Genomic DNA, 125000 nt, shown 5'->3' with positions numbered 1-125000 from the left:
CGCTGCTGGCCCTTTTCTCGGAGTACGTAACAGGGTGCCTACCGTGCACTCGCGCAAGCTTTGCGAGCCCGGCCGAGAGCTCCCGTGCTGCACGAGCACGGTTAGCGCGACCTCGTTTGCGGGCCGGCAGCCGGTGCGCTCCCCCGGGAAACTCGGCGATTGCCTTTCTCGCCGAGAGGACTTCAAGGGCAGGCACCGCGCGCGATCGTAGCGCGCGCTTTCCACCTGCGTCATCTCCCGAAGGGCCGCCTCGTCAGGGGTCACACAACTGCGTTTGTTTGCCGGAACGCCGCGCGGTATGAATCGGCAGCGTCGTGCTTCGCCACGTCTCCCGCCAAGGCGAGCATGCGCGCGGTGGAAACATGCGACGTGTACGGGAAAGTGGTCTTCGGGTTCGTGCCGCGTGCGCTCGTAAATTCGCAGACTCGCGCTTAGGTGAGAATCGCGGATCAGATGCAACGTTTGGTGCGTCACAAACGATCACGCGGGATTGCTCTACCGTCCGCAGTGATATGAATTAACCTGGACTTTCTGACGGTACCATTTTTGGCCGCGCTCCAAAAGTGGGCAGCTCCGCAGATTTCGCGTAATTGGATTTCGCTTGAAGGGCTTTGTGATACGTCACCGCCGCGTCAGAAGCAAGCTCTCGCTTACGAGATGTGATCAGGAGGCGACCGTTATCTGTACTTGCCCCAATTGTCGTTATTGCGCCCGTTTTCGAGTAAAAGCCAATTTGCCCCTACATAAGTATATTGCGTCAATTAATAAATATGTCGCCCAATTTCTCCCGGACGATTTACCGTGAAAATATTTATGGTCGCAAATATGGGAGCAAAATTTTCCACAAGATCTTATGTCACCGCTTTAATAAGCTGGGTTGCTCCGCTGGCGGCCAAAGAGAATGCTTGCTTGGAGGAGGCATGCCTTTAGATAATTGCCAGAGCATCACAACAGGCATCGGAAGAAAGTTTGTCTTCTCTTGCCAGCCTTCACGAAATTCCGTGCTGTCGCGAAGAAGTACGCAGTGGATCTGAAATCGTGGCATGGCCGAAATGACCTACCTGTCCAAACTACACATATTGAGCAAGTTCGTCAACGAGCTCTATCGCTGTTCACATTTTCTTCGCACGCATGACCTTTTCTGATCCTTACTTCTGAAAACGTGTTACCACTGCGAAAATACTTTTAAACGCACAAGCCGACAGGACGTGTTTAATGAAATACCTGACTCCGTATTCACTAAGACTACCTCAGGGAAATTGTTCCACACCCCTAAAAAAGGGATGGGGGGGGGGGGGGGGACGGGGGTGTTTCGCTCTGACGCACCCACCATGCCGCGTCCACGTGCGCTCCGGCTGGAATTCAGTCGGCATGCAAAACGCGATTTGGACTGTCAGTCCGTGTCAGCTGAGCCGGCTGCTTGTTCGTAAATTTACGTCTCCGCAGAAATCGGAGATCCTTACAAGGCGCGCCCACCATCTTCCTCGGGTTGTTGCGATCAGCAAAGATGACCAATAAATTTTTCTCTGTTTCTCCATCGCGAAGAGGCTGCAGCATTTTGGTAACGACTAGGGTAATCGTGCATTTTCACAGTGGGATTGCATCCCCGAGTGCCAGTGGCTTTGCTCGGTGGACGCTGTTACCTCCGAGTCGTGCTCGTCGTATCAAATCGGCGGCGGAAAAGTTGCGTGATATCGACGTCACAGTCACACCTCATTTGTGACTTTTCCGCCGCCAGTCGCGTCGTTGGGCTTCTACATCGCCGCATTCCTGCAGGAGCGGGAGGCGGCACGTTTGTAACCACGCCACTTGGCGCCTCGACGGACGGCCGGTCGACTTACATCCCTGCGGTTTCTGCTCCTTTGATGAGCGCTGCAGTGGTTTCGCTCGCCTTGCTGCCTTCACCGCTGAATGATGACGATGACTTGCACCACGGAGTGTTCCCCACAACAGCGCCGACGTACCATCCCGATCACGCCTTCCCTTGCTACCTCGGGAGTGCTCGAGGCCGTAACCAACGGGGAGGTCGGCTACAGCCAGTCATGGGCCCGCCCGTAACCAGTAAAAAGCAACAGTGTTACAGTTACCTAAGTAAAAAAAGTTGGTTACGAATTTTTAAAAGTAACTTGTTAGAGTTACTGTGAAAATGTAACGTCATTACTTTTTCCTTGCTGTATAAAACTGAGTAATTGATCACTAACAAATTATATAGTGCTTTAGTATACATTTAATTTAAGGCGTGCGGGTTCTAAAAATCGCATGTGGTAGAATCCTTGGCGAAGGGAACTTAGAAGGTAGAACACTCAAGCCCAACACAAACAGTACGCCTCAACTTTTATGTTGATGCGCCTTTGGTGTCGGGGAATTTATTTGCAAAACCCATTCTAACTAGGGTTGAGTCGTTCCTCAACGTTTGCATGCGAGGAGAGCTTCCCTCTTTTCGGAGGTATAATTTTTTTGTCTCTTTTCGCTCAAGATGAATGAATAGCTTTGGACATCGCCTGACCTCCGATCTTGCTCCTCTGCAGGAAAGACGGTCCGTCCTCACGGCGACCTCCTCTCCAGAACTGCGAGGGGAGCCGTGTTGTGCAAAGAGAAGAATAAATACTGGATAGTTTCGAACTACGAGTTTTGCGCCCGCATCATACGCCTCCGTGTCGTGGGCCAGAACAGATAAAAAAAGCAAACGCTGAAAAGCGAAATCCAAGAATAAAACGAACTGGGGGGTTTATTTACTTTGGATTGCACGTGGTTAATTTCGGAAACGCCCGAAATCAGTTCCCAGTGGGAGCGGGAAACAAAAGCGACATCACGGCGCACATTTCTCTTCAACCCGGCGGACCAATGTGCAACTTGGGCGTGTACTTTCTGAAATCTTAGTAGTGAGCCCCGAAGATCACTTGAGGTACATCAATCCCTACGAACATTTTGGCGTCTGCACAGTGGCGACAGGAATTTAGAAACGCGTTCTATTTTTACTTTGGTGTTTCATTCTTTTTTTAACAATTGAACATTTGTTTATTTACCCGTGCAGTAAATGGCCGGGAATCACGGAGGAGGAGGAATAAACGTTTATTGTGCACACCACGATGTGCTCAGCCTCCCAAGTACAGGAGGCCGCGAGTCCGAGCTGCGTCCAGAGCTCGTTAAAAAAGCTGAATTATGTAGCAGCTTGACTGGCCTATCGGCCCCGCTGGTCAGTGGCAGCGGGTGGAAACTTGTGCGATTGGTACAAAAAGTCGCAAAATAATTATGCAAATGATATCCTTATTGCCAGCACGTGCATCATTCAGGGAGAAAAAAAAAGGCAGAAATACAGGGCTGATTACGCAACGCTTACCACAAGGTGACAAAAGGGGGGGGGGGGGGGGGCGAAGGGAGTGGCGTACGTGCTGATCGTTAAATGCATGTTCGGAAACTTACCCAAGTGGTACAGAGTCTACAGACAGGCGCAAAATTAATTTATACAAAAGGTAGCCTCAGCATTCAGCGCACAGCACAGACTACAGCCCTTACAGCTGTCAGCAAGGTAGGGTTAACGTCAGCAGAGAAGCGGAAAAATCAAGATGGAAATACAAAGCTCAGAACTAGGTAAAAGGATGACAAGAAGAAAAGCAAGAAAGAGTGGCGGTCGAATTGATCGTAAAAGTATGTTCAGTCTACTTAAAAAAGAAAGACATAAAAACAGTAGACAGTACTAACAGGCACTTCAAACAACCGTAATGGGCGATATACAAATCACAATGTAAAAAAAAAAACAAGGAATCACAATGAGGCAACCAACAACCGCAGTTTTTTCAGCGTGCTTCGTTTCTTTTTTTTTTTTTTTTCTTTTATTAAGCGTGCTTCGTCGAACGTCCACATTCTTTGCATGTGCGGGTGACCTATTTTACACACTTTCCAAACCGCACTTGGAACGCGCCAAACGTCCGGCGTTCTGCATTGGCACGCATGCGCATTGCGATGTAATGTACAGCAACACTTTGTACGTTGTTATACCGCTTCTGCAGTTCTCTTTTGTAGCCTTGAATTAGCCTTACGTCGAAGAACTGCAACGTTTGTACTCTACTGTTCGTGCGGAACAAACAGAAAGCGGGCGCTTGAAATTCGAGGTTGTTTGAAATTCGAATCTACGGGGCATTGTCTTACTTTGGCAACTTGTTTCAGAGTTCACGTAGGCCCCCACAAGACTGCTAGTTGTATGCCCTTCATAACAGCTGGTCGGCGGGAAAGTAGCAATGTGGCTGAAATGGCACTGGTTTTATAACTGTACATATTGTGCTCGTCCCAAGTTTGGTTTCGCCAGGGACATCTCGGTTTTCTACACCGGCTGTAGGAACTGCTCCATCGCGTTCACCTTTTACAACCAGCTGAACTCGTAGCAGCAAAGATGGTGCGCCTGAAACGAATGCAGTAGTAAAAAACAAGACGTTGCTTCGGCTCAATCAACCAGAACCCCTACAACATTACTTAATGAAAGCCGCCGCGTCTCTGAGCAAAAAAGAAAAAAAAAGAAAAGCCTCGTAAACTCAAGAAAATAAGTTTACTTTTCTACTTCACGACTTCATTTCGGCCACAGAAAGGCCCCCCTTGTTGAAACAATGTTTTCATCCCCCCCCCCCTCGGGGTGAATCTTTTCGTGTTTCTCTCTCTCCCTCTCTTGCCCCAACCACCCCATCCCATCACCTCCCTTTCCCGTGCACAGTGGGAGTCTGCGCTGACCAGCTGAATTCAGCACAGGACCCCGGCTTCTGGACTAGGGAGACTGATAAATATCAGCCACTATCCGATTAACTCACCATTTTTGCTCAATAAAGAAGCTTCCTCCTCCTCCACTTCCATCTTCGCTATTTCATAACTAAACAACTCACAAGTCCTGGCCAATCCCCCTCTGTGGGTACGAGCCTTTAAATAAAGGTGAATAAGAACAAGACCATGATGTTTTGCCACCATCGCCGCCACTATGGCTTCGAGACGGCGATGATGATGATCATGATACCTTCGGTGTTTCTGGTACGTACACACAAGGGGGGATTGGCCAGGTCTAAATTACTGTTTGTACTTCGACAGGCCTTTAAAATATTCATTTATTTCCAGAAAAAAAAAAACCGGAAAGCTTGCTGCTATAAGCCCGACGCGATGGCTTTCGTCCGAAGTGGCGCAACGCAAAACGTGCCCTACCACTTCCGCGCCCCACCAGCCTGTGAGGGTTAACACCCGGCACCAGAACTGTTTCCGGGGGGCGTTTGTTCCGACTAGTTATTCGTGCGCAATCTCGGCGCCCTACGAAGAAAACCCGGCACGCGCCTCTCTCCGGTCGCCGCGTCGCTGGTGAGTCATCGAGCTGCCCCGGCTGCGCGGACAACGCATCGTCCCCGCCTGCTGCGCTCATGCGGGCACCGCCGCCGCCGGCCCTTCCTCTTAGCGCTCTCCCTCGGCTGCGATGATTAACTTGGAATCGGCGTGGGCAGGCAGATATGAACCATACGGACATTATAAACAAGCCTCGAAGATAATCCCGAACATTGCCACGTGTATCCTGGATGGCGCTCGTTTTTCTGTAATTATTTCGCATAGACGAACCTTATGCGTTACTCAAACAGATTTGGTCTTACAAATGGCTGCAGGCGTCGACCAGTCGTGCACTTTGGCGTGGCAGCCTTGTCACGGCTGCTCGTTTGCCTTCGTAAATGAAGAGGAAAAAGAGGCGCCGGACTCCACCCACTGCTGCCGCGTTGTTTTTTTTTTTCTCTCGGATCAATGAGAAACGAAACTGGTGACGGCCGCTCCCATTATACACATTTGAGTTTTAGGACTGCTATCCAGGAGTGACATATTACACTGAACATGAGTTGTGCGCTGTGCGGACGCGCAGCATCTCTGCCTATCGCACTGAGGCACGGGTAAAACGGTTTTCACACGAGCAACGGGTTGCAGTCGTGCACTGAATTACGTGTTTTGGTCGTTTAGGTTGAGTCCCTACTCCCTCGGCATTCGCTACTCCGGGCGTGGCACCCTTACCGCAGTAATGTGTGGGAGAGAGAAAAAAACTAATGAAGAGCAGCGATGTTAGCCGAGCCGTCGTGCTGGCTTGCTACGCTAGACGAGACAAGAAAAACAAAAAGGAAGGGAAAAGTGAAAACGAAAAGATGTCACTTGATGCACTAAAAATTTTAAATCACAGAACTCGTCCAGTTCTGTGCTGAGGAGAAATTCCAAGAGAGCTTTGATTGCCCGTGTAGCCTGATGTGTGTGAAGAATGAATGTGCGAAATGCAAAGCTGTGAGAATTACACCCAACCGCCACAGCATTCCGTACCCTTACCTAGCTCTCTTAGCGTTGTTAGTACGTACAAATACCTCGGTGTTCACAAAGCAATAACCTGGTCGCGGGTTCGAATCCCGGCCGCGGCGGCCGCTTTTCTGAAGGAGGAGAAAAACAAGATACGAGATTTCGGCGCACATTAAAGATCCCGAGGTGATCAAAATTAATCCGGAGCCCTCCACTACGGCTCGTCTCATCGCCTGCGTTGCGTCGGCGCGTTAAATCCTACAATCAGAATCAGACACCTCTCGTTGCGAACGCATGTTGATTACGTAACCAGTGACGCTAACCGCATGCTCGGCTTCATGCGCCGTGACTTTTCTCCAGCCCCTATTTCTTTATAACTACTGTTGTGCAAAGCCCTCGTCGGATTTAAACTAGAATCTATTTGGGACCCTCATTCATTATACCTTTCTAACTCCGTTGAATCTATTCGGGACCGCACTGCCCGATTTACTGTGTGCAACTGCTTTCGAACATCTAGCGTACCTTCAGTTAAGATACATTTACAGCTTCCTGAACTTTCAGTAAGAAGGATAATAGCGCGCACGGGCCTTTAGCATAAAATTCACTTTACTAACCCTGGCATCACTGCGCCACCTTTTTCAGTTCCTTCACATTTCCTCGCGTGAAGGAACGTGATGGACGGCAGTTCAAGGTTGAAATTCCGTCCTGCGCTTCAATTCCTTCGTACCGAAAACTGCATCGGAATGGAACCACCTCCCCGCCCCGATCGCCAACATCAGTGATCCTCCATCATCATGACTTCACCCCGATTAACACATACGGAGAGGTGCTGAGATGGTTCAGAGAAACCAGAAGACAGTACCCAGGACCCCACTCCAACCTCTCTAGGCAAGAGGCAGTGATCCTCAGACAGCTACAAGTGCGCGCGACGTGGACCCCGGTGTGGGCCAAACACGTGCATCCCGAACTACAACCCAGTGACGTGTGTGTGCTATGTGGTGTTACTCGCGCTACTATGGCGCACATGCTATGGACATGCTCAGTGACCCCGGAACCCACGGATGTGCTTCCTCCTCACCTTGCTCGTGCGGTGTGCAAGGAAGACTTTGACTCCCAACGAAGGGCCGTCCAGTTTGCTCTGGAGGCCCTCCAACGCCAGCAATCGAGGGCGCTGCCTCCCCTTCAGGAGGCTGGTACCCCTGATCAACTTCTAGCCGGCCAATAAAGATGTTGTTCTCTCTCTCTCTCATGACTAGAAAGCCGTATCAAACATTTCTTAAAATTCGAATTACTCTCTCCTTTCTGCAACGCCCTAATTCTAATAAATAAATAAACAGACAAGTAGTGTACAATACTGTGTGTCGCTATGTGTGCATCGTAGCAGCGGCCTTGAAAACTTCAGGCTCGTAACAAATTCGCACGGAGACCAAAAACGGGAGAGAGAAAAAGCGAAGTTTGGCCAGCAGCAACGGCGAAGAATCGAGCGGCAAATTCGGTGATATTTTTTTCTGGGCAGCCAACGCAACTCGTCTTCGGTTCAGCCGCGGTTCGTTCTTTTCACAAAGCAACTGCGTAAAATTAAATTACCCAATCTTTGTCAGTGCGATATTATTCTGTTTTCAAGCATCCGCTCAGTGAAATTCAGGCGTATAGTAACCGCACTGTTTTAAGTAAAGCAATTCTGGACAGGTAAAAAAAAAAAAAAACCTGCACTGACACCGCGACACATTGGTCGCTGGCGCTTGGCAGGGTATACGGCTTACTCACTGCTCATTGTATCTGTAAAGACAAAACAAATAAAAAGGTTATACCCTTTTGTATTACGTTGGTTGACGTGTTGGCAACAGGATGCCAATATTTCCCGTGCGATCGCCCGCTGTTCGTCCTCCCGTTAATTGTTATGAGTATGACACGGTGGTGCAAATAAACTGGACTCCAACATGATGTCTTCTTTCCGGCCTGCCGGCAACGTAATGGCAGTAATTGCTGCGCGTGTGTACTTTGCTGAAACCAATTCATGCTCTACGAAATTGCTATGATACGACAGTTTTTATCTTGGTGTAGCAGGAACCTTGTCACGACTGCCAAGCATTCAAATAGCTGCAAATACACTGTCGGTCAGGAACATTCACGGTGTACACGTTGCGCCAGAAAGTGGTTGCTGCGGGTGAAAAATATTTGCATTACAGACTTTTGTCGTGTTTCTCTTGTAGAATATGTATGTATGTATGTATGTATGTATGTATGTATGTATGTATGTATGCACGACAGAAATAAGGGTTGGCAGTCAAGAAAACCTCGGAAAGCAAGGGGGAGGATGTGGTAGGTCATTGAAACAGATAAAGAATTTAGAAAGAAAGAAAGTGGAGAAAAAATGCCCGCCGGGTGGGATCCGAACCCATGACCTCCAGAATACTGGTCTGGTGCGATGACCACTACGCTAACGGCGGGGCGATTTTCCCCTACACTTTCTGGGGTATTTACGTAAAGGTATTTTTGTTTTCTGTGCTTGGAAGTTGGGGGTGGTAGCCAGCGCCACTCGGGGTTAAGGGGACCTTCTTTTTAACCCCCGGGCCGTGACTCGAGTGTCCGACATGTCGAGAGTGGTCGACCAGCGTTGAACCCTCTTAAGCTACCTACCTTTGGCACCAATACTGCCAGAACAGAGGCCCTCGCTAAGCATGTCGCGAATCAGAATAAGAAATGAGGGGCTCGTTGAAAATAAGACAGAAAATAAGGGTTGGCAGTCAAGAAAACCTCGGGAAGCAAAGGGGAGAATGTGGTAGGTCATTAAACAGATAAATAATTTGGAAAGAGAGAAGGAAAGTGGAGAAAAAAATGCCCGCCGGGTGGGATCCGAACCCACGACCTCCACAATACCGGTCTGGTGCGATGACCACTACGCTACCGGCGGGGCTATTTTCCCCTCTACTTTCTGGGGTATTTATGTTAAGGTATTTTTGTTTCCTGCACTTGGGGGTGGTAGCCAGCGCCACTCGGACTACTCGGGGTGAAGGGGCCCTTCTTTTTAACCCCCGGGCCGTATGTATGTATGTAGGATGTATGTATGTATGTATGTATGTATGTATGTATGTACGTACGTATGTATGTATGTATGTATGTATGTATGTATGTATGTATATGCGTACGTATTTATGTATGTACGTATGTATGTATGTACGTACGTACGTACGTACTATGTATGTACGTGCGTACATGTGTGTGTGTGTGTGTGCTGCGTGTGAGTGCGTTTGTGTGTGTGTTGGTCAGCTCTTTTATAGATTCAAACATCGTATCGTTTCACCTTTAAAACTGCCAATTTTCATGGTATGAAAGCCAGCCTTCAATCAATTCCCAATCACACTCCCAAAATGAGCCATGCAGGGCTTCGCTTTGAGTGAGGCGCAACGAAGCCGTCTTCGCAAAAATACCTCCGACATTATACACATACACTTGTAAATTCTGCATAGAGCCCTACACTCTCTACCACATGGTATGGGAGTGCCGCCACACACCATCCCTTGCCCCAAATCCAAGTCCTTCATTTGAGCCGTGGGAAGGTCGGTTGACCAGCTCCAACCCGGTAGACTGGACTAGGCAGGCCGCCAAGACCCAGGGCTTCCTGGATTAAGGAGGTCCCCCATCTGGAGGTCAACTCAACAACACGGAGAGCTCCATTAAACGTTTATTCCTCCTCCTCCTTGGCTGAAGTCAGCCGGCTACTTCCGCGGTTTCCGCACTGACCTCTTCAAGACCAAGCTTGTTTTTAAACTTTTCCCGCGAAAGTAAACAAAAAACCGACGACGCTATGGAGGCATGGCGAAGTTGCATGTTTACGAGCAAGCGCAGGCTGCAGATACCGCGAAAGCGCACCGGAAGCCAGCAGAGGATGTGCGTGGCTCCACTCCGCGTATGAACAATAGGAAGTCAGACGATATCCACCGCCGTATAAGAAGATCCGCCAGAAACGAACGCCGATGGCGCTGAATCGCCGTTAACACGAGGAGAGGCGAGTGTGCGATGGCGTAACAATTCAGCAGGCGGCAGAGCTAGTTTCCCGAAGACGACACCACCGAGAGATAAGTAGGGCCTCTACCACGGATCTTGCTCCGTGGCCTCTACGCTGAAGTTTTTCAAAAACATGCAACTGGGACGATTGGTGCTTTGAGCGGCCAAGGTGGTATGACGTCGCTGTGTGGAGTCGAAGATAACCAATGTCATGGCGGAGGGGTCGAAACTGCATATGTGCAATACCTCGGTGCTTTAGCGGCTGCGGGGTTGTGCGTCACACCGCGGCATTACAGAGGGACGACCTTTTGTCCGGTCACCGGTGATATGATCCACCGGCAGGAAGCTGACGAACGCCTGCCTGGCGTTTAAACGAGTGATTAATAAACCGGCAAGCTTCAAAATAAACGCCAGATTACGCGCGTGCGGCTCCATCCCCCCCACCCCGAAACAAGTAAAAAAAGGAAGAGAAAAAAACTGTGGTTGATTCCTCTGGCATAGGAATCGGTAAAACACGAAAGTGAAATGTGCAGCAAAATCTGCAGGTGAGCATGATTTGCGGGTCGGCGGCTGTCTTGTGGGTGTGCTTGGCGAGTGACGTCCTGCTGGCGGGTCGCTTCGGCAAAGGTGTACTGGCGTCATTCACGTGACCGATATGACGTCAGTGAAATCTTAGTGGATTTCGGCATAAAACACTTTTGCGTTAAAATATAAAACCCAAAAAACAAACAACCCGAAGTATAACGTACTCTTTAGCACTAAAGGTTGCTTCCCCGGAAGAAGACCGTGTCTGCAGGGGTGCACCCTTTACAGGCTGTTTGCTTCGATGTATCGGCGTCACTTCCGGGACAGATATGACGTAAGTGAAATATTCATGAATCCTGGAATAAAACACTTTCGTGTTAAAAAGATAGAATTGTGGTGGAGGGAATTCGTGAAGCGCGTACGTTCGGACGCATTTAAACTAAAACCAGCCATATATATACCGCACCCCGAAAAAAAAAGCTAAACTAAGTTTGGCACGAAGTCTGTATACGTGACCGTTTTTTCCCAAACGGTCTGCAAGGTGTTCAGCTTTCTAAATGTTTGGCATTTGTAGCCTTTCTATGCGATTAGTTCGGATCCCCTGCTACAGCTCTAGCGTAGAACCCGCAGTATCGCCTGTGCGCTGTGCCTATACGCGAGAGGAAACAAGCTTGCCGAGTGCACCGAACCTAGCTTTGGGACGAACATATGCGCTGCTTCATTTGTCGTGCACCACATACGCTGCAGAACAAAATGTACACATCGCGAAATGCTGTTAAAGAGACTCGCGTTCATACGACATCTCTAAACCGACTGCACCGTGAACCGAAACTCCTGCCCCCTTTTTGCTTGTTACGTTAAGTGGGTCTCTCTGCCGAAGTGGCAACAAAACAGCGAACTCGCAGAAGGAGCTGCTGCGCACATTAGTTTACACGTGAGAGTTGACAGCTAGCGTGCGCTGTATACTTCCCGTTGTGACATGTATGCCTGCAGCCATGCAGGGCATAGCACCATAGAAGCCACACCAGAGTCCGTCAACTGAGGGACTCTGGCCACGCCTAGACTCCCCTGTATATATGGTTGATCTAGTTGGTTAGCAAACCATTTTTATCTGCCCGGTGAAGTGCGCGCAGCCGGCGTCACAAATAGCCCCCAAAACGACCCGTCGCCCTCGTTCCTCGTTCGGCCAGTGTGATGTCGGTAGGTATGGGGCTGCTTAGATTTTTAAATTCGAACCTTCATTGGTGAGCACCACCCCTCCCCTCTCTCTTCTCCCGCTTTTCTGCGTGGTTCTGTTACTACTATACTCGGTTACAACTCAAGAACGGCACCACCTCATGTAGTGTATCACTCCGCCAAAGCGCCGGACCCGTGACGTCAGTGCGCGCGCGTTTTGAAAGGGGTTTGCTATGAATGCGTGATATCGTCTGCCTTGTCTCACGCAGTTTGTTTGCCGTCACTGGAGTCGTTTATAAGCATATTATGTCCAAAAAATCACGGGAACGGCTCACGCCATGTTCAAAATATTCCCAGTAACGCCCTACTTGCGCTGCGCGGAGAAACATCCGGCTACGGTGATAAGGCACAGCGGCAACTTCCGGTGCCGTTCTTAAGTTGTCACCGAGTATAGCTGGTCAATGATTAAATCAGGAGGCCAATCGTGCATTCTCCACTTCCATATATGATCGCAAATTTAAGAAATCGCATTACGACCGCAGTGGACGTGGTCAATGGCTCTTTTGAATGCGATCGCATCTACTGGGCCAACTTCACCGGCTTTGTTCTTTGCCGACCCGCGTGTCATGAAGGGCGGTGGTGGATGAATTCGGTGGAATACATGCATCACACGCCGCATTGCTCCTTAGGGCCGCTCAACAGCTCACCGTCCGGGCGGGCCTTATATGGCCTCGAACCCTTCTACAGAGCGCTATCAGCTCGGGATAGTCTCTTAACCTTCCAGGACCTTACGGCACACTACCGCCACTCAAGCCGCCAGCTTCCTCCCGCGCACCCGGATTTTATCCAACACCGAAGACCGGCTATGGCCACTGGTGCACACCGAGTCTATCCTTCCGTCTACCCCTCCCCCAACTGCCCGGCCTGTGCAGCAGTCGACCACCTCCTTTGGAACTGTCTCCACGACCCCTGTCCCCCCTTACCAGACGGTGGGTGGTCACGGCCACGGCTGCTGCGGTCGCCGGTATACGCCGGTAGACTTGGCAGCAATGAAATTACTTTTTGCTGTAATGAGTAATGTAATGGATTACTTTTGAGTGCTGGTAATTTTGTAATGTAATAAATTACTTCAGGCCAGTAATTTCATGGAAATTACTCATTACTTTCCCAATTACTTTGACAACAATATAGCCTGTCCACTTCTCTTACGGAATAAGAAGATGACTTCTTCAAGATCGGAAAGACCGGGCCCATTTAGTCGTCAAGCAATGAACTCGAGCGTTGGAGGAGCAGCGGCACTGCTGATCTAGCTGTTTCCGAAGGGTACCCGAAAATGAAAAGTTCTTCATTATGTTCAACACAAACCGGCACTCATCCTCGCAAGCGGAGCGTCTTTTTAGCATGGCAAAAGACACTCTGTCGTACAAACGAGGACACCTTTCCGATGCCCACTTTGAATCGCAGCTCCTTCTGAGATGTAATAAAGATATCTAACATCGCTGTAAATTAACTGTACATAAGTTGGTGCATGAACAAATATTTTTGAAATTGCAGTGTATATGTATATGAGTGTAAATAGTATGTGAGTATATGTAAATAAACTGTCACGCACCCACAAGCATCTGAATGAACTTTTAATTTGTGACATCCCAGCCGAGGCGACGACGACGACGAACGAGTGCTACCGGGAACGCATCATCATCAGTGTTTTGCTCTGGCAGCTCGAGTGCTTCGCGGTCAAGAGCGTTCTTCTCCGCTGCTTCTTCTATTAGCGTTTTAGTAAAGCTCACCAACACCCCCAACGCGTGTTTGCTGTACGCGACACTGGTGGAGGTGCGGGGCTTGACGTCTAGGTGCGGTGAAGTCAAGGTAACCGCACTCTGGAGACAGTCCGCGTTGGCGACGACTAGCCCGATGGACAGGTGTGTGGACAGGGTGAGGCCGTTCCGGGCTGGCCGAAGGGGTCCTTTGCATGGGGTAGTCGTACCCATCAACCTCCACCGTACCCAGCAACCGTGGTGTGGACTTCAGATTCGATCTGCTGGAGGCCATTTAATGACTCCAATAGGGAAGTGCGCCGCCAGAATCGCCAATGGTAACGCTGATTTTTTCGGTAGTTTCGTGGTCCTCGCGGAGTGCTGCAAGGACCTTATTTTGGGGATGGACTTTTTAAGGGAATACAACGCTGTGATCGACGTTGGTGAACGCCTAATTACATTCTCGTCGAGCCACCGCCTACCAGAACTCGCAGCATGCCGAGCGCCGTTGCGGGTTATCGACGAGGACGTGAACATACCACCGTGGTCCTGCATGCTAGTTTCAGTTCACTGCGACATGTTTAGCACTGTTGACGGCATAGCAGAGCGAATCGATGAACTTTTGTTCCGTCATGGCATCGCAGTTGCTCGAGGCGCGTTGCATGTAACCGATGGCCGTGCAGCATTTCTGCTTACTAACTTCAGCAATGAACGCCAACATGTCCCCAAAGGCACGACAGTTGCCTATTTCGAAGACATATATAGCTGATGGCGAAGACTGCTTTGCGTTACAAGGCGCCGCACCTGGTGAAACCAGCTCCGATGCCATCATTGATGTCAACTCCGGCTTGCCTCTCAGTGAACAACAAGCCCTCCTCGCGCTGCTGACGACCTTTAAGGACTGTTTCTCTTCGACATCTGGCGTGCGTCAAACTCCGCTTACAAAACATCGCATCATTGTTGATGATAATTTGAGGCCACTTCGTCAAAACCCCTATCGTGTCTCTGCGAAGGAACGGGACGCAATTCGCAGCCAAGTGGAGCAGATGTTGCGCGACGATGTCATCCAGCCTTCTCGAAGTCCGTGGGCATCACCCGTCGTTCTGGTCAAAAAGAAGGACGGCACATTGCGATTTTGCGTTGATTACAGAAAGCTCAATCAAGTGACAAAGAAGGACGTGTACCCAATGCCCCGGATCGATGACTCCCTCGACAGGCTTCGTCATGCCCGTTACTTTTCGTCGATGGATCTAAAGAGCGGGTACTGGCAGATCGAGGTGGATGAGCGCGACCGCGAGAACACAGCCTTCATAACGCCGGACGGACTTTATGAATTTAAAGTGCTCCTTTTCGGCTTGTGTTCGGCACCGGCAACATTCCAACGAATGATGGACACTGTTCTTTCCGGTCTCAAGTGGCAGACGTGTCTAGTATACCTTGACGACGTTATCGTCTTCTCGTCAACCTTTGCAGAGCACTTGAAAAGACTATCCTGTGTACTTCGCACCGTGAGAGCAGCTGGTCTCACACTTAAAGCGGAAAAGTGTGATTTCGGGTACCAAGAACTACGCTTAATGAGCCACGTTGTCAGCCACGTCGGCATCAAGCCCGATCCTGACAAAGTATCCGCCGTGTCCAACTTCCCGACGCCTGCCGACAAAAAGGCCGTACGGCGATTCTTAGGCCTATGCTCCTATTACCGGCGCTTCATCCCAAACTTTTCCCACATCGCGGCTCCGCTAACAAGCCTCACCCGTAATGACGTCGCCTTCGTTTGGACCACTGAGCAGCAGGCTGCTTTCGAGAACCTGCAGCGTCGCTTACAAGTGCCGCCTGTGCTAGCCCATTTCGATGAAGATGCGGCTACCACAATCCATACAGACGCCAGCAACGTTGGCCTTGGGGCAGTGCTGCTTCAGCGGCAAGACGGCGCGGAAAGAGTTGTCGCTTACGCAAGCCGAACACTGTCCCGCGCGGAGTCTAACTATTCAGCTACAGAGAAGGAATACCTGGCTGTTGTGTGGGCGGTCTTGAAATTCCGGCCGTACCTCTACGGTCGCCCATTTCGAGTTGTTAGCGACCACCACTCCCTTTGTTGGTTGGCCAGTTTGTAAAACCCTACGGGTCGCCTCGCCCGCTGGAGCCTTCGACTTCAGGAATTTGACATGACTGTTGTCTTTAAGTCAGGGAAACAACATTCTGACGCCGACTGCCTGTCTCGAGCTCTAGTCGAATGCCCTGTACCGGAAGATGATGACGACGTGGCGTTTCTTGGTGCCATCGACGCCACAACTTTGTCCGATCAGCAAAGGGAAGACGTTGAGTTGCAGCCACTTCAAGATTTTCCGGAAGGACGAACTCCGCACAAGCCAAGGCTGTTCATACGTGGACTCCAGTCTTTTTCTTTAAGAAACAACATCATCTACAAGCGAAACTTCGCCCCGAATGGAAGAGACTTTCTTCTCGTTATTCCCGCGAGCCTTAGAAGAAATACTACAGGCCTGCCACGACGACCCAACCGCTGGTCACTTAGGTTATGCACGTACGATGTCCCGAATTAAACAGAGCTACTACTGGCCCAAGCTTCCTTCGACAGTGAAGCAATACATCCGTACCTGCCGTGACTGTCAGCGTCGTAAAACACCGCCGGGACGCCCAGCCCGTTTACTTCAACCTGTCCAAATACCGGAAACCCCGTTTCAACAAATCGGCATGGACTTCTTAGGCCCCTTTCCTACGTCTCATGCCGCCAACAAGTGGATACTTGTCGCCACCGACTACCTTACACGATACGCCGAAACGAAAGCCCTCCAGCGTTGCACAGCTCTCGACGTGGCCCACTTTTTCATCGAAAACATTGTCTTGCGCATTCAACGCAGGGGTACCGCATTCAACGCAGATTTGGTGCGCGCCGTCATGAACCTCACAGGTACTTCCCACCGAAAATCGACAGCTTACCATCCGCAGACAAACGGACTGACAGAAAGGTTAAACAAAACACTTGCAGACATGCTGAGCATGTACGTCGACGAGCAACACAAGAGTTGGGACCAAGTTCTACCATATACGTGACTTTTGCCTGAGAAACCACGCGCATGACGCCATTCGCTCTTGTGTACGGTCGGGAGGCAACCACAATGTTGGATGCCATGCTCCCTCACGACGGTGGGGGTGACGACACGACTGCGCAGGAGTTCGCCCAGCGCGCGGAAGAGGCGCGTCAGCTCGCAAGACATCGAATCAGGCAACAACAGCTGCATGATGCTACTACTTACAATGCTCGCCACAGGCACGCCGCTTTCCAGCCTGGCGACAACGTGTGGGTATGGAGCCCTATCAGACGAAGAGGGCTATGCGCGAAGCTCATGAAGCGCTACTTCGGGCCCTACAGAGTACTACAGCAACTAAGCGACGTCACGTATGCAGTTACTCCGGTGGACAGCGTTTCCACAATGCGCCGTCGTCGTCGGCCCGAGGTCGTCCACATAGTCCGCATGAAACCATTCTTCGCGAGACGTGACGAGTCGCAAATGAAGTTCCGCTCCTTTCTGCCTTAGCATAGGGAAGGTGCTTCCTTTGGAGGGGAGGTAAACTGTCACGTACCCACAAGCATCTGAATGAACTTTTAATTTGTGACATCCCAGCCGAGGCGACGACGACGACGAACGAGCGCTACCGAGAACGCATCATCATTAGTGTTTTGCTCTGGCAGCTCGAGTGCTTCGCGGTCAAGAGCGTTCTTCTCCGCTGCTTCTTCTATTAGCGTTTTAGTAAAGCTCACCAACACCCCCAACGCGTATTTGCTGTACGCGACAATATGTAGCATATTGCCGCAAACCTTGCATTGGGTTTGTTTATTTATGCTTTGCTTTTACTGCCCGGCTGCGCCGGTCTGTGTTATCTGTGTGCCAAGGGAAGCGCGTGTTCCATTCTTTCTTTCTATGCCGCATGTGTTATCTCTTCTGATAGGGAGAGCGTTCCGAACTAACGTGAACAGCCTAGAATAACCTTCTTGGATCTACAATGTTCTAGATGTGAATCGATGGTTCGAGAACCACGCGAGCCTAAAGATAAAAAGCCTGCAGAGCAGACGCCGGGGTATTCGACTCGACGACGCTCGCCTACGCAAGTCACTTTGTTGACTGCTGCTTCGCCGCCTGTGTATTCCTTGAGTTGTTAGGGGAGCACAAGTTCGCTCCAATAAACTTGTTTTTCCTTGAAGACGACTGTGTCATTTTTGACTCCGTAACAATATGACTTGATAGTGTATGAGTGAAGGATTTTTGTTAAATTAATTTCAAGGTAATTTCATTACTTTTGAAGAGTAATAGTAATGTAATGTCATTACTTTTGGCCACCTGTAATTTCTAATGTAATTTATGACATTTTAGAAAATTCTAGGAAAGTAATGATTAATGTAATTCAATTACTTTTTAGAGGTACTTTTGTCATCGCTGTACGCCGGTCACCACGGCCCCCTAAGGGGCCTTTGAAGGCTCAATAAAACTCCTGTCCTCCTCTTCTTGAGAACTGAGATCACTTCCGTCAAAACGCCTGTGCGGCCGTCGTGCGATCGGGTACTGCCGCCTGCGGGAAGCGATGCCTCTCAAGGCCGCACCCTTTCCCCACACCTGCAGCTGATGCCCCACCGCACCCTGTGAATTCCACTGCAACCGCAGGAAGTCAATTTATTTGTCCAAAAGCAGCGCGACAGCCGTAAATTCGTTCACTCATTTCCTCCCCGCCGTTCACAAACGCCACGAAAAGCACGGATTCTGTGCTTTCCCAGGAAAGCAAAAATTAAAAAAAAAGAACTGTTTTGCTAAGGCAAAAAGCAATTCAGAGCAAACCAACGAGGCATAGTAAAGCACGTAATGGTCTTGACGACAGGTGTCTAGTGAAACCCACGGACCAGCATTGGGCAGTAATTAGTTACTAGTAACGCGTTACCGGTAGCTAGTTACTTTTTCCGGTAACTTGTAGCTGTAACTATTTACTCTCAAGTTAGAGGAACTCCTAACTGTAACACTGTTACCTCTTTGCACAGTAGTTGTAAAAAGTAACAATAAGTTCCTTTTTCTTTTTTGAAACAGCAACTCTCGTTAGCGGCCGACGTACAGAACGCGCTTTCCACTTTTGCGGACTTTCTTCTACGCCATATTCACACCACCTGTCACATTTCTACAACGCGGTTTCCCTCGTAGTTTAGGAGAGGAAGTCGCTAAGAGTTGCGCTCGTCTAGGGTTTTCCACGTGCATTTTTGACTCACACACCTTCGTACGTTTCTCTTAAATAAACCCTATTAGTTTTATGCAGTAACCGAGAAGTAACAGCGTTACTTTGTCGAAGTAACTGTAATACGGTACTTTTGGAAACTCTGTAACTGCAACTGTAACAGGGTTACTTTTTCGGCTTAGGTAACTCTAATCGTGCTACTGTTAACGTACCCATGACTGCATATGACTCACCCTCAACCCGCTGCTCGCGTTGCAGGGGTCGTGGTGTGACACTGCACCAACCGGCACCTCAGGAGATCGCGCCTCGGCCACTCGTCCCTTTGCCGAGTTTTCGGGAGGGGGAGACCATGACGATGATGGATGATCATGCGGATACTTTGTGGCATATCGTACGGGCTTTCGGATAAATTGTTCTCGTCTGCATAGACAAAACCGCCCGAGAGAACCAGCATACGAGAGGCATGAGTGATCATTCGGGAGAATTGGCACTTGTCTTTTAGCCATACGGTACGGATCGAGTGTGTGAGGAGGGAGATGAAGTGGTGGTAGGTGACTTCGCGACGTGCGGACGGACATATTTCTCACTGGAGCTGCAGGAGCACATCACATTACGTGATACGAGGAAAACTTTTACCACGCATGCACGCATCACTGGCCAGATTTTTGCAGTTTTGCAATTTTCGAAACTGTGCGCTGAATAGCAGTAGCAGGGGCACACACACACGCCATTCCCGGACTGTGCGCTAAATAGCGGGAGCTGAGCGTGCTGGGAGAACCGGCCCCAAGTGGAGCGGCCAGCGAGAGTGCAAGGACCCCGCTGCGTGTCTGGCTGCCGAGGAGGCGGGCGAAACCGAGGCACCAGAGGAGAGGAGACGCACGGAGATTTCTTCGCCGAGAAAAACAAAGGCGACGGCGTGCGCGCGCAAAAGGGAAGGGCGACCCAGTGCCCGTGACAGCTCGGGAAGAACAGCGGCAGCAGCGAGGGGCCGAATTGCGGGCTTTAAAGGCTACTGCAGGTGCGGCTCCGCTGGGAGGCGTCATCACGCCGCAAGCGCTGAGGGGCGTTCGGGAAACACGCAGCCACTTCCGCTCGCATGCACTGCGTTAGCGCTAATTCATTCTTTGACCAGCTATCTTGTTCTGACCAAGATTGGGTACATGCATCTATCGGCTCACGTCGACTAAGAATAGCACGCACTCGCCCCACAGCCAGGGTAAAAATGCTCTGTAGCTCTCGATCCTGTAGGCGACTCTATCATCAATCACGCCCACTTTCGTTTACTTTTTATGATCAGTTAGCTCACAGTGAAGTTGTAAACGACGTCTGTCTGAAATACATGACCGTCTGCGGAGACATTGTAGTTAGAGAAAACGTCTGCGACCCTTGTGTAACCGAAACTATGCCGATCGAACTAATTGTATGAGAATTAAGTTAGAATTAATTCTAAGGAAGTTATGTGTACACGCCTTTATTCCACCAATATAGTAAGTCACCATACGTAACTCAATATAGGAAGTCATCCACCAATACAACTTCCACTTTCCCAGTAGTGGAAGGGTTCTATTTTTTTGAATGCGTACGTTAATCACCAGGCTATACCCTCACCCGTTGCGGCATTTCGGAACAGAGCTTCCTGTATACACCTAGAGCCATCTACTGGTTCCTTTTGAACGCTCCCGACATTCTCTTGAGCAGCTGAAGAAGCTCGCAGTTCGGCCACCGTGCACGTTAGGGTTTGTCTCTGGTTCTGGCGCTATAGCGATTTGGGTTAGAGGCCAGCACTTACGAGTATATTCGTAGTCCGCGATTTCTCTATGGTAAAAATGTTCACCTAGATCGATTCTACCCATTTGATCCTGCAAATATATATGTTGTTTGGCGTTTCATATAGGTGCGGGGCGCAGCCTTTAATAATGGACATGCTGCGGCAAGTGCCCGTTCTGTACCTTGTCCCTTGTCGGGGTATAAAGTGCTTCAGTTGCCGCTTATTCCGGTGTTGCTTACACTGATATACCGTGGTACGGGGCACATGGTGTGTTTGCGAGTCGTGAGAGCACAAATGACACGGTGCCCGGCGCGATTGTCGCTCCCCCCAAAGTGATGCGCCAGGAGCGGCACCATCGTCTCCCTCCCCTTCTTCCCTCTCGGTGTTTACCCCTGTTGATTAGGGCGGCAGCGGACGCCGCAACTCGGAACCTTATTTTCAAGAAACCATTTTTCTTTTTGTGTCTCTTGTGATCCTGCGTGACAAAATTTTGCGTGCGCTTTTTAGTGAGATGATTTTGCTCGTCCCCTCGTCCAGCTAAGCATATCGTGGTCGCATTAGTGCAATAAAAACAATGTCCAGTCAAAGGGAAAGAAGACCCTATTCCAAAATTCCAAAAAAAGTTTACTTCATCAATGTTGCCGCTAATTCGACGCAAGGTTTCCGTACTTGGCGAAGTTTATCGGAGGAAACTCTCGCTCCGAAATATACCGTTGAAAGATCAAACGTCCAGAACGCAGCCAAGAAAAATGACGCGCACAGTCGGCTTTGCGGTTTGAGAAGTCGCTTTTACTCAGTTGAAATTATTGCCTGTACACGAAATAAAGTGGTTTATTTTTCCTGATTATCCGCTTGTTTTGATTTTTGATTGATTGTGGGGTTTAACGCGCCGACGCAACGCAGGCGATGAGGCGCGCTGTAGTGGAGGGCTCCGGATTAATTTTGACCACCTGGGGATCTTTATCGTGCGCCGAAATCTCATACACACGGGCGTTTTTGCTTTTCGCCTCCATCAGAAAAGCGGCCGCCGCGGCCGGGAATCGAACCCGCGACCTCGTGCTCAGCAGCGCAACGCCTTAGCCACTGAGCCACCGCGGCGGGTGATTATCCACTTGTATCAGTGATGCAATTTCGTGTCATGTGTTCGCTTTGAAATACATGACGATGCAGAAATATTATTTTCAGAAGGTGGAGCTGCTGAAATAAGAAAAAAAAAAATCACCATCTGTATCCGTATATTTTATCGAAATACTTTTTTTTTGTATGTGCAAAAGCATCTCTGAAATATCCCAATTCGTCAGAATTCCATGTTTTGGTGCCTGTATATTATGAGTGCAACATAGTACTATGCATCGCGATATGTGCATCCTCGGCGGCGGCCACGTCCGACACTGCGGGCGGACGAAGAGAAAACGAGCGAGAAAGAGGAGCTGTGCGCACAGGCGCACCCCTCACTGCGCATGCGTATTAATTTCAGGAACGCCAGCCGCCAGGCCCACACCTCACAAACCCAAACACTATATGAGTTAGACAATTCAGCAAGGGCCCGCTAAACTGTTGAATGCTTCAATCAATGCACAGCCAATAAGGCAAACGAAACAACGTTGACGGGCCTCCCAGGCAACAGCAAAAATTTTAACGCGAGAGAGTGCAAATATTGTGTTCTGGTGACGTGCCAATGTTACAGGCACAGCAGGCGATGGCGCCCTAGCCCCGAGGATGACTGTTCGGAGGTACCGCCTCGATCTGGATGCGTATAAAAATCATGTGCGGAGCTGCGTGCGAGTACATCGGGGTGCACTCTGGCTTGTCGTATACACGCCAGAATCAGCCCAACATCAGTGTGCAATGATTCTCTTTCTGATTCTCATCCACAGCTGCCCTCACTATATTTACGAGACCTTCGGGTGGCGCTGTATAACTACGGCGCGGTTCGTAGTTTTTGCCTCTTTCAGTGCACGGGGATGAATCCGCTCACGCAGTTCCAGAGTTCGAGCACCCCCGGCACTCACGGAGACGCTGCAGCAGTCAATCGCGAGCCTCTGCGAGGTCACTGGTCACTGGCAGCAGGTTTCATTGTCGCGTTACGAGGTTAGCGTTGTGGGTCAGCTTGTTGGTTTTTGTCACTGGACATATTTTGCGCCACTATTCCCGTCTTCATTCCCCTTTCTTTTCCTCCCCTCCCTCTCATATTTCCCTCTATCGCTCTCTATCCCGTTTTCATTTCTTTTCCAATTTACTATTTTTTTCTACTGCCGTATCCCACCTCCTTGCAGTTTAATCATTTTTTTATTCTTCTTAATTTCGTTGTCCTCAACGCTTCCATTTTTGTTCTTAATTCTGCTAATCGCTTTGCTTGCTGAGCTCCCTCTTCGTGGCTGATCCCCCTAAGCCACCCGGTACCACCACCAGTACTTCGCTATCCCTGGACGTCACCCACTCACAATATACCTGATACCGAAAAACCAATACAATCTCTCTCTCTCATGCTATTTCACCCTGAAGGCTGGCAACGGTGCACGCGTGCGATAAGCCATTTCCATGTTTGGATTAATCTCGGCGGGCCCTTCCTCCCAAGGATGCTCGCGGGGAGCGCGTAGACGTGTCGCAATTGCAGCCGCGCTGTCCGTGGAGGAACGATTCCGCTGGATGCAAATCGGCAACCCCGGAGCTGCGCGTATTGTTCGCTGGCGGCCAAGCGACGAAGCGGCCTTGGGTGCTCGCCGCCGCCTGCAGAGCACGCCTCCGGGCAGGCGGCCTAGCCCTTTCGAGAACGCTGTTCTGACTCGCTTCGCCGTTCATTCACACTGAACGCTCACGCGGCCACCGTGCTGCACGGGTATCGAAATAGTCCGCATCGGAGCTACACTGGGGACGGTTAATTGAGACCTCGCCGTCGGCACCTTCAAAGTGCGATGAAAATATTTCTGAAGAAGCAATTGCGGGCAGTGAGCTTTTTTCTCCTTACGGCGTTGTGGAACTAAGGAATTATGGGTGCTGTAGTTTTGTTTTCTGGTTGGTTTAGTTTGTACATCAGTCACGTTCTGTTGCTTGGACTGTTTACTCGCGCATATGGCCAAGCACTTCATTTGAGCTATCCTTCGAAATGTTATTACCAGCTCCAGGAATATACCAGTTGGCCGCGGCACCAGTGCTCGCAACAAATGGCTCACTCCACTCGAATTTCCTGACAGCGCTCATCGCGCCAGTATTCGGGCATTTTGGCCGGGCGAGCGGGTTGATTGGGACTGCCGGGAACTTTGCTGCTTTTCTGCACTAACTGCAGTTTTACAGCGGCGCTGTCTATGCTGTAGTCTTTAGTCTTGTATATATTGTACATATATGCACTTATCAGTCTTGTATATATGTATATATGTATCCTCCCCTTCTCTCTCCCCTCCCTTTCCTGTCCACCTGTGTTCCCCATTCCGCACACCCCCACACCAGCAGGCGTTCCGCTGTCCACCCGTAGGTGAGACAAACTACGCCTGCTGGTGGTCTTTCCTTTTCATTTTAACAATAAATTCATACAATTTATGGCAAGGATTCAGCAGATTACCTCCGGCAACAGAGCGATGTAGACAAGAATCGCACGCGAGCGCAGCGCCACTTTGCGGCTCCCACTCAAATCCCCAGTACCGTAAAACTGTGCGCCACACTTTAAAAAGCATAAAAAAAAAATAAATAACGGTCCTTCATATTTTGATATAAGACGCTTTATAATCTGTCTGAATAAATCTCTTCCCAGCATTGCATTTGGGTTTAGTGGTGAAGCCGACTTTAGGCGGATCAGTGCAAGCTTTGTCTTTGTAAGCCGGCTTTCCAACATCGCCTGCTGCGCAGTGAAGCATAACCATCTACGGAAGGTGTATAATTACAGAAAACGGCTCTAACTCTTGTTTTATCGAAATTCTCCCAAAACAACTTCTATGACAGTTTGCCCCTGAGACGACTCGACCATTTATGCCTAGTTTCATTTACTTGTTATAATTAGTTAGCTCAGAGTGAAGTTGTAAACGTTACATGATTACTGTTCACTGTCAATGCATGGTCATCGACGGAGGGAGTGCGGTTACAGAAAACGGCTGTAACTGTTGTTACATCGGATTTATCCAGAAACAAATAATATGGCAATTAGCTGCTAAGGCGACTCTAACATCATGCCTCACAACTTCGCTGGTCTACTGTCTTCACACAGTCAAAGGGCACTGAATTATTCTTTTATTTTTGAACTTTGCGACAAACGTTTGGTGAACAGTGAGTGTCATCAGTGAAATGCAAGTTTCTCGCCGTTTCCCAGCATGGTATTTTAGCGTTTCCGATTTCAGACATTAACAGGACAAAACAACTGCCAAACAATAGACTGCTGGGTTATGGTGCTATAAAAAAATGACGTAGCCTGACGCATAAAATATGTTGTAACCACTGCCAGTGTGTCGTGCTGGGGCCCCAACGCCCTACCAGACCTTGTATGTCCCCTAGCACGCACACTGGCCGAGGTCTCTGCAGGTGCCAGCCCAGGTCGCGGCGGCCCTGCAACCGCAACCGCCCCAAGGGGGAGCTTTTTAACGCGAACTGAGTGTTTCTTTGCCGGGTACACGAATACCAACCATGAGGCAGAGATAATTGGAAGGATAAGAATGGGGTGGAGTGCATATGGCGGACATTCTCAGATAATGAATGGCAGCCTACCAGTGTCCCTGAAGAAGAAAGTGTATGCCAGCTGCATCGTACCGGTACTTACCTACGGGGTAGAAGAAACTTGGGGGCTCACTAAGAGGGTTCAACTTAAACTGAGAACGACTCAGCGGGCAATGGAGCGGAAGATGATAGGTTTAACATTCAGGGACAAGAAGATAGCGGAGTGGGTCAGGGAACAAACGCGTGTTGAGGGCATCTTATTAGAAATTAAGAAGAAATGGACGTGGGCGGGGCATATAATGCGAAGGCGAGATAACCCTTGGTCATTGAGGGTAACAGAGTGGATCCCTGGAGAAGGCAAGCGTTGCAGGAGACGGCAGAAAGTTAGATGGGCAGATGGAATCAAGAAGTTTGCGGGGATAAATTGGTCGCAGTGAGAACAGGGCCGGGATAATTGGATATTAATGGGAGGCCTTTGCCCTGCAGTGGGCGTAGATAGGCTGGTGATGAAGTCAATCTCCCTGCGTTCGCAGCGCTTGCGTGCCAGCTGTTGGGATCTTTTGTTTCTATGTATTCTGCTGGAGACAGCTCGAGGAGACTTGTTTTATTGTTCGATTTTATCTTAGCTGTTTTTTTAACACGTTTTTAACACTTTTTATCTTGCTATTGTAAGGAGGAGGCGGCGGGATAGAAAACAACCCAACGTGTAAGCCTAGTTAAAAGAACGTTGGTACTCTGGGCTCTCACCTTTCACCTCAAATATGCCCGAGGTTTCCAGTGCGCTGAATAATGCGGACATGTATGAGCCAAGCCAGCGGTTTTAATGGTCCTACGCATTTACAGTGAAATCTAGTTGATACGTTTTTCACGGGAACCAGAAAATAAAACGTATTATCCGAAAATCATATTACTCAAATAGGTTAAAAAAGAAGGAAAATATGCATGCTGCGTCAGAAACTCACTGTTATGGCGCAACATTGAAGTAACTGCTCAATTTGTGCTACCCTTTCTTCTTTTCAATGTCCACGAGTAAATTCTTCTAAAACGTTCAAAAAGAAGTTGCCGGTATTTGTTGCTTTGGCAGACACTGCCTTGTACGACAATCCGTGTCGTGCCGTAAATCGATGAAGGCAGCCTCCGGATGCTTGAAAGTTTTGAATACCCAAGGAGAGCCCGACGTTGTCAACTGTTTCGCGTAGGACTGACCAGTCGAAGTTCACTCCTGTCACCCTAACTTCCTTGAATCATGCAAGCAGGATGTTTTCCTTTTACTCATGCTTCGCACCTCGCGTTTGTTTTATACCAGGTCCAAAACTTGCAGCTTCTTTAGAAGTTACTCTCGCTAATTAACAATACTGTTTAGCGTTGACACTGGCAAAGCGAATTCGCTTGCCAATTCCACGCACTTCCTCCTCGGGTTGTCTTCGAATTGGCGTACAATTTCCACTTGCGCCTTGCATTTCTTTGACCTTGTCACAAGCCTGGAAACACGGCCGCGCATAGCAACAAGGCAAAAATACATCAAATCCCTGCGCGGGAAGCACGGTCCATGGGAGAAGCCGGGAAGACAAGTCGCGCCTGCCGCAAGCATTGCGCTCCTTCTTCCTTGGTTATGATAGGATTTGCTACATGGCACGGTGCATCGCCTGACTTATCGTCAGCCTTGCACGGAACGGCCACGCAATGCAGTTTGCCGCAGAACCGGCGCTTCCGCTCCCTGTGCGTGTCTGCAACGTGCAGGTCGCGGCTTGTTGGAATGCGGTTCGAAACGCAAGATTACTATAATATACTCGGTTACAACTCAAGAACGGCACCACCTCATGTAGTGTATCACTCCGCCAAAGCGCCGGACCCGTGACGTCAGTGCGCGCGCGTTTTGAAAGGGGTTTGCTATGAATGCGTGATATCGTCTGCCTTGTCTCACGCAGTTTGTTTCTAGTCCCTGGAGTCGTTTATAAGCATATTAAGTCCAAGAAATCACGGGAACGGCTCACGCCATGTTCAAAATATCCCCAGTAACGCCCTACTTGCGCCGCGCGGGGAAACATCCGGCTACGGTGATAAGACACAGCGGCAACGTCCGGTGCCGAGTATAGAAATGTCTGTCGAGATCCGCTTTCGCAATCGTATTATACAATTTTCGATAAAAATGTGATCGTAAGAAACGCACGAAAATTCATTATTTCCAAGGGACGTTGGCCGGGAACGAAAAGAAAAACGTATTAGGCTGAAAAAACGTAATATGCCGAATCGTACCAACGATATTCCACTGTACTTCGTTTTCCAGCATTTCAGTTCCTGTTTTTTTTCCTTGAATCAAGTGACAGACAGACAGACAGACAGACAGACAGACAGACAGACAGACAGACAGAACGCATTTTCGCGTTTGCCCAATAGAGATATTTTTGAAAGCTGCTGAAAAGCGAGCTCACCTAATTATTTAAGATTTCATTCAAGGTAGACAGCGCAACGTCACGGTACGACTAACGAAGGAGCTTAGTGCAAAGCAGTGAAAATTTAGAATGCGGGTATTTTTAGTCGCGCAATTTTAGAAATTCAGCTGTGGTCACTCTTGCACCCGCCTCCATTGATTCTTTTCAACTACTGCAGGTACCGCTGACCCTTTCCTGGCAAAAAAAAAAAATAATAATCAACGCGCGCGCATTTTCGGCCATGCTACGACTGATGTGAAAGCACGCTTGCACAGTGCCAGATAAATCTAGGCCAGTCTTGTCAAGTCAGACTCACCCGCCGCGGTGGCTCAGTGGCTAAGGCGTTGCGCTGCTGAGCACGAGGTGGCGGGTTCGATTCCCGGCCGCGGCGGCCGCTTTTCTGATGGAGGAGAAAAGCAAAAACGCCCGTGTGTGCGAGATTTCGGCGCACGTTAAAGATCCCCAGGTGGTCAAAATTAATCCGGAGCCCTCCACTACGGCGCGCCTCATCGCCTGCGTTGCGTCGGCGCGTTAAACCCCACAATCAATCAAATCAATCAAGTCAGACTCGAAGGAGAATGACAATTATAAGGGAATTTTACATAGGAATAGCACTCAGGTTCGAGCAGTACGAAATATGCAAGTTGTTCGGACTGCAATGTACTTAGAAGGATTGCGCGCGCGTTTATTTCCCATCATGCAGGGGAAATCGCAGTGACCGCTGGCTTGATCGCGAGATGAAGCGGTCATCCGTGGAGCCGTCTACGCGTGCCCCTGGGATTCCGCGTGCGACATGCTCGGCCCGGTCGGCACGAAATGGCAGTCAAGGCCGGTCAACGGCGGCGCCGGGGCAACCGCCTATGGTCGGCGGCCCCGGCCGCCACCTTCCCGGCGCCTCCCCAAGCAAGGCCGGCCGTCAGCTGAGAGCGCGGTGACGTCACGCGGTCTGCCCCACAGGCGGCCGCCGCCTGCTCCCGATCTGGCAGTGGCCGCTCGCGGTGGCCGGCGGCAGTCGTCTGCCGCGCATCGATGCCGAAGCGGGCTCGGTCCGGTGTATATTTAGCGCGCTCGAGTTCGAACCTGCGCTGGGCTGCCACGTCTCGGCCTCGTCCCCGACGCTTCACTGGCGTCGGGTGACCGCGATCGATGTGCTCCGGGCGCTTCTTTGGAGCGGGTTCCACGATGCAAGCAGACGGTCTCGTCCAATGTTCGCGTCGCCCTCGAACCAACCGTTTATGGCGTACGTTGGCACCGAAATACACGCGAGGGGCGTTGCGCTTGCTGTTCAGACCAAGGCAAATACGGTACGTGTGCTACTGCCACAAGCTATTTCAGGCTTTCAATTCCTGAACCTATATATTAGCACGTGCGCGCCATGTAACCAGCCGTCAACCCCTCTAACAGGCATGCTTCGGCACACGGAAAAAAAAAAAAAAAAAAAGGCAGCATCTCCACTCCGGGGATGATGGCGAGGGTGCAGAGTATGGGGACTCGAAATGACATCCAAGTTGCGCCCCGAGTGACATCCGATTTGCGCTCCGACCGTCATTCCATTTGAGCCGTGAGTTGCACCTTGATTATTCCCTAAATGAAACTGCAACTCACGGCTAAAATCGAATTTTGCTTGATTGTGGTGTGCGCACGGATGGAAGCGGACGGACATTGGGAGGTCCTAAGGTACTCCGCACCGTTACAGGCGAGGGAGTAAGCCATTTGACTCTCGGGTTGTAACTCACGGTCGTAGCCTGACTCACGGTCAATGGGTGGGACGACTGACACAAACTCTGTCTGGTCTTCCAAACACAGGTTCGAATCCTGCCGGTGCCTGTGATTTTTTGCGATTGTAAATGCTATGCGCACGGATGCGGACGGACATTGTGCGGTCCTAAGGTACTCCACAACGGCTGTAGGGGATGAGAAGGCTTTATTTTATTGCAGATGAAACGGGACGGCGCGCAGGAGAGCCGAGGAGGGGACCGGTCAGCACATAGCGGGCATAGCGCGTGCAATTAACCTTTTCATTCTCTTTTCCCTTTGTCTCTCACACAGAGCTTTGTGCGGTCCTTTTCTGTCAGAAATATACATTATGTGTATGGCCAAATGGATTGGATAAGTTTGCCGTGTCCCTGCACCTGTCGGGAAAACGAAAACGCCGCGCCTATGTTCACGACTGAACGAAAATCAAAGCAGCTTTCATTGAGAGAAAGATCGTTAAAACGCGAACATGGTTCGACCGTGCCGTAATGGCGCAGTTGGAGACGCGAGGAACCCAGGTCGATTACGACCAGGGGAAGCCTTTCTTTCCTGAGGCGCTTAATTGATGTGTCTCCGCTTATCATCATCACCGTTTCGTGACACTCATTGTGTAAAGTTGGCTTTTCTGCAGCGCGTTTTACTCCGACGAACGCCGCCATGATCAGTTTGAAGGCAACAGTGATTTGAGCGACATATTTGAGGCACTAGTTCCTCGTGTCCGGAGAGACGTGCCCGAGCCGGACAAGGCGCAGGAAGCGGGCGTGTCGCCCCCGCAGGAAGTGTCGGGCCCGGCTTCCCGTGGCGGCCGCCAGCGGGGATCGTTTCCGCCACGCGCAGCCGTCGGCCGACCCAACCTCGGGCTTGACTTCGGTGCGATACGGCCAGGGCCGGTTGTCGCCCATTTTCTGCCTCAGCTCGCGGTAGTAGCGTTCGTTCCAAGAATTCATCGGTCGTGGTTCCCTTTTGCGGAGTACACATTATAATTAGACCGCCTCGTGTGAATGAATGAAACTTTATTAATGATACGGGGGGCTTGGTAGCCTAGTTGGGGAAGAGGGAAGAAGGGCAAGGGAGTGGGGCGGCCGTCAGAGCCGTCCGGTCAGGTCTGCCGCTCGCACGAACTCCCACAAGGAAATAATCGTGCTCGCGGCGTTCAAGTGAGGGGGCGGGGTTGTCCATTCTTCCAATGATGTAACGCCGGCGCCCTTGTGCCTGTTCCTAAGCGGTGAAATTTGGCCGGGGCAGTCCCACAGTAGGTGCCTTAACGTTGGAGAGGCACCGGTATTGCCCGTGCAGCACGTCGCAGTGGCTGCCTGGTCGCCCTCCTCGTTCTGATCGGTGATGTCCGCTTGTGGGTCACCGCCACGAGCTATTTTGGATGCAGCGTGTGCTCGCCACTTTGCCAGAACATCTTCCGTAAGGGTAGCACCTGTCCTAGCCTTGTAGATTAGCGATTCCAAACCGCGCGGAAGCCCTTCGAGAAGTGGGTGGGGATTGTGCGGCACCTTCGCCCTCAGTTCTCGTTTGGCTTGCACCTTCATCCGCTCGCGTTCCTCGTCCGGGTCAAAGAGCAGCGGAACCTGAGGGACTGTGTCAAGGGGGGACGAGCGGAAACGTAACAGCTCGCTCGCCACGTCATGGGCGGCGCCGTTTCCGATGCTGCCCGCATGCCCCGGGACCCAGTCCACCCTCACCGTCACGCCGTAGAGCTTGTGAAGCGTTGCGCAAGCGACTTTCACGTTGTGCGCCAAAGTGTGTCGCTTATCGACTTCTGTGTTCAAATTTCGTTCCCTGCCTACCATGAAGACCATGCGCGTCGGCAGTGGTTCGTCTTGAAGGGGGAAGACCCGTTGCATATCGCGGGGTGAGAGGGTGGCCCCTTTTGCACCTCCTGGACGGACAAGTTTGGTTCCGCCAAAAGGCTGATTTGTCCTGATAACTGAACCCGACTTCTTACGCAACCTTCAAGCAATTTAATAAAACGAACTGAGAGTTAGGCTTGTTGGTAAAGGTTCATGATGGGAAGAGCGCAATTAGGAAGAATAGATGAGTTAGCTAGTGGAGATTACTCGTCGAGCTCTTACGACGTCATAATTAAGGAGTTGCACGTTGGTTTTATTACATATTTATGTGTGGCTTATCAAGGGGCCTGTAAGGGTTGTAGGCGCCAGCGACGCGGAGTGTGTCGAACGCAGGGGTATCGGCTGTTCCGGGAATGGCTTTTTGGCAGCCAGCTTGTTTTCAATGAACAGCCTCTGGGTCAAGCCGCCGGCGTGAGGACACAATGTCTCGGGCCTCAACCGCGTTGTCGCGCTGTTTTGGTCGGCGCGCGTGGTGCGACTGTGGGAAAACATTGGTAGCCCGGCGGCTCGAATGGCATTCTGGGAGCTTGATGGCACAGGGTGCTGTGGCCCACTGCGTGTACGTTTAGTGGGATGGCCGGTTGTAAAACCATTCGGTCCGTCGCGCGGCCGGAGACGGGGGAGCTTGGAGCTGTCGAACTGTGGTTAGACAGTGGCCGATTTATGGCGACAGTTCCTTTGTTGGCCCGTCAACGCACGCAGTGAGGGCGTGCGGGGGTGTTCGCGTAGCGGCCCGGGGTGAATGCAGAAGATGCGACGCCTGCGGCGGCCCGCCGTATCCTTAGTTCCCTACGCGCTGATTCTGGCGCACGGTCCCGTTGACCGGGCATCGCCTGTCAACGGCGGGCATTCTCGGAGGCACGCCGCCTTTCCTTAAGATGGACGGCTACGAGTCCCAGCTGGAGTGGAGTGGCTGTCCGGCCTTGGACGAGAATCGTGGGAACAGGCGACGCAGCCCGCGTTCGTAGAAGCTTGTCCCTGGCGCTTGCACGTGTTTCTGCAGGTTTCTGAACGTTTGTTGCAGTTGTTTCATTTGCTTTTGATATTCTCCTTCTTTTTTTGGTGAGAGCGGGTGACCGATGTTTTACGGTTACGGAGGGCGTTGCCCACCGCAGTTTAAGCCCGGATGTGGTAACCCGACCAATCAGATCGCCAGGGGAGGCTGATTGGCCTTAGTGACTCTAGCCTGTGTATCAGGGATGGAGACTAAGTGACCCATTAAAACCACGAGGTCTTAGGATCGAATCCTCAGGTTTCTAATGTGCTATGCACGGCCGGCGTACTGCCGGGCAAGCCAGGTTTGGCTAGGGAGGCTCTCACCACCTGGGTAGTCTTAGGTCAGGGTCCGTCGCTGACGGGGGTGCCGCGTGCACAAAGTTTTAGCTGGCTTAAGACTCTCATTTTATTTCTTGGGATGGATGGAAAGGACTTTATTGTGTAAATCCTGCAGTAGGTAAAGCCCGGTTGACGGGCCGACCTCAACGTGGCCGTGCGTTGCATCCTCTTGGGCAGCCCTACTCGACAGGAACCCCTTTGCGGAGTCCGTGCCTTTCGAGCGCCTTGAGAACCTGCTGGATGGCCCACTCTTGATCCGACTTGTTGGTTGAGGTGATGGCGATTTGGAGATCTGCGGGGTATTCTGTGAAGCTGACGCCGTCTTGTATGGCTGCACAGTCCCATAGGATGTGCCAGCGATTGGCCGTACCTTGGCTGCAGATGTCGCACTGTGCGCTCGGATAATCGTCGGGGTACATGTGATGGAGGAGCGCCGGTGTGAGGACCGACGCAGTTTGGAGGCGTCGTAGGTGTACGGTTTCTTCCCTGCTTAGAGATTTGTGGGGTGAAGGGTATAGCTGGCGAGCAGCCCTCATGTTCTTGAGGATTTCTCCGTATCCACTCGGTGAGTCTTCAGCCGCCGTCCACCATTCCCACTCCGGACGGGCACTTGCGGTGGGGGCGCGGTGGGTGAGAGCGCGCGCTTCCCTGTGGGCCGTCTCATTGTGGTTCGGTGCATACGGTGAACAATTTCCCGCATGGGCGGGGATCCATCTTAGTTCCTTGCGTAGGCCTGGCGAGATTGCTGTTCGCTCTACAATGCGGGCGGCTTGGGGGTTGATGCGTCCTCTTGCGAAGTTGCGGAGGGCTTGTTGTGAATCACGGAGGATAGTGTCGCAGTCCGGTTCGGTCATGGCGAGGGCGATAGCCAACTCTTCGGCCGCAGTGGCGTTGTTGCAGCATGCGCTGGCGGCTTGGGTAGCTTGGCCCGTGCAGGCGTTGATCGCAACCATCACGTAACGGCCGTTGCCGTACTCGGCCGCATCGACGTAGCGGGCGCGGGAGTCGTCCCCATATTGCTCCACGAGGAACTTGGCCCTGGCTTGACGGCGTTCTTGGTTGTGGTCAGGGTGCATATTCTTAGGGATAGGACTGACGTGAATATTGGCTCGGATCGTGTCGGGGAGGTTGGAAAAGTGTCTTCCCGTGACTTGGGGACCATAGCCGAGGATCTCCAGGATGTGGCGTCCCGTTCTTGTGGTTGCGAGGCGTTCGCGCTGGGCAGCGAGTTGTGCTTCGATGATTTCATCGACGCGGTTGTGAACCCCCAGGTGGGAGAAGCGCTCGTTGTCTGTGGACTCGCGTAGTCCGAGTGCCCGTTTGTAGAGCCTGCGTATCATGGCGTCTATCTTGTCCCTTTCGGTTGTGGTCCACGTGTGGTAGGCCGCCGTGTAGGCAATGTGGCTGACGGCGAAAGACTGTACTAATCGCATCATGCCGTCCTCCCGCATTCCTGCTCGGGCCGTGGAGACTCTGCGTAGAAGGCGTAGGGTACTTGTTGTTTTGAGTGCAAGCTTCTTCACGAGGTTTGTCTTGTCGCCCTTGCTGTGAATGTGCATGCTGAGTATGCGGATCTCCGAAACTTCGGGAATGCGCTGGCCAGTCTCGGTGTACAGGGCGAGATGATCGCAAGCTCTTTGGGGTAGTAACGGTCTGCCCGCTTTGCGGGGGGTGTAGACAAGGAGTTCTGATTTCGAAGGCGACCTAGTGTGTTTTACACATGCGGGTATACGCCCCTACTAGAGTATACTACTCTACCCCCACTTTGAATATTCGCGTCATGTATGACGCCTGTCAAGCTCAAAACACCGGGAGAAAGTTATAGTCGGCGTTGCTAAGAATTCGTCGCGAGATGTTTCTAAAACCTCTACAAAAGTTCATAGGACGTTTGAGAAGTCACCGAGATGACCCACAAGTCTTGCAAGAACCGATTTTATTGATGGCTGACAGCGTCGCGGTAACGTGTACAGCATACATGTGTGCTTTAGGATGGCGTGCTTGAATAACTACTTGACTAGATATCTCCTGGAAGTTTATATTGTGTAGACAACATTTAGAGATCCCCTTAAGTGTTTCATAGGCGACGGGTGCTAGCTTGCGCCCGTTGAAATAGGGTTCGCTGGGCGCAATAACTTAAACCCAATAAGCACAATTGATTCGTGCCATTTTTATCCTCATAGCACGGAGCAAGAACAAGACATGAGCGGAAACGACGCTTCTTAGCGCGGCCAGATAATGTCACACGCGTTTGGACAAGGTTTAGCCAGCGGCATCAGCCGTGGGAGAAAACTACACAGCCCCGGAACGAATTGTGGCCGCTATCACTTCGTGACTTCGTCCATGTGCCGCCACCCACTCCTTCACGGCCTCGGCTTTGTAGTCCACGATGTTTTTCACTGCAACATTATCTGGTCGCTCGCCTGCGCCTGCCGCAATGGGCCGTTTCCCCCCCTATGTATTCTTGCTCCGTGCATCTTAGAAATCCTTATGCGAGTAGCTGCCTCTCAGTTCTGTTTGCGTTTTAAAGCTCAGGTGCTAGCCTCTCGATATTCGGGAAAATTTCGTGCTGTAAACAAAAACGCAGTGTCTAGAGTTACGTCCGACGGAACCCAGAATTGAAAACTGAAGTTACGACCGACGGAACTTTAAGCCAGTGTCTAGAGTTACGCCTGGCTTAACCTGTAAATGATATTGAAGTTACTTCCGACGGAAATGAAAATTAAAGGTACGCCGGACGTATCTAGACCCCAGCGGTTAAAGATACGTCGGACGTACGCCAACCCCAAAAATCTTACGGTACGTCAATATGAAGTCCCTCCTCTGTTGTAGGGACTATACATCGGACATACTCAATGCCCAGAGGCTAAAGAAAGGTACGGCGGACTGACAGTGCAGGCCCATCCACTGGCTGCACAGTGCCTGACCGAGCTATACGTGCGCCATTCCCTCCGCCGAAATGGGGGCGGCCAAGTCAAGCCCTTCCCTCTGTGACAGGAGACGTGCAGGCAGCTTAGGGGAAATGTCTTTATTCCAGAGCCGCCGTCGACAGTAAAGAGCACGTGTAGCAACGGCGAATCCTTGGTAGAAAAACGCGACAAGTGCTTTCGCGCGCCGTGTGATGCAGGAATGCTTGTCTGGACCACACTCGCACACAGCGGTAGCAGCGGCTCCTCACACTCACATCTCACATCCACGAGGCCTGCGCTTTCTCCCAGCAAAGGCACCTCTCGCCTCTGACCGTACAAATGGCAACAGCCACTGTTACAAGAGTTCCTGCACATTGCTATGCATTTTAACAGCTGTGTCGGTGTTTGACGTCTATGAATTGTTTGCACTGGTCGATGCATCTGCAGCCTGAAATTTGCCTGATCTGCCCTACTTGGATCACCCTCTTAAAACAGACGACACTACCACCAGCTGCGAACGAGTGTAGCCAAAAGAAGGCCCTCTATTTCCAAGCTTGATTCGAAACGGTCGGGCTTGGCCACTTTCCGGTGAGCTTCCGACATGAATATTGCGAAGTACTGTGACAAACGCACTCCACTGAAGGTGCCTTGCTCGGCTTTATATACGGAAGAAAAAAAGTTTGCAGGAGCCTCAACGGACACCTAAACGCTCTGATGCACTCAAGTTGGTGGATAGACCGTCTTAACTAGGCCGCTGCAATGACCTTAAAGCACAATAGAAAACAAAATAAACGCACGCGTTCTCAATGACAACAGCAGTGCAAGTCGCCGCAGCCACCAGGACCGCATGTGAGGTGCAGTCTTATGGTCGAGCATCGCCAACTGCTATACAGATGGTATAAAATAACACCTACTAGGCTGTCCTATAGGAAGCTACGCAAGACAAATTTGCACAGCGGCTCATTTGCCACTCATATATGAGCATACCAGAGCATCTGCACAGCAATGTTTGCTGTACACCAAACAAATCCAAAGGGGAAAACAAAAGCGGTAAATAAGAAGCAGATAAGGATGCACAACAGCAGAAATACAAAAATACTCTTTGGCTCCAATTTTTCACCCCCCCCACTACACCAGGCAATGACAAAAGCAGCATTACTCAGATGCAAAAGAAAAGGCGACACACATGACGTGGACAAAGCGGCAGCACTTGACATAGCTGCACAACACAGGGCACAACCATCATTGCAAAGCTGCTGTCGCTAGCCACCGACTTCGCGATCAAGCACACACCATGGCAGAATGCTCCGAGACAGCTGGCCTCGAAACAACCATAGTCCGGTCTCGTGACGGCACTGCTGAAACAGAGCAAGCTTCAAGCCAACGGCACAGAGCGCCGCACCTTTTGTCAGACATCACTAGACAATGTCCGAGCAATAAAGATAGACTCCACCTTTCCAACCTTGACAGACCTGGACACAGACGGCCGGTGCCCAAGCTGTCTGCGCAAACTCTAAGCCAGCTATGCGCCGCATTTCCTTCCCCCGAGTTCACGCAGGGACAGAAGAGATTCTGGGACAGCCTCGCCGGCGATAACCAACACCCGTGCAAAGTAACACTTCTCAGTTGCCGCATACATGTGCTCCCCCACCAGAAGCAACTCAAGAACCCTGCTGCACTAGGCGTGTTGAAGCCCGTCTCGAGCAAGCCACCACTTATCAAGCAGAGCACAAGTTTGAATATGGCCACTACCGTGAAAGCAGCAGCACAGGACACCCCCCAGTTCAACGTGCATGAACTGCAACAAGACTTGCACCTTTTGGCATTGAGCCAGAAGAAACAATCTAGCCTGGCCCCGAGTTCTTCACAACTGATGCTGTACACGAAGTGAAAACTGCTCGTTGAATTACTCTCACCGATTTCCAGATGTTCACAAGTGCACTCTGTGCCACTACTTTCACGAGGGAAGCCAGCCCATGTGTGCGACTCCCGAACACGCCCTGTTCAAGAAAACCTTCCAACCCGTGGTGCAGCAGCAGCAGCAGCAGCAGCAGCAAACAAACAAAGAAAGAAAAGCGGCGGGGAGCACAAAGGACAGCAGAGTCGGAGCGGTCCGCTTCTTCTGGCAGCAAGAGGGACCGCCCCGCCAGCATGCACGGCTTGTCACATGCCACTCCCTGCCACAGCACCTCCCACGGGGACCTCCTCCCGAAGGCTACTGCTCTGCGACGGCCCCTCCATTTGGGCGCCCAAATATCTATATGTATATATTTACACACACGCAAGCACCTCTGGAGATAAACTAACGGGCCGATTCTCTGCTCTAACCGAGAGGAAAAAAAAACACCCTACAAATATGACACAGTGCACGCAATGTGCGGGGAAGTATGGCCTGAGGAGGCAAAATGCTGCCCCGAGTTCAGTGCAACCAGCAAACCACCACACGCAACTGAATCTCAGCTAATCTCCAGCAGGTGTCACAATCAGCGAGCAACACTCGCTAGACAAGTCGTGCATCAAAAACTGGGACCCAGTTTTGCGGCAAGGAAACTGTACGGTCACCCTAGGAAGAGGGGAAAAAAAGAAAGGGGAAGAGTGCTGGACCTAATTCAGTGCGTAGCCTTTAAGAAGGCATGCCGTGTGTTTTGGCGAACTGGTCACAGAGCGTGGCCCCAAGAGTGGTTTCGCGCGTGCATAGGCAGAGACGTAAGTAGCCTTGCCTGCCGTGCAGCCAACACAAAAGGGAACCGAGACAAAGTCACGTGCGAGAACCGCGGTGCACGAGCAAAGGGGGCGGGTGGGCCACAAACTAGGCTTGCCCCATGCCCGTCGTGGACAGTGTCCCTACCTGCAAGACACATCCACAGGGGGCTCCTAGCTTCACAGACGACTGCGCTGTCACTCGGGACAGCAGTCTTTAAAGTAATGGCTCATTATTCACGCAGTATGTAAAATGTGCCTCCAAGCTAGCTTTCTTCGCCGCAATTTGAGACTTGCACGAACCCAGCGGCAGTGATGTTTGTGCAGATCTATTCAAACTGTCACACCAGGGCAGAGAGAAAAGTATGTACACAAAGCCCATGTTTCAGCAGGCTTCTCTCGCTCAGCGACAGGCGCACAGCTGTGGTTGTTTTAAGCCTTCACCCCAAGGTTGTCCCTATTTAAATCGCATGGCCAGCCGGCCCGGCCACGATAACCCCTGCCCCTCTAGGCTTTTGCATCGCGGTTGCAGCTTAGAAAGCAGCAACAAACAAACCCTCCACACACAACAAAGACGTGAGCATGGTACTACTACTTGGTTCTTTTTACCCACTGCACCTGAGACGACATTGCACCCTCTAGCGACTGCTTGTTCCGTTTGTCGGAAAATTTTGCCCGCCCCTTCCCAACCGGATGCGACAAGCATTGACACAGGACAAGGAAAAAGAAGAAGGAGTGGGGGCAACCGAGAAGAGCTGGTGTGGAGCTGCAAGTGCCAGTGCGTGCCCCTGGCGGGGCTCCTCTAGTCTGCTTTCCGGCTCTTGGGCCGCTTGAAGTCGCCTGCCTCGTAGTTGTTCTGCTCGGGGGCTTCGTCCTGGCTGCTGGACTCGTCATCGCTGCGCAAGTCCTTGACCTGCACACCCACCCAACAGAGCAGCGCACACTCAGCCCAGCCGCTACCTGTCCCCTGCAAGGGCAGCTCAGTCCATACACAGCAGAAGCCGTTTCGCCTGTGCCTCACCGACCCCAAGGATCACCCAGGCTCGTCTCCTGTACACACTGCAAATTTGCAGGTGCTCCTCATGGAAAGGTCCTTGAGGTGTGCTCGAGTTAAAAGTTTGGACGAGTACACTTGCCGAGCTGAGTACAATATAAGCACTGAAATGCCTTAAACTAAGATCTTGCAAAAGAAAAACGTCCCAGCCGCAGCCACGTGTGCACATGAAGAGAAGCGAGACTGGAACTTGACAGGCACTTTCTTGTTCCACTCTGCCCACTAGCCCAAGTTTTCTTGTCCAGCTTTTCACTTCCACAATTTTTATACAACAGTCTACGTGGCTCCTGAACTCCAAAGTGCCACGGCCGTAGCTAATACCTGCTGAGCACAACAAAGTGGCTTTGATCCCGGCTGTTTTTCCAGTGGGAGCAAAAAGCGAATGCCGATGCGTAAAGATTTTTCTATGTGGTTCAACTTAATCCACAGCCCTCTACTATGGCCTCAGAGCTGGGGTGTGACACTGGCACATAAAAACCAAACTAAAAATAAGAAGGGCTGCAGTCCTTCCTGGGCAGTTTGCAAATTGTATCTCAGCCCATCTCAGCTGAGCTATCCAGTGCCCTCACTTCAAACGCTTCAGTTGTGCACTCTGCACATTCCTCAACCTGACGACATTTTAGCAGCACACACACTGGGGCCACACCAGAGGCACAGGTCAGAGTGAGAGGCCTCCACTGCACTGCAAAAAGAAGGGGGGAGTACTGACCCCATTGCTTGTAATGGCCTGCAGCGCCATTCGAGCAATCATCCAGGTCCAGACTATGTGCAGGAACTGTAGGGCGGTCAGCAGTGTATTGAAGATGTAGTAGGCAGCAAACATCTCGATCACCTTCACAGCTTCAAACATGGTGTAGTAGATCACCCTGCAGCCCAGCAACGGCGGAGGGAGAGAAGATGGTCAGCGCAACATATTCAAGCCCCAGGTAAAGCCTTTGTTTCTGGCACAAAGCATAAACTTTTTCATTTATGGGGCTGAATGGGTGGCAGTGAGATCACAGCAACACAGGTTCTTGTACACGGCACTTCGTCCTTCACAATACCGATGCATGAGAAGCCATACGCCAAGTGTTGAAAACTAGCCCTGCAATGCTATGCCAACCTCTACATCACAACCAATCACCAAAGAAATAAACTCCCACGATAGCACGGTGCACTGGCTGAGTGCAGTTGCTACGAGAGTTGCAGTTTTTACACCCAAATATAATCTAAACATCATTTCAGCAGTACTTTGATCAAGTGAGTTCAGCACATGCTAAATGATCAGAGCTAAGACTGGCAGAAAACAAAAATGCAGGGGGACTAAAGACTAACAGGAAACATTACAGCCGAATTTAAGCAGTGCCTGATGGCTTGACGGAATACTGCATTAAACCAATGGCAGTCCAATTTAACCAATCACAGCAAAGCTGGGTGACCTCAGTATCAACCATGCTTGCACCACAGCTAGAGGCTTTCACAATGGCCACTGCTGGGGGGGCCAATTGCAGTTGTGCTCTCCTTCGTGGTCAAGGTTGGAGGACACTGCCCGTAACGAGCTGCTGTTGTCCTCAGCTGCTACCCACCACTGAGCAAGGTTTTTGCAGCCGTAAACAGGCGCCACTTGCTCCTTCCGCACAGCTTACTGCCACGGCGTTTTGGATGGATAGCAAGCTAGGCCCATGCAAAGTGACGAGGTGAAGAACATCCAGGCTACCTGTATGGGTAGAGGCCCAGCCTGGACACCAGCCAGCAGACGGTGAACACAGCAAAGATGGAGTCTGCAATGCGCTGCCGCTTTACATACTTTGCCATTTTCGCTGCCTGCAGGAAGACGGAAGGTGCAAGCCACAGGTGTAGAGTCTCACTAAGGGACAAAAAAGCTTTGAACAGCAGTTACTCAGCCTCTTGGATACCATGGTTCCAACTGCTCAAGAAAACACTCTGGACCACGCCGCAGTGTTCCTGCCAGTCCTTTGCTTTCGTCCAGTGCCTCTTCTTCTTGCGCAGTTGAAACGATGCCAAAGTGCCAAATGGCTGAACCAACTGTTCGCTTCTAGTATTCCCTTGTGCCCTGCACATTGCTCACCTCGAGGGGCACGTCCGCGAAGTCGTGTACGATAAGTACCAGGCTGCCGATGCGGTGCAGGTTGCAGGCCCACGACAGGGAGAGCAGCACAATGGTCAGGATGTGGTGCACAAACATCTGCCAGAAGTCCTGCACTGCCCAGGGGGGAGGGGAGCCCATCAGAACAGTGGGGCCCTCCCTCCCTGCCAACGACCCCTTTTCCCTAACCGGATTGCAATACACTCGGGCCCAGCAACCGAACTAACGACAGAGACTGCAGGAAGCGTTCGACCACACATCCCGAAGAAAAAAAGTGAGAAAGATGAAGATTTTGGAGCTGTGGCCTAATTTGTCTTTAGAAGGCTCATGCACCACTGAATCTGTTGCAAAGCAACCGTTAACTGAGCTACTTTGGCCACATTTGTAACTCAATGGAAAAAGAAAAAAGTGTTTTGTCACTTTGCACTGCGAACCATGAATACCTATAAAAGCAGCACTTGTCTGCTAGAAAAAGAATTAAATCTTTGTGAGGACATTTACGTTTGGCCAAATTCTTCCCGCTAAGTATACTTAAAAGAGCCAATCCTACTCAAAGCACATTAGACGAAAGTAAAAGGCAACCAAACTTGCTGTGGTAACAACGCAGACCACAAAATCAGAATGGGTACTAGCACAAATAAGTGAGGGGGAAAAAAAGAAGAAAGGAAAGCAAAACAAAAGGGGAGAGGCACTTGCCTTGCGTTTAGTGTCTATGAATTGGGACATGGTTAGAGACACGTAGAATCCAAGTTCAATCATGTAGTACCACCAAAGGTCATTAGCCACAGACTGCAAAATAAGAAACGGAGCACATCAATGGTGGGTGCACACATACTTGCACTTGCGACAGTAACCTGCAGCAACAGCAGCATAGCCCTGGACACCAAGGGGCTTGACTAGCCAGGCCGCAGTGCATCTGGTTCACCACTGCCATGGCCAACCAGGCTTTTTTTTTTCTTTTTTAAATTCTACGAAATACCATTTCAAACAACTATCCGTCAAGTACCATACACGGGCCCCTTAATGGAGGCTGACCTATTGCAACAGTTCGTCCCCCATCTGGGGAACATTCATTTGTTGTGTACCAACAGTGTGGCATAAATGAGAGTTCATCAGAATGGTGGCCACCGAAGTTGAGAACTGAACCCATGCCCAGAAGCAATCCTCCTGTGGCCACCACGAATGAAGGGCAACACATAGGAACATGCGCAACAAACCGTTCCCTGTAGTTGTTACCTTCAATTTTATGCTTTAATAGTTGTCAGACAAAATAGCGACTTTGAAAGCAATTTTTGGAGTTCAATGAATGTAGTCACGACTTGGCCCAACTTAATCAAGTGCTGAAATACCATCCCCATTATAGGACACATTGCAAGTCCTCCTGATCAGGGTGTCGAACCGAAAGCCGGAACTGAACCAGAACCTGAACCAAAAAAAGAAATAACGGTTACTGGTTCATGCCGAAACGGTTCGACCCTATGTTGTCGATAGTCCACAGTCAATGCAATTCAAACCTTTCTTTCACGCACCATCAACTTCGTACCCACTAGCGCACTTTCCCCCAGACAATTGAACACTATCACGCTTTATGTAACAACAGGGGAAATGAATGAGCACCAATGTAGCAATGGTCTGCTGCTGCTGAAAGCATGAGCATAGAGCAAGCTGACCAAACGAAATGTCATTCTCGGCAGCTTGCAGGGGATATAAAACGACTTTGCCCTTCCCTAGCTGTGACTTTATTGGAGCATTCAGGCTGCAGGAGTTCTCCACTGCGCAACAGCGAAAGCCCACACCCGATGTGTGCAAACTTTTTGCATTTCATAATTTGTTTAAAAGGTCCAACACCTGCAAATTGCTAATACTTGACAAGTGTGACCACACGGGCTACTCAGTAGCTAAGCCGTCTGCTGTTGACCTCAAGTGGCCTCGATCTCCCTTCCCCACGACCGTTTTTCTGAAGTAGATGGAAATCGAGAACGTCCGTGTATCGAGGTTCTGATCCACGTTTAATATCACCAGCTGATTAAAATAAGTCTGCCGGCCTGCAACATAAGCTGCGCCTCGGAGCAGAGATATATAGCACGGGGCATCAAATGCGCCAGTTTTTTTTTTAATCTGTTTACACAAAAAACAACAAAAAAGAAATGGCGAATCACGTTGTTTTAAAATATTGCGCAAGAAGTAAGTTAAACCAAAAAGGTAAAGAAAAGCACCAAAACGTGGACATTGCTCTATACTTTTCTTTGTCCTGCCTTTCACAACCAAACGTGTCATTAATGCGAAGGAAGTGCGTCAGAGTTTTTGAGGACAGTACAGTGGACAAGTTCCGCTTCTTACAGATACAAATAACAACAGATACGTCAAGGAAAACTGTTAAGGTGCGCACTTAGTTCCTTGGCAAGAAACTGCAGCCCTCGACCTTGTTTTGGAAGCAGAAACAGTAATAAAGCAGATGACACGTGCAGAAAGGCAGGCCGGTACATCACACTGCCCCATTCGCCTAGCGACCGTTTTTCTGCTTGTTCTGCAGTTTTGTCTCTTTCAGATCTGCTTTTTTTTCGAAGGCGCACTTGCACTGACAGCCCAACTCGCTACATCACTTCTACTGCTACTCGTTCCGGAGGGGAGTACTGCTGTGGACGAATTAAAAAGCGTCTACCCAAAAAATTTCCATCTCATGCTCCGCGCATCAAATTTCCCTTTCATTTTGGTAACAGCATAATCTGTTATAAGATTCCGCAATGTAGCACACGGAACGATGGTCGGGGGTCAGGTGGTACGATGGCATACTGATTGTAATGCACTCATCCAGTATAGCTATCGCAAAAGGAATTGCAGCGGTCAGAGCAATAATGCAGTGACTGAGCGTTAACTAAAGCTTACTTTCAACAAAAGTGTGGCTAACACATTCGATAAGGTAAAAGCTAACAAATTATTCAGGGTGATCAAATAATCTAATTCATTGGTAGTATTTATGTGCCTGTTGTAGGATTTTTCTGCTTTGTTACAAATATAAAAAAATGTGCGCCATCAGTATTAAGTGCTGGTATTTGAACGCGCGAGTACGCAGGCCTAAATTTAAGGCTTCAAGGTTAGCGTGATGGGCGATTCCATAGCGACGATTGCGATTTCAACAAAAAAGGAAATGGCAGAAAATATATCCCACCGTCATATCTCCTGGCGGTAGCTTTATGAATAGTCGTTAGGACAACAGAAAGTCTGGGCGAGAAAGTAGGAGGTAAATCGTTGCCACTTCATCTGCTTTTATAATATCTCGTAATTGTTTAAAGTTTGCTTTGCAATTGCGCCACTGCCCTTGGGGAACAGCAGCATTTTGAATTTTTGTTTGTATTTTGAGTTGAATATCGTAAAAAACAACTAAATGTTTTTTCCCCCTAATTTCAGTGATAATTCAACTCATCGAACCAGTTTGCAAACCGGTTCAAGCTCCTGAACCGGTTCGGTACGCGATTCTGTCGAACCAGAACCGTAACCGAACTGGTATTTTTTTCGGTTTGACACACTGCTCTTGATCTTCTTGGCCCACTCACAGGTGCTTGGCGTGCTACAAACCGCACTCACATTAGAAAAATGCTAACTTTTTTATGACTGGCCTTGACCACGCCACAAGTTATGCATGTCTGTGCTACATCCGAGGCTATATAATGCTCTGCTAGTGCGTACTACACACGCACATCGTAGTTTCGCTAAATGAACAAGCCCAAAGGGACCACCAAGGTCTGTTCCATTTGTACAAGAATTCCATCTCATGGAAGTGCATTATACTGAAAAGGACCACTTCAATAAAGAGGCCAAACACCCTTGTGTTGCCCTTCAGTTATTTCTGTTCAGCAAGATATCACTGCATGAGTATATTGTCACGGGACATAGGTGGACAATGTTCCATGGCGTTGTGGCCCACAATCGAGGACGAGGGAGTGGCTCGCGGGCAGTGCAGCCTGCACGGACACTCTCGAGGCCACCTTGCTAATACTGCAAATAGATCGCTCCTCATCCTTAACCACTGTTCCTGTCACCTGTTCTGCTGCCACGTAACAATATAATAAATGACAAAAAACTCAGACAAGTTAAAATTTCAGTCATCATCAAAAGCTTTTCAAATCCTAAACCAAGCTTTCCGCACATGCCGTGTACTTGTTTGCTAGTCTCAAAAGACTTCTGGCACGCTCCCAGTAGAGCTTGATGTCTCGACAAAGAAAATTCCGAGACGCACCCTTTTTTGGACCTGATTGAAGGAGAGAGAGAGACTTGGAAGATGATAACCATGGCCTCAAGGTAGAAGCTAGACAGAGGGACTACCAGCCCCATTTGCCCTTCCTTCTCCGTAGGGTGAAGGACGCAGGCTGAGGAAAGCCAGACATGGTACCAAGCAAAGGGCATGCGGTACGGGACAGGTTCGCCAAAGAAGGCACTGAGCCGTGCCGCTGGAAAAGCAAGCTTGTAGACAGCACGCACTCCAGGAAAGGCGCCACAAGCACAGCCAAGCATGATGCCATGGACGAACCGTGCCGCCGCTATTCCGGTCATGGTTTCCAAAAGCACAAGGGACCAAGGAAAAGGTAAAGACCCGCGAGCTATCCCAACACTTTAGCGAACTTCAAAAGGCAATTTCCATTTCATTTTTTTCCCTGTATGCACAAAAATATTGAAAATCACCTTGAATGGCAGCATAATGGACACAACACAAGAGAAAGACGACGACAGGACGACGCTGTCGTTTATTTCTATCATGTGTCTACTACACTGTGTTCCAGGATGCTTAACCAATACCAACTTGCCCAAATGTTCCTTTTTAAGTGAAAATCATTGCACACAGTACTCATTCTGTTCGTGCATTTAATAAATGTCAATTTATGACTGCTTCAACAATGAGAGGAGTTATATAACCTATATTCAATAGCGAGGCACGCATGCAGGCAACCATGTCAGTGCGCCGTCACTGGTTACGTCGGGCTCCGCGGGATGGCGGTACTTGTCCGTGCTAGGCGCATGATATGAAGCTCTAGCCCGCCGAACGCAAAATAATGCCTCGACTCCAATGTGAGTGTGATTAACAACAACTCCGTTGACACCACCTTTGAGAATCGGGTTGAAACAGAGCAGACGATGCACGCCGGTGTTATTTTTTTCTGCAGCGTGCAGGTGCAGTGGCACAAGCCGCGCATGTCCGTGTCCATATCAGTGTTGCCAAGCGAAGAAATTGACAGCTAAACTTTTCAATGAATACCACCTATAGCATTCTATACAACTGTCGTGTCCAAATGCAGAACGAAATCAAGGAATGAACGTTTTAGTAATCACACACACAAGCTGCGCGTTCACTTTCCTTTTGTTTTTCGACTTCAACGAACAGCTTATCACTCAGCGGACGCATAGACAGTTCCTAAAGGATAAAACGTGTCATTGGAGGAGTGTGGTATCTGGTAAGGCCCTCTGATTTCAGTTTGTGCTAGTTTTTGCAGGCTCCCGGGTCATATGGTGATGTTTTGAAAAGCGTCTAGTTGCAAACGTGGCTTACTAGTGCGGCGGTTATATATAACAGATAATGAATGTTAGTGCGCGCTTACCTCAGGACAAGACGACCCAGCATTAAATTTTATGTCATGTGCTGATCCCCGGGTATAATTTTGTATTATCCACTGTACTTCTTTCATGCCACATTGCTTGTCCAGAGTAGTGATCAATATCCAAGGTTGATATTGGCAGGCATAACTGGCGTGCAAACAGGTATGAGGGCTCCACCAAATTATGTACGTGCACAAAACTGACGCATTACTCTGCATAGCCACAGCATGACCATCTGAAGAAACGCTACTTGCGGAAGCATTGTTAGTAAATTTCAGGACAGTGGAATTGCAATCCGCTTGATGCATATGGCGGCTTCGCGAGCTCGTCTATGACACATCCCCGGTGCTTGTACAGACCGAACGTACCACAGTGAGGTTGCGTCGGAAACGTTAATATTCTCATAAGTATACCACATTTGGAAACAGAGTGACTGCTCCACATTAACATGTACTTCAAACGCATACAAATGATAAAGTACAGTCTTGAACGCGTCCCAAAAGCGGCGGAGGCAGTGGGGTGTGGGCTGGAACGTCCTGCAGCTGCTTTTGAAATGGGCCACTGGGGGATTTCATTGGCGTCCCTACAGGCAATGCTCGAGGTGTGTACCGCCTGCCTTTCATGGCCAAATTATTTATTTTCTCAATTTCCCCCTTCCTCACACTCCTGCTGCGACCGATGAATGCACCTTCGTGCTCGGGCTTTATTGCATCATCATTTATTAATTTTTTAAAAATTGTTTTTTTTTTAGGAAAAAGTTATAACTATATAAACATGGGAGCTCCGTAGTCAGGAGATGCTACTTGATAATGGAATGCAAACATCAAACACAACATTTAGAGTATACAATTAATTGCGCTACGATGCGCAGATCATGCAAGATGACGAACAACACTGAAAGTGAAGGACAGGCTGCACTGCGTCTTTCCGCAGCAACACGGAGGCCAATGATTAAAACACTAACTGAAGCGAAATAAAAGGTTTGCAGGGACACTTAAGGCTGCTTACATGTGTGGATGTGAAAGCATTACTCTTTGTGGCTGTAAGTTTATTTTTATTAATTTACTTTATTAATTGAAATAATGAAATCAAATTTCATTTTTGTCTCAAATCTGCGGTTTCATACCCTGCCCTTGTTCACACACACACATTTTTGTCAATGAGGCAAAAAATGCTTTTGCATTGAAAACAATTGGTTGGTCTGCTACGCTTTTCGCGTACTTATAGCTTCAATGGCGTTTTAGCTTTAATGTCTTCAACGCGAGAGCCTTAGCAGTGCTAGAACTGTCCACGTCGGCCTCGGCCTGTCAAGCATGGGAGGTGGTGTTCAGGAAGATTCCATTTTCCCTGCCTTCCACCTGCTAACAGTTCGACTAGAAGGAGGAAATGGCTATAATGGCTTGCTGGCTACAGGGAAACACCGGTGTTGGCAACTTGCCAATGGCACTTCAGTGACAGGCTTTCCTTCACATAAAATCAGCTGATCGCCCCACATTTCTTAATTTCACTTTAGTTGCTTCCTACAGCCTTACCTCATATAAATACAAAATATGCATAAGGCAATCATTCATTAACTTCAGCGTGAGATGGCAATCTTACGCTAGAACCAACATAACAGCGCAATTATGTGCATAAAGAAAGACATTACATAACATTTAGGGTGTCGGCACTAAAAATGATGCATTCCTCCACCTAAAGACGACGAAGTATTCCTTGGTTGTCATTTGTTTGGACTGACTCAGCTTCGCGTTCAACCATCGCCGTCAGACAGAAGGGTGTACAATTTTTCTATTTAATTTTGCATGCCCGTGCCCTCCCAGTCCAAACTGCTTCGAGTGTGGTGGAATGGTGCAATCGAATAGATGTCGGCTTCATAACGTGAGGGCCCAGGTTCGATTCCCACAACGGGAAGCGTTTTTCTTGAGGCTCTTCGACAATCATCATCGATGTCAGAGAAAGTTCGCTTCCCTGCAGGGTGCTCTCGACGTGACATACGCCAACAGTGCGACAAAGAAAGCTTCACTTTAAAAACATTCCGGCTTTGGTGGGCACAACTACATTTTATGACTGGTCGGGAGAGTGGTGCAAAATTTGCAAATGCCGAGGACCCCGAAAATTTCAAGGTTGGTCCAACCTACTAACCATTCCCAAAACCAGCTCAGAACGGTTTCAATTTGTTCCAGTTCCGGTTCAGTTCCAAACTAGTAGAAATTACACGGGTTCGTTTCAGTTTCAGTTTGATACGCTGGTTGCAAAGGTGCATCGGACATCATTTCATAAGCAGGAATTTATGCAGTCCGGTGCATAGATGTTAAAGAGAGCAGGCCAGATGCATATGGGCCTATTTATAACGACGCAAATGAACCAAGTGGGGCTTGCTTGTGAATTCTGAACAAACCTGCATTAGACTGCAGTATTCCTTTTTTTCCAGTTTCACTTTACTCGAAAGCCGGGAAACTGAATGTCTTTTTTACTTTTGACATACATTTGTATGGTATACACAAAACATTTCCACCCACGCCTGGGCATTCTGTACTCACATGATGAGGAAAGTCGTACCAGCAGTGCATTGTGTCCCACAACCACGGTTTCTGTTGTAGAGGACGAAAGGAGAGAGAAAAGCAAGGCACACTGAGGTGTGATCCTATAACTACCAGCTGCAAAATAAAGCTCGCTTGCCTCACGTACAAACACGCTTTTGATGTATGAATGCCTGCTACAGCAATGCCCAGAATTTATCTTTCACTGGATGGCCACACACAAGGAACCCTGGCTGGTCAAAAAACAAATTTTCCTCAGTCATTTTGTTAGACAAACAGATCAAGCCAGAAATGTTACACTTCACTAGTGGGTAACCTGACAAACTGCTTAGCACAACTGTCCGGACCGCACACTTTTGTAATTGCTAGCTCTTTCACATCTCTGCATACACACAACAATCGGAAAATGGGAGTAGAAAGCAATATGCTGACTGGGACAAATGGGTGGGAAAAACAGTAGCAAATTCAGGTTATCGAATACAAAATTGGCAGCACCATCCGGGGTGAAAATTTTGAAATACGGCTGCCCAGAGAGGATGATCTTGAGGAATGACTGTTGTACATGGGCACCTCTACAGTTACTTAGCAAATTGCTTTCCGAAGTGCAGTGCAAAAAATAGTGCTGCATATACTACTCCAATGCACTATGTGCCACAACAAAGGCCACGACATTAATTTATCTCGCATGAATGCCTTGACAAAACAAAACAAGCACCCACGTGTGTCACCACAAACACGGTTACAGCACCTTAGTTAAAGCGTGCGCTTACCATCTTACAGTGTGCAGCCAATACACGACACCTACGGTACAGACGGCAACACACTTGTCTATCACACAGCTTTCGTACTTTCCGCCTCATCCTGCATTACCCGAGCTGGATTCGAAGAAAACTACTGCGGCATTCCGAAGTCTTTGTTGCCAACATTTTTGTAATATGTTCGCTTTGGCAGTTTTCAGATGGAACTAGTCGAACTCGCTCTCATGGACAAGTGTATCATTGCACTCGCAGTGCACGGTTGGGAGTTTAACTTACGTCGTAGAGTGTGTAGAGGCCGTAGCAGAATATGCTGAAGTAGAAGGTGAACCTCCACCTGAAACGCAGAAACAGAACAGCGGTGGTGGTTGCAGCCCGTACAGCAGCAGCAGCAGCAGCAGCCGAAAGCCGCCAGTAACAACAGCAAGCCCACGCACGTGCTCTCGGTGAACTTGTCCAGGGTGCAGGGCTTCTCCTGCAGCACGCGCTGGCGGATCCAGCGCTGCACGCGGCGCTCGGTCCACTCGAGCTGCCGGGCCAGCCCCTGCACCTGCTGGGAGCCCATCTTGCCGTTGCTCAGGTACGCCTTCTCCAGCACATGGTTGTCCGGGGCACGCACGGGGCGCCGCTTCAGCCCCAGCCGCACCCCCAGCGGGCAGAACACCAGCCTGCACAACCACGAGCACGGGGGCCAATGTGCGCTGGAAGCAGCCCACACTTGTAAAGGCTGATTGGGTGACTGATCGTGGGGTTTATCACGCTGAAGCTACACCCGGGCCATGAAGCACTGCAGATGAATTTGCACCACCTGGAGATCTGCAACGTGCGCCAAAATCTCGATACAGGGGCGTTCTTGCTTTTCGCCCCCATCACAAAGCCAGCCGCCGTGGCCAGGATCAAGCCTGTGTCCTCGGGCTCAGCAGCACGCCTTAGTGGCGGGTCACACTTGCAAAGGCACCACGAAGGCGAGATACCAGTTCTGTTTGCTGTATTCCCATAATTGCACCAACAAGGAAAACAGTTGGAGCAGTTCTCACTCACCAGCCACTTTCAAGCCCAACACTTACTACATTGCATGGTCTCGTTTGGCAATGGATGGCTGTTGAGTGAAGCTGCTGCCAAGAAACAAGACTGAGTCACTGGCTGTCCTCTAGGTCCGTTTGATAGTAGTGGCACTTGAATGCTAGCAGTATTTCGCATATGACATTGCCAGTGACGCTGAGCGGTGGGAAACTGGAACGGTGTGAGTAACCGAGGGATTAAAAAATAACTACGTATGCATTTTGTCTTCATGGTCAGATTAAATGTCAACCCAATAACACCAGTGAGTTTGTTTCTGGAGCAGTGGAACACTAAAACAGTGGAATAAAGACAACACAAAAAGAAGACATCACACGGGCACACGGAAGGAGTGCTGGGGAGGCACACGTCGGCATGGCTTCCATCCCGCTCCCAGAAATAGAACCGACGTTTCTACACATGTGCCTCTGGTTGGATGGCACGTACACCTTGCGTTTCATTCACAATAAAATCAGTTGGAAGCTCAGTGTCGTCCTTGCCGTCTCGTCGCCATCCCTGTCCTTAAGTCAACCGTAATCTTTTGCTCGCACACAAAAACAGAAGGCAACAACAGGGTAGACGCAAAATTTGGAAAAATAATCCAGGGAAAATGTGCAAACAGGCCGCAGTTTTGTGCACAAGGAAAGCGTGCACCAAGAGCATTTCAGCAGGACCATGGGTGTGAAATGGACAGTTATTTGCACACGAACACACCAAGCGTCAAACATGACACAACTGGCCTGGCCCTTAAAAGGGCGCAGTGCATGATGTGCCTTGTGAACGAGCAGAGTGCACAGGCAGCAGTGGCGATGGTCAGCCATGCGGCCCTCTGCAGCTGACGTGTGTGCAGCTGTGCAGAGCTATCGCAGCCTGTCACTGACGCATCTGCCTGTCTGGACGATACGACATTTTCTGCAGGAAGCGGGCACCGCACCACATGTTGCTTGTGGCACTCCCGAAAAAGCAGATTTTAGTAGCTGCAGTTGCCACAAGGCTTATCTGATAAGCCAAAGGAAAAAAAAATATATATATATATATATATATATAGTGAGAGAGGAGCTGAAAAGCACACTAATGATGTGCTAAATAAGCTATCCCTGGTGACATGAGAACGGCAGCTGATCAAAAGTAGGTGCATCCATGCGAATAAAACCTGCAGTCGCAGAGGATAAACGGGCTCTTCAAACCACGCAAGTATTTTTTCTTTTTTGATTTTTCGGGAGGTGTGTTTACAATGAAGCAAAACCATTCACTCTCATTCTCACGGTAGCACTCGTGAAGTTGCTGCAACATGATTACCCAGCAAACCACCCTTCAGCGCAAGGTCCTTTCTCAAGCCAATGCGAAACAATTTTTAATGTGAAAGCATTAAATAGCCCATTGAAAAAACACCGCCTAGCGTCGGTAGCTGCTAAATGGCTCCTACGCCTCCCACTGGCACTCTGAATGACTGTATGAACCATACTGCTATGGACTTTCTTAAGCATCTACAGTACACTGTTACAGCCCCAATTTTAGCAGTAGCGCGAGGTGGATGTCCATGCCAGTAAAATGCACACACGTGCAGCAAGACCCGAAGGAACACACAGCAGCGTACAATTGGACATTACTGTTTTCGTATTCACAAAATATGCTGCATAAGAAGTGCTCAAATGTCTTTGCAATTTTTAAAGCAAAGCTTTTAGCCTCCCACTGGTCTCATCTGCAGTGCACCCAAAACGCACAGCAGGAAAGCCAACTTTCTCTAACAATGATCGCGGCTCAAGTGAAGAAAAACTGAAACGCTTTCCGTGGTTGGAATAGAACTTGAGTTTCTCGCGTTATAAAGCAGACGGCTATCCAGCTGGACCAGACACCGCTCGCTTCTGGGTGGGTTTGTTTAGTGTTGATTTTGGAAAGCCTTGCGTTCCCCGCATCCTTGTCGTTTCGGCAGACGGGTGGTTGATTTCTTGTTTTTGAGTACCCAACCCATACACGCACAAAACACCTCCACACGTTGCTGGTGCACAATGAAGGGTTTTTTCTGCCCAAGGACAGCGTAAGGCACAGAAGCTGGCCAAGCGCTTCGCCGCACACTTGGTTGGCATTTGCTCACATAGCCAAAGCGCAACGAGCTCAAAGGAAGTTGAGCAGGTGATGGTGGCTATGCCCTGTACAATGGGTCGCCCTCGCCTAGTGGCACGGTGTAGCCAAAAAATGATTGTACTGACCAAGGTAGCTGGGTCAGATCAAACTCATGTGCACAGCATTTTTTTTTTGTGGGAAGTGCAGCTGCCACTGAGAAAGCATTACAGTGAGCAATGGTTGATGTAGCGAATATAAGCTTGCGATTTAGGATGCCACGATTTTTTTGTCCGTGATTGTTTATCAATTTAATTTGAAACCTGGTCGTGCAGGCCACTGATGAATACTAAGCATTGGTGTGTAATGCTACACTACAGAGTTCCATTCTTCCATATTAAGCATTTACTTTGCTCAGCATCCAGCTATGGCGCAACAGTTGTACATGTTTAGTTTCTTGTAAAATATCCAACGTAAATTTCCGTAACACACTACACACAGGCCCCAACAATTGGTGTGCTTTCCTGCAGCTATAGCCCCGTGGTTTTTGACAGATTCAAAGTCACTCACACCGTTGATTTCGCCTGGATCGAATCAGCCACCAGTCACCTTGGACATTACAGCAGAAACAGCTTTCAATGGACCTGCTTCGATACTTCCTACATATCCACCTGACCACCAATGACCCACCACAGTAGCAACGCTTTGTTGCAAGCCATGCACAAATACAAGGTTGACACTTGCCACTGCCCGTCTCTAACGCTTGCCCTTTGGGCACTAAATGCTCATATGCACCACGCACAACCCCCCCATATCCGTATGCATTCCAGTCCCCTTTGTGAGAGCCGCGAGACTCGGAGGCAGCTTTCCTGCAGTTGCGGGAACCATGACTAAGCTGCAAGGCATTTTTCTCTGCACCAATATCAGCAACAAAATTAACTGTAACCAGTAAGGGCCGTACACTTGGTTTATTTGTAGTGGCCGATGTTCAAGTACCTGTTTAAGCTCCATGTTCCCATTTCCTCAATCTCGCCTTCCCTGCTTGACCTATTTGACGACGTTTCAATTTGGTTTAATCGGCGCAACAGGAGTCGATCGAAAAGCAGGACACAAGTTAATAAGGAGGACCCGCGTGCTCGTATCGTGACTTGCGAACTGAAGTAGACGCGGAAACACCTTCCGCAAGCTGTTTACTTCGTATACACACGCAACTCCGGCATTTGGGAGGGCGCATATCGGCCACAGCAACGTGGACTTCTGCACCCGGGCGGATTAGCGACGCGGTGCTGAACTCTGTTCGGACCCGTATCTCCGATCTATCCACCCATCGCGCTCGCTCAACTTTGAACCGGTCACATTACGCTGATAAAGAGGGCCTGGCGCGGGCTAACGGGTTCCGACCGCTTCCCCCCACCGGGGTGCCTGCCTACCCAACGCGTCGCAAGGCTACTGGCTCGACGGCCGCCCACGAAAGGCACGGTTTCCGCAAGCAGCAGCCTAGCCTAGCGTAATGACATGCTAACGGCTAAACCAAGGACGTGTGCGGCCGCGTCGCGCACTTCGGGTCCGCGGAGAAGCGTCATCACGGAGTCAATTAAATTCCGTTTACAACACGAAGGCGGCACGCGAAACGATGTCACCCACAACGAAGCGCAGCGAACCTCGAAAGCAGGCCCGCGCCACCACCCCATGCAGACCTTCGAGCTGCATTGAGAGCGCCCATTGCTCACGCGAGCCGAAATGCGCGGAGACTCCAAGCGGAAGCAGAAAGGACGCACATTAGGAGCGTTTTTCCTTTCAGCACGGCTCAGCGGCGCCGATCCCGCCCGCGCCCAAGAACCTTTTCACAGTAGCATGAAACGGTTCCTCGCGATAACAGAGCAGACACCCCCAAATGCGTGCAGCAAAGCGGAAACAGAGGGGCCGTTACAAAGAACACGCCCCAGCGACGGTAGCTACAGAAGCGCACAACGCCAGCCCAGCTCCCTTATCTCCCGAAGCAGATCGCTCATCGATAATCTCGCAATGAATGAGCCAAAACACCCACTTCGGCAAACCTGACAAACCGCGGAACAGTCACGACCACGCGCAAAACTTGCGCCATCGCAGATGATGCGGATGCACCGTGCATGAACAATATGAGCGAGAAAGGGTGCAATGAGCCGCTGCACACAGAGAACGTTGCCCCACGCAGCCGGCAAAACGTGCGCTCTAAAGGGAGTGACCAGCTCTTCGCGAGCATGCAACCGCGCTAGATAAGTTATTCCGAGATCATATTAGAGCAGATGCCGGGCTCGCAGGGAATGCCAATTACCGTACCAGTGAACCACGAAACAAGCGCAGTACAACCCAAAACATTGAGCAGAACACCGAGAGAAAACAGCGACTAGAAGCAAGTCGAGCTTAGGCCTTACCTTTCAAGTGTATACCGTATTACAAGAAGTACTAAAGCCACGAGGAATCCATAGTAGAGGTCGTCAAACTGGGCGTACTTTACTTTATCCGTCTTCTTAATGTCCGCCCATGTGAAGTTCGGCGGCAACCAAACATCTTCGTTCCAGAACCACTTCCCGAACCGCTGCACTACACCCCCCGCCATTTTCAACTGGAAAGTGAAGGCCCGCTTATTCTCGACGAGAGCGAGATATTGTGAGACTGTGAGCGAGAGCGGCGAGATCGGAACGAGATTTCCGTCAGGGGTCTCTAGCGTCTTTTCGTCCGCTGATCTCCGTGTGGAGGCCTGCCAAATATTCGTAGGTGCAATTTCAATCTGCTTTAATCGCTAAATTTATACTACTTTTACCCTTGTAAGGTCCGAAATCTTGTATACTTTTTATTAAATCTATGTTTTGCAGCACAAGTGCCGTGGTTTGCATTTGGAACATTAACGTTGTCGTGTTTATGCGCTGCGACATTCGTGGCGTGAGTCAAAGCAAAGAAATTTGTCGTACCAAAACACCGTTTCCAGCGCAACGTATTTCTCATGCTTGGTTAACGGGTGCATTCCTGATATTTTAAGTTGAGATCCTTTTGTTCACGCAGCGCTATCAAGATTTCTGTGCATCCCTGTGCAAAATGTGGCCTATTCATAAGTGGTTTGCGTGTTGTCGCAGAAAATGGGGAAGATTATGCGGCCAAACAAGGTGGTTCTCATCCTCAGCGGCAAGTACGCCGGCAGGAAGGCTGTCATCGTCAAGGTACGCGCTGAGAATATCACCGTAATTGTGCTTCGTAGCGCTGCTCCAAGTGTTGTCGCTGTGTGTGTAACAACGTTGTTATCGGCATAGCAGCAAGCGTAGTTGATGCAAATTCAGGAGGGGCTTTGCCAGTTGATTAGCGTGTTCTGGAAACCTGTCTGTTGATGCCTGCTACTGTAACGGCGGCAGTTTCGTTTAGTAAAATGGTCCACGCCAAGGCTAACTCACCTTAGGTGTGCCGACGATGCTTTGAGCGTTTTCCGGTTGTTGGTCACTTAGCCGTTCTGCTTTTGGGAGGCATGCTTGTTAGCCGAGTCTGCGCAGTGTTTAGACCCACGTCCAATGCTGTCCTTCCAGAACAACGACGATGGCACGCCAGACAAGCAGTACGGGCATGCCTTGGTGGCCGGCATTGATCGCTACCCGCGCAAGGTGACCCGGAAGATGGGAAAAAAGAAGCTGACCAAGTACAGCAAAATCAAGCCTTTCCTCAAGGTGTACAACTACAACCACCTGATGCCCACCCGGTGAGAACCCTACGCTCTGTTGTACAGTCCTCCGAAGTGGCTTTGGGCGAAATGGTGATGGCCTTTCAGGTGTCCTTACGGGAAAGTGAATTGTAGGGTCATGTTGGGGCCCTAATTGAAGACCTACGCTAGCATTTTGTCTAAGCTCGACTCGACTATCCACTGAGATGTCAGGCGAGTGCCGTCATGTAAGGAATGAATCGGTGAAGAGTATCTAACCTTTAGTGTGGCATGCCTGTGAGCTGTCATTATGTTAACTTTCCTGCCCACAGGAAAAACCGTGATTTTGGGTAGTCTAGCTAACAATATCTTCCCGGTCGCAAAACAAAAAAAGGGGCATATAAGTGGTATTGAGTTGTACAAGAGTAAATTTCTTTGCAGTGGTAAATGTTTCAAACAGGAATTTTAATTTGGAATAAAAGAGAAAGAGTTGCACAGAAAAGTTATGGGACAAACAAGAAAATAAGCAAAAATGTCTGTGTTGCTCCACACCGAAAAAATTTAAGATGCACATTTTGTACATATACTATCCCTGCAAAACTCCTGCAATATCAAACGCCCAACTAAAATTTCCTGACTTGCAAAAGAAAAATGTTAGCACTAATGGTTTTTTTTTTTTATGATCCATCCCTTTAACTGTACATCGGCTTCTCGAAGATGTGCGTCCATGCATACTTATTACTGTTTTCACCTATCTCCCTGATAGTCATGCTGTGTGCTTGAGGAGTACGAGTGACGGTGAGGTGCTCTGGTGACAGTGTTCTGGTGCATTGAACGCATGCCTGTCCTCTGCCTGAGCTCCCAATAAATAGCTGAACGATTACGCACAGGGTCTGGGTGGGAACAGTTGCAAGGCAAGTACGGGATAAAATTAGGTGCGACGGCTACGACAAAGATTCCATCTTGGGCGACAAAGATTCCACCCATGATTTTCAGGTGTTTTCCTTTCGGTGTAGACGAAGAGGAAATTATGAGCAGAGCAAGATAACGGATCACGCTTTGACTAATTCAAAAACAGTGCAGATACAAGTGACAAACAAGAGTGCTTTTTTAGTCGCTCCATATATCTTTGTCTGGGCGCTGTTTTTGAATTAGTCCAACTGTGTACCCAGCATCAAGCTTTAGTGTGTTATCTTGGATTACGCTTGGTCTTAGAGTCGAACATGACAAAAGAGTTGGATGCCCACCTTACAACACTCGGAAGTAGCCCATGTTGAGGCTGGGGACCCAGTCTGGTTTGTCTCATCCATAAAGTGCATTGGTTACCTTAATTTGCGAACATTTTAAGCATTACGCAATGTTTCAGGCATGTGATAATTGACAGGTGAAAGCTTCGATGTCCATTGTCCGAGGGCCCGCCTGAAGTGAATCGGGTGCAACAGATTCAGTACTAATTACCATATAATGCGGAATATAGGTCGAGGCGGAATATAGGTCGACCCCCTTACCTTGTAGCCGAAAAATGCAAAAAAAAAAATTAGGTACCAACCATTGTTTTATTGAGACTGTAACTTGTCTCGTCTCAGATTACTCATTTAAAACTGTCTAAAGTATCGTCGGACGACTGCTTCTGGCTCGCTGTTGCCCACACAGCAGGTCGTCCTCGGTGCAGTCCAGGGAATTGCTTATGCAGCACTTCTTAAACACTCGCAAGACGATGCCATCGTGAAGCGAGCGCAAAGCATGGGACACTCGTGTGCAGACTGGAGTGACAGCCAGTCTGTGCAGGCGGTCAGCAAACATCTTGGGGTATCCATTCTTAGAAACATCGCACGAGGCTAGCGGACAAAATTTGCCCCTTTGTACAGCAGCACAGGTGCACAGAGCAGCGCCCATGAAACGAGGCCTTCCGAGCGTTGCATACCGAGAGCTGCCCCTTCAGCTAATGCCGCTAGCAACTTCTTTTGGTGATACCGAACTGGTGCAGGGCGGACATGTCATTGGCCTTGGAAAACCCCGAACTTTTCTTTTAAATGCTGCTGTAAACTGGCACCAAGTGCTTAAACTCATTTTGAGCAAGAAGAAAATTGCACGCACACATTCGCCGACAGCGAGAGAAGCAACAAAACAAAGATGGCGTCGCGTCTGATTGATGGTGTGGTGGCGATGGTGCCTTTGGGGTTTGGATGGGCTCGATTGGCTGCCCGGTCGCCAGATGCCAACTGCCAGTGACTGCAATATAGGTCGAGGGGTGATTTTTCAGCAAATTTTTCTGTAAAAAATCTCGACCTATATTTCGCATTATACGGTATATTCATATCGAAAACTTTGTGAATTCATCAAATGAAGTCGGACTGTCTTCAAGGGACACTGAATTGAATTTGTCAAGCTCCCAATTTTGCTTGCACTGTGTAGACTGGCTCAATTAATCGTTTATCTGGTTGACAAGTCGGTAATTATTTTATAAAGTGCGAAAGAAAAACTACCATGCGTGGTTTGCGGCGGCCTCACCAACTAAAGGCTGTGACGACAGGAGGAGGTGCACCTTGATTGGATGATGTCCAAGATTAGCATTCAAACAAGTTTTGGTTCTGTAAAACAATATGCTTGACATCCGACGTTATCGTTGGATGTCATCCTCGATATCTCAATAATCGCCATACCGCGCTTCTGCCATGTTTGTCGGCTGTAAAATGCTTAAAGGAGCCATGAGGACAAAACACAAGTTCGGTTCATTCGAGAGATTGCCTCGATAGAATCCTACTGACACCACTGTTAATGCACACTTCGCTTAAATAAGCTACATAACTAGGAAAAAACGGAATGGCCATGCGACCTACTAGCTCATTACCCGCAACAGAACCTATCATGTCATATGAGCCCAGCTGTGCGATTGGCTGAGGACAGGAAAAGCAAACGACCCGCCGCGGTGGCTCAGTGGCTAAGGCGTTCTGCTGCTGAGCACGAGACTGCGGGTTCGATTCCCGGCCGCGGCGGCCGCTTTTCTGATGAAGGCGAAAAGCAAAAACGCCCGTGTGTACGAGATTTCGGCGCACGTTAAAGATCCCCAGGTGGTCAAAATTAATCCGGAGCCCTCCACTACGGCGCGCCTCATCGCCTGCGTTGCGTCGGCGCGTTAAGCCCTACAATCAATCAATCAAGGAAAAGCAAACGCAAATTAGGCACGGCTGATAGGCTTTCCGAACGACCTATTTGCGCCTAATTGTAATACATATTCATTTTTAAGCAGTAAGAACGGTGCGGTACAATGAAAGTTACGAAAACGCACAGAAGTACCGATGCGCACTGCTGTTGGTAGTGGGCGCACTATGCTTGTTTTAGCTGCACAGCACTCCGCCGCTTTGTGGTTGTTTTACAGGACACTGGCCAATTGGCGTAAGCGGCGTTGTCTTACGTGACCTTGTTTGTCGAGGATACCCCAGGCTTCACGAGACGATCACTTTTTAGAGTAACGAAAACAAGCCAGGTGCAAATACGCTCAAAAACAAAGCAACGGCGGAGAACGGTTTGTCGATGACTATAGCAGCGCCATCTGGGAGGGCTGACTGGCAATAAGGCCGCAAACCCGAATGACGCAGTGGAAGTTCGCTTGAATACATGCGCTTCTGACATTACGAAAACCCACTATTTGGCAAAATTTAACCTAAATTGGTCAATTTCTCAGTGAGCACGGCAGCATTTGCTGCCGGACAAGCGCTGTGGGCACTATAAAACGCGAAATCTTTCGAATACAACAAACTTGTATTCTGTCTTCATGGCTCCTTTAAAGGGACCCTGCAACACTCTTTGAGCAGTGCAAGTAAACCTGCGCGACGTTTAGATTACACTGTCGGGAATACCTGAGCCAAATATTACACAAGCACGTGAAGCGGTGAGCGCGCAAATCGATGTAAAAGACGCGGAAAAACCAACCGCTCTCTCTTCAGTTGTTCTCATTATGCAACCCCTGGCATGGCCTAAGGGATGTCACATAGGCCATGGCTGCCCAATCGGCTGTCACTGGTCAACTTCGCGGCTAGATTCTCCCATTTCCGTCGTCATCGCTGTGTACGAACCTCTTCTATGCCTGAACCTGTAGGCACAGTTTTGCCGTTTCTTTTGTGTTTTGAGTGTGCGCGGAGTTTGAGTGATGAGCTCAATACTTCCCTTTCAACGGAACCACTCGACTACAAAAGTTTATTGCTTCAAAAACGCCCTACCAGCCCAAGCGCGCACTTGCGAGCCGGCACCCATGCCTGCTTTTTTGTGACACCGGACCGGAAATAGGCCTCTATGCGTTGCGGAGAAAAGGAGAAAACTCCCCGGCATGTGATATATCGAAGGCCGCCCCCCTATCCGGGAGAGGACGCGCAGCTTTCGTCGCGTTCTCGCGGTCGAGTTGAGAGGGAACGATTATGCGCGATTTCTCATCGCGCGTAGTTTCGTTAATTGTGAACAGATTTTCATAATTCTTGTGGGAGGATATTTCTGGGACAATAGACTTTATCCCAAAATACATTACTAGTAGTCGATGGCAAGTGTTGCAGGGTCCCTTTGTGCGCATTGAATCGCTTAATGAGCTTTGCTTGCCTCGAGAGAAATCGACCTGAGGGTTTTGCGTTCTACTCTGTTTAGCAGCCACCACTGGTGTGCTCATGATACTGACATACTGATGCATGGGTGCAGACGGTGTTGCTATATATATATAGAGCCATCCAGTGTTTGAGCTTTGCATCGATGTTGAGCATGGGAAAGCACAAATGCTGCTGCGATGTAATGCTAAATTTCTGTGTGGCCAGCCAGGCATGTGGGGCTGAATGTCGGCTTGTCCCGTGTTCGTGTGAAGGTGGCCAGCAGTTTTGTGCAGGCTAGCTTGATGTGGCTGCAGGACTGAATAGTGAAATCTGTCCAGCTTACTTCGAGAGAGAGAGAGAGAGAGAGAGAAACAACTTTCGCTGAGCCCATTTCAGGTGACGCTCGCAGGCGTCAGACGGGGTGGAACCCTAGTCACGAGTCCCATATGAGTCCAATAGCTCCTGGCCCCTGGACGCGAGAGCTTACTTCGAGACAAGTGCAAAGTAGGATGCTTTGCCAGATATGGTGTCACCTGTAGCGTAGCACATTTTGTGCGTCGTCGTCTCACTGTTGTGTGCCATGTGCAGCTACACGGTGGAGATCCCATTCGACAAGTCTGTTGTCAACAAGGAGACGTGGAAGGACCCCGCGAAGAGGCGCAAGTCCAGGCGCGAGGTCAAGGCCAAGTTTGAGGAGAGGTGGGTTCCTTGGGGAATCGTTGACCTAGCTTTGCAGTGGCGACAGGAGTGCTCTGTACAGGTTTCTTTGTAGTGTGGCTGTTCGAAGCTCTTGTGTGCTCTGCCATTGCTTCTGGCTGCCTGCGTGGTGCCTGAAGAACTCAACTCTTTCAGGTGCTTCAGCTTGGCAAATCTGTTGCCCATCCCTTGTGGTCCCTCCCCATCTTGTTTCCTTGTTGGGCTGGAAGCGTTCTTTTGTACTAGCCAAGCTAAATTATATGCAAAATGCATGTGGGTTATTGCTCATCGTAATTTTTTATAGTGGCAATAATGAAGCCTGTTCTGCTTTCTTGCAAGTTAAAAGTAGGCCTCCTCCTCATGTGAAGGCTGAAATATATTCTGTGGGCTGTTTGGCTACAGCCCCGCACGGGGCACCTTGAGTAATCTTGGTGACGGTACTGGCGATACCGCGGACCCCGAGCCCCCAAACATAAGCTGGATCCAACCGTGGCGATGTGTTTATAGGTGGAGGGTTAGAAACCACGAACGCCCCGCACGGGGCACCTTGAGCAATCTTGGTGACGGTACTGGCGATACCGCGGACCCCGAGCCCCCAAACATACGCTGGATCCAACCGTGGCAATGTGTTTATAGGTGGAGGGTTAGAAACCACGAACGGTGGCCGTCGGAGCCTTGGTCAAGCTCCGGCCGATGGGCTCCCTGCCTGTCTACCAGGCAGGGAGCTCCGGGACCTCTTTGACTACCAGGGTAAGGTCAAAGGAGAAAGTACCCCCGTCTCCCTGCTTTCCAATGTATCATATGGCATCTTCAAACCCCCCCCCCCAGACGTGATCGGCCCCCGAAAAGGGGCCGCACCGAAGTTTCTTTTCCTCCTTTGCAATCGATCTCTTCCCCAAAGCCCGATAATTTTTCGCGCTTTCTGATCATGGAATCTGTTGACAAGGCAAAACCAATCACTTCCCAGTCTGTGTTTCTAATCTCCAAGTTTCTTGAAAGCCTTGTCGGAAAGTCCTACAAGGCTAAGAAACTCACAACGGGAGAAGTTCTGATAGAAGTTGAAAACAAACAGCAATCCTCTAACCTCCTCAAGCAAACGCGCATGGTAGATGTTGACATCAAGATCACGCCCCATCGCAGCCTCAATAGCTGCCAGGGCGTGATCTCTGATCGGGATCTAATGAATGAGACTGAAGCAGATCTGCTCGAGGGCCTCCGAGATCAGGGCGTGACAGCAGTGAGGCGAATCACCATACGCCGAAATGATGAAATAATTCCAACTAAGCACATAATCTTGACACTTGACCGCTCTAGCCTTCCTGAGTCGGTCAATGCAGGTTTCTTGAGATGTCCAATCCGACCCTACGTGCCAAACCCACGCCGCTGTTTCAAGTGTCAGCGGTTTGGGCACGGCACAACGTCTTGTCGTGGTAAATTGACGTGCGCAAAATGTGCAGCACATGATCATCAAACTGACAACTGTAAATCCGAGAACTTCACCTGTGCCAACTGCCAGGGACCACACGCTGCCTATTCTAGGAGCTGTGAAAAGTTCAAACAAGAGAAACAAATCATTGCCTTGAAAGTCAACGAAAACATCACCTTCCCAGAGGCACGGAAGAGGTTCGCCTCCTTCCCTCTGGGCAGGTACGCCGACGCAGCTCGCCGGGGGGTGGAGCGGCGTCTGGTTTCGGCGGGGACCCAGTACCGCGAGTCGGACTTGGTCCCGCCCCCGCCCCCCCCTGGATTGCCTCTGGCGGCCCAACCCGCCACCGCACCGCCTGCTAAGTCAGCAGCGGCTGTGGTGGCATCCACGTCCGTTGGGGATGCTGCTGCACCCTCTGTTTCCTCCTCTCCACCGGCCCGAAGCACATGCGAGGGCCCGGAGGAGATGGAGCTGGAGGAAACTGCAGCAGTTCCCACCTCCGCCGCACCGCCTGTGCCACCCGGGGCGCTCCTGACGCCCTCGGCGGTCGCGGCCAAAACGAAGGGCACCGCAAAGGGTGCCAGGTCCGGGGGGTCCGGTACGCCGGGTACCCCTTCCAAATCAGATGATGACTTGGATGTGGGACCCTTCCTGTCTGCTTCGCAGCGGAAGGAACGGGTCCCTCCATCTAAACCTCCAGAGGAGGTAAAGAAACCCAGTCCAAGAGTCCAAGCCCCGAAAGACCCTACATAAATAGTCACACTCCAGTAGCTCTAATACATAATAATGGGAAGAGAAAATATCGTTCAATGGAACTGCAGAGGCCTTCTAAATAATCTTGACGACGTCTATGAGATTCTGCATGCTAATCAGCCAAGTGTAATGTGTGTTCAGGAAACACCTGAATTCCAAGAACACAAATTTCTTGAATAGTTACCTGGTATACAGAAAGGACAGGGTTGGCTGCACACACTCTTCTGGCGGTGTGGCCATAATCGCCCGCAAATCCTTAGCATGCCACCCTGTCACCTTGAACACTATCCTGGAGGCTGTGGCAATTCGAACGATAATATTTAATAGGTTGATAACGGTATGCTCCATATACATTCCTCCTGATGTCTCACTTTTAAGCTCTGACTTCGAGGCGCTGGTTGACCAGCTGCCCGAACCATACATCCTGACAGGCGACCTTAATGCTCACAACACTCTTTGGGGCTCTTCTCGCACGGATGCCCGAGGTCGCCTCATAGAGAAATTCCTTACATCTTCAGGAGCATGCCTTTTCAACAGTAAACAGCCTACATACCATAACATAGGACACAACACCTACTCATGTCTTGACTTGGCGATTGGCTCCGCAGTTCTCTTTCCTCTTCTCGAGTGGGGTGTGGGAACTGACCCATATGGCAGTGACCACTTCCCCACCTCACTTACATATATAGGTAAAGGCCCAAGCAGTTCCTCTTCCCATAATAGGTTCAATGAAGCACGAGCTAACTGGAATACATTTACAAAGACATCCAAACTACACCACACATCCATAGGACATCTACACGTTGAAGAAGCTACCCAACTCCTCACGGCGCACATCCTCGACGCCGCCGAAAAGTCCATTCCCCACGTCTCTGGTGCCCCGCGCAACCAGCGGAGGCCGTGGTGGAATGAGGACTGTAGGCGGGCGCGAGAGGCCCAGAACAAGGCGTGGGGTATCCTTCGTCGGTACCCCACGTCGGGAAACCTCCTCTTGTTCAAACGGGCCAAGGCATTAGGAAAACGTGTGCGCCGTGAGGCAAAACGAGAGAGTTGGCGTACATTCATAACATCAATAAACTCCTACACAGACACACGGAAAGTATGGACACGTATACGCAAACTCAAAGGACAACAGACACACAGCCTGCCCCTGGTCAGTACAACAGGGGACACTCTGGAAGACCAGGCTGACACACTCGCACAACACTTCCAACACATGTCAAGTTCAGCACACTACACGAACACTTTCTTGAAACATAAAGCCTCTTGTGAAAAGAAGTCCCTACACGACAACAACAAATCACAGACTTCGTACAACTCCCTGTTTTCACTACATGAGCTGAGGGCTGCTCTGAGCACGTGTAAACCCTCAGCTCCAGGCCCAGACAACATTACATATACAATGATACAGAACTTACACACAGACACTCTTGTAACACTTCTTCACCTTTTCAACAAGATATGGCTTTCGGGGCACATTCCAAAGTCTTGGAGGGATGCCATAGTTGTAGCATTCTTGAAAGAAGGGAAGGACCCTTCTTCTCCCGCTAGCTATCGACCCATTGCCCTGACCAGCTGCCTGTGCAAGCTTCTCGAGAAGATGATAAACCGGAGGCTCGTGTACTTTTTGGAGTATAACGGCCTTCTCGAGAGCTGCCAGGCAGGCTTCAGGGCGGGGCGATCCACGAATGATCAACTCGTAGCTCTTGAATCTTACATTAAGGATGCCTTCGTGCATAAACAGTATGTCGTGACTGTGTTTTTTGACCTCGAGAAGGCCTACGACACCGCTTGGCGCTACGGGATCCTCAGTGACCTGAAGTCATTCGGTGTTTCTGGTAATATGTTTAACACCCTTGCTAGCTATTTGTCGGAGAGAACCTTTCGCGTCAGAGTTGGTTCTGCACTGTCAAAGGTACACGTGCAAGAAAATGGCGTGCCGCAAGGCGGAGTTCTGAGCTGCACTCTCTTCATAGTAAAAATGAACTCCCTTGGGAAGTCACTGCCGCCTACAATTTCTTACTCCATGTATGTAGATGACGTGCAGATATCTTTTAAATCATGTAATATGTCCATCTGCGAACGTCAAGTCCAGCTCGGCGTCAATAAGCTTGCCGGCTGGGCAGACAAGAATGGTTTTAAAATTAATCCCGGAAAGAGCTCTTGTGTTGTGTTCTCCAGGAAGCGTGGGGTCTACCCGGACCCAGACATCACTCTTGCGAATGTGCCAATTCCTGTGAACAAGGAGCACAAGTTTTTAGGCATTTTATTCGATGAAAAACTTACATTCATTCCTCATGTCAAACAGCTCAAATGTAAATGCCTGAAGGCAATGAATATTCTTAAGGTTCTCTCACATCAATCTTATGGGGCCGACAAACAACTCCTGCTGCGCCTGTACACAGCGTTGGTGGGGTCCCGGCTCGACTACGGCAGTGTCGTGTATGGGTCGGCGACAAAGACCGCACTGAGAATGCTCGACCCAGTGCTGCATCTTGGCCTTCGCCTCTCATGCGGCGCTTTCCGCACTAGCCCTGTCGAAAGCCTTTATGTCGAGTGCGACAAGTGGTGTTTAGGGCATCAGCGGGAGTATGTTGACCTGCTGTATGCATCTAAGATTGTGTCCCTTACCAACCATCCTTTTAATCCCATCATGAACAATACATCAAACTTGCAACTCTTTTTAAATAGGCCATCTATTTCCTTACCTTTCTCTCTCAGAGTTAGGGAGGAGGCTTCTGCACTCACGGTCCCTCTTTCAGATACGCACAAGACACCCATCCATAATTTAATTCCACCATGGCATCTACATCCTATATCATGCGACCTATCATTCACATTAGTAGAAAAAAATAGGGTACCAAGGAGTGCAATTCTGCAGCACTTCCTGTTCCTGCAGGACAAGTACAGGCGCGCAGAATTCTATAGCGACGCGTCGAAAACTGGTTTTACTGTATCTTGTGCAGCACACGGACCAAATTTTACCGTAACTAAGACAATGAATTTTCATACCAGTATTTTCACGGCAGAAGCCTATGGCATATTACTCGTTTCAAACCACATCCTCGAACATAAGATTCCAAAGTCCATCGTCTACACAGATTCTCTAAGCGTTGTGCAGGCATTGTCATCAGGAAGGTCGTCAAAAAACTATGTAATCAATGTTCTTTTAAAGGTCATAATGACTGCATATGCTTCAGATTTAGAAATAACCATATGCTGGGTACCAGGTCACTGTGGGATCCCTGGCAATGAGACCGCTGATCAAATGGCTAGTGCTGCTGCTCTCATGACCACAGTTGACATAACAACAGTACCTTACACCGACCTAAAGACACACATCAGACGACAGCTTCGTAACACATGGCAACTACACTGGAGTCAACAAACAGACAACAAACTACACGTAACAAAACCGCAACTGGGACGCTACATAACTGACTCACACAACAGATACACTGAAGTTGCCCTGGCTAGGCTGCGGATAGGTCACACACATGCGACGCACTCCCACCTGCTCACTGGAACTTCGGGACCCACGTGTAGCAGGTGTGGAAAGGGCCTATCCGTAGTCCACATACTAATCACATGCAAGGCACTTGACACAACACGACACAAACATTTCCCTGAATTATACAGACGACACATTCCTTTGCACCCATCATACTTTTTAGCCGACGAACCCATGTTTTCTAGTCAACGTGTTTTTAAGTTTTTAGCTGAGGTAAACTTTCTGCATCTCTTGTCATACCATGTGTAATCACCCTGGCCCTATACACCAGCCATCTCCATTGTCTTTTGTTTTGCATCACCTTTACTTTTAGTCAGATATTTTAGTATGTACGTCTCATCATAATTCAGTAACTTCTTCTTTGGCGCTCTTTGCCCATAGTCGGCCTTGCGCCAATAAAACCCAACCATCATCATCATGTTTGGCTACAGCCTTGTAGTGTGGCCTAGTTTTGTTTCAAGAGAAATTTGTGCAGCAGCCGAAATTTAATACTTCGGTGTCCTTGGGCAGCGCAATGTCAAAACTTTGACATCCGATGGCAGTCTTCCTTTAATTGCGCTGGAAGTATCGCAAGTGCAGTTGCTGGTGTCCCAGCTCGCAGGCACGGCCACTGCGCTCTTTCTGAACGTGTGGGTGGAGACTAATTTGGCCTTTCGAGCTGCTCTGCGGCCATTACACTGACAGCTGGCCTCCCATGCCTTGTGACAAGCAACATTTATTTATGGCTGTGCCGCAGAAAAGTGCTTCGTATTTTGTTCAGCGTGCACATTGCACGAAAACAATATGGGCAGTGAAGGAAAAATGGAGGTAAGCAAACACGCAAAAATGGTAATGGCTCCAAGCTAGTTGCAGATCTCTGGCTATAGATATTGTGGTGTTTTTGCTTCTGTGCGTGTATTTTTGCGTGAGTATTTTAGTGTAAGTGTTCAAGCGGGTGTTTACTGGCTATGTATATATAGTGTGGCTGCATTGTGATAATTTTGCGTCATGTTTTTGTTTTGCAGGTACAAGTCCAAGAAGAACCCATGGTTCTTCCAGAAGCTGCGCTTCTAAGCTGCGAATAAATGTGTACATTTCCCCAATTTGCGCATTGCACTTCACGTATACAGCAATTTTTGAGAAGTCAGTGCAAAGAAGTCAGTGCAAAATGGTGGGCGCAGTGTTACTAATTTGTTTCCAAGTTCACCAAGTGGAATGATAGCCGTGGATTATGGGTCCTTTTGTCTAAAAACATTGTGTAAGGAAGCAGGGCTCTGCGACTTCAATTTAAGCTCAAGGTCACCCCCTTGGAAGTTTCATCTTCATAATCTGTCAATAAAAGCAAGCTAGCTCTGTTTGAAGCTCCCAATGTAACCATCATGCATATTCTAGATTCTAGCCATATTGGGTGACAAAGGCAGTCACACCAGATTTACAAAAGTGAATTTGTAGACTATCAGGGGGCATAAACTAAGCCAGTTAAGTATTGAGTTTTGTATTGTCTGCATTATGTGTAGTAGTTTTGGCTAGGCATGGTAGGTCACCATAGTTGCTTGGGCTACTACTTAAAACCAGAAAATTTTGGTCTGTCTTTTTGATTCAACCACCCTGGCAAAAGTAAATAATTCTTAAATGAGAAGTTTATACAGTAAAAGCCCGATAATTCAATCCGCAACGGGACGCAGTCTCTATTTGAATTAAAGTTCGAACTAGTAAAAGTTCACAGCACCCAGTGAATGGAAAGCCGCAGGGCATGTCAACAATTCGATGCTTGAATAAGTGAATTCACCCTGCCTCCTGTACTTGAAGGCAACGTGGTGGGCACATTTTGCCTTGGCAAACGATTGTGGCGGAAGGCTTCTTTTCCTGCAAAACCGGAGAGACTGGAGGCATTCCGTCCGACTCCGACATTCGATGGTACAGCCTGGGCACTGGTGCTGCGTCTTCCTCCTCTTCGTCGTCACTGGCAGCGGCAGGTTTTGAGTCTTGCCTAAAAAATGGCACCATACAGCACTGCACTCGTGTTCATGCCAACGTGGCCTGCAAAGAATGCGTCTTTGAAAACGTCCACCATGGGGGTTCTGATTGGTTTGACCCAAGTTTACGTTTTCTTTCCGTTTTTCACTGCGTTTTGGAGGCGACGCAGCGTCGTGTAGGCGCCGTACCCCAGGCACCAAGCTGCCAGAATGGGGGCGCGTAGTTCTAATTACTTGTGGCAGAGCTTACTCGTGTTCGAAATAGCAGCTTTTTTATACACAAGCTTCTGTGGGAGCTTGGCTGGACCAAATCATGTTGTTTGAATTATCCATAAACTCGAATTGTTGAAGTTCAAATTGACACGCTTTCACTAAAGGCCATACCTTACTTGCAGTTGTGTGAAGTGCCAAAATTTTGTCAATGAGCACTTTACTCATCTGCAGTGGAATACCAACTCGCCCGAAAGTCTGCAGTAACTCCATACTAGTCGACTCCCAATTCGAAGTCACTTGATTGGAACTTGCGGTTAATCAGAAGTGATGTGCTAGTAGTGCCAGCAATGTTGCGTACTTTGAATGAAAGGAATTGCCCAATAATTCAAAGCCAAAACTCTATGCCGGTTAATTGGAAGTTTTTGAGTAAAAAATAAAAAGCCCCTTTCATCTAACGAGAAAGATGGTTGAAATGTGAAGCTTTCTATGTGCGAAATTAAGTGGGCATTTGCAATTGGTTGGTTTGAATTAGATTTACTTAGAAGTTCAAGTAGTTTTGAGTATGAGTAGATGCTCACAGAATCGAAACTGCTTTGACTGTCCAAATGGCGCAAGTGGACGTCTGCTTTGTAACACAACGGACCCAGGTTTGGTTTGTTTTCTTGAGGCGCTTGATTTGCCTGTGCTTGTAGTTGTGTGAAACTCCTTGTGTAAAGTTGGCTGTCGTGCAGTGTGTTTGGTTACAACACTGCCATTAGTGAGTCCAAGAAAGTTTTCCTTTTTAAGCATCGAGGTGACCATCATTTCCTTGAAATTCAAAGTTTTTTCAACTGTAAGAACAGCGCTGTTTTCAGTACTGATGTCGGCGCCATTGCAACTAAGGCAGTGTGCAGTTGACAAAGCAGTAGGCCAGTTGAGAATTGTGGCAGCATAGAAGTCTCTCTCTTGAGGTCCTCGACTTTGTTGCACATGGTGCCGTGTGAGTAGTTAGTGCAGTGGATGCTTTAGGCTTGGATTTTGGCCACAAGTCTCTGCTATCACGGCAGCCCATGTCGCACACCCAACTCGATGCCAATATTCCGGATTCTAAATGAAATCGGGAGACGTTGCGGACCGATAAGAATCCTGTTCTTGTACTTATTCTGTAATTGAAAGATTGGTTCATTTGAATGTTTTTTGAGGTACCCCTGGACTTTTATTACTAATGGGAGTCAACTGCAAATCTGATAACATGCTTGCAATGCGGCTGAGCGAAAAACACATTAGGCATATTTCAGGCAAAGCATCACTACACAACAGGTACTAGGCAGTGTTCTTTCAATTGAAAGTGTGCGTGTTGCAATAGCAAATAAGCAATGTGCCATGTAAACAATGTTCTGACCCAAAATACAAAACAGGCTCGCACCCAGGGCTACAGCTTGTGGGGGCATTCCAAGTCCACCAGTAGTGAAAGGTTCCAAAAGATGGGGTGTGAGAAGTGGAACATGGGGTAAATTGAATCCACATGAACAAACTTGCACCATGTCCATTGTTAGCGGAGCGACACAGGAGGGAGCAAGTGTGAGATGTGGTTTAGGGACAGGTGGCCTTTACATGGCAGGGGTGGCAGAACACTAGTCTTCCGACGATGTTAGCAGTGAATTGAGCTGATACGAGGCCAGTTTTGTTCTGTTTTCTTAGAGAAGGGCTTGCTGTCGCATTTGTGCAATTGCAGGCACCCTCTTTTCGGTAAAGGGTGGGGGGCTGGCTAGTGTGGCCTACGAGGAGGCAGACAACGTGACATTGGGAACTCTTGCGCCGGACTGTGGGGCTTAATGCACCGATGCTGCACAGGCGATGAGGCGTGCCATAGAGGAGGGCTCCAGATTGATTTGGACCACCTGGGGATCTTGCGTGCGCCGAAATCTCTTGCAGACGGACATTTTTGCTTTATGCCTCGTCAAAAAAGCGGCCGCCGCAGCCAGGAGTCGAACCCGTGGCCTTGTGCTCAGCAGCATGTCATAGCCACTGAGCCACAGGAACTCTTACATAAGACAAATATTTCAGCATTTCTGGGCATATCTTGGAGGCAGAAAAAAAAAAAGCTCTTACACAAGATGAATAGTTTAGCATTTTTGATTTCTCGTGCCTGCCACGGCCTTTTCAGCACCCTTAAAATATACCATCTTGGGGTTGAATTAGTGAAATATTGAGTGTTAATTTACAATATGTCGGCGCTACCTGGCCGAGACTTGTACCAATGCTGCATTCACACCCTGTGGGATGGCGCAGGGGGCAGAGGGAAGTGGTTCCCTTATCGCGGAGAAAGTACAAGGCCCCAAGATTCATTACCACATGTGCACACAGTGACTCTTGGACACTTCTGCACGTCCAACTTCTCTGCTGCAGCTATACAACGGAGCAATGGCACCCGGGCATGTTGCCTGCATTGTGGAGATACGATTCAGCTTGCGCTGCTGACAACTTTGCGCACTGAGTGTGTGAAGTCTGCACATGTTTTGGAAGAGTATGAGCTCCTCTTCAAGACACAAATAGCCACTGTCGATTAGGTCCCATTAAATGGGACCATTGGTGATTTTAATCGCTATATATTACAGCAGCAATTTGGCATGCTCACTGCAGCAAAGCACATCTTCACTTGTTGAGGGCAGCCATCTTCTTGTCCAGCAAAGCCAAATTTTTCGTGATTGTCTCGGTGTTCTCAGCAAAATTCTTCTGCACCTGCAAGGCAAGGTAAAACCATGATGTCATTTTATGAAGCGCCCTTCAAGGAGCAGAACACCATCACAATTTCGAACAGTGGCAACAAAAATTGTGCCCACTGTTCTCCAAAGACCACGCTCAGCAGACAGAAGAATTGGACTGCATCGAAGCCTCATTCTAGTCTTTACGAGATCACTACAGCATTGCTACAACCACAGGCTCAATCACGTGCTCATATTTTGTGGCCTTTGTCTGCGGCCATACAAGGGTGGTTTTAACATGCCATCTGCGTACTATAGTCACAAGTTGATGCATTGAACTATTTGTACCAGTCAAGTTCAAACACTTTCATATGACGAGGTCTTCGCACCAAAGCTGCATCAGGGCTATCGCGTTGTAGTGGTGGGTGCTGGATTGAAGGCCCATGCACGAGTGCGACGTCATATTTTTCCCTTTATATTTCCACAAGCAATAAATACTGCGCAGTTGATAGTCAGTGCTCGTGCCTGGGTCTTCCTTTTGTGCGCTGAAATCTCGACACACAGGCGTTTCCATTTTTTTAGCCACTTAAATATGCCCGTCATGCTGCAAGCTTTAAAAGCAAGTTTTTCTTCATTTACAGAAGAGACTAATGCTAAGCACTATTTTGGTCTGTGGAATTTTTTTTGCGAAACACCCACAAATGAGGTCCCTGGAAACGTTAAGCAATTTACTGTGTTCACAGCTCTGTTCTGCTGCATGATTGGACACAGAAAACAATTTGAAATGGTTTTTAACTTCAGGTGAATAAACCACAGAACACAGAGTTCAAGTTTAGTTCCTGCATTCACACCAATGATTTGTGGACCAGAGCCTGAAATGAGTCCTTTCCTATGCGTGAACAGAAAAGCTAAATACTGCCACGCCAGCATGTCCACTTGTTGAAGAGGTGCCTGTTATGAAGGAGGAGCATCAGCAGGTGGATCCTGTGTGTGGTACGGCTTGAGGTGGCTCACAAGAAAGCCGAGGTGCTGAGTGCGCAATTCCACAGGTGACGGGGGTGAGAACGCGCTCCATGCGGTAAGGGCCACTGAAAGGGGACATGAGCTTCTCAGACAGTCCAACGGGGTGGGAAAGGGTCCACAAAAGAACCAAGGAGCCTGGAGCAAAATGTGCAGGGCAGTGGCGTTTATCGTACCGAGACTTCTGTGATTCTTGTGATGCCAAGAGCCGTTCTTGGGCAGCCTGACATCACGAGCATACGTGGTGGTCGGCTCATTTGAAGCAGGCACCTTGGTGTTGAACGGTAAAGTAGGCTCACGGCCACAGAGAAGGAAGAACGGAGAATATCCAGCAAAGTGGTGCCAGGAGGAATTGCACCAGACTCCCGTTAAGACGAACTCGAAGGGACCATAAAAATTTGTTCGTATTCTCAGAAATTCGTCTTAATTTTAAGCGGAGGTTTTTTGCATTGCGGGCGTTACAAGAGAACAGAAATGTTGTTCGTCTTAACGGGAGTCCACTGCTCATGCAAATGTGACATAAGGTAGTGTAACGTCCCAATCCCGATTGCCTTTGGAAACAACCTTGCAAGCATGTCAGTGAGTAAGGCCATTTGTCTGAGGATGGTCTGTGGTTGTCAGTCGGTGCTTTGTCTCACAAGAGCGAAGAAGGTAGTGGACAACCTGTGACAAAACGTACTGGCCACAGTCCATGAGCAGCTGGCAAGGAGCACCGTGACGCAGGAGGACGTTGCGCACAAAGATATGGGCGACGGGTAGCGCAGCTCGTGGGGAGCGCACGCTCGAGAGCACCCCCCACGGAGGCCGGAGATGTGCTGCGATTCATTACGGTGCAGCTATGCAGCAGGTGTTCACACTTCTTACCACTTCCTCCCAGAGTTACTTGATACAGGTGTTACGAAACTCCCCATAGGCCCCATGCATCAATAAGTGGCCCTATGAGACGTCCGCTGTTTTGGATTTTTTCCATCTGTTGGTGACAAAATTTGTGGATACGTAAATTAGTTGTGCCTAATGTGTTGAACCATGAAAGTGTTTTGTATGCATTCAAAGCAAGAGTAGTAAAAGAATGCGACAGTGTGGTCAGCAAGATGCGGCGTTGTTTGTGCATTGTTTGCTGCGCGTCATTTGCAATTTTCCAGCGGGGAAAAAAAAGTTAAAAAATTTGGTTTGGCGGCTTTGCAAGCTTGAAAGGATTATTTAGAGTCGCTTGGTAACCTGCTGGATTAGTTATGGCATACAGTGTGCCATAGGCTGAGCAACTGCCAATTTACTACTTCATGTCAGACCTATGTTGTTCTGGAGTGCCCGCACAAGCGCCCATTGGTCGAGGCCGTTGTGCAGAGGCAGAAACTATCGTAACACAAAGACCGGCGTTAAGAAAGCAGTGAATAGCTCCCGAGAGCAGAAAAGAAGAAATTGTGCACCTTTAAATACAGTTTAACGTGAAATTGCCAGTTTGAATAATCAGTGCGTTTTTGGATAGTGCATGCGGTGGCTGCGGTACCGTATGCACAATATGATGTAGAAGGGGGTCCAGGTGCAGGCCGTTTTTTGAGGCACAGTTTCGCAACTGCCTACACCGAAGAGCTCTGGTTCCTCCCAAAAAAGGGGGCTAACAGCGAAAACAGAAAATGCTACCTCACGGCTGCAACAGTGTCCCCCGTGAACCAGCTACTACAGTCCACAGTGATGTCCACACTCGCCAGATTACTACCACTTGATGCGCCGCACTGCACATTTAGGCTGCATCACAATCCGTGGAGGACAGCTTGGTATACAGCTTGCAAAGCAGCCTAATTAGATGTCGAAAAAAAGCAGAATTTCCAACAGCGCCGTGATCGCTAACACATACAAAGCCTCGTAGCAGACATGTTAACAAACTCAAGCCGCAGTTTTGTAAAAAATTATTGTATTTTATTATACCCATTACACTGGTTAAAAAGCAAATAATAACATCTTCAGTACTAGTAAATTATATGAAGTATTTAAATAAAAGAACAAGTATGTTACAACACTAATGCGTTAAAAGTTGGCCCTGGTGTCGTTTTTCACTTTAGACAGGAAAATAGCCCGTATCTTTGTTGACTTCGATGCTGCCTCCCAGCGAAAAGCATTGGATGCAGTGTTTGATTATTTACGGGACAGAGGCATAGAACTATACATCGTCACCCTGTGAGACCACCTGGACTTTTACGTAACCCACGGAACACTCCATGTTACCTTATTTTTTCAACCTCTTCCTTTTTCCCCCCCTTTCTTTCGCCCTGCTTTCTTTAGGGCCTTTATTCCCTTCACCCCTTCCCTGCAGAATAGCATGTCGGCGAATGCATGCCAGCAGACCTCTCTGCTTTCTTCTAATAAAGAGCTCTCCCTCTTCGATGCTGTCTTCGCGAAGCAGCCTTTGTTCGCGAAGCAGCCTTTGTACCCGCTTTGTTCCAATGGGAACAGGGCTTCACAAGGCGGACCGTCCGCAAAGATGGCAACGAAGCCGTTTAAAGGGTAAACTGGAATGCACGTATCAACGTGGTGACACTGCGGCACCACTCATCTCCGAGATCCCCTGAGCACCCACCTCTGTGAGCTCCTTGGCATTGTTCTTGAGCTCCAGGGACAGGTGCTGCTGCACCAGGTCCAACTGGGAGACCACCTTGGAGAACTGCAGCGCTGAAAAGGGGCCACGGGGGGCTTCACTTTCTGCGCTGCGCAGCTTGCACAGTGGGGGAGAGGATCGGCTGGCAACGGGCAATCAAATGGAGCTCAGTGCAGCAAAGCCGCAGCATTGATGGAGCGAACAAGAGACGCCTGCTGGGACGGGGCGCCACTGACCCTGTTCGTGCAATCCCTGCAGGCAGACCAGCCGTTCCACCACCTGAGTCAGCGAGCTCCCCATGGCGTCGGCTTTCTTCAGCAGTTCATACAGCTCGTTCACCTGCACACAAGCAGCGCCTCAGGAAGTGCGTCCGAGCCCTGGACAGGAAAAAGACTGCACTGCCAAGGAGCCAGAGACAAAACGCGAGCACGTGCTGACTGCAGGAGCTCATGGCTTGCGAACAGGGACGACTGGAGTCAAGAGTGCGTCACAAGCCGGTCCGGTTGGAATGAGTGTTCACAAGTATTGCGAGCGGACCACACAGCATTCCATAAATTGGCTATCCAAGGTAAAGCTCATGAAACGAAGCGCCAGGGAGTTTTCAAATTAGCTTAAATGTAGGGGGAAAGTATACACATATGAGCTACTGTGCCTTGCCAATACACTATGCCTTTTCCAGAATGAACCTATCTTTATGCTTCAGGGATGTTTTGCTGCAACAGTTCTGTGTCTAATGGATTTTAAGGCAATACTTTTTTTAAGAAAGCGCATACAATACTCACAGGACTGCTTAGGATTCCAGGATTTTAATAAAATTTGCTGATGACTCATCTAAGCTCCAACAGTGGAACACAGCACCACCCGGGTGCTCCACTAAGAAGACAGCACCGAAGCCACTGGTCTCCCCAGCCAAAGTCAGCCAACCAACCAGAGCACAAGCAACAGGCTGCCATATGGCCACATCTTGTCACGCTTGCTCAGTGTTTCGCATTGGCTTAGCACTGCCAGTTCACCTGCCTGGCGCCATTACATTGGCAGCGGTGTCACTGTAGTGCCACCTTCAAACGCAAAGTTGCGCTTGCAACAGAGACCGCTTTGCACTTTCAGGCCAGAGGCACCTCTGCATCAATGGGAGAAACGTCCTCGTTGGAGGGGGCATCGAGACAATCCTAGAATGGCATCCTGGGAAGCCCGAAAGCAGGCTCCTTCAGAAAGGGCAGCACTGCATTTGAGTGCACCCCATGAAGGTGACAGCTACAAGGCAAGGCAGGCAGTAACAAAGCCAAGGACCATGTTGAAAAAATTCGAGTAGGCTCATGGCTAATAAAAGATGCTTTAGTCTTGTGGCTGTAGTTGTCCTAGCGCAGTTTGGTAGGCTCACATTCGAAGAATTTTTCTGGCTGCCCAAATTTCAGCGGTTGGGTTAGAATTGCGGACGGGCTAGATTCAAGTAAATACAGAATATGGTATGCTCAAAATCTAGTTACACGTTGCTATAACTCATTAATATGGCACATGTATACAGGGTGTCTCAGGGAAGACCTCAAGTAATTTTTAAAAATAAGCTTTCGGAGGTAAAATTCTTTCTTACGCCAAATGATCAGGGCCATGCCAGGCGCTATGAAACGCGTCCCAAGTGCTATTCCCAGGCATAATTGACTAGACTTTGTTAATTAACTTTTTAATTATTCTAGTTAGGTGCTTAGTTGTAATGAGGAAGTTGTAAAGGATCATGAGTCCATACAGTATTATGAAATTTTCGAAATTGCAATTGCATGTAGCGCTACAGCACTCAGAACCTCAGCTCTCCAGAGGTGCGCAATGGGTTCCGTGCAGCAGCTGAGCGCCGCAAGGGCACGCCCATGTGCTCATGCCACTCTGAGCTGTACCAAGCGCCGTCGTGTTCATAATCCGCTGGAACCTCCTTCTCCGCCAGAATGCGAGTTGTCATCATGATTGCCGAGGGCGGCTGTACCTGCCACGGTTTGCATGTGGGGGCCACGATGCATGCGCAATTGTAATAAAAGAAAACAAAAGTAAAAGAAACTGAGAACTTTGTAATCTAGGAATTCGGCTATCAGATGCCTATCAGCTGTCCAGATGCCACTTGCCTCTTTTCGGGCTGAAGCTACAGCTCCAAGTAACATGAGCGCGTGGCTGTGGCTTTTGCGGAGCTCAGTTGGTGCATGGAACTTATTGCACACATCTGGAGAGCTGAGGTTCTGAGCACTGTAGCTCTGCATGCACTTACAATTTCAAAAATCTAATAATCAATACCACATGGACTCATGATCTTGTACAATTTCCTCGTTACAACCAAGCACCGAACTAGAATAATTAAAAAGTTAATCATTCCCTAAATAGCACTCGGAACCCATTTTATAGTGACCGCCACTCCCCCGGTCACTTGGCGCAAGAAAAACAATAACCTCCGAAAGCCTATTTTTTAAAAATTACTTAGTCTTTCCTGAAACACGCTTATATAAAAAAACAAGCCTTCCCTTTACATCCTGTTCTCACCAGCACTGGCACAGGCCCTTCAGAGAACTACCCCCTTGGCTATGCTCACAACATGCACAGCAACTTCCGGTTGAGTATGTGGCACAAGCATGAAGGGCACCAGTGTGGAGCTAAGCCTGCACCTCTGCCCGCTGCCCGTGGCACTGTCAGCACAGCGAGCAAAGGCACAAGAGAGGCACGCACTCGGGCCAAGCGATGGACAACACCAACCGGTTCGGCCATCACCAGACACGAGGCGTCGCTGCTCCGAGTGTGCTGCGCATCGGACAGTATGCCGGAGCACTGCCCAGCAGGGCGCACAGTTCATGCAACTTGTCAGGCCGTGAAGCTGCATTTGTGCTTCAATTCACAAATGCAGGGATGGCACTGCCAACAGCGGCTGCCTTTCAAAACCACGAAGCAAGTGAAGAATGTTTAACGACACAGGCTGAAACTTCGCCAGAGCACACCCTAAGAGGCGGCAACAACAGCATTACCTATCAGACCATGGCAAGGCCATCAGCTGATGCATTCAACGCAGCTGCTCTTTGAAGCGTGCTCTCGTGGGGTTTCAGTGCAAGCCATGGAGACAGAAGTATTTGAGGAGGGGAATCCGCTGGGCTGGGACAGCACGGGCCGGCGGTGCGTTAAAGGGACCCTGCAACACTCTTTGAGCAGTGCAAGTAAACCTGCGCGGCGTTTAGATTACACTGCCACGAATACCTGAGCCAAATATTACACGTGCACGTGAAGCGGTGAGCGCGCAAATCGATGTGAAAGACGCGCAAAAACCAACCCCTCTCTCTTCAGTTGTCCTCATTATGCAACCCCTGGCATGGCCTAAGGGACGTCACATAGGCCATGGCTGCCCGATCGGCTGTCACTGGTCAACTTCGCGGCTAGATTCTCCATTTCCGTCATCGCTGTGTACGAACCTCTTCTATGCCTGAACTTGTAGGCACAGTTTTGCCGTTTCTTTTGTGTTTTGAGTGCGCGCGGAGCTTGAGTGATAAGCTCAATACTTCCCTTTTAACGGGACCACTCGACTACAAATGTTTATTGCTTCAAAAACGCCCTACCAGCCCGAGCGCGCACTTGCGAGCAGGCACCAACCAGACCGGAAATAGGCCCCTCCGCGTTGCGGAGAAAAGGAGAAAACTACCCGGCATGTGATATATCGAAGGCCGCCGAAGAGAACGCCGCGAGCCGCACCCCTCTCCGGGAGAGAGCGCGCACCTTTTGTCGCGTTGTCTGCGGTTGAGTTGAGAAGGAACGATTATGCGTGATTACTCATCACGCGTACTTTCGTTAATTGTGAACGGATTTTCATAATTCTTGCGGGAGGAGATTTCTGGGACAATAGACTTTATCCCAAAATACATTACTAGTAGTTGATGGCAAGTGTTGCCGGGTCCCTTTAATGTCACTGTCTCGCGAAAAGGAAATGCAGCTTCCGGAGCAGCACAACAGATGACGCGCCAAGCATGTTGCCGTTGTTTACATGTTCTTCTACGGACACGACGCACAAAAATCGTAATATCATCGAATTATTGGGAAAATTGCCAGATTTCTTTCTGTAAAATAAATAAGTGTCGGACTCTTTAGCATCAGTTATTACTAAATACTGCCATAGTTACAAGCCGTACCGCGCTTGAAACGAAGCACTGGAAAGAATCCCGGAGCAGACGACGTCTGCCGACGCCACCTTCCTGCCACGAGTGGTTCACTCTGGCCACTCTCTCTCTTGCGGGCTTCTCAGACTTGCGCGCGCTTTTCATGTTGCACAGGCAGGACGGCGAAGTCAGGACAGTCTGAATATGAACTAATGGCATACAGGATAAGAACCATCATTCAATGAAACTAATCATACCTAGATTCTCAACCTTATGTTCTTTTTTTTTTTACTGTAGGTTTCGCGTTCTAAAAAAAAAATCAATGCATCTTCGTCTTTCAACAACGACGTTCGAAACGCGAGGATTTCTTCCGTCGCAAACCGACTCCACTGAAAGTCCATTCTCACGAGGAATTCGTCAGCGTCGCCTGGCCACGACGGCAGCCGGCTATGCATTAACTGACCTTGAAGCGGCGAAACTTTTCCCTTTGATGCTTCGCGATAGAGGGCGCGTCGGTGCCATGCCCGGTGCCGTGACTTTATTGCGCTACCGGAGCAAGCCCTGTTGCGCCTCCTCAATAATTGTTGCTCCGTGGTGCAAGCGCACGAGCCCACCCGAGAGGTGTGCTGCCGTGGGAGGAGAGGCCCACCTTGCCGGTCTTGTCGAGCTCCTCCAGCGCCGTCTTCTTGTCAGCGCACTGCTGCATCTTCTGCTGCAGCAGCGCCAGCCTCGCCTCCACCTGGTCCAGGTGGGAGGGCTCGAGCAGGTGCAGGCGCGAGCACAGCAGCTGCGCCACATCCTGGAAGGTGGCCCCCCCCCCCCCCACCTACGGTATATCTCGCTGCCCATGGTGGCAGCTTAGCTGAAGTCGAAAACTTGGCAGCAAGCAGTGGCATGCTGGTCTCTAAAATCTCACTTTATTTATTTATTTATTTAGTACCCACAGCACCTTGCGGCATTACGCTGGGGGGGATGCACAAAAAGGCACTCACAAGAAGTACTTATCAGCAAGCAAGAAAGCAAGTTATAAGAGAACACATATATACATTTCAAATAGCCGAAGACATGCCACGTAAAAATACTGCATTATTACAATAACTCAGAAAAAGGCACTCACAAGTACTTTACACAAGCGGGAATCGAAGGTTCAAATAATGACAAAGCAATGGAAAGGGCATATAACATTTTCGATAGCCCTCAGACACACCACGTGAAATGAAAAGACAGCATTGGTACGATAATTGAAAAACGGGGCGTTCGGCGAGGCTGAAAAAATGCAATTCATGTATTACAAGAAGCAATTACAGAATAGTGAGCACACTTGACAGGTGAATTGAAGAAACAGCAAAACCTGCACTGTAGCAAACACATGACAATGTTAGTTTAGGCCTTCGAGTGACGTAACTGTGGACAGGAAGGCGTTACTAGAATGGTGTACAAACACGTAAGAAGGTAATCTGTTCCACTGACGAATGGTTTTAGGAAAAAATGAGTGAAGGAACGCACAGTTACGATGCTCAAGGGATTCCCAATTCAGTAAGTTCAAGCGGGTATTTCTACTAAAACTTGTCTCTTTTGCCAATTTTCCTAACACATACCTGGTTGCGAGGCTTTGAAGTTTTTCCAATTTAGCGTTATCAAGAAGGGTTGGCAGGTCCCATACCGTGCAAGCATATTCGAGTATAGGCGTATGTTAGTTTTGTACAATATTTCTCTGGCAGTTTGCGGGAAGGTGCTTGTGATGTGGCGCAGAAAACCCAATGTCCTTGAAGCCTCACGGGTAATATAATCAATGTGCCTGTGCCAGCAGTGTTGATGTAAAGTAAGCTCCTAAGTATTTAAATTCCCTTACACACTTTAATGAGCAATCTCTTATTTTATAAGTTGGGTAGTGGACATTTTCTTTTCTGGTAAACCTTATAAAGACAGTTTTTTCAAGGTTTAATGACATGCCCCATTTTTCGCACCAAGTCCAAGTCTTGTTCAGATCATTTTGAATTACGTGGCTATCACTTTCACAAGAAATTTTCCTATACAGCACACAATCGTCAGCGAAGAGCCTCATGGATGATGTAATGTTATCACTGATATCCTTTATATAAAGCAGAAACAACAAAGGCCCCAAGACCGATCCCTGGGGCACCCCTGACGACACAGCTGAGGTATGAGAGGCTGCACCATTGATGATTACATATTGTTGTCTACCGGTAATGTACGCTGAAAGCCATGACAAAGTCTTAGGGGTGATACCATAGAAGGACAGTTTTTTCAATAACAGTTTATGTTATTAATAAATGCTTTTCTAAAATCTAAGAAATGCAGTCAACAGATTCATGACCATCAAGTGTTAGTGCGATATCGTGCGTGAACTGTATTAGTTGAGTGACGCAAGATAAACCCTTCCGGAATCCGTGCTGCGATGGGTTAAACAAAGCGTTATTTTCAATGTGTTTTACTATGTTGCTCTACAAAATATGTTCTAGGACCTTGCAGCACACACTAATTAGAAAGATGGGGCGGTAATTTGATACAACAGAACGTGGGCCGGAAGGACGCTCTCTTGGAAAGGTTTTTCAGAAATTATTATTAAATATGGTGCAACAGAAGACGTGCAAGGCCTTAGCAGTGCATTTGGTAATTGGTCTGGGCCAGCTGCTTTTGAAACATTTAAGTTCTCCAGCAGTTGTTCGATTCCGCGTGTGTCAGAAAGTACATCTTCCATTGGTTTTTGAACAACAAGGGTACATATGCTATGTTGATCAGTTGGCGATAACGGCGAGGGAAATACAGAACTAAAATAGCAATTGAAACATTGCGCTTTTTCAAAAGCTTCCTCCGTAACATTGTCACCTTCAACTAGAGGTGGAATCGAGATGCTGTCTTTTTTACTACTTTTCATGCATTTCCAAAGCTCTTTGGGGTTCTGTTTAAGCCTACATTCAAAAGAATCGAAAAATCGGGACTTGGCTTCTGCTATGGCTGATTTGATGTGGTTAGATATTCTTTTAATTAAGCTTATCTGCATTTTCTGCGCATGGACTGTGCCTAAGAGGCTTATAAATCCTCTGTTTTCGTTGTGTGAGCCGGTGTAATTCTTTTGTGAACGAAGGTTTATTTTTACTGTCTTGGAGTTAGTGACCATGATGGCACATATTTATTGCGTAGGTCTACAATTTTATTTTTGAAGATGTGCCAGAGCTGATTTACAGAATGCATTCTGCCAACGTTTCAAAAGTAGGGAAATAATTATTTAACGCGGCATTGATTTCTGCTATGTTAGCTTTTGAATAATTAAAAATTTTCCGGCAGTTCTTATTGTACGAGTTAGTATTCTTTAGGTACATTTCACAAAGGACAGCCTGGTGATCACTAATACCAGGCATAATGACAGTTGATAGCACCTGTTCAGGTGCGTTGGTTAAAACGATATCTAGAATGTGGTTGCCTCTGGTGGGCTCTAATACCATTTGTGTTAGTGAAAGCAAGTTTACAAAATTAACCATTAATGTGTTAAGGCTACCAGATATTCCTGGAAAAGCCGGCTGACGATGCCAATCAATTTCGGGTAGGTTGAAGTCGCCACCTAAAACGACATAATCACTCTGAACCAACTTGGCCGCAGTGAAAAATTGGGATAAGTATTCTACGCCCGATGTTGGTGGACGGTAAAAGCTGCATACCGATAGGGACTTCCCATTACACAATCTTGAGCAGCACCATACCGATTCACAATGAGTAGTGACGATATCACTTTCTAAGGATGCAACGTTGCGGTCGACTGTGACTTAACTCTGTGACTAACAGGTTTCTGTGAATTGTCCTTTTTTTCTTTTTCTGTGGCTTGTCTACACAGTTCACAGGTGCACACCAAAGTGCAAAACGTTCGCAGCATCTGGGACGTGCTACACTCACCGTGAGACAGCTGCCGCTGGTGTGGCTCGTCAGCATTGACTGAAAAGAAGCGGCAAGCAGGTCAGAAGTGGGCAGGGGGGGCCCCCCGTGGCTTCATAGGATGGTGGCATGCAATTGCACTGAAACCTATCCCCAGATTGTCATATTATAGGGCACCGCAGTGAACAATGAATACCTCTTATCGAAAAAAAAATATGACAATATTAATTTCCACTTTCATAGCTGGCTCAAAACATACTAGAAGCCTCAGTACACTCCTACTATTCTCCCAGGTTGTTCTAGAAAGCAATCAAATGTCATTTGCAACCGCCACAAGTGTAGCCAAGCACAAAGTAAGAAACAGGCTTAAAACTGAAACCGTTTGTTCATCCGAAAATGAGGTTAATATTATTGCAGTGAGCATACATGCATGCACAAGTTCCCACCCTGATAACTCAACAGCAATATTAAAAAGCTACATTTGGGTACTCCAGCCTCGACACTATGCTGGTGTCGTCGAGTGTTGCCGAATGCGAAAGGGGGGCACTGACCAGCTTCTGTGCATCGGTGCCGACGAGGTTCTCAAGCTTCTTGATGCGCTCCTCCAAGCTGGCCACCTGCATGCATGACAGTGGTTCAGAGGAGCACAGGGCACCAGGGAACCGCTAGCTGTGCCAGCACATCTTAAAGCCACTTGATTAGGACTATCACCATTAGTTTTTTAAACTTATGTCCATGTACCTACATACAATGAAACTTCAACACTCGAACCTGAATCACTAATATTTTTTTGTTTCTTCTTGCCATTGTCCTTGCACGCAGTACTATTACTCTATATGAACAGCATTTTGAACTGTTCAACATCAAGCAATTAAGCGAGTACTTATTTCTTTTCTTAAATGTTTAGTTCGTGTTTATGTGACAAGAATAACTCCCTTTACAGGCACAATAGCAAAACGTGACCGTAACAGAAAAAAAGTCACAAAGGCACCCCCCCCCCCCCCCCCCCCCCCCCCCCTCCGCTTGCGCATGTGAATAGGCTACACTGAGAACTTGTACAGTGTGTCGATTATACGTCACGTGGGAGGGATCAGCAACGGTAAACATGAACAGGAAAATATAAGGCCAAGTGGCTGTAAGAGGTTCAATAAGCATGAAACACAAATAAGAAGAGAAATGTGTCAATCAACAGTGCCATGACAATACATCTATGGCTGGAAGAGCGTGCAAATGACTGGTCAACAGCATCAGACACAGCTTTGTGGGGTGGTCAAATGACAGACACCTCCCTCGACTCTTGGCTGCTCCCCCACCTTGATGGTGGTCTGCACACCAGTGCCCTGTGCTGCTGGCTCGGCAGGCGGCTTCTCCTCGACCCGAGGGGGCACTGCAGCAGCGGGGCCAGTGCGGAGCCGCTCCAGTTGACTGGCCAGCGTGCTGCACAACATGCACTGTTGCTAATGCTGTCAGGCCCCAGAGAAAGTTTGGTGGAAGCTGTACCACACTAACAACGGGAGGTTGGCCTAGGTGTAAAAGTTGCCTCGTACAAAATAGCAGGTAAGCGACAGTAATGATGGGCAACGACGGGCCTGAATCGTCCGTTGAGAAATTTACGTAGGCAGCTTCTTGAGACGGCCCTGGGATTTTCAACGAACAGACGCTTCACATAGAAACCACCCCACTAGACGCTTCTTGATGTCTACACTCAAGTGCTCTCCTCACACCATTTACAGGTAGAATGCCCAGTACAGACAAGCTTTCAGGTCAGAACCTGAATTTGTTATTCCACACTCCTGGGCTGCAAGGCGCACCACAACAGATATCACCACACATTAATCTGGACCACGTGATGACCTGCAGTGCGTACTGTAACATTGCGCACCCGGCAGAGAGGCGTGTGCACTCAACACATGCAGCACAAGGCTTCTCAAGCCTATTGTGGCACTATACTCGGGTTCTCGCAGCCTCTCCCCTGACGCGGCCAGCAGAGTGCCCCCCCCCTCACGACCGACCTCTGCAGGGCGGCCTGGGGGTCAGCCAGTTGCCGCAGGGTGGAGGCCCCCAGCACGCGCTCCAAGTCCAGCTCCAGCAGCATCCTCTGCACCTGCTGCGCCTGCTGCAGCAGGGCGGCCGGCTCCGCCATGGACGCTCCCTGCTCCCCCTCCTGCACAGCACGTCCCGCCCCCCCGCTCAGCACTCCCCAAAGGGCTGCACTCCCTTCCCCATGTTATGCCTCCGGGGTGGGCGCATTTCACTGGCTACCCACCGCGAGTCTGAAACTGTGAATCCAAGTGCCCCATTCGAGGCCCCTGTTCTTAGCACAGCTGTTCATCAAATCAAGGCCTGCGAAGCTGCTTGCTCCTCAGCTTTTTCTTTTTTTCCTGAATGCCAATTTGCTGATAGACAGGCACGTGACCTGCAACAAGACTTTGCACCGACAAAGCGATGAAAAAATCCACAAATGATGACACAAAGGTGATACAACCTGCAGCGACAGCACTTGGTGTGTACAGGTACGCAATTATGATGATTCTCCAAGAACAGTACTTCATGGAGTACCTTAAAGCGAGAAGAAAATCCTGAGCCTTAGGCATGTGCCATGCATGCACGTGGTGGGTTGGGGCTTATGGCAAACAGCCCTCTATGCATACTATATAGATGTACTAGGCAGATGAACATAGATTCGCAGCAACAGCACTTTTCTTCTGTGCCGATATTTCCAGCTGTGACAAAATCTATGAGCTGGGATAAATTTTTTTTTTTATGCCACCTAAGCATAAAATCAGACCAGAATGTTTGATGGAGAACTCAGTTACACATTCTTATCAGAAAAGACTCATGGTTGAGTGGTGGTGATATTGTCGTTTCAGAAACAGAGGGGAGTTTCTAACTGGGAGAAGCACCTTGTTTTTCAATTCTGTGCTCGAGGGCCATGACAGCCGAAATGAGCACACACAGTTACCAGTGGTGAACACAGCGGTGAACAGTGGTGACAAAGCAACACTCACTGCCCTGCCTGACGAAGAGCCCCCTGTACTCAACTACGGCCAGTGGTTGCTGCGAAATGCCCTGCACCCTCATGCGCCAACACGCATCATGGCCGCCACCATTCACAGTTGCACTGCTCAAAGATCACATACCACTGCACCTGCCAGTTATCTTCTTGAGAGCACTTTCAAGTGACAGCTGAACCTGGCTGGTAACTACCAAGGCAGTGTGGGCCACACATGAGGTGTACGGGGTGTATGCACCTGCCTGCCAGCAGTGGGTGGCTCCAACAGGTGGCCACAGCACTGGGAAGCGTGGCTCTTGTTTTCTCTCCCCTCGTTCTTGCTCTCCCAACTGGCTGCTGCTTCCTTAACTCTTTGACGCTGGTTGATGTTCACTGTAAGTTAGATCTCAAAACAAAAACCTGCAGCTCATTATCATCTTCTCACTAGCTATTGTAGCCCTGCTTGCAGGATAAGTTGCGCAGCTCTAGAATTGTGCCTTGCAAGCTTTTACTGAGTAGCTGTTGCGCAATGAACGAGTTCTGCACTAGGATCCTTCTAAGGCCACTAAAATAACTCTGCATTGCAGCGCCACCTAACATTTTCGAAAAGAAACAATACCAAACCTATTGGGGACTCCGTCTGAATTGACGGTTCTACTAAGGAAAACACTAACCCTCCGGAGATACCCTCGTATGGAAACAAAACTGGCCGGCGAACAGCTGACGGTGTGCAAGGCCGGTTTGAAGTGCTCTCCTTGTCGGAACTGGTATCTGGCGACTGGGTGTTATCTTTTGACTTGCATCGGAAGTTCTTACTGAAGAAATTTGGTAAGGGTGGGATGTAATCACGAGCAGCATGCTTTTTTCGAGGATCAGTAGCAGACGCTAAAGGCGACATGGCAGATTAGCTTGAAGTAGGGTAACTGCGTAGTAGCGCCAAATATAAATTTTGCGATGGAGAAACGAAACTGAAACTGTTGTAAACTGTTTGCAAATGGTCCTGTGGTAAGTAGAATTACAACACGACCTAGAACAACGTGCGCAAAGGCAATCAAACTGCCTAAAATCATAAAATAACTTTGCAAACAGGCACTGCTTGATATTTTCAGCCGAGTTCAGTGATTATTACCGTCAGAGTGCAAACCTGGCGATTGAAAATCATCTCCTGATTCACCATTCGTGCCCTGATACCAAAAAACAAATGCTGATGCAGAGTAATTATGAGCAGCACGCCTTTCTCTGTGGTAGCAGTGACGCACGATGATTATGCCCCGTTTACACACCCAGGTGATGTAAACGCGTGTCAAAAATCACGTTTTTGTAGCAAAGATGAAAACAAAACTGATTTTGAAAGGCAATTTTTTGAGGTAACCTCAAATAACCTCAAATAGCTTTACTTGTTCTAGAAGCGTCTGGAACACTATGAAAACGGCCTCCCAAGGCATCATTCAAATTGAACAATTTTGAATAGGCGCGGTAACGAAAGAGTTATTGAGCATGTGTTGCAAATGCATCTTAATGCACTTGCTGTTGCTTCTACAACAGGCCACCACATTTATAAAATGCATGTTGCAAGGCAGAGCCAACCAGCAGTACATTAGGGACACACTCGCAGGGTAAGGTGGCTTAATTTTTTGTGCTGGGGCAACAATGTGGCACTAAAGTCTGCAACTTTGTCCTCACTTGGTGGTAGGTTGTAGCTACACACAGTAATGTACAGGTCTAATTACCACGTTTGAACAATAACTGTGCAACGGCAATTGTCGCCTGCATGCATAAAAAGCAAATGCACGTGAACACTAATTGTGGCCAAAAAAGGGCCAATCTGCACATCAAAAGCACGTGTTAGGACAGTTTATTTACAGCAGTTTAATGCCTGTGCACACAATGAACTATGAGAACAAGCAGGGGCAGGCCAAAGATAACAGTTATTGTGTGTTCACCCTGAACTCTTTTTTGATTTAAAACTTGTCAGCAACACCTTATTGCAGCTCCAAGAACTTGCATAATTTACAAAAAATCATTTGCAAACTTGCAGGGAGGCCAAGCCATTTTATTCTGTCAAGAATGGTGCTAAATTTTGTGACGATTTGATATTATATTGCTGCTGCACTCAGGAAACCCTACCCACGAATGCAGTTCTTTGGCATGAAAGCACTCAGGTACGTTTAATATGCATGAAGATAGTGTAGACAGAGAAGCTCCAAAAAGTATATGTACGCAGTACCTTGACCGACTGCACTTCACTGAGTAGCTCACGAACTTCAAATTGGAGCCGCTGGTACTTCTGCTGCAAGTTCTCAGACTCTTTGTCTCCAGCCTGTGAAAAAAAAAGAGATCTGGTTGGTACTTCTGAAGCCAAACATATGTACAACCATGTCAGAGCCACCTGGTAACATATTCTGCAATAAATTAGTTGTCGTTGGGAAAGCTTGCAGATATCACAAAATGAAACGGAAGCAAATAAATCAATGCAAATGCTTCCTTGTTTGCTTAAGCTTCAAATGCATGATGAATTCTCCAAGCTGTTTTCCTTAACAATATGAAGACCCTACACGTTCCTGTTGTTCAGGCCATTGATTGGGCTCGGGTAATGTGAAACCAATGACGTGTCTGCACAACAAGGAGGCTCATCCTTTAATCACTCTTGGATCGCCTCAAGCGCACACCCTCCCACGAGGGAGGACGGGTCGTGAAAGTACAGGCCTTGGCGCCAGCAGTGCTGATTCCATCTGTTTGCCACGACGATGCAGTGGTATCTGAAATTTTTAATTGCTGTTCGCCGGAATATCCCCCAAACAGTTCCCATTTGGGCTCCAAGTGAAATAGGATGCCACCTTGTCCTCAGACTTGGCATTTGTTAGCAGCAACACATTGGTACACACCGTTTAAGCTCCACAAGGAACCCTTTGGCTATTACAAACATCTTACTAATGCAGTGGAAGCTCCTTGCACTGAACCAAAGACACACTGAATCCACTGCATTTGTCAACAGCTTTGTTTACAAGACAGTTTCGTTAGCCAAAGGTTGCTTTCCCTGAATTACTTTCACTAAGCAAGACTTCACTGCACAAAAGGAACCACGGTGCTGCGATGCACGTTTCTCCAGCAATGATGTGCACATGACCAATCTCCAGATGAAAGAGAGAGAAAAACAAAAACAAAAAAAGAAAGTACAGAAAAATGAGAGCAAAAGATAAACCATGCCATAGCACAACAAAGCCCTGGACAGGCTATGTCGCTACCCATTTGTTCTTCCTGTTACCAGCCTTTCTGGCCACTGAGTGCTGCCCATTTACAAAGATGTTTGAGGAATGATTCGATAACTGAGATGGTTTAGGAAAATGGCCATGCCAGGGAAAGAGTGCCCTGGGGCACTGATTAAATGCATTCTCACTGATCGCATTTTAAAGGCCGTGACCCTGGTTACTCTGGCAAATTGCGACTCCAGCAGCAGGCGCGAGACAGCCGGAAACAAGCCCATCTGCACCATGCCTCTTGTCGCCAGGTTCCCCACGCACAAAAGCATCACACTTACCATCTCCCATTCACCAGAGGTAACATGGTAGCCTTTCTTCGGGTGCCTGGAGATGCCCTCTGTAAAATCTGCACAGATACATAGTTGCGTTTCGACAGGGTGGGGGGCGAGAAGGCACTCTGGCACCCAGTAGCTTATTTCTTACCCGGAGTGCATACGATGCAGTTCAATGAGAGATTGCATCTTGAGAGGAATTGTAAACCTTGTATGGCAGACCAACTTAAGACAAAGAACAACGCTGTGCTTGGCATTTCATCACTGCCAGACATTCGATCATCTTGCTGCCATGAAACAAAGCCACGAATTAAGATCTCAACATCTGCCTTTCCTATTTTGTAAGCAGGAGCCAAACTTGGCTGCTTTGGTACAAACTGGTTATGACCACTTGCAAATGCACTATACTATGTTGCTACATCTAAATTTAAAACAAAAGGTTGAATAGTCCAACTTGGGCTCTCTCACAAAGAAAAATCAGACATGAATGACTGTAGCTACTAAAGAAAAGGTGCGTTAAACCCTGGCAGCCCCAGCACGTGCACACTGAACACAGTCCTCATGCACAACACGATACAAAATTGAGAGCGAAAACTCCCATTTCAGACACACATGCCAGGTGTTACATCAATAAATGAGTGCCTTTATGAATGTTTCCTCAACAAACTGCTGCCCTGTTTGCACCCCAACTTTACACAAGGGTCGCATTTTGTGGTCTTATTTGTTTGACACCAACAACAAAGACAGCACTTACCTGCTTATTCAGAAAATAAATAAAAGCAATTTTCGCTGCGGGAAAATGGCAGCCAATTTGGACATTCATGCGGAACTTTGAATGGCGGCACCACCTACCACATGCAGAACAAAACGCACGATGGTGGCTTACGGGAAGGAGCCAAATGGGGCGGCAGAAGATCAGAAAACCTTTTAGATGCAACGCATCTCATGCTCGCTCCTCTGTCCGACGTCGGCCGCACAGCTGCGCCTCTCCTCCTCTCCTCTCTCCGATAGCGAGCACTCTCTCCCAAACAGCTGCGGGTTGGCGCAGTGCGCTCGGCGCTGCGCATGTGCAGTACTAACTCTCTCCCCGCTCTCCTCTCCTTCGGGCACTGTGAATATAAAGCGGCATGCCGCGCTCCAGCGGTCTCAGTCGACGGTCGTCCACGTTACGCTTGCACTCTCTCGCAGTACCAGACGATTGCTTGATGCGACGGTTCTTGAGCATATGTGTAATGCATGTGCATTGCATGGTAAAAATGGAAAATTACGCCCACCTCCCCTTCGCGTGAGAATCCCTGCTATAAGCGTAATCAATACGATGGAAAACGCCAATGGAACCCCCATGAGATGCGTTGCATCACACCAGGGTTCCCGCGAGGGGAGGTGGGCGTAATTTTTTGCCGATTGTTTATGATGGTCACAAATGGTTACATGAAAGTTTATACAAATCATAATAAAATATTCCTATTGTTTATCTATACCAATACCAATCGTGTATCGTCTGCTGTGCCACGTTACCAAACTTTCCGAAATCAGGCTCACGGCTCCTTTACCAAAGCTTGCTCACGTTCCACTTCTGATGTGTATGTCTGTGTCTGTGCTTGTGACGCAGCCTGCTCATCGGCATGAACAATCTCATAACAGCACATCACAAGCACAGACACGGACGCACGCATTGAAAGTAGAATGTGAACAAACTATGATGGAGTAGTCGCGAGCCTGTTTGGGTAGGGGAGGGAAAAGGGATTGAGGAAGACGTCACAAATCAGTTGTAATAAATGTAACCATATTACAGGCAAGTGTCACTACCACAGTAGTTTCCTAAAGTCTCATCGAAGCAAAACACACTTTGGTGTTCCCCTGAAAGCAGGGGGTGTCTGGCGTAGTTCTTGGAGGCACATTACGGTTGCTGTGGCAAGATGGAAGTGCACCAAGGTTCATTTGTGAGCAGATAAAAAAAAAAAAAAAAGAAAAACGCTTATTTATTGGTATTGGTAACGATGAACAGTGGGAATATTTTATTATGATTCGTATGAACTCTCATGTAACTAATTTGTGACCACTGCAATCGATGAATGAGTTTTTCTGATCTTCGCCAATCCCATTTGGCTCCTCTTTGTGAACTGCCATCTCATGTTTCCTGCATACGGCAGGTGGCGCCGCCGTTCCATGTTCCGCATGAACGCCCACATTGGCTGCCACTTTCACACAGGCGAAAATGATTTTGATTCATTTTCTGAATAACCAGGTAAGTATCACCTTTGTTGTTGGTGCCAAACAAAAACCGACCACAAAATGCGATGTTTGTGTAAAGTTTGGGAAAATTTCTTAAAGACGCCCACTTAACGATTTAACACCCTGTATACAGAGTGTTACATCGATAAATGGAACAATTAAAATTTTTTCCCGAGTGAACTTGCTACTCCATTCGCGCTCAAGCTTCCCATGAAGGTCGCATTTGGTGGTCTATTTTATTTGGCACCGAGAACAATGATGGTATTTACCTGTTTATTCATAAAATAAATAAAAATGATTTTGGCCTATTGGAAAATGGCGGCCAATTTGGACGTGTAGTGCATCTTGGAATGACGGCACCACCTGGGATATGCAAAAAAAAAAACGCGTGATGGTGATTCATGTAGGAAGGAGCTAAGTGAGGTAGCAAACGATCAGAAAACCTCTTTTGTCGATAGGTTATGATGACCACAGAGAGGTTACATAAGAGCTCATACAAATCATAATAAAGTGTTCCTGCAGTTCGTCACTGTGAATACCAGTCATCTGGTTTCAGATCGTCAGTTGTCTGCTGTGCCAGGCTACCCCGCTTTCCAAAGTAAGGCTCGCGATTCTTTGTTCACATTTGTTGCTTTGTTCTCGTTTTACTTTTATTATTCTGTGCATGCGTGTCTGTGCTTGAGACATGGTGCCACGAGATCATTCACTGCAGATGAAAAGGCAGCCCAGAACAGCCAAGTTAGGCTCAATTATCCGAAATGTTGCATGTGAGGGCAATTTGTGTTCAATATGACCACGGATGAAGCTCACACTGTACCCGCTGCGGTAACTCAGTGGCTAAGGCATTGTGCTGCTGGGCACAAGGACGTGGGTTTGATTCCCAGCCGCAGCGACCGCTTTTCTGATGGAGGCAAAAAGCAAAAACACCCGTGCGTTCGAGATTTCGGCACCTGTTACAGATCCCCAGGTGGCCAAAATTAATCCGGGGCCCTCCAATATGGTGCGCCTCATCACCTTGTGATGAAGCACACCACTGATTGTGTGTTAAAGCCCACAATCAATCAATTCGACCGTCTGCTACCTCATTTGGCTCTTTCCTAACGTGAATCGCCACACAGCCTCCTGTGCAAGGATATGGTCGCCATCGCGTGTTTCGTACTGCATATCCCAGGTGGTGCCATCATTCCGAGATCAGCTGGCACGTCCAAATTGGCAGACATTTTCCCATATACGAAAACAGTTTTTATTTACTTTCTGAATAAACAGATAAGTACCGTCGTTGCAAGTTCCCGGTGTCAAACAAAACAGACCACAAAATGTGGCCTTCGTGTGAAGTTTGAGCGTGAACGGAGCAGCGGTTCGCCCAGGAAATTTTTTTAATGTGCCCCATTTATCGATGTAACACCCCGCCCGTATATGAAGCTAAACTGACATGTGCAACTCACCCACACTCGAAGCGTCCACCGAGCAGCCTTTGAACTTTTCGTAGGCTTCTGTCACGCAGACAGGTAGCGTGCTAACACTGTCCGACTGGTCCTATAACAAAACCAGTTCGCAGATATGGGAGTGACAAAGACCACGGCAGCAAAATAATCCTTCACGCTAAACTGGCAGTTTGTGCGGAAAGGTACAAACACTTCGACATACACTGCGCGAAATGACAACTTTATTGCTAAAAAGCTGGTTCAGAGAACCAGTCTCACCAACGAAGGGAGCTAAGCTCAACACAACGGCGTTCCGAGAGAAAAAGCCTGCGCCGAGGTGATCCTGCCGCGTGGTAACCAACTCACCACTCCCACGTCGGAGACCATTTGATCCGACTCCGGCAAGTCCTCAGTCTCATAAATATCTGGCTGCTCGTACGCCTGCAGAGAAACGCAAAGTGTTCACACAGTTACCGAGAAGCATTTACGACAGGCGACACCAAGCCACCCATCAATTCCACAGAGTTTAATCGAAGCGAAGGCACTGTCACTGAAATCACTCTGACAAGGGCAAGAACGCAGCTGCTCAGACGTGCAACAGATTCACTTACAATCCCGGGAAGGTCAGCATACTTGGGATTTGCCATTGACCCGCGTTGAAGAATATAGAGCAAGGCAAGAGATATTTGCCACAACTAAGCACCCGTTGTGGTCAATGGGCTTGTCACGCTTAGTAGCTTTATGTAGCTTGGTCTTGGTGGTTTAGCGACTGACTGTATCGAAACAGTAACAAGCCGATATCCGGAAAGCGGCTTTGGCTTGAATTTAACACACTTTGCATAAATTATTTAAAGAACGACGTTGTATTTTAAACCAACAAAGCGCAGAAATTTAAATATTAGACTGAGTACAATATGAGAAACTCTATGGTCCCAACGTGTCAACGAAGAGTAATCACAACTTGCAAAACTATGGCTCTGCTAAAGCAACTTGAACCTATGTCATGTCGTCGGCTCGGCGCGCACCGCAGCTGACGACACATCGTTGGCGGTGGCAACCGAAGCTGTGCAGCTGCTGCGTTGGCTGCAAGATGACTAACAGCACTAACAGTGTCAACGGTGCGAGGGATAAGGAGCAACTTCCGAGGTCAAGCATTTGAGATCGAACTCGCAGTTTTTCTCTCCCGGTAAGGCTGTCTCATGCCGACCCAGCCCGCGCCCTAATTTGATCATGTGCCGGACATACGGACGGTTGCGATCGTAAATGCCCCGGCATGAATAGCCTGGGCCTCGGAATCCTTTTTAATATGGGTTGTACGTGCACCAAAGAAGCTGTTTGCATCAATGGCAAGCGATATGTCGTCAAGACCAGGCTGGGGGAAGGGTAGGTACTTTTTAGTTTCGTTTTGCGCCGTTGATGTGGCAACGTTTTTCTATCTGTGCTGCTTCCAGGGGCTTCAGCGTCGTCGATCTCGTGTATGATGCGAGCAAGCAGCGCTTGTACGCGCTCAAGCGCATCCCGTGTCACACGCACGAATCTGAGCGGGACGCCATGCGTGAGGCCGAACTGTACAAGTCCTTCGATCACCCGAACCTTGTACGGTGCGTCGACGCAGCCCTCGTCCCGTGCCACGACCTGTCCAAGCCATTTTCCAGCGAAGCGCTCATCTTACTACCATACTTCCGAGTAAGGACGGAATGAATCTTCGTTCAAATAAGCATCCTTTACGCTGAGTTTAAAGGGGCCATGAAAACAAAATGCAAGTTTGGTTCATTCGAGCGATTAATGCCTCGTTAGAATACCACTGACACCGCTTTTAACGCAAACTTCACTCAAATAAGCTATGCAATAAGGAAAACGGAGAATATCCATGTGACTCACTAGCGACTTTTTCCGCACTGAACCTATGACGTATATATGGGCAGCTTGTTGCGATTGGCTGATCGAGGCCGACAAAATCCAACACAAATTGAACAGAGTTTATAAGCTTGTAGAACGAGTTATTTGCGCTTAAATTTAGTGCATATTCATTTTGTAGCAATAACAATGGTGGGGTAAACAATGGCCTTTATGAACGAACACACAGACATAAAAGCACCAGTGCGTGGAACGCGCACACTGCTGGCTGACACTGCACAGCCGTTGGGCTTGTCTGACACGGCAGTGACCAACTGGCGTAAGCGACACTGCCGCTACATGACCCTGCCTGTCGAGTCATACGTAGTGTTTCACGACATAATTACTATCAACCATTACAATAAGCCAGGTACAAGTCCAGTCAGAAAAATAACCCATGTGTAGACAGGGGTACTTGAACGGTATTGTAATGCCATCTGTAAAGGCAGATGGTAACCAGGCTATTAAAAGCCTTGTTAAAGGGGCCCTGCAACACTTACCATCGACTACTTGGAATTTATTACAAGGTAAAGTCTATTGTCCCAGCAATCTCCTCCCGCAAGAATTATGAAAATCCATTCACTATCACCGAAACTGCGCGCGATGAAAAATCGCGCATAATTGTTCCCTCTCAACTCGACCACGGACAACGTGACGAAAGCTGCGCGCTCTCTCCCGGAAAGAGGGGCCGCTCGTGGCGTCTTCTCCGGCGGCCTTCCATATATGACAGGCCGGGGAGTTTTCCCCTTTTCTCCGAAACATGTAGGGGTTTACTTCCGGATCGGTGCAACAAAAAGGCAGGCATGGCTGCCTGCTTGCAAGCTTGCGCTCAGGCTGGTGGGGCGTTTTTGAAGCAATAAATGTTTGTTGTCATGTGATCTGGCTGAAAGGGGAGTAATAAGTTCATCACTCAAACTCCACGCCCACTGAAAACACAAAAGAAACGTCAAAACTGTGCGCATAGAAGAGGTTTGTACACAGCGCCGACAACGGCGGATTGTCACAGGAAATGTGTGAAATAAGCCGCGATGCTCACCAGCGACAGCCAATAGGCAGCCATGGCCTCAATGACATCGCTTAGGCCATGCCAGGGAGTGCATAAGGAGGAAAATTGCAGGGAACGCGGTTGGTTTTTCCGCGTCTTTCACAGCGACTAGCGCGCTCACCGCTTCACGTGCACGTGTAATATTTGGCTCGGGTATTACTGGCAGTGCAATTTAAAGGTCGCGCAGGTTTACCTTGCACTGCTCAAAGAGTGTTGCAGGGTCCCTTTAATGCCGCTGGTGGGAGCCTCAGTCAACATACTAGCTTTTGTCATTGGTACTGCCCTAGACATGTCATTGCCGACGTCTCAAAACACACAACGGAGCAGGAGAATTGAAATTTTGGCTTAAAGTGTTTAATTTCTCAATAAATAAAGTGCCATTTGCTGCAGCAAATGGTGCTTTATTGCTGCAGCACAGGGAGAACCATGGAATACCAAATCTTTCGAATAAAGCAAACTTTTATTTTGTCTTCGATGCCCCTTAATGCTGCATGCAGTGGCGAAAGATATTTCTGACTCCAGTATGTGCTCGTGTAACTAATTGTGTGCAGAGAGGGACACTCCAGGACGAGCTGACGATGCGCGCCCGGTCGCGTGACCACATGGCTGAGACGCGTCTTTTGGAGCTCTTCTTGGGCATGTGCCAAGGGGTGCAGGCGATCCACAGCGCCATGCCCATCGCCTTGGCACACAGGTGCGACGTGCGTTTCTGGTTAAGGTGCCTGCGCACTGCTCAGCGAAGTGAGAACGGCCGTATGCTGCCCCTCTGGCGCATCGCTTGGCAGGGGCTGATAGTTGCCTCAGCCTGGTTTGACGCAGCGGGAAAAAATGCTTGCTCACTAGCAGTCACAGGGTACTTGATGCCCCACTTTTATTTGACGCAGGTGAAGGTTACGTTAACACCAAAGAACTAAAAAGAAACAACTAGATGTAAGAGCAAGCTCACAAGAGCTGTTTAACGTAGCTTCACTCAGCTAGTACCGGTGATAAGTCAAGAGGCAATTGCATGGTTTTTTTCGAATGCGGGGTTCAAAGAAGCGTTCATTGATGATACATTGAGCTTGGCTTAACCTGGGAAGCTTTTGGTGATATCGTGGTGTGGGCTGAACGCAGTCGCATATATTCCCGATAAGCCCAACACACCAACACTGCACTATTAATTGACAGTGAAACCCACACTGACCAGTATTCGCAGCATTTATAACTCAGCGAGGTTACTCCTGGAAAGCATTTCCTTCACGTTGTACCAGTGCTTCATGCACTAGGCTGCTTTGAACACGTGTTTGCACGAAAGTAATATGCTTGAACTGGTGTATAGTGAAATCAGATGTTTAAAATTATTCCTTATAAGAATACCTAGTTTGGTTTTGTTGTCTCTGAGTGCACGGCTACACCTGAATATGTCAAACTCACCGGGGATTAGAACATAGTTGTAGGCGATTAACGACTGGGTATACAAAATGCATGATGTGTGCAAAGAATTTTCTGCGCAAAAAAAAAAATAAAACTCCTGTAAGGACAAATTTCAGATGATTCGCTTCTTTAGCGGTACAGTAGAACCCCACTGATACGTTCCCGGTTCCTACAATTTCTGGGTTATTGCACTCTCTATTGTGAACACTAAAGATGCCCAATAGTGTTACGGTGTTTTTGCCCAGTTACTAAGCTCCTGGATAACACGATTTCCCAGTAAGTGCGTTCAAAATTTTAAAACTTTTATCCAACTATGACCAGATGATATGGTTTATGTGAACAAAAAACGTCTTGACATGCGTGCAGACCAATCCTCAGCGTGTGCAACACAATAAGCAGGCACCGAGCGGTGTTTGGGCTGCCTGGGTCACCGGGGTGGCTTTCCCGCAGTGCTGGGCTTGCCGGAGTCACTTTGTAACGTGGCTGCCTTTAGCCAACATCGCCTGTATGACGATGTCCCAACATGCAGAACACTAACCTTGTAAGAAATCGGGGCAGCAGTGCTGGCGCTGGACGATGCGTTGAAGAAAGATGGTGGCGATGACGCGGAGGAAGAAATGGTGTCTCCAGCAGCTACATATGCTCAGGGCGTAGCCGGCTTGGAAGCGGTGTGGAGTTACTTTCATGTGAAGGACAATCCCAGTGTGGACAAAAGTGTGCAATGTTTAGAAAAAGAGCTCTTGCTCTCAAAGGGCTGCAGCATGCGCCAGGAGACACTGACAGACATGTACAAGTGAAAAAGGTCATTAAATGCTGACATTCATTTCTCGATTGCTTTTTTTTACTGGGGCAGATCATATGGTTTCCCGAATAGTACGTTTCTCCCTCGCGTTTTTTTGAAAACGTATCAACGAGGTTCTATCATATATGGCATACTAGTGTGCACTACATCTTTGGTGTACGGAGTGCTATGCTTCTCTGCTGCCTATGTGTGGTCACAGTTCTGTGGGTTCTCTTCAAAGTGTACTGTACCAGTCTGTGCCACCTTATTAAGTACATGCAGTGGTAATGCAGTTTTCTTGAAGAACTTTAGTTGACCAACACATCATAATTGTGTGGGTTGAAAATTCACCCATTCATGACACAATATTGCGCTCTGTAAATCTTTGCTCTTGGAATGGAGCTCGTGTGCACGTCAGGTAGAATGAAGATTTCTTCCTGGTAGTGAGCTTGCAGACATCTTTTTCGTAATGCACCCAGCACTTGTGAAATGCATTTAGAACTTCTTTCCATAAGGGCGGTCGTTGTGTGTGTTAATATACATTAATGAAATCCCGAAGTGGGAGTACCTGTGCAGAGCAGCCACTGAGAATCATCGTCTTGGTTGAGCTCTTCATTGTTTGGCTAGAGGGGAGTCATCTGTTGCTTGACTATCGTGCCACTGTCAGGGAACTTACGGACATCTACCATGCGACGTAATTCACCAATTGGGGTAAGGCCTAATTCCTTTGCACACAGCTCATTATTACACTCTACATGTGCTTTTCGTCATGGCTTGCTCAAGCCACAGACATTGTACTGTGACACAGCTGGGTGGTGTAAACACAGCTGCAATCAGTACGCCAGTTAGTACGCCAGTTCCTCGAAACCTAGTGCCCCATTTGTAATTGCAGTGCACCTCCTCTATGGACTTTAGCTCGACTGCTAAATGTTTCCATCAGCTTGCATTAAAGTTGGCTGCCTAGACGTAGCGTGATTGACCTTGCCCCAACACTTGTGAGCGGAGCTCTGTTGGTTGGGTGCAGAGACCTGAAGCCCGCCAACGTGCTGCTCGGGGAGGACGATGTGCCCGTGTGGATGGACTTTGGCAGCATGGGGCGAGCCCGGCTCGACATTGGCCGCACCAGTGAAGCCATGGCACTCCAGGTAAGGCCGGGCGTGCTCTCTTGATGAGTGGCAGATGTGCCGTCTAACGTGCCTCATTTGATGCCGTGGTGACAGCCTGTGTGTTCATTGTCCTGACTTTCTAGCGCCAGGTGTTGTGTCCATCTTGCGCTGTAAAAAACTTGCATGGAAGCTTGCGATCATTCCTTTGATCTTGCCTCTGAAGCAGTCAAGCCTGATCCAAGCTACAGGAAAGAATTGTGAACTAAGGGTGTGTTGGTATAGCATTCTCGGAACAGCGTAAAGGTATGAGGACGAGGCGCAGGTTCAGAGGTTTATTGCACAAAATGACTTAAATACAGAATTCTGTTGCAACAAATGAGAGGAAGAGGGAAGATAAAAGAAACACACAGAAATGTCAAGCCGTCACTGTAGCTCACGTGTTGTCACCAGATAAAAAGGCAATTTCTTTGTCGGTTAACAACATCGAAGGGTAGCTTACACACGTGTCTTTGTTAGAATATATCTCGTACGCTTCAACGATCTCCCGTGTCATTTGATTGCTACCTTTATAAATTATGGCGCATTTTCTGAGGTCCGGATAACAACCACAATCTTTACAATGTGCGCCCAAATGTCCATTATCTCCCTTTTCCACGTTATTGCGATGCTCGCGCAATCTGTCATTGACCTATCTTCCTGTCCGTCCGATGTACTTTTTCTTGCTTTTTTTCAGCGGTATCGAATAAACCGTCAAGTCTGGTACGTGTAGCACCAAACATCGCACGCCGTTCGTGGCCTGCTCGGATCGCGTGGTTTATTCGATACCGCTGAACAAGTGCAATAAAAAGTACATCGGACAGACATGAAAATGTGTCAATGACATCTTGCGCGAGCATCGCAATAACGTGGAAAAGGGAGATAATGGACATTTGAGCGCACATAGTAAAGATTGTGGTTGTTATCCTGACCTCAGAAAATGCTCCATAATTTATAAAGGTAACAATCAAATGACACGGGAGATCGTTGAAGCATGCGAGATATATTCTAACAAAGACAGGTGTGTAAGCTACCCTTTGGTGTTGTTAATCTGGTGACAGCACGTGAGCTGCAGTGACGGCTTGGCATTTCTATGTGTTTCTTTCACCTTCCCTCTTCCTCTCATTTGTTGCAACAGAATTCCGTATTTGAGTAATTTTGTGCAATGAACACCTGTCGTTAGTCTGCACTGTGTCCCGTCTACGCCTCGTCCTTGTCCCTTTGCGCTGTTCCGAGAAAGAATTGTGGTTGCAGTTCGCTTTGTAAACGCGGGTTATGTGCCAGTCCACATCTTTGTCGGCTTGTGACCGGCACTCGCTACAGTGTGCCCTGACCGGCACCGCACACGTGACTGGCAGCTGGCTGGTCACATGGCCACGGCATACCGCCTTGAATCGGCAGTCTTCAGTAATTCACGTGGGCTTCTCCCGGTAATGCTAGTAGTCGCATTGCCGTGTTTTATTTATGAAGCACGTCCACCTTAGCCTTGAGACGGGCCTGTTCGTCCTCTTCTCCTGCTCCTCCTCTCCAGCCCCAGTGGCCCTCCTCCTCTGGTGCCTCTCTCAGCTCAGCGGCTTCAGGTTTAAGGGGGGTCACTGGCCTTAAAACAACTTCTCCTAATTTTCAAGTAAACTTTGTGAAACTTGTCAGTTTTGCTGTTTTTTTCCCATTGATTTCAAACATGCCATTATTTTTTCAGTTGGCCAATTAGCTCCCAAGATAATTAGAGATAACTAGCAATTTTTGGAGGAATTCAAAACAGTGTTAGCCATAAAATTGTAATCTTTATAATTTTCCAATACTATGAACCCTGGTGAACGCAATAATCGAAGCAGTTTTTTGATGCAACGCTTGGAACTAATTTTACAGCTCATTAAACCTTGGTGGCACCATTGGCAAGGAACCACTTTGAGTGGAAATTTCAAACACCAAAGTTTAATGAGCTGTAAAATTAGTTACAAGCGGTGCATCAAAAAACTGCTTCGATTATTGCGTTCACCAGGGTTCATAGTATTGGAAAATATAAAGATTACAATTTTATGGCTAACACTGTTTTGAATTCCTCCAAAAATGGCTAATTATCTCTAATTATCTTGGGAGCTAATTGGCCAACTGAAAAAATAATGGCATGTTTGAAATCAATGGGAAAAAAACAGCAAGACTGACAAGTTTCACAAAGTTTACTTGAAAATTAGGAGAAGTTGTTTTATAAGACCAGTGACCCCCCGACTTAATCTCGCCAATTTCATACAGGGTGGAACTTGCGAAGGAAATCAGGCGCAATGGGGGAAAGTCAGTAGCAACTTTATATTGTATGGGCTGCATTTTAGAGGCATGCATAATTAACCGACAGTACCTCAACTGTACCATATAAAGGAAGGGGGTAGAATTATTGCTTACTCCTGGTGCCTTTGGACAGAATGGAAATTTGGGTTCTTACAAAGTAATTCCAAAGAAAATGCACATCAACCCATGCAGCCATGAGGGAAAATAAATTACAAAGGTCACAATGCAAGTCCAGCAATTATAAATTTTGGTTGTTATTCAGTGCTCTGTCCTTGTGCCCTCGTCTGTTGCCTCGTGTTTCTTATGCTGTTTCACGCTGCACGGAAGGCCATGTTTTGGGGTGACAGGTACTCTGGTAAAAATGAATGAGAACATGCAGTGATCTTGTGCAGGCCATGCAATGGCCTGCACACTGGCAGCAGGTGGCATATACATTGATTGTAAAGCAGTGAATGGAAGAGCTCATTTCGACTGCGCTGATTGGTTGTGTATGACGGACAAGAGCATAGGGGCCATTCAGCCTTGTGACGGTCTCTGTGTTCTTCTCTGCTGCACGCACCCAATATGTGCAGTCGTAAGAAGCAAGTTATAACAGCTCCCATTTTCGCAAAGGGAAAAGGAATGAAGAAAGATAGGAAGGGTGAAAAGCAGAAAATTTAGTGCCGAAGGATAGACTCGGCTGTCACAAGACAGGAGCAGTTGGGTGCCATTGGCCTTCGCCTTGTTGTGGACCACACAAAATTCACAGCTTGTTGAGTGCAGCTGTTTGTGAAACGTGCAGCTTCAGTTGCTTTGGTATCACTGGCACTTTTGTTTAGTGTACACTTCCTTATATCGCAGCGGAGTAGGACTGAAAGTTCTGAAAAGTCATATCATGCACACACCATACGGCTGCTGCTTAAATTGGTGAATGGATTGTGAGTCACACACAACATGCTGCGGGCGGCCTTCACTTCAGAATTTGGGAGGCCATACTGGGTACAGACTGTTCAAATGGAATGGTAGCCTCAGTGTTGCGCCACAGTGCTGCAACTAGTGCAGTCGTGCACGTGGCATCTGCAGTAATGTGCCAGGTAATGTGCCATGGTGCCTGCGTTTAATTGGGTGCCCGCACTGGGTGGACTGGTGGGCACTAACGGGGGCTGTTCCTGCTCCCTGTTCCAGGATCTGGCCACCGAAAAGTGCAGCATGTCCTACCGGGCCCCGGAACTGTTCAACGTGGAGAGCCGCACGTCCATAGACGAGCGGGTCGACATCTGGGTACGTGCCCCTGCCTGGTGTCTTCTGCCCACCTGCCGGGGCCACATGCACACCAGGGCTGCACCCGGCTAGCCCAGCTCTCCCACCTTTCCTAATGAGCGGTCTCGGGGCTCCCGCCCCATTAAGGGGGACACGGGTCTTAAAAATTTGTGTTAATTTTTAAGTAAGCTCTGAAGCTTGTCAGTCTTGCTACTTCTTTCCCACTGATTTGAAATATGCAATTATTTCTTATTTGGCCAAATCATTCCTAAGATAATTAATTAGAGATATTTAGCCATTTTTGGAGGAACCATAGGCAAAACAGCTGTAGTCATAAAACTGTAATCTTTATATTTTCCAATACTATGAATCCTGGTGAATGCAATATCGGAAGCGGTTTTTTAATGCATTGCTTGGAACTAATCTTACCACTCAGTAAACTTGGTGGCACCAGTGGAAAGGGACCATTTCGAATGCCCATTTCAAACACCAAAGTTTAAAGAGCTCAAGAATTAGTTCCAATGCACTACCTTGGCCACTTTACAAACTAGCTGTATTATGTAGCCACTTTCCAATCTCGGGGTGTTATGTAATAATTTTTTCGTTCAAGTATATATGCACCCTCCTCTTCAGTGTCCTGTTTAAAACATCCCTCGCATAGGTCAAAGGCTCCCCTTGGATGGAAAATGTTGGTGTTCTTCACTTGATGTGTATGGCAGACGTGAATGTGAACAAAAACAATGGCATAGGAATTGCATTCCTGGCACCTGCACCTAGTGCACCTAGCTGGACCACCTATTGGAAAGTGGTCGTCATGACAAGCATACAGCCATTGTGCGAGCAGAGTTGGTGGCAAAATTTCCTGCGTGCAAAGCCTGCGGCATCGCATTGCAAGGGCTTCCCCCCTTTCCCTTCTCCTTTGGCAGTCCCTGGGCTGCTGCCTGTACGCCATGTGCTTCTTCCGGTCCCCATTTGAGGCGGCCCACGAGCGGGGGGACAGCGTTGCCCTGGCCGTGCTCAGCGGACACGTCGACATTCCCGAAGACAGCCCGTGAGTGTTGAGCATACCCCCTTGTTGCTACTCAAAGGGGGGGGGGGGAGGAAGCTGGCACATGTGCCTCTGCCCTCTGCTGCCGTGGCCCTCCATCCCATGCGTCATCTGTGCTCACAAAAGAGCGTTGGGGGAGATTACGCAATGTATCACCTACATGGTCACCGTCTGGTATGGAGTGAGGCTTTTGCAGTCGTTTTGTGGTTTGATACTGGACTTGCCGTGTTGGCTTATTGGCTAAGATGTTGTGCTGCTGAACCATAGGACGTCGGTTCGATCCCGGCGACGGCAGCTGCTTTTCAGATGGAGGCGAGAAGTGAAAACACCCATGTGTTGAAATTTCGGCGTATGTTGAAGATCTCCAGGTGGTCAGTATTATTCTGGAGCCCTCCACTTTGGTGCACACCATAACCCTTGCGTAGCTGTGACATGTTCAACCCCACAATCAATCAACCAGTTTGATACTGAACTCAGTCAGAGTAAGAAGCCTTTCAGCCACAGGTAACTTTAAAGACACCTAAGCCTCTAAAAGGTTCAGGTATCTCCCACACTGAATGTCTTGTGTAGGACACAGCCACACTGAATGTCTTTTTTTAGGATAATATTTTCACCTGCTTTGAATGTTTTGCAAGCACCGCAGTGCACCTGTAAAAGCGGGAAAATGTGTCAGGGTCTGGTCTTTTCCACAACAAATACTAAAACTTCATTGGAAGGGGCCCTGTGACCAAGAGCTAGGGTGAAATTTTTGTTTAATTGTGTTCCCCAAAACTTTTCTCTTCTGTTTTAAGAGGTGATCTAACCTGGATGCTATGTTGTGAAGGCAAGTGAAGCGTGTTTGTCTATTGTGCAGTGGTCTTTTGAAATTTCTAGGTAGATCTATCACTTTTTCTTCTTTTTGAATTCTTCCTCTGTAGTATGCAGCAAAAAATAAAAAACGCTTTGTGATTGTACAAGTCCTCCACAAGTTTTACAGAGCATTAGATCTTCTCAGAAAAATAGGGGGCCACCGCCCAGCCGCGTCCGAAGCGCTTTCGCACACATTTTGGAGGAAGAGCCCTGGCTGTGGGCAGAACTTAAAAAACAACCAGAGAGAGAGAGAGAGAGAGAGAGAGAGAGAGAGAGAGAGAGAGAGAGAGAGAGAGAGAGAGAGAGAGTCCTCCACTGTGAAACCGTAGCTATAGCCCATCAACTATAGGTTGTGTTGAAGGCTTCCAAACTGGGGTCTGTTGACGCACTAGCAATTCGAATGAAAACATTGTGTAATTAACGTTTCACACATTTTTAATTGCCACTAGCTTATATCGTTTGCCAGTTAAACATCGTGTTAAACAGCCAGTTAAACAGCATTAAACATCGTGTAGTCGGATGAGGATAGCCCGAAAGGGAAGCTTGCTCTTCGATTGCGTTTTGAGTGGTCGGTTGTAACCGTGCCAGGCAAGTAAGTGGACAGGGGTTTCTCGTCTTGATGGGGCGCAACAGTGCGGAACGAAGGCATGTGTGCGAGAGCAGAGTAGGACGCTGCTGGTAGCTATGGCAACACCTGCTAATGAATCCACCCTGTGTTCCAGGTACTCTGGTGGTCTGCACACCCTTATTCGAACGATGCTGGAAGTGGACTGCCTGCAGAGGCCCTTTATTGAGACTGTCTTGGATCAGGTCACTGCTCTGCTGGCTGCCGCGAACCACAAGGTGTGACCTGTGAGCTGTGTGCCCATGTGGGAATCCCCGCACCCAGCCATCAGAATGTGTGGACCCAGCAGCATGCACGATTGCTTTCCACAGGCTTCCAGTTTTGCCATCTTGAATTCACTACGGGGACTTGGCTACTTGTGGCGACTGTTGTTGTGGGCATAGTGTGCACCAGCCCAAGAAGCAGCAACCAGCAGCTGTGGTTCTCGTAGTGATGGGGCGTGGATTGAAAGTGCAAGTGTGCCCTCGCTGCTGTGTGAATGAGTGATGTGCAATGACGCCAGAGCCTGTCTTGATTTGGCCTTCCATTCATTTCCAATAGCGTTGTTGCCAAGCGTGTTTCTGCTGCCTCATGCCACGCACGGCGACGATTGGTGCATTGCACCGTTGTTTTCTGCTGTAACGCATATTTTGTTACGATTGAGGTTTTGTCTATTTGGATAGATGTGTGTAAGCTGAAAACGACAAATAAATGCGAGCTTTGTTGTGTCCCTTGCAGTCATGTCTTGGAATCAAAGGCTGCTGTCGCGCATAAAAGGCAGCCTTGAGTGCCTGCAACAGATCGTTTGTCAAGTCAATACTTGTGGCAGGGACAGTATTGAAGAAGCCTTGAAGACAAAATACAAAGTTGCTATCTTCAGAATATTTGGTGTTTTATAGCACTTTCGAGGCTTGTCTGGCAGCAAATGTTGCTTTGTTCAATAAGAAATTAAACAAATTGAGTCAAAATTTTAATTCTCCTGCTAGTACATGTGCTTCCTGACGTCAGCGATGACGTACTCAGGGCAGGTGTGGGAAACAAATGATAGTACAGTAATCTCTCGTTATAACGAAATCGCTTTACTTTAAAGTTTCTTCTGGTCCCAACCCAAACTCGTGGAATTTAGGCTGCATTACTCGAAGCGCACGAAGAGCCCAACCCACTTAGAGGGAAGTGGCGAGCGAAGTTGCGCCAAGCTGCGGCGACCAAGCGGAGAGTCAGGCGGTCAACATGGCGGTTCGACGCATTGCAAGGCGGTCTTTCCCAGGCGATTTTCACAAGCCGGTCATGCTCAATTCGCGCCATCCAACTTTAGACAAACAGTCCAAATGCGTGGCAGGGTCACTGAATTTCACTCCTAGACATCGGTCAATGGCGTGGACGCGGCGGTGCGCGAACACTAACACTCGAAGCGTAGAATTACCAGTGTTATCGACCGCGTGGTGCTGAAAAACTCTTGTTTTGCAAAATCTGCGGCTTCACACCGTGGGAAAAAAATTGCCCAGTGATCATGCAAAACCCTTGTGCAAAACCAGTCAGTTTTCATGACTGTGCTGTGTACCCACAAAGAGTGGTTCATCGTTGTTTTTTAAGCTCAACAAAAACAACCTCGTACTCGAGCCCCGGAATTTGTGCTACTCTCCAGCGCCAAACTCTCGTAGCATTTCGTAACGCCCTCACCCCCCCACTATAAAAGTGGCCACTGTCTTCTCATTCGCTCTGCAGTCTGTGAGGGGTTCGGACGCCAGTCACTGCTTAGTCAAATTTGAGAAGGGGTCGCTCGCGCCTGCAAGAACATGAAAAGCTCACTGCCAAAGCTCACTGCCTTTTTTGCACCTGAATAAAGTTCTGCTTCACTGAGTACATTGTGTTTTGACTCCTCCTAGTTCTGGGGCAATTAAAGTTTCACTACCTTAGCTTTTCTCGAGTGGTCGCTTATATCGAAATACCGCTTGTAACAAAATTTTTCGCCGTCCCGCTGAATTTGTTATAACGAGGGATTACTGCATGTTGACTAGGGCTGTAGTGCACAATGAAACATCCCTTGTTGCTTAGTTTATTGTCCGTCCTCCTTAAATGGCGCCACAGTAGTGCCAGAGTCTCTTAATACAAAAGCATTGAAGGACTATGGTAGTGCTAAAGACTGCTGTCCGTACTTGCTTCATTTTTTTTTACCAGATTTGTACCTGGCTCATTGTTGTTACGGTTGGTAATAACCATTTTGTGAAGCAATGGGTGCGACTCGGTAGGCAGGGTCGTTTAAGTGGCAGCGTCACTTATGCCAATTGGTCAGTGTCGTGTGAGACAACCCCAGTGCACCGGACTGCTGTGCTTCCCTGTTGATGTGTTCATTCATAACTTCGATTATTTACCCCAACATTCTTACTGCTATAAAAAGGATTTGCAGTAAATTTAATCACAAATAGCTCATTCTGCAAGCTCATAATCCATTTAATTTGTGTTGGTCTTTGTTGGCCTCTGCGCCAGTCGCAGCAAACTGTGCATATTAGTATGTTGTAGGCTCGTTGCGGAAAAGTCGCTAGTGAGTCGCGTGGCTGTTGTCTGTTTCCCTCAATATACAGCTTGTTTTCGTAAAGTTTGCGGTAAAGGTGGTGTCAGTGGTATTCCAACGAGTCAATCTTTCGAATGAATGAAACTTGAGTTTTGTCTTTATGGCCCCTGTGTTGGCCACACCCTGTGGGTTAGGATTTAGAAGCGCAAATAAAATAAAGGGCAATGTAAATGGAAGCCTAACTGATTGAGTGACCCATAACCTAGAACTACCATCTGTTGGATTGAAGCCTTTGGGTCAGTGAAGCACATTGGTGTACCCCTAATGCAACTGCTTGCCCATGATTTCTGGTACTCAATGTTTGCGCCTCTAGACTAGCGATAATGGGCCTCAAAAGGTGACGCATGCGCAACCTGGGGACCGGCATGAATCTGGACTAGTGGTAGTGGTACCATGGGCAGAATTGGCATGTACCCACTCAGGACATTGATTGACTGGCTTGGGGATGATAATGGCGTCAATAGCTTCCTCCCCTTCCTTTTCTGCGTTGTACTTTAACTCGAAAACGTATTAGGTTTTAATATGTTGGAGAACCACAGAGAAACGTGAGCACACAAAAGAGCTTGTGAAACACCTGGTCCATATTTGATTTCTGGGATGAATTCGTGGTGATATAACGTCACACTATATAACGTCACACTGCCCAGTCGCATCAGCTGCATGCAGCTGATGCATCTGGGCAGGATCCGTGGGGCTTGGCCACTGACCACTCGGGCATCTGGATACATGGCCTCCACCACTCGGGCCAGGATAATCCATGCAACGTCGAATGACACCACATCCCGGGAGGCTGGGACCCCTGCCTGGCGAGCAGCACCTTTGGCCAGGGAGTCTGCAACCTCGTTGCCCATGAAGCCCACGTGCAAGGGCAGCCAGTGAAGTCGCAGTAGACACCCCTGGGCCTCCACCACATGGTGCTTGGCCACCAGTGACTGCTCCACGTTGCCGCCGGAGCAGGCTGGCTGGTCGGCGGCGCGTAGACGGGGAGGGCAGACCGGGAGTCAGTCGGGATGATGGCCCCCCGGTCATGGGCCCCCTGCTCTAGAAGAAGATCCGCAGCCAGGTGGAGTCTAGCCAGCTCTGCGAGGGTGGATGAGGCGCTCTCTCCCAGTGCTCAGGGGTAGGTTGGCATTCTTATCACAGCCCCACACAATCATCATCATCATCAGCCTATCTACGCCCAGTGCAGGGCAAACACCTCTCCCATTAATCTTCATTTATCCCGGTCCTCCATGGACTAACTGCGACCAATTTATCCCCGCAAACTTCTTGATCTCATCTGCCCATCTAACTTTCTGCCGCCCCCTGCCACGCTTGCCTTCTCTAGAGATCCATCTTGCCTTCGCATTATATGCCCTATATGCCCACGCCCATTTCTTCTTCTTAATTTCTACTAATATGTCCTTAACACGCGTCTGTTCCCTGACCCACTCCGCTCTCTTCTTGTCCCTTAATGTTACACCAATTATCTTCCGTTCCATTGCTCGCTGAGTCGTCCTCAATTTAAGTTGAACCCTCTTAGTGAGCCTGCAGCTGGTTTCTTCCCCATACGTGAATACCGGGAAGATGCAGCTGTCACACCCTTCCTTCTTCAGGGACAATGGTTGGCTGCCATTCATTATCTGAGAATACCTGCCGAATGCACTCCACGCCATTATCCTTGGGCAGAGATAATTTCTTACTTTTTTTCGCTTGCTATCGTAAAAACCAACCCAACGAGCGTTCCTAAAACTAAATGAACGCGGGCGCTGCCTGTTAATTACGTGTATTTTGCCTCAAATGTACCTACAATTTTCTTTGCGCTAAACAACGGGGAGTTGTATGCGCCAGCGGTTCACTAGTTTCGAAAGCTTATGACTATATACACCGCCTGGCTTTCGAAGCCTCTGGGTTACGCCAGTTACGCCGCGATGGCAGCGGAACGAACCCCTAAAGTGCTCTGCACTTATTAATCTGCAGAGAGAGAGAGAGAGAGAGAGAGAGAGAGAGAGAGAGAGAGAGAGAGAGAGAGAGAGAGAGCTCTTTATTAGAGGATCGACAGAACCGAGAAATCTCCAAAAAGCACAGTTAAACGCATTGTGGCATTTCCTCGTGGTCATGCTCATGAGGCCAGTCAGTGCATAGCCGGCTGCATGCCGTCGTGGGAGACATCCCTCGCGCGACTGGACTCTCATTACAGTCGGTCCGCGGCGGAAGAAATCTTCGCGTTTCAAACATCGTTGCAGATGACTGCATTCTGTATAACGAAATACGCAATTAAAGTGATCAGGCATACTTAAACACCTCGCTAGCTGTAGTACAAACATGGTGCTCGAAACTGCAGATGACAAATTTAAAAAAGTCTGTTACAATGACCATTACCCGCAAAGAGAATCCCTTAGTTTTCGCTTACAGCGTTAACAATCAGCCTTTATCCGTCGTGTCTATACAAATACTTGAGGGTAGTAATCACATCAGATCTTAAGTGGAATGAGCACATAACATATGTATTTACAATAAAGCAATGAAGTTTTTTAAGGTGGTCTATAGGAAACGCATCACCTGAAATAATAACTATTGTTATATGAAACATTTATCCGACTATAGAATACGCTTCGATTGTCTGGGATCCACACACGCAAACCAACATCACTAAAATTGAGAAAATCCAGAGAAAATCAGCTAGATTTATTTACAATTCATACAGCTGGCGCACGGCCCCGTCAAGTCTTTTAAAAACTGCAGAACTAGAGAACCTTGCAACAAGGCGTTATCGGGATCGAAAGAAATTTTTCTACCTACTCTACAATGGTCAAACAGGAATAGATAAAACTTTATGCATTCCACCGGCTAGCCACCGCTGCTCCTATCACGATAAAAAGGTCAAATATTTTTCATGCAGGACTAGCGCGTTTAAAAATCCTTTCTTCCCACGCACGGTTTCTGAATAGAACGCCCAACCCGCCCCCATTGTTAACTGCCGGACTGTTTCATCATTTCTTTCTGCACTTTCGAATAAATCATAGCTTTCATATCCCGTCTTTCCCCGTAAAATCGCGGCACGGAAAAAAATCTTGTGCTGATTTTTGTGCAGTTTCTCGTTCATTGTCTGATTTCTTGTTAATTTTTGTTTGTTTCCGAAGTGGCAAGAAAAAACATTTCTTTGTGCTGAATCTTGTGCATTTTTTTGTTTATTGACTTCTAGCTTATTGATCTGTGCTTGTACCGAATGCCCACTCCTGCCTAAGGCCTTGTAATAAGGCTGGCAGTACTTGTAAAATAAATAAATAGATAAATAAATAAATAAATAAATAAATAAATAAATAAATAAATAATCGTTGTCGTAAGGCGAAGGGGCTTTGATTTTTTAGAACGCGAAACCTACAATAAAAGAAATCACGCCATATCCACGGAATGAATGATGATAAGTGGGGCGAAGCTCGAGAAGGGGAGATCATCGGTAACCGTAACTCTCCCGTGGAAGTTCGCCCATTACATCATTAAGAAAGACGTAAGACTGTGTGCGTACATTGTACAAATCAACTGGGAACTCGGGCTACGGGGCTTCGGAGTCAATGCTCCCAGGTCCAGACCTGGTGAAAGACCCCGCGCCATCGAGGACTACCCCGCACCTCCACCACAATTTGTCACGTAGGATGGGACACAACGGTAAAGAAAGAACTTTTATTTAGGGCGAACTTGTGCCCGAACAAGACGAGAGGAAACGAGCAAAGGTCCTTGCGTCTCGTTCGATCTCCGAGAACGACTGCCTGCGTTCGTGGCGTGATCGGCGTGATCTCTTGCGTGATCTCCCCCTCGCAGTGCACGTGCGCTCACGCCTCCGTTGGCGAACACAGACAAGCTCGCGCTCCCGGTGCCGAGTTTGCGCTGCCGGTTGCAGTCGGTTCTTGCGCGTGCAACGCGGCCAACTTTGCGACATCTCCGAAAGCATGCGGCGGTCATGTACCACGAGACACAAGGGATGGACAGACCCATGGCTTTAGGAGCTTCGCCCCTAAAAAAAACATGTGGTTGAGAATCTATAGGTATGATTAGTTCCACTGAATGATGGTTCTTATCCTCTGTGCCATTAGTTCATTTTCAGACTGCCCCGACTTCGCCGCCCTGCCTGTGCAACATGAAAAGCACGCGCAAATCTGAGAAGCCCGCGAGAGACGAGCGGCGAGAGTGAACCACTCGTGGCGGGAAGGCGGCGTCAGACGTTGTCTGCTCCGGGATTCCTTCCAGTGCTTCGTTTCAAGCGCGGTACGGCTTGTAACTACAGTTAAGCCGTACTTGTAGCACAGCTACAAGACTTGTTCAGGACAGCTTCCATAAATAATTCTTGGCTGAGACGTCTCTAAGCAGTTCGAATCGTCTTGTGTAGACGACCTTTAGATTTACAATAGCCCTTTTTGCGTTTCATGGGTAGGGCAGTATTTATTAATAACTGATGCTACAATGTCCAGCACTTTTATTTATTTATGTTACAGAAATAAATACGACAATTTTTAAAATATAGCCGATGATATTACGATTTTTGTGCGTCGCGTCCGTAGAAGGACATGTAAACTATGGCAATGTACTCGAGGCGTCATCTGTTGTGCTGCTCCGCAAGGTGAATTTCCTCGTCTCCAGACCGTGACATTATCGCGCCGCCCGCCCGCGCTGTCCCAGGAAGTCCCAGGCCAGCGGATTCCCCTCCTCAAATACTTCTTTCTCCGTGCCCTAAGCACATCGTCGGCCTTGTTAAAGGAGTACTGACACGAAATTTTCGTGTTACGTTTTTTTCGCTGCTATGCGTGCCTACCAGCCCACTAAACATAGAATTACACATTAGACGGTCGAGCGCAGCGTAAACATTCATTTATGGCGTCGTTTATATTCGTGTCAGTTTCGGTTCCGACCAAACGAACGTCGAGCGGCCGCCATGAGAGGAGGTATCACGTGACGTCACCATTCTTGCCGTACTGAGGTCTTCACCGTCCCCACGCGCCCGGGCAGCATGACGTCAGTCCCAAAAACATCATGACGCCAACCACAGCCAGCGCGTCGGCTTCGTCAACACTGGGTTGTATGCAGGTGAGCCCCCAGTTGGGCTCAATAATATCCCCAGTGCACTTCCTTTCCTTTTCACCCGAACCACCTAGTAGTAGGCTTCGTCAAGGGAACCCCTACGTCGGCAGTTTGGGGCAAGTAGCAGATGATGCCATGTCGGCCCGCTCTGGGCTTCTCGTCGTGCGGGCGAAGATTAAAAATGGATTTAAAATACGTTACGCCGAGGTTGCTGTGGAAACTTGCTGGGAGATAGCTCCTGATAAGAAGGAAGCATTTTGCATAGTTATCTCAGCTTTGAAATTTCGTGTCAGTACTCCAACGTTCCTCGGCAGCTTCTCCCTACATTCTCGGCTTGAACCGTAAAACCCCACAATTTCGTACTTTTTCCTGCGAAGCTTACTTTTCATGGCTAGGGTCCCATGCACTTTTGTTTTGCATCCGCAAAATAAACACCTTGTAGCCAGGCCGGCTGTATCCACGGGTCTTTGATGCGCGAAGCGTTTCATACTGTGAGACATTCGTGTGTGCGCATTTGTTCATGCTTACGGCTGCTGCTAGTCAAAACTTCCCTGCCGAGAACGTCGAAAATTTCAGTGTGCGTGCTCTACTCTTTGCCATGCGCCCTAATTGCACGAATAGATGCGTCTACCATTCCATTCCACAACACCATCTATCTAGAAAGAACGGCTATGTCACAGCACGACTTCCGTCAAGAGTGCGTACCTCTGTTCAAAACGCTGTGTCTAGCTGTCAACTTCGCTGATTACCTACCTTTACAGAGTGGAACAGCTCATGATTTTTTTAAATGCGAATGCATTTCTTAGTTGAGCCATGTCAGGCGCCGTGCGGCGTCCACGCGCCCGCAGGTGTTATCTCTCCGCTCTCACCCCCTCTCCCATAGCAACAGCTGCGAGCGCGCGCGCTCCTCCTCTCCCCTAGCAACCGGAGCAGGTGGTGCGGGCGGATCAGCGGCGAGTGAGTGGAGAGGAGGAGCGTGCTCGGGCGTGTGAGGGCGCTCGCATCGCGGGAGCTCGTCGGAGCTCCCGCGTGTGTGGGAGAGTGTAGGCGAGGGTAGGCGCGGTGCTTCGAAGCTTCTCCTCTCGACGCTCGCCCCACTCTCCCACGCCCGCATGCTTCTCAAAGACCCTTTGACTGTGCACTTTACCGACCACAAGGCAGTGATCGTGGCCGTCAAGTACAACGACAACACAAACAGGTGTTAAATAAATGGTTACGCTACAAATCACCGTCTCCTCATTAATTATAAATTCCGCGCACTCTCGCGCAAAAGAAATGCATTCGCATTTCCTCACGATTCCCTTCCGGGAGGTGGGGTGAATTTTTTTACTGCAAATATATGTCTCACCCCCCCCCCCCGCTCCCTTCCAGTTTTCATTCCTGTGAAGCAGATTTACTCAGCGCCGCTCCGAGGGAGGGGGGTCGTCCTCGCCACCACCGACCCCTCTTTTGCAACGGTTATCACAACGATTTTTCCCCTCGCCGCCACTAATGCATCTTTCACAAGTTGCGCAATCGGCTGACAGCGGCCGTAGCACCGTTATCAGATGATTGCGGAGAATCAACACCAGCGCGAATTGGTGTAAAGACGCCCGAAAGCCGCCGCCACCGCCGCCGCCGAGAATGTAGCCGCGGCCGTTGCCGCTTCAAATTCCGCCTCGCCCACTGGCTGCGCGCCCCTGCCGGTTGAAAGCAACTTGTCCCGTTGGAACGCCGGCGTGAGCACATTATTAGATGCGACTGCATCTCATTCACTCGCCTTGTCCCTCCATACGGCGTTGTTGTTGTCCGTCCACACCCCTCCCCCATTCTCCTCGCCGCGCGAGCTGCGCTCTCCGCCGCTCACCCCTTCTCCTCTCCTATAGCGAACACTCTCTCGCGAGGGGCATTAGATTGGATTCGATTGGATTGGCTTGGATTAGATTGGATTAAAGTGGATTGTGTTGGATTGTGTTGCGTCATAGCTGCGCCACGTTGCGTCATAGCCGTGGCAGGGGGTTCACGGCACGTTTCACGCGATGGGAGAATCAACCTAACGGAAACAACAACGGAACCCCCTATGCGTCGCATCTACACAGGGGTTCCCGCGAGGGGAGGTGGGAGAAATTTTTCTTCTTTGGCTTGAAGGGCATTCCGAGCAACATTGTCGCGTCGGCGGCCCTCGTTGACCATTTGGTCATAGTTCTGGCGGAAGAATCACAATAGATCTTAGTCATGGTCGCATATAAAGCCGTTCTCTCTCCTTTAGCCAGTGTATTTCACGCCTACTTAGGCGCCTATCCACCGTTGCCGGTTTAGGAGTGCACGGGAGGGAAGGAGCATGCACGCCCAGCAGGGCTTTATGCCGCCACCGATGACATACCTGTTGGGGCGGTGGGAGGTTTAAACGTGGCAGTCTCATGGCTCAATGCGCCCAGTCAGCTGTCCTCCGCAATCGAGTGGTTTGCGTCTGGGTTGGTGTGTTGCATAGACAATGAGATGCCTGCGACTGGGCAGCGAAAGGGACACCCGCGTGGTCGAAGCCCTCGAGGTGTTAACTCGCTATGGGAGCGTGAACAGAAGCGTGAATGGGCGCGAAAACCACGGAAAGCCGCTTCCGTCGCCATTGCTGCCTTAATTTCCAGCTGGTCGTGTAGCTGCGAATCCCTCCCGGATGAACAGCAACTGGCCCGCTTGGAACGCCGACGTGGGCCAATATCACTCGTTCAGCTTAAAGGGCTTTCAGAGTGATACGTTCGACAGTATCTTTCACTTACCCGCTCTTGACCGGTTTATGCGTGCACTGGTTGGGAGAGGAGGGTGGTAGGAGGGGGGGGGGGCGGCCGGGCCCGCGCAGATATAGGTTTCATACCCTTACTGGTGACATGTGCGTTGTGTTGGCGTGAGGTTCAACGTGACCGTCAAATAGCCCAATGCGACCGGTCCGGTGTCATCTGTGGTAGAGTGGATTGGGTTGGCGTGTTGCACAAACGGTCAGATGCCTACGACCGGGAGGGAAAGAGACAGCTCTACGTTTGTCTGCTGAGGTAAAGCTCAGGTATGTACCAAATGTCATTCAGGTAATTGGCTAGGAAGTATGCTCATTCGTAAATTACAACCAACGTGTTTTAATTTGTGCACTCCGTGGAGGGCGTGCTGCATTGCAGGTAATCCTTCTTTACAGAGTGGAAGTGAAATAAATTTTTTAACACGAAAGTGTTTTATTCCCAGATACACAAATATTTCGCTGACGTCATATCCCTCACGGAAGTGACGCCAATACAACGGAGCAAGCGGCCTGTAAAGGGTGCACCCCTGCACACAGGGTCTTCTTGCGGGGAAGCAACCTTTAGTACTAAAGAGTATGTTATACTTAGAGTTGTTCGCTTTCCAGTTTTATAAGGGTGGTGCGACAATAATTGGAACACTTTAAAATTTTTTCTGAGCGAACCACCGCTCTGTTCGCCCTCAAACTTCACACGAAGGTCGAATTTTGTGGTCTATTTTTTGTTTGATACCGGCAACAACGGCGGTACTTACCTGGTTATTCTGAAAATAAATAAAGACGATTTTCGCCTATGGGGAAATGGCGGCTGATTTGGACGCGCAAGCTAGCGCAAGTTGATGGGCCTCGAGCGCCGGATCGCGTCTCGGGCAGTCCGCGGACGACCGGGGACTGATAATCGAGGAGGCCCGATATTGGAACGACGGCGCCACCTGGGGTATTCAGAGCGAAACGCACGCTTCGGATTCACGGTAGGAAGGAGCCAAATGGTGTAGCAGACGATCAGAAATGTGAAAGCGGGTTTTCTGATCGTCTGCTAGCTCATTTGGCTCGTTCCTAGGTGCATTTTCTGATCGTCTGCTGCACCATTCGGCTTCTTCCTACCGTGAATCTCAAACGTGCGTTTCGCTCTGAATACTCCTCCAGGTGGCGCCGTCGTTCTAATATAAACTTGGGCTGGCTCGCACGTCCAAATCAGCCACCATTTTTCCATAGGCGAAAATCGTTTTATTTATTTTCAGAATAACTAGGTAAGTACCGTGGTTGTTCCCGGTGTCAAACAAAATAGACCACAAAATACGACCTTCGTGTGAAGCCTTGAGCGCGAACAGTGGGGCGGTTCGCTCAGGAATACTTTTTAAAGTGTTCCAATTATCGCCGCACCACCCTGTATACTAAGCAGTAGCACCTTTTTTGTATAGTGCGACCGAAAATGCGAATCGCTCGACATTGAAAAATATTTTATTAAGCGCACAATAATAAACAACTGGCTTTTTTATACCAAATGTATAGGCGTGTATTCTCGCACTACTATTTGACGTCTGTATGCACCAAACACGCACGGTTCGGACCTGAGCACCGACCCCAGGATTTCTTCGGAACTGCATTATGCCGCGAAGGTACTGTGGCACACATAGGGTGGTCACTAATGCGTCTTTTTTTTTTTTTTTCACGTGCACGCGCTACAATAAAGAGATTAGGTGCGTTTCTTCCAGGAGCCCTTTGACAGATTCCAAAAATAACATCGACACGTTGTGCTACCATGTTTCATGCTTGCATCCCATAGAGCGTGTTGGTGAATGCTCTTTCGTTATTTTGTGAATGGCTCATGCTTGTCAGCTTGGTATTCCCGGATGCTTTTTGTTCGCGTGTATCTGCTCTGGTCGGTCTGTGATTGGATTAAATCCTTGCTACCGTGTGCTGGAACGGGCAGGGCTGGCACAAAAACGGCAGGTCTTGCTGATATTTTCTCCGTTACTGAGGCTTGCGAGCTTGTTATGTCAGAAGGTACAGAGGGCTCTTGACGTGCATCCACAGACATGCCTTCGGACCTCCTGCTCGGGGCACCAGCCCGTGCGACTGCCGTCGTGTCATCCATCAGTTCTACGGGGAGTCCATTTTCGCTTCTAGTTACCAAAATGAGAGAAGCTTTTCTCGCGATCTCGACTTCCGACGGGGCACGGTTGTCGCTGTAGGGCGCCACCGATCGGATGTCTGACTCTTCAATCGGTATCACGGCGCTTGTGGCTGTGGTATCGCTGGCAGCAATTAACCTGTTGCTCGCTACTAACGTGCCTGAAGCAAACTTTGGCTGGACTGCAGACACTTCCGGCTGACGAATGAGATCTGATGAGTTTGATGGCAAAGCAGATAGCCTGCTCTCTCGTGGTTTTAGCGTCGCTGGCGCTCGCTGATCAGCATCCATGTGGACTAATGACGTTGGCTCACCATGCGGAACTACAGGACCAAAGTCCAATGCTATTATTTCATTGTGTTGCCTTTCTAACGGCAATATCTCCCTGTGTGTGCTTTCTACTGGAGGCCACTTCGACGGCCATCGAGAGCGGATGGTTTTGCCCTCTGGTGGCTTTGCCGGCGTAGCGAACCTGTCTTTGTTGACAGCGTCAACAGTCAGCTCGCGTTGACGCTGATTTTCCATGATTTCACGGTTTGGAGACCATGAAGTACCCACAGAATTTTTTGCCTCATTGTTGCTTGATTGAGGTTGCAATTTGTCATCAGAATCCGTGTTTCGACGGCATAAAGATGTGACTGAAGAATCTAAAGGCGCCCTCTCGTTGTGGGGCAATTCTATAATAGCGTTAGGCTTTTGCGACATGTACTGGACCGCATTTACAAGGTCGCGGGGCTGTTGAGGAGCGCTGGAAGTAAGAGACTGTACCGCGCTTGAAATGGTAGCAATATCGTTCTGAATCCCCAGTGCAGTGTTGTGAGGGGAGACTGCAGCACGGTGAGCGATTTTATCATTGCTGATGGCCCCATATTGCATATGTTGAGACGGATATACTTTACTCTTTGCACTGTCTTCGCCTTTATCTAGGAAAAGTGGATCTGTCGGAAACGTGGTCATACTGTGTGTACCAATCAAGTCATCTCTGCCTAAATCTGAAGGTCCTGTTGAAGAAGGGAGCGAATGCGCTGAACCCAAACGCCGCGTAGAACTGGCGTGGTACAGTGGTTCCAGTGGCTTATCTCGATGTTCAGAAGAGGTTGAATAGTCGAGACTTCTTCGCCGATTATTTGAATTAAAGCGAGCGCTGACACGCCTAAGCGGGATAGAACTCTCAGAAACCCGCCTGTTTGAATCAGTGAATGGCCCGGTGAGATTTTCGTCAGGAACTTTATGCCCTCTCTTTACCATGACCGCCATGGTTTCTTGGTGTCGCAGGTTTGAAGCAGGGTCATGTAGGGTAATTTGTCTAGGGACATTGCGTATTACAGTAGCTCGCGGAGGGGAAGTGGTGCAAGTTGCCTCATCCGATTTGTCCCCAAGTCCTGGTTTTGCTGAACCCTTGGCAACTTTGACTTCCTCGCCGCCTCGTTCATTATAAAGAAGATGGGACTTTTCGGCGATTATTGGTTTCTCTGCAATTAAGGATATTGTTTTGAACGTTTCTGCATTCGAGCGATCCTCGTTTTCACCTACAGAGGACGGCTGGTCGTTTAAAACAACCGGCTGTCCGGCATCCTCTGTTTTCAGGGGACCATCGGATTCAATAGGATGTGAAGAGTCTGAGGACACTGCTTTCTCGGCTTCCACTGCATAGTTTCGATTTGGAAGCCGAGTACACTTTTCTAGTTGACGTAGTGAATGGTCTTGTGCGCTTTTTTGCTCCATACCATTGGCATCCATTCGCGCGTTTGCTTCCATAGTATTCAAGTTCAATGATTCGTTCGTGATTGGTAGCGGTACCCTAGATGGGACTCCTGTAATTTGTTTGCTCCGCAAATCAGGGTCCTCTGCATTACGCGAGTGTGTGGCGCTGTCTCCGTCACGTTCAGTTCTTGGTAGGCTCGACTTTGACTCAGCCACTCTTGTGTGGCTCTGTGTGAATAAAGACACGGACCGTTTAACGTGGGCAACTGGTGGAGTCTCTGTTGAAGGCTGCGCATGAATAAGAGTGAGCGAAGGTTTAGAACGCGAATCCACGGCAGTTGGCACCGAGGGAGAACTAGCCACGTCGACTTGGCCAGCAGACATGTCCGTCGCTGAAAGCAGCTCTGACCCGGAGGTTCGCTGTTGCGAAGCTTCATCCACACTGAACGGCTCGGTGGAGTCGTGGACGTCGTGCTGATTCTGCTCGGAATGCAAGCTACCCGTTGTCATAGCTGACCGCTCATAGGAAGGTTCCGCGCCAAACTCTTTCTGGGGCCGGTCTAAAGGAGGTTCTGGAAGCTTGATCGTTTCGTTGGCTTGTGTTGTTTTTCTGGGAGAAGGCAAGCTCACGGATTTACTTTTAGGGGTGTCTTTGGAAGGAATTTCGGCGAACCATGACCTATTTTGAACGCTGCATTCCGCACTGCTCCCGTCGGACCTAGCAGTCAACCGTTGAACTTTTTGCGGCGTGTCAAACAATGCAATAATCTTCGGTACCTGGACCCGCATTTCGTTAGAACCCGATGCTCGAAGTGTCCCCGGGGCCGACGACGGTGGGGAAGGTAGTCCTGCCAGGGCCGGCGTCGTGTCAAGTTGCATGGGGATCCTCGGCGTACCCGACTCTTTATGCTCCTTTTCTGCCGGCGCTGCAGCTTTGTCGGCCACAGATACCTCGTCCTCGACGAATCTGCGATTCTTCATAGATTTTAGGGAGGACGCCGAGGGATTTCTATATTCTATAACTCTGGTTTCAGGTAGCTCTACGAGCGCGTCAGCTGTTGGCTCTCGGCTGCTTGAAGACAGCACCACTGTGGGCCAGCTTTGCATGGTTGGCTTATAATCAACATCATGGTTTGACAGAAATTTAGAGGCCGATGCGACATCCATGCGATCTTTGTCGCCAAGTGCGTGCTCCTCATAGTAGCGGCCGTGACCGGACATACTCGAGCCTTGCTGCCCACGCGACGAGGTTTTTCGCGACACTGAGTCGCCGGGCACAGGCGGGCGTATCGCACTCAGCGAAAGCGAGGGGCTTGTAGCTTCGTGAAAATGTTGCGGGGAGCTTGAATCGCTGTTCCAGATCCGCGGATGTCTATGCCAATGCGTGCCATCCTCGTCGCGGTAGTACACTTGGTTTGTTTCAGACCAGACACCCGGCGCACCTCCGGCCGCTGCATGCGGAGCCCTGATCCCGCTCGGTGACAGTATGCCTCCGTGCGGACGCGTCCTGATTATACGGTCCCGCATGTTAATTTCGAATTCCGGCGCCGCAGATTTGTATTGCGTGCACCGCTCCTCGTACTCGCTGAAGCCCTCTTCGGCATCGTTGGCACCGCCGATCCAAGAGCCGGGCAGGCGTCCGATGTGCTGCGCACAGATTTTCTTTTTCGGCGGTTCGTCCAAGTTGCTCGCGGCCGTGGTGGCCGCTATGCTCTTGGTGCTGTCCTCTGCTCTCTCCGTTCGCACTGGCGCCAATCTCGTTGCGGGACCTTGGTCCCGACACGAAGGGACATCTCCCGCGTCAATTTTTCCCGCTTTGTGGAGGCTGACGGCAAATCGCGGGGCTTCAGTCTCTTCACCATGGTGGTCCAAGTGAGCGCACTCGTTACGCGACATGTCGACGTACGTGAACGCCTGCCCCTCGTCTCGCTTCTTTCTGAAGCGGTGCCCTGTGTCCGAGTCCTCACGGCGCAGTCTCTGGTAGCGGCACTTGCAACAGTGGGACTCGGCCAGGCGCACAAGCAGATGAAGCGCCAGCAGCAACAGCGCCACGGCGATGAGGCCGCCGATGACCGCTACGGCGACGAGCAACGGGAGAACCCGCGGATCGCGGTCCTCGTGCTCGATGAAGATGTCGGGCATCGAGACGCTCTCCCGCTTGCCTCTGTCGGCCAGCTGCGCGGCTGCGTGGGGACCCGTAGATCTGGAGGGCGAATCATGCCTGACCGCAGCCGCGCACCGTGGCAGCACGTGGAAGAGGAGTATTACTGCCGTGCTCGGGACCAGCGACCGGGCGCCCCAAGTCATGGCTGCCCCCGACGCAGGCCCCTGCAGCGGCTAGGCTGCCGCGGCCGGCGATATTGATGGCGATGGTGATGACGATAATGATCATCCTCGGTGAATCGCACATGCCCAAACAGCTGGGATCGGCCAAACATCAGGGGTAGGAATAGAGATTTTATTTAGGCATAGCCTTAAGAATTTAGGGCCCCTCCCAAACAACCCCCTCCTTCGAGTTTTCCCCACCCTATTCTTCCTTGGATTAGGAAGTGTGGTCACCCATGATAATCACTAGTAATTGGGCCAAGGTCATCATTCGCAACTAGGTGCACCTTGCAGGACGAACGCCTACCCGCTACCTTCTGTGCCAGTCAGGCATGCAATTCCTTGTCACCCAATCAGCTTATCTCATCACTGCACCCAGTCTTCCGCAACGCTCTTTTATGTCGCCAATTTGGAGCAGTTTTTCGCATTTTCGCATGATATGGTAGGTTCAACAAACAAAAATCTTTTACGCGCGTATGGGGGCGGGGAAATCCAGGGGAGCATTACGGGCCAGGATTCCCAAAGGAGACGGGGTACGACGCAACCGGACAAAAGGTGAGGAATTTAGGAAAAAAATTGAGCAAGAACGCAGATAAAAATGAGACGTACGGGGAGCATATACGGCGGGAACAATGTTCGTAGTGGTCCCTTTAACTGTCTTCGAGAAAAGTCCAGAAAAGTGCAAGTCGGTTTCAGCAATAGAGATCCAAATAGATCTTTTAATCTGAGCCAGAAGCATTGAGTTTGTTGCATAATTTATGGCGCGTGTTGCATATTCATGGGGGTATCAATCGGTATCTGCAGGTGGGCGAATGAATAATTAGGGAAAGTAAAAAAAAAGGAACTAGAAAAGAGGAGGAGCCGGTATGGGTTTTTTATTGGGGAATTTTATAAACCACTATTAGAAAAACTATACATATAGAGTTCGCCACAGTAAAATGTCTAGAGTAGCTACGACACTCACTGCCGCTCACGAGGGCAGCGTTATCACCGTTGCCGTCTTCGACGCTCGTTCGTTACGCGATTTGAACGAGCTGACGAGGATACGAGGGATCCACTTGAGTTACGCTCAGCTCTCTCTTTCTCTTTGTTACACAGACGACACCAGTGGAGCAGCAGCTCAGCGGTACGAATGCTTTCTTCGCTTCAAATGTTTTCGAAAGATGTTCGCCTTGTTCTGCCCCTGCCACGCAACGTCCTCTCCGCCGACGGCTCACTCCCTTCCCGTCCTGTCTTGCTCGTCCCGTGATGAAGGCAACGGAAATTTGAGCCGCATACGCACTGTGCGCGCGCTATCTGTTTTGTTTCTGTTGAGCTTGGAACAACGCCAGTT

General features: G+C 48.9%; 4 protein-coding genes, 1 long non-coding RNA gene and 1 other non-coding gene across 7 annotated transcripts in view; 3 read left to right on the top strand and 3 right to left on the bottom strand.

Annotated features, from left to right (window-relative positions):
• LOC144170803 (uncharacterized) overlaps positions 1-8162 on the top strand; it is an 8400-nt gene extending 238 nt beyond the window's left edge. Inside the window, exons 1-3 of the long non-coding RNA XR_013322679.1 lie at positions 1-22; positions 4706-5331; positions 6934-8162. The exon at positions 1-22 is cut by the window's left edge and continues 238 nt beyond it. This is a non-coding gene — a long non-coding RNA (uncharacterized LOC144170803). The remainder of the gene's footprint in view (positions 23-4705; positions 5332-6933) is intronic.
• A 506-nt stretch (positions 8163-8668) lies between these two features.
• On the bottom strand, positions 8669-8741 carry Trnat-agu (transfer RNA threonine (anticodon AGU)). Its single transcript has one exon. It is a non-coding gene; the product is annotated as a tRNA-Thr (tRNA).
• A 27054-nt stretch (positions 8742-35795) lies between these two features.
• Positions 35796-56172, bottom strand: Schlank (ceramide synthase schlank). The gene is made up of 9 exons (XM_077700804.1): positions 55950-56172; positions 50853-51083; positions 50695-50752; positions 49661-49711; positions 42228-42320; positions 41514-41642; positions 41142-41248; positions 40155-40311; positions 35796-39304 (listed from the first exon to the last, which is right to left on the bottom strand). The coding sequence occupies exons 1-9, from the start codon at positions 56132-56134 to the stop codon at positions 39194-39196; spliced, it is 1122 nt and encodes a 373-aa protein (XP_077556930.1). The 5' UTR covers positions 56135-56172; the 3' UTR covers positions 35796-39193.
• A 123-nt stretch (positions 56173-56295) lies between these two features.
• Rpl27 (ribosomal protein L27) lies at positions 56296-69241 on the top strand. The gene is made up of 5 exons (XM_077700807.1): positions 56296-56347; positions 56649-56732; positions 57090-57259; positions 62362-62472; positions 69164-69241. The coding sequence occupies exons 2-5, from the start codon at positions 56652-56654 to the stop codon at positions 69210-69212; spliced, it is 411 nt and encodes a 136-aa protein (XP_077556933.1). The 5' UTR covers positions 56296-56347; positions 56649-56651; the 3' UTR covers positions 69213-69241.
• A 3627-nt stretch (positions 69242-72868) lies between these two features.
• Positions 72869-95579, bottom strand: Dctn2-p50 (dynactin subunit 2). Its single transcript, XM_077700803.1, has 13 exons — positions 95422-95579; positions 95177-95251; positions 94832-94922; positions 91158-91225; positions 89847-89939; positions 86640-86791; positions 85941-86064; positions 85179-85244; positions 84649-84687; positions 81386-81535; positions 76861-76963; positions 76607-76698; positions 72869-73048 (listed from the first exon to the last, which is right to left on the bottom strand). Exons 1-13 carry the CDS (start codon positions 95455-95457, stop codon positions 72962-72964), a joined length of 1176 nt encoding a protein of 391 aa, XP_077556929.1. The 5' UTR covers positions 95458-95579; the 3' UTR covers positions 72869-72961.
• A 234-nt stretch (positions 95580-95813) lies between these two features.
• LOC144170798 (serine/threonine-protein kinase 16) lies at positions 95814-107850 on the top strand. Of its 2 annotated transcripts, none has more exons than XM_077700805.1 (7): positions 95814-96193; positions 96262-96496; positions 98303-98445; positions 100970-101090; positions 104538-104633; positions 105539-105663; positions 107232-107850. In XM_077700805.1, the coding sequence occupies exons 1-7, from the start codon at positions 96084-96086 to the stop codon at positions 107356-107358; spliced, it is 957 nt and encodes a 318-aa protein (XP_077556931.1). In that variant the 5' UTR covers positions 95814-96083; the 3' UTR covers positions 107359-107850. The 2 variants fall into 2 exon arrangements, with proteins under 2 accessions (XP_077556931.1, XP_077556932.1); XM_077700806.1 differs by having other exon boundaries at positions 95926-95996.
• The last annotated feature ends 17150 nt before the right edge of the window (positions 107851-125000 follow it).

Source organism: Haemaphysalis longicornis, unplaced genomic scaffold (assembly GCF_048455015.1).
Source record: "Haemaphysalis longicornis isolate Haplotype H1 unplaced genomic scaffold, Haemaphysalis longicornis Haplotype H1 scaffold_2, whole genome shotgun sequence".
Taxonomy (NCBI): domain Eukaryota; kingdom Metazoa; phylum Arthropoda; class Arachnida; order Ixodida; family Ixodidae; genus Haemaphysalis; species Haemaphysalis longicornis.
This window is presented reverse-complemented; position numbering and strand designations above follow the sequence as displayed.

Excerpts from the sequence above, each read along its gene's own strand:
- Dctn2-p50 (XM_077700803.1), bottom strand. The coding sequence starts at position 95,457 with ATGGCAAATCCCAAGTATGCTGACCTTCCCGGGATT. Across the intron at positions 86,065-86,639 it reads CCCCAGGCCGCCCTGCAGAG|CACGCTGGCCAGTCAACTGG; the intron begins GTCGGTCGTGAG and ends CATGTTGTGCAG. Across the intron at positions 73,049-76,606 it reads ATGCCAAGGAGCTCACAGAG|GTGCAGAAGAATTTTGCTGA; the intron begins GTGGGTGCTCAG and ends CTTGCCTTGCAG.
- Schlank (XM_077700804.1), bottom strand. The coding sequence starts at position 56,134 with ATGGCGGGGGGTGTAGTGCAGCGGTTCGGGAAGTGGTTCTGGAACGAA. Across the intron at positions 50,753-50,852 it reads GACAAGTTCACCGAGAGCAC|GTGGAGGTTCACCTTCTACT; the intron begins GTGCGTGGGCTT and ends TCTGCGTTTCAG. Across the intron at positions 42,321-49,660 it reads GGTACGACTTTCCTCATCAT|TCTGTGGCTAATGACCTTTG; the intron begins GTGAGTACAGAA and ends CTTATTTTGCAG.
- Rpl27 (XM_077700807.1), top strand. The coding sequence starts at position 56,652 with ATGGGGAAGATTATGCGGCCAAACAAGGTGGTTCTCATCCTCAGCGGC. Across the intron at positions 57,260-62,361 it reads AACCACCTGATGCCCACCCG|CTACACGGTGGAGATCCCAT; the intron begins GTGAGAACCCTA and ends TGCCATGTGCAG. Across the intron at positions 62,473-69,163 it reads AAGGCCAAGTTTGAGGAGAG|GTACAAGTCCAAGAAGAACC; the intron begins GTGGGTTCCTTG and ends TTTGTTTTGCAG.
- LOC144170798 (XM_077700805.1), top strand. The coding sequence starts at position 96,084 with ATGAATAGCCTGGGCCTCGGAATCCTTTTTAATATGGGTTGTACGTGC. Across the intron at positions 96,497-98,302 it reads TCTTACTACCATACTTCCGA|AGAGGGACACTCCAGGACGA; the intron begins GTAAGGACGGAA and ends AATTGTGTGCAG. Across the intron at positions 105,664-107,231 it reads GACATTCCCGAAGACAGCCC|GTACTCTGGTGGTCTGCACA; the intron begins GTGAGTGTTGAG and ends CCTGTGTTCCAG.